We start from the raw sequence: 121,896 nt of genomic DNA, 5'->3' as shown, positions 1-121,896 counted from the left end.
GTGAATAGACTTTAATAATTTTATTGAACCTTATAATATAATAGAAGTCTAAATCGCCTAAATTGATCCATTTTATACTTTCGTCTATGTCTGATTTTGCAGTTCAGTGTCATCGTGAAAACCAGGGTGGCTAAGATATTATCTTCTAAGACCCTCCAATGACCGTCGCCCTTTAAACTAAAAAAAATTGAAAAGATCGCTTCCCTCATATCTCTTAACAGACCATCCATTCTGCACAAGCAGCGCTCTGCTCTAAAAAATTGTGCTGAATGTGACGATCTGATCTAGTCGTTTAGAAAAAACAGTCAAAACTGCCCCGTCATTCGTTTGAATATGAAAGTGAAAGCGACTTGGCCGGTATTGTTTTAATGATTGGTGTTTTATTTTAGTGCTATTGTTTTGCTTTAGCCAATCACCGTGCTTAAAAAGTCATTTTATATTCATCCCAAATCTAGATGAAAAAAAGATAAAAAAACGTTATCCAACCTGGGCAGATTCTCTTACGGAGTCATGGCCTTTGGAGCGAATGCGTGCAATCCGTGGAGTATCAGAATCTGCTTGGAGATTAGCTGCCCTCAAAAAGCTGGGTCTATTAGAATGTCATAGGATTCTAGCCACAATCAGGGTGATTCTAGTGTCTCTCAGTTGTTGTCCATACCGCATGACATCTTTACAGGGTTTGACACTGATCCACCTTCGGACACGAGGGGAGTGTTTCTTGATATCTCAAATGCATTTAATCGAGTCTGGCATTAGGGTTTAATTTACAAACTCCAATCTTACGGGGTAACTGGTCCCTTACTTTCCCTTTTGAGAAATTTTCTATCAGGTAGGTATCAGAGGGTTGTTTTGAATGGGAAAACTTTTGAGTGGAAACAAATCAAGGCAGGAGTTCCTCAAGGCTCAATTCTTGGTCCTTTGTTTTTTCTAATCTACATCAACGACCTTTCCAACAATCTCGAGACCAAGGCTAAAATCTTCGCTGATGACACATCTTTATTTTCATTAGTGATTGACCAACTTTTGAGCAGTGAGGAATTAAACAGAGATCTTGCAAGAATAAGTGAGTGGGCTCGTCAATGGAAGATGTCTTTTAATCCTGATCCCACAAAACAAGCTGTGGAAGTTTACTTTTCCAAAAGGCTATTACCAGCTAATGCTCCTGTTTTATATTTCAACAATACTGACATAAGAACTAATGAATGTCAGAAGCATCTAGGTCTTATCTTGGATTCCAAACTCTCATTCAGTCACCATTTAGACGAAAAAATAAAAAGACCAACAAAGGTATTGGCTCCCATTAACAAACTTCGCAAACATGTGCCAAGAAAAATTACGCCCAAATTTGCGAAATTAAATTCCGCGAGAATTTCTTCCCTCTCTATACCCAGGCCAGTCTCACTAGAAAATCTACAAAATAAGTAGATGTATAAATTACTAATTAATACGGATGTCTGTAGAATTACGGCACTCTTTAATATCGACATATAATGTAGAATATAGAATTCTACTGATTTTGTAGATATTTAAGAACGATTTCACTTTGTGCGCGCTCGAGACTCGAGCTCCAAACCCCTGACCCAAGAACTTTTGTAGTGACGAGTAAACAGTCTAACTGACGAGCTAGGATAACTGTCTAGATCGCTATTTATCCGGTATTGCGCCATCCACAGCCCCGACCGATTAAGATCTTAAGAACATAAGGATATAAAACACCCCTGTCTCTGTGCCCTAGTGGGTGTTGAGTACCCAGTGGGGTGAGAATGAAAAAACCTGAAATTCACTGGGGTGAAAAATATTCTTTCAGATATTGAGTGGGGTGGCGAAAATTTCCTTGACATTCACTTGGGTGAGAAAGAATTTTTTGCATGAGCTAAATTTTGGTTAGCCTGTTAGACAAAAACCGCTTAATTCTATCGTGTTTTAACGATGGAAGGTACTGGCTAACTTTTGGTTTAGTGCTAGTCAAAATCTGCTTCTTACATGCTACTAAAGTAGAAATATCATCTTGATCAAGTGAGTACAGTACTGTAACAGGAAATGTAATGAGGTCTGGGGGAAGGGGGCTATAGAGGAGCAGTATGGTTATATCAAATTTTATAAACTCTGGGACCTAGTAATGTTTAGTCAACATTGTTAAAGTAGAGGTCTTTCTTTCAGTATCTACGCAAGTGAAAAAGCCTCTCGAAAACTTTTGAGGCTAGAACCTAGCTTTAAAGAAAGTTTGGCACTTTCCACGTTTTAAAATGACCATAGAAGTCGGGTTAAATACAGTAAATATATTTAAGTGGAACATTTAATGGCAAGCGAGCGAAGCGAGCAAATTTTTTTTGGCTTTTTCGGATATTTCACCTTTAAAGAAGGGGAAGGAGAAAATTCTAGTGGGGCGATTTTTTGAAAGAAAAGTTCTACTGGGGTACGTTAAAATAAGGGCTTTTCGAGTGGGGTATGACGTGTAAACTTTTTATCATTTTCAATAGGGTGTTTTTTTACTACAACATTCCAGTGGGGTGAGTGATTTTTCCAGTAGGGCTGAAAAATGAGCCATTTTTGGAAAAAGAATTCACTGGGGTGGCCAGTGGGGTGGATCCCACTGGGTCACAGAGGCAGGGGTGTTAAAAAGAACAACCCGGGGCCTAGGACACCTAAATACAATGGTTGAATTGGGGGTAGGAGTTAAATTAGTAAAAGAATTCACTCGATGAAAATCTTACGTCATACGTAGCATTACGTCATTACCATTTTGTATTCATCAATTAGAACCAAAACTTATCTGAGTAAAGCGTGCCTAAAATACTTCAATTTTGACATAAGATAAAGAGAAGGACAAGATAAAAAATAGAGGTTTAAGTGTCAGAAGTCAAGAAGTATTTATATGACTTATAAGAAAAAGAAGTAAAATACATCTCTTCTATAAAGCTTAGTAGTAGTTATCGTCAGTAAATCATTTTGACGTTAATTTTGTTATCTGATATTCCGAGGGCGTATTGGCGGCCTCCCACGCTAAAGCTCTAAAGGAGTGGGCCAATATCCCATCGGAGAGGGATAGTAGTCGTCCATTGATGCCGACATGAGTCTAGCCCTCGTTTTGGGGGCCGTGCTGAACGCTTAAAAATTGATTTTTTGAGATCTGGCGCCTCAAAAAGACCGTCAAATCACTGTCGTTAGTTACCACGGCAAATATGTATGACGGTATATCGGTCAAAATTACAAACAACATGGCTGATGTAATTTTCAAAAAAGGTGTGCTGTATGGTTGTTTTTGGTTTCTTTTGATGGATTTTTTTTAGTTTAACTGTACTTATCACTCCCTGAATATTAGTTTTAGTGTAATTTCTGTATGTACACCAACCCAAAAAATGTGTTTCTACCACAGAAAAGTTGATAATCATAACTTTTGTTTTTGTTTGTTTTGATGGCTGATTTTTTCTGCACTTTCTCAGATTTTATACCATTCAAAGACCAAAGAAACTAAAGCAGGTATGTTCCTATGATGGGCTTAGGCTTTTATCAGTAACTTTCATGTTGTTATCCATCTTAGATCGTCCTCCAAATATAACTGTTGTCCACCGGCCGACAACCGACAAACCGACTTCAGTGTTCCAGAACTGAAGTTTTTTGGATAAAATCTTTATCAAACTTCACAAAAGTGTTCATTGAGGGTTAGTATTCATTTTCCATAGCTTAGTTTTTCTTTTAGTGTTATATAGATTGATGATTATCGAATTTCTATTTTGTTTTTGCTTCTGTGATCAGTTTAAAGAAGGAAAAATACTTATTTGAGTATTTCTACATGCCCTCCTTGTGAAAAGAATGACAAGAAGCCGGAGCGGCGTGAAGGTCCAGCTGACGTAGCAATAACCGAATGTCGTTCGTACCGGGTTCCTTAAGTGACGCAAAAAAAGTTCCTCTCCATCCTCCACTCTGAGCTTCTATTCTTTGACACTTTCTTTGTATTGCTAAGTTTTGAAAGTTTTTGATGCATTTCCCGAAATTTCGAGACTTTTGCCGCTAAGCACCTTATTAGAACGCCAGCGCCTTAACCACGCGGCCATCGAGTCACAACTGCATTAAGGAGTTCAAAGTTCCTTATAAACATGGTATTTACTCCAAACGCTACCCGGGTGCTAAAACCCTAACCAGGGGTTAACTCCCATCCCCAACCCTAGCCCTGACCCTACCTGAAACAACCCTTTAATCTAACCGGGAAATTTGACTCTACTACCAATTTAGGCTGCTGGTATCCACTAACGGATTCGTGCTCCTTATAGGTTTTGTAGAGGTCTGCGATTCTACCAATTCAATCCAAAACATAGGTCAAACATCGCGCGGGTAGGCGGGGCAAAAATTCTAGATCGGTGGTTGGTTTAGCCTGGACTTGTTAATTTATTGCGCGCACAGGCCCCGACAAAGACAAAATCTTTTCGATCAGTTGCTTTTTAATAAACGGGGGGGTTGGAAATAGTACCTCTATAAACCCAAAATGAGGTAAATATAGGCAATGTAAAGGAAGCTTCTCTAACTGAAGTTCGACTAAATAATAAGGCCTTATCGTATTTTGAGCTCGATTGAAATTTGTCAACTTTGTCGAACATCTGATTTTGAAAATGTGAGAAATTGATTAAATTTCGATAAAGATCGATTTAAAAGTCGATTTGATTGGTTCGATTAATATGACTTGATCAAAAATGTAAAAGGGGGGGGGGGCAGATTTATTAAAAATATAATTCAGGGATTAGGGATATAGAAAACAAAAGACACAAGCCTAGATTTCCATTTATAATATACATATATTCCTAAAAAGTTATTTTGCGTTTGTATGAAGCATCGATATGAAATTTAATTGTTAATATAAATATTTCTATACGTACGTCTTTTCATATCTAAAATTAACCCTAAACCTCCACTCCCCAAAATGGGAGGCTGATCAAAAATATTAGTTAAGGTTTAAAATATCCCAAAAATAACCCAATAAAACGCAAATATCAAAATGGTTGTAGAATAACCTAAGAATAGTTCGAGACAAAATTGGACTTTTATCTAGCTATATTTGAAAATGTAAAGGTAATTATTGATTTTAACTATAAAAATTAGAGCTGCAAAAAAACAAACACTTTTCCAAATGATCACTATCATTAGTACGGCTGAGAAACTCGGGCCTTTTGTTTCTTTGTGTTATCTTAAATTTGAGTATTCATGATATTCATGACGTAAATGTTTCCTACGGAAAGACCCCGGTTTTTGCCAGTAGAGGCAAATTTTATACAACTTTTGTCTAGTTTGAATTAGCCACTACTGGCTAAACCGGGGTATTTCCGTAGAAAACATTACGTCATAAATATCATGAAAAACTGGTTTGTTTTTTTTATCATGTTATTAAGTGATGGACCAATGTCGTAACGCAATCTAAAACGAGATGTTTAACCATCGCTTTTCGCAAAGAAAAATCTGTACATGGGGGGGGGTGTAGGATTAATTGTTCAGAGGGTAAATCTTGGTGTCCAGGGGGGTTAAATTGATGATTGTCCATGGGTTTAACCGATGTTCATGGAAATGAAAATGTCCAGGGGTAATTCATTGAAAAAATAAAATATCCTCCACCCCCAATAATGAACTGATTTTTTTCTGGAAGGGCCCAACTAGATTCCAGACCATGGACTATAGGGACTATGGCACTATAAAATGGCAAATTGCCTATAAAAAGCGAAAATGATCTGGTTTCTAACGAGAAAAAAAAAGTAATAGAAAATAAAAGGATGCGATATTAAACTTTGTAATCAACGAAAAATGTGTATGACTAGAAATGGATAAGAAAGAGTTAAAAAAGGGTAAAAATGGTAAATAGATGTTATGCATATTCCCAAAAATAGTCACCCAAGAGTTATAAATAATATAAATCCCATTGACCCTTAAAGCTTAGCAAGGAATAACTAGGAATTCATTAAATCTAAAAAAATTACAAAAAGTGTTTGAATAAAAAAAAAGGTATAGAAATAAAAATAATTATTTTTTAGAATTAACTACTTCAAAAAAATTAAAAAAATGCTTATACTTTAAAATGAAAAAAAGGGAAAAATTAGCATTAACAATAAAGGAAAAGAAAAAATAATCTTACAAACATATCGATACAAATTATACACAAAAACTTCATCCAACAAAAATTAGTCCTTCGAGTGGATGTCTTTTTAAGCACCAAATACTTTCTTGATCGTGTAGCCCTGAAATAAGAGAATGAAGATAATTGATACACAAAATTCAACCCTGGTCGATTTTTTAATAACTTTTTCATACCATAAATGAATTATTTCAGACAGAAAACCCCTTGAGTTGAGCTGCTAGTATCTTCCATCCGATGTCAATTAGATTTGATGAAAAATCTAGAGGGTTCACTGAAATGTCATGCATATATGTAACGGCCTCTTTTCTATAGAAACAAAAATAATTATAAAAATATCACTTACAGGCATGGAGTACAAGAATAAACCCAAAATCATAAGTAACAAAGCCACCACAAGAATTTTCAATAGAACCCATTTATACGGCTCCCAAATCAAATAGCGCAGCATTGTCAATGGTCCCATGAACGTGAAAAATCCATCGTTGGGTCGACTAGAATAGAAAAACAATGTTTCTTTATCGTGTCATGATAACTACCACGTGCCTATCACGTGTCTATCACGTGTCTTTAGAATGTAGAGGATTGTGAGAATCCGATTAAAAGACGTTCTAGCTTGTCAGTGCAGATTGGTTTTCAAACTGATTTACTCTTAAATGAAATGTTGCTTGGTTTTAGTCCTTACGTCATCATAAGTTTTACTGGGGCTGATAAGTGGGCAATAGTCGGTCTAGAGCTCTAAATAATCGCGATTTATGGCATTTCTAGTAAAAACTAGATGAGATTTCGGTCAGGGCACAATAAAAACCTAACACTTTAGTGTTAATAATACGATGATAATAATTATTCTTACTTAGGTTTTTCGAGAGGTTGTGGTTCTTCACGCTTCTTTCCAACAGGATTTGCTTCCGCATCTTCTTTAGTTAACAACTCGATCTCTGCTTCCACTTTTCCCTGTACAAAGATTAAATACAATATTGATAAATCTTCTTTCTCAAGGGTCGGCTAAGCAACGAGGATAGGTATCATATATTAAGGGTGAATTTAATAAAATAGGCAGAAGGGGTCAATATATAAAATTTTTTGCCTTGATAATAAAAGTAAATTGTAAAGCGTCTCTACTAATCAAATTACATTTTTGAGATTTAAATATAGAAAGTATTTTGACATTTTTCTTTGGAGGGGACTTAGAGTTACTTCGAGTTACTTAGATGTTCGAATTGACGAGTGCGTTCACTGTAGCTCTGATTGGTATCAGCATAAAATCTATAAAGATATTCTTCAGTACTTAAATGTAGGGGGTAGAAAGAGCGGGGGAGGTTGAACTTTGGAAGGAAAAATCATAAATGTCGGGGGGTCATAATTACGTGATATTGGAGTGATTTTACTTAACTTCCCTAGGAAAATGAAGGTTTTTGACACTTTTTGGCAATCATTCATTATAAAGTGATTTTGAGGTTGAAAAATCGAAAAATGCCCCCACCACAATTAAGAGGAGAAGAGTATTGGCATAAAATCTATAAAGATATTCTTACAGCAAGTACGGGATCTGGATCATCATCGTCTTCAGGGTTGACTTGGAATGGCCACCAACCACGACACTTCTTGATCTTAAAGATGGAGGCTCTCGCGCTCGTCTCCAACATGTCCAAGTTACACTGTTTGGCTGTCTTTGCCGGTGACGGCAGTTTCGCTAAAGATAAGGTTACGTCACCTGGAAGAAAGAAATTAAAGCAAGAATTAATTTCTCAGAATAAAATTGACCAACCAATGAAAATATTTAAGGTAGTTTCATAAAATAAAACCATATATTATAATACACCCTCTTCTCACAGACCCGGTGGGATTTTTTCAGCCAGTGGGGGTAAAGATAACATAACGGACCAAAACTCGATAGGGACTGATATTGCCACGGTTTTCATGGCCGTGGATTTCAATTCCATTGTTTTTGAGCCAGAAAATTCAATGGGGATGGAAAAAATAGCACAACATTTTAAAGCGAGGATTTACGCAAAAATTTGAGCATAATTTTCAACTGGGGACCATATTTTGGCTATTTTTTCCAGTGGGAAGGGGTCCCAGTAGGTCTGTGAGAAGGGGTGTTATAAAGTCAACCCCGTGTGTTTATTTTTGACTCCATGCCAAACTTTTATCACGTTACCATATCCCTCAGAATTCAATTCCCTCAAAATTCAATTCTAAAAACTGAATCTCTAATACGAAAATTTTCTTTTCCTAAACTGTGACTATACTCATCAAAAAAAATAACTTGAAAAACTCGAGAGAAAACTATACGGTACCGATAAAGTCATCCGACGAGAACAGATCAGCATCCCACACTTGCAAGAACAGTAGAGGTTTGTGTTTCTCTTCAGTCAGATCAACAGCAAAGAGATTGGCTTTCTTGTGCGTCACGATTTTCTCTTCGGCTTTGTGATATTTGAACGGGAAAAGGAAACGCCAATTGAACATCCCTGAACCATCGTAAGACCTAAAGGGGGGATATGAATAATGATATTGACAACACTCGTAGCGTGGAATGATTGCACTGCTTAGGTTTTTGGATCATTGGATTTTGACTACTTTAAGGTCAGAAATTTTCACAGTCAGAAAATTTCACGAGTCACGCTATTCGCCAAATATTCCGTTTCTCGCGGGAATTTATTTATTTTATTCGACTTATTGAAATATTTTGCGGGAATTTAATTTCACGAATCATGAGGACAGTGTAAAAAATTTGTCCTGGCTTTTACGTTTAGTAGTCTAAAAATTACAAGTATTTTAGATTTTTTTTCATTCATTCATTCATTCCACTCATTCACTCACTCACTAACTCACTCACTCATACCTGTAATGGACATCAGTTTCTTGCATATCCTCTCTGTTTCCTTCAACCCATCCTTTAATGAACTGATCACTGCTTGCTTCACCAGTAATCAGATCAGTCTCATCTGCTAACACATCAGATGTGTTCCAAATGGTAACACGAAGTTCGTACTCAGTTGGCTTTCGCACCTACATAGTAAAAAAAGATGTCCTTAATTAGTTCAAACTTTGGATTAAAATACTTCAGGCTTGACCTTCGATAGCAGAAACTTTTGCGATTGTCGCGAATTTTAGCCCTTTTCGCGAAAGTAAATGTCCTAAGTTTCGCGATTTTTTAACCTCGCGGAAGTTTCTGGTCACAAAAGTTTGTACGCCTAAAGCATTTCAAATTAGGTATGCATGCTCTTGTAAATAGCGCTTTGTATAAAATCGAGATAATAAAGAGATCCTTCGGAAAATATAACATCACCATTAGAAAGGTTCTCCATAAATGATGAATTCAATGACATCAAGATATATACCTCAATATTTACTGGTTCACCAGGCATAGTCAAATCCATTGGAAACATATCGATGAACATTTGTACTTTGCCCTAAAAATGTCATAAAAATCGAAAAGAATTTTGCGAAATCTCATGTGAATCATAAAAATAACAAAATTACATTATAAAAGAACGATTGATTCCCCGCTTTCCGAAAGATGATTACAGTTAAGTCTCTTTAACTCGAACACGCATGGGCAACATAAACTTGTTCGAGTAAAGAAAATGTGGAGTTATGGAGATTGGTTTATGAGGCATTGTTAAATGCAGGGACGAGAAAACTTGTTCGAGTTAAGGAGACATTCGATTTATAGTGGTTCGAATTATGGAAACTTCACTATATGAAAAAAATTTGCTCTTTTAAAAGAAAGTTTTATCATACCATATCAATTCCAGGTTTCTCAGGGTTGAACAGGGACCTGGTTTCCACGTGTTCAGGAACCAAATTAAATCCTTTGGGCCCTAGATCTTGAAAATTATGTAATGCTTCCAAAGCACACGGCTCGTCTGATACTTTTTCTTTTCCTGGAAATGAGGATATTTATAGGGTTTAAAAAGTGGCGCAACAAGAATTATTAAATAAATAAATACTGTTTGAAGGCCTGAGACAGCATATATTTGGAGAACTTATACTGCAATTTGGCTGAAATTTAATTTGGCGGATGGCAAAAAAAGAATACCTTTATCGTCGATGATAACAGGCGATGCGTTCCACTGTTTCCCATTGATGCTACATGTACCGTTATTGAAATATGGACCGTCGACTGCATGCTCTTTACACAGTTTTGTCAAAATGGATGCAGGTCTCTGTGGATCTCTCCATTTTGCATAACCATGGCTGTTAAAGAAGAACAAAATCTAGTATTGACTATTTTACAATGTTGTTTTAAGCGAGACAAGCTTTAAACCACACCACGTGTTTAATATCAATTTCCAGTGTACTTAAGTATGTTTCAGTTTCAGTATTCGTTTTTGTTCTGTTCATAGCTGCCCTTCGTGGAAACAATTCTTCAGCTGCCTAAAAGCTTTTGAATTTTTCGGAGCATGCCACTTAAAACATATGTTATTATTATTAAGTATATGGATCGACAAATATTTCAATCAAAGACAATCTTACGAAATAGCGCACTTTCCGTTACGAAGAATAAAGAATTAAGAACAGCAAAATTATATACAGTAAAGTCTCCATAACTCGAACAAGTTTTATTTTCCCGTGCGTGTTCGAGTTATGGAGACTCCACTGTAGAAACAAATTGGGCTCTACTGGAAAATGTTCGTACATGGTGGGTGAAGGATATAGCGTCCGTAGTGAAAAATCTACAAAATTTGCCTTGTCCGGGGGGTAAACTTGCTCTGTTTGAGGGTAATTTTCCTGTTTGAGGGTAATTTTGGGAGTGTCCAGGGGGTCAACTAATGCTTGTCAGGGGGTGGTTAGACCTGCTGTCCGGGGAGTAAATTTCCAAAAAATGTTATACCCCCCCCCTTATATACAAATTTTTTCTGCAAAAGCCCATTTTAATAATGAGAAACTTAGGTAAATCAAACTCACGTGGCGTAATTATTTTGAATACCACATGAAGGTCTGTGTTTACTGTAGAATCGATTCTCGATGTCAATAAACGTCTCTCCGATCAGATCATCACCACTTAACATGTCCCAATCCATAACAGCAACGCGTACAGTAGTATCAAAAGGAATCACTGCTTCGAACTCAAAACATCTACAAAAAGAAAAATGGTATCATAAGAACATCACGTATCTTCTAGTTCTACCATTAGTTTATAAAGCATCTTTAAAACGGAGGAAAGAACGTTTTTCACTTGCCTCCCGCACACCAGCAAAAGTTTATGCTTCCTTTTTTTACCAAGCTAGTACAGAACGCAACATCCAATTGACGTTCCTAACGTTTGTAAAACGTTAGATGAACGTTAAAATAAGAACTTTAGCTCCATTGAAAAGTAAGTTTTATAATTGACGGTGTCAATCGAACGAATCGAACGCCGAATCAATCGAATACAATTGAACGCAATCGAATAATTGCAATTCGATTGTCGAACGCAATCGAATTGCAATCGAATATTACCCAGGATTTGCTGTTCGATTACGTTCGATTGTATTCGATTACGTTCGATTGTTTATTTACGTTTGATTGATTCAATTGTATTAGATTTTATTCGCTTTGGTATGGTACTTCAAGCACTCGGCCGCCCACACTAAAAAGCTCTAATAGAGTGATCCAATTTAATTTAATCGAATTCAACTTATCGAACATAATCGTAATCGAACGAAATCGAAGATTAATCCAATGTAATTGACAATCAATCGAACCAATCGAACATAGTCAACTATCAATCGAACCAATCTAACCTTACTCGAACGCAATCGAACACAATTGAATATTACTCAGGAATCGGCCGTTCGATTGAGATTCGATTACGTTCGACAATCGAATCGCAATTATTCGATCACGTTCGATTACGTTCGATTGGTTCGATTGCGATTTTTGTTCGATGTTGTTCGATTGACACCGTCTGGTTATGAGTAATTATGAGAATTTATACATCATAGTTTAGAATTTAGTATTTCGATCCATTTTAGACGTGGTTAAACGGTTAAGATTACGACCCTGACGATGCACGAGACTGTGTGGTGTGTTACGATACGCAAATTCTTTACACCGGACGTTTTTCTTTAGCGTTTTATTGCACACCGGACGAGCCAGACTGATTTAGAGCCGGTGTTTGGATTTTCCGGTGGTAAAAAGTTTTCTCATTCAATACAATTTCGCATCCGAGCATCAGCAGTGTCGTTTAAGATTGTTTCCACTTGGCTGTAATCAAAATGTAATGAAAGTTTTGTATACAAAAGTGAAAACATTTTTTTATCTCGGACACACTTACCGTCCAAATTCCGGACAAAGTTGCTTGGATACGTATTTATCTTTGTCTTTGAACACTTTTTTACCTAGTGAACAAATAAGATAAGGATCCGCCTGTAAAGAAGAAGAAAATTGAATTAAATAACCGAAAATATTTTTCTTTTAATAATTTTTTACGTAAGAAATACTCAATGAAAATGTAGAAGTGTTATCAAGTCATATTATTAGGTTTAGTGGTCAAAGCAAGTCTTTTTTTCTGAAACGGAAAATGGATTTTACACAGCAAATAAACACATATTATTGAGATTTTTGTTGAATTATGCAGAATTTTTAAACGGAAAAGTCACTTAACATACTTCACTGAGAGGGAGAACTTTTAATACTATATATTATAAATAAAAGTTTAAGGGTTAAAATAATAGAAATACCTTTCCGTTGGGATCCATAGGATGTAGGTTCAAACACTGTCAATGAAAATTAAAGAGGGAAAACGTTACTCTCGCCTCAAGCAATTTTCTAGGTTTTGAAACCAGGTAGGGTAAGCTAAGCTACTGGATCATTAGACTATGCTATACATAGTCTAAGAATAGTCTAAGACAAATCGCTAAAGAAAATTTGAAAACCGTTTTTTTTTGCCGAAAAGAGTTTACAACCGGTAGAGTTTACCTGTCTTTTCGAAACTCTCCCGCCGATTTTTCTCTCTAGATACTGTCATAACAGCTGTAAACGCCAAGCGTATAATATTTTCCCGCCTTGACCAACGTGACGCGAACAGGTATATAAAGAACTTCAAAAGACAAAATACACCTACCCTGATAACGTAGACACGAACCAAAAGATTGAATGGTTCATTTGAAGGCAATTTGTAGAAGGTACCCATCTCATCATCCTTGTCAAACCCTGTCGGTAATGGGTATTCCCATACACGGATGTTGCCCTAGAAAAATATTCACAAAGGTTGAGTTTTAAGATCTTAGTGTCAGGGGTCGTTTTTTACCCAGTTCAAGGAGCGCTTCCAGAAAATTTTTGTACATGGGGGTGGAGGATATATTGGATATTTTGTACGGGTGGATTGTGAAAAATCTGCAAAATTTGCCTTGTTTTTTGGGGCAGACTTGCTCTGATTAGGGGTGATTTTAAATGTCCGGGAGGTCAACTGATGCTTGTCCGGGGGTGAGATCCGTTGTCCGGGGATCAAAATTCACAATGTCCGGGGGGAGGGGGTAAATTTCCATAAAATGTTATATCCTCCATCCCCCCCCCATATTCAATTTTTTTCTGGAAGAACCTAAGGTAGAAAATAACCATTTCAGATCCTGATCAAATACATATGGCCAACTCTTTCCAATCCAAACTCGACCTAGAATTTGTTCTCTAAATTTGTTTCCTAAGGCGAGACCAATATAATTTGTTGTTCTACGGACAGATCGTTAGAAAAATATGGGTCGGTCGGTCGGTAAAATAAGAGTAAATTTTTCATTTATCAGGGTTGGTAAGGTACTGAAAATATTTTCCAAAAAATATCTGGATCAAAAGTTCACTTTTTTATCGTCGATGAAGATCATAATAAAATTTTAGTGTATGGAATGCTTGCTTAATTTTCTAAATTTTCAATTTCTTGAATTAATTTTCAGCTTTATTCAGATTTAATTCTTACAAATAACTAGTGTGTGAAATATATTTTAGTGGAAATTCAATATCATTATTTTTTTGATTTTAGCAAAATAAGGTCGGTCTGGCCCGTAGAACAACAAATAAAATTGGTCTCGCCTAATTTGTTCAAATTATATTAGTAGTAGTTTATGACAACTTCTCATGGACGTGGTCTAAGACTAAGAACGCCAGTTTGATATAAAGTAATCTTTACTAGGATGAAATTTCAAAATAGCGAAAGTGCATCGTTAAAAAAAAACTGAAACACTTTGAGGTGGTCCACATAGTACGTAGGCACTAAAATGTCGAAAATCGAGTACCCCCTCCCCCCTGTACGCAAATGGCTATACCCCCTGGTAAGTACGTACTTTTTCATTCTCTCCATAAAAGAACAAGCAAACTCGAGCTGTTTGACCAAGCGATCGAAATCTTATTGAGATGACAAGCTTAAAATCTCCAAGAACATCAAGACTATCTTTTTCTTTGTTAAGACAGTGGTCAAATCAAACTTAAAATTCTGGTGAATTACGGAGAATTTTGAGACTGAAAAGCCTCTTTATAGACTTTGCTGAGACTGAAATTCGTCACTCTTATATATTTCAAATAAAGGGGGAGAGGGGTGGTGGATGATACTTCTGAAAATTTTCGTAAAATTTACTTCGAATTTAAGAGTAAATAAAGGACGGGAAAACCAACCTTGAATCTTCCGGAGAATCTTCGTTCTTCGTCATCCTCGTCCTCAGTCTTTTTACCGCGCAACAAATTGAACGCACACATGAAATCACCGAAACCACCGAATTCTTCTACATCCTCCAATGCCGTGTCGTAAATCTATTAAAGGGTTTGTTTTTTGATACAACCTCGTATTTTTATATAAATCAATAAACTTTGGCTGAGCCTGAGATTGTTCTTAAATTTCTATTGTTTGAAACAATAGAGCTTTCTGAAGGATTAAATGCGAGGCTGGTATTCTTATAAAATTGTTCTTATTGATATCGATTGATATCACTCATGAAACAAGCTTTTTCACATTGAATCGACACAGATGTTGAGCAAGATTTGTCGCATCTCGACCCACTAACCAACCAAGCAACTCGCTTAAATGTTCAAAATGAAGATGGGCTGTACCCCTCTGATTTATTTTCTTCAAAAGGGGTGTGAGTAGGTCTTAAAAAACTCCGTCCGTTTTTTCCTAGGCAAGTTTTTTTTGGGATGAAAATCGTTGACTTCATTAAAATTTAAGTGAAAAGTGATATTATGGTACTTATACATTACAGGTAACAAAATTGCTTTCTTGTTCAATTTCGGTGTAAAAGGTTGAACAAAAAAGGATTACACCACTAAAAATCCGATTTGTCAAGCGGGTATTTCAGGTATGTCACAACTTTATAAAAAAGATAGAAGAGATAGAAACTGATATGTCAGTATAAGCGATTATTAAGAAACCAAAGCAAACCTTGATTCTTGGTATTTTCGCACGCTCCGCTTCGTCACCGCCTTCAGCACTTGCCATTTTGATTCCGAATTTCTTTTTCTTGGGCGTTTTATCTTCCATGTCTCTGAGCGTCTCATAAAAACGTGTCCACCAATCTAACACTTCTTCTTCTTCAGCTTTATCATCTTTCTTCTTTTTCTGTTGGAAAGATATTGAGGAAAAAATTGTTCTGATATTGTTGGGAAAAGGGCTATTTCAGAAATAGTCTGTACACCCCTTATGTTAAGGAGGAATGACGTCCAGGGTGGAATGTAAAATAAAGAAATCCAAGGGGATCTACTCTTTCGAGTGTAAAAATCCAGGGTGGTCAGTAAAATGAGGTTAAAAACTAAGGGTATTCAGTAAAACGAGATCGAAAATCTAGGGTGGTTCAAAAATGAAAAGGAAAATCCAAAGGGGGTCCTAAAAAATTAAAAAATAATCCAGGGGGTCACCTTTCCCAAAAAAGAGCTCCTCAACAAAGTGGATACAAATGTTTTCTGGAATTAGTCCAATGTGTTTGTAGTGAGAGAATTAAATGTCTTTACACTTTCCTTGTTATGTCTAGATTTGTTAAAAGAAGCACAAATTATGAAACCCTGTTGGCTGTTTCACATGATATTGAAAGTATTCCATGAAGAATATTCAGATTATTTCAATGCTATTTAACATTGTAGGGGGATATATACAGGGGACGTGGGTAATATTCATATGAATTGGCACTAAATGGACCCTAAGAGAATTATATAAAGGATGTATTTGCAATGAAAAGAATAATAGTATACCGCGGTGAATCTAAAACTAGTAACAAATTTACACAAATTTATTCGTTTATTACAGTCCCATCCTCATTTGCGTTAATTGCTCTTGCACGTTAGTTAATTACAATATCAAAAGAAAGGTAATAACTTTCAGTTTTCCAATCATTCCGAAATAAACTATGAGATCGTACAAATTTGAGTTAAAATAATTATAACGTATGCGACGAGGAGCGCTATAAAATGAGATGATACCTTATCATTGGCGGCTGCGGGATCGGCTGCCGGTGTTTCTTCCGCTTCCTCTTTCTCTTGTTTGCGTGCCTTCTTCTTATCATCTGAAAGAAAACGCGAAGGATGAACAATGAACAAAATGATGACGGTTATCTATGGTTGAGTAGCCAATCTTTCTCCCTATATTGGTCCACTTACCCTTGATCCTTCTCTTTAATTGCTAAACATGTCAAGCAGAGAGGTATCAAGTACCATTTTGGAGTCTTTGGTATGACCCAGCTGGGGATTGAACCCACGAACTGCGAACCGTAACCGAATATATACTAAGGCTCGCTAACAATGTACGAACACCAATGATAAACAAAATTTTTCGGATGGGTTTATTCGCCTTAAACCTTACTTCATAACTCGAAATTTACATAGCTCAAAATTTCCTCAACTCGGAACAAATTTGTGTTCCCTGAGCATGTTCGAGTTATGGAGATTCCACTGTAGAAAACTTGTTCGAGTTAAGGAGATATTCAAATAACAGAACACCGTGTTATAGAAATCTTCTGTACAAAAATGTTTTAAAGATACCCTCAGCTTCAGGCGGTCTTCTTGGTTCGAAAAGATCAGGATCCATGAAATACTTGTGAAGAGTATCAATGACGTGTGTGCCACACAACACTTGACGACCGAACGCGCGATTGTCTTTAACGTGAATGGTCATTGGTGGAAGATATTTCTCCTTCTCTGGTAGCCACTACAAACAATAATAATAAGAAGAATACAGTACTGTACGCTCTCTAATTTATTTCCAAGAGGAATTAGATTTTCATCGAATAAGGTAGTATATCGAAAAGAAGAGCGTCATTTATAAGAGTTTCTTGTTGATGGTGGCTTTCAATATTGTCGAATAATGCAGCGTATCGAATAGTAAAACCTCGAATTAGAGAGAGTAAACTATAAATGCACATTTAAACACAAGTCGACTCGATTATATAGTAGTTTTAAATAGAAGAACTTCTCTAATAAGCTTAAAACGATTAAGTAATAAGGCCTCGTTGTAGTTTTTTTTAGGAAATAGACAAGTTAAATATTTACACCGTTATATCGTGAAATCTAGACTCCCTCCCTACCCTACGTGACAAATTGCCATCTATAAAGGCACAAAACCATTTAATAAAATAAGACACTGGCACGTGTAGTAATAGGCCATTTCACAGTCGAAATGAATCATGGGTAATCAGGACTGATTGCGCCTTTAGTTACGACTTCCGGCTGGCTAGACACACAAATCTTCAACAATTTTCAATACTTTGGACCAATAGTAAGGGGGCTATAAGTCGTCATTAGCGCGCAGTGGTCCTGATTACCCATTACGCTTTGCGACTGTGAATTGGCCTATTGCTGCAGTCATAGAGAAAAAGGCTAAAACTTACGACATCGAAAATATCAACACTGTCATCAAAGTTCGGGTTACGTCTTGCATTTTTGACGACGACAGATTTAACGACGTTTTCTTCCTCGCCCGTCTGTTTGGTCACACCATAGCAACAGTCTAATTCAGCTTGTGGTCTGTTACAATTCATGAATTGCACCTTCTTGATGTCGCGGACTCCCCAAAACAAAATCTGATGTAGAAAGAAAAGAAGCCAGAATGTAGATTAGTTTCCATAAGAAATACATAATTGTAACTTTGTTCCACTTACAATTTCATCTTCGTCAAAATACACTGAGCTATTTTTAGATTTGCGCTATTTCCTCATTTTTCGAAATTTGAAGTTCAGGCGAGAATATCGCTTTTGGGTTATCTCTCAAATGTAATCGAATATTTTAATTTGTGGAGAGTTTATAGACTTTCAGGCTATATTCCGAGCCTTATTGTACCATTTTTGAACTTTTGGATCCTCAGATCCTAAAGTCCGAAGTCCTAAGTCTAGCGTTAAAACTCTGATATATTATTCTGATAAAATTACCCAATCTAAATGAAACAAGTATCCTTTTTTAAGTTCAACGCCATATAAAACAAACCTCAATGCGATGAAGTTGCATAGCCGGTCTGATATCTTCTGGAATCCTCATTAGTGGTCCAAAACTATCAGGCCCGTCTACCGGTTTGATTTCATCGGGCATCAATGGTTCGTCTGGCATCAGTTGGAAATCATCTTCAGATACCTTGATGTGTTGTTGTAAGAATTCAAACATAAGCTCTAGTTTAAAAGACCCACTCTTAGCCCTGCCTGTTCTAACTGTTCAACATTAAAGTGGGCATAAAGTTAGCTGTCTAAAGTCAATGCATGGCCCTCTTTTGACGTCAATGCAATGACATGTCTCAAGCTTTTTCAAGCAAAGAACTTAACTCCAACTTTGTGCCAACTTTTTTGTCTATTCAAACAATTAGAATAGGCAGGGCGAAAAGTGGGCCGTCTAAACTAGAGCTAAGATTTGTTAGAGTAAATCAAAAGTGGGCAAAATTTGAAAGTCAAAATCTTTGCTTGAGAAATATTAAATAAAGTCATTGCATTGACGTCAAAAGAGGGCAATGCATTGACTTAAGGAAGCCAGCCTCATGCCAACTTTAATTCCTCATTAGAATAGGCCGGGCGAAAACATACGAAGTAAATAATATCAACTCTTTAAAAGAAGGCACAATATACGTTTCTTTTTTATAAGAACATCCAAAATTTTGGAAGCCTGCGGATGTTTTAAACTTTTTGAGTTTCAAGCCTAGAAATGTTCTTAAAAAATTCTTATTTTCAATATTTTGTGAGTAAGTTTGTCCTTTTTCCTAGAAATTCCGTGTTTTAGAGCCCACAAAGCCTTAAAATGTTCTTAACTTGTTCTTAACATTTAGGCTATATAAGCCTTATGTTAAGCAGTTATTGGATAAAGCCCCCATGAAAGCTATATATTCGAAAATATTGGACAGCAAAGAAGCCAATCAAATGTCGCTATTTACGCGCGTCGGATAATAATATTATAAGTTTACTCTTAAAATAAAACGTGTAGATCATTAGTTCATAGAATTTCCTAATGCCTAGTACTGAATCCTTCATTTTTAAAGCCTGTCATAATAAAATAGAGTCGATATTTTACGTGGACAGCCCTGAAATCTAAAGACATTTGGTCAATCTTTCGATTGTTTTCACGGAATCCACGACCCGCCAGCTCGGCTATCTATGAACTGAACAGAACCTTAATACCTCAATAATATTATATCTAGATATCATTATGTACCAATCGGGGAGGGCATAAAAAAGTTTTTACAAGTAATACAAACCTGTAACATTTCAAAGGCTCCAAGGATTTCACCAGCCCGCGTTTCACCACGAAAGACTGGAAACCATTGAAGAATGGGCGGGAACAGAGGCTTTTTGTAAGCTTCGGAGGCTAATTTAACGACTGGTTTGACCAGAGCTCGCCCAATGAACTCCTCGTCTCCCTGAAATGGCAAAAGAAATTTCTCTCAATAATAAAAGGTCTATAAAATGAGAACATCAGTGGTAATTTGCGCTGCCGAAGTAGAGTAAAGTACCAAATTTCAAGTTTCTTTCTTTAAAGAATACATCTTGAATTTTTAAAGGCATAAAGTTGTGCATAATCAAATACTTTAGGCGTACAAACTTTTGCGAGTAGAATCTTTCGCGAGTAGAAACTTTCGCGAGTAGAAACTTTCGCGATTTTCGCGGGTTCGCGAAATTTAATGTATTTGAAGATTCTTAATATGCTCGCGAAAAATTCTTTTAAACATTTGATTAATATATTTCCTAACACCCGAATATAAACAGCCGCTGAAAAATCAATTGGCTCGCCAAATATTAGGCAAAGAAAGAAATTTTTCCAGAAACCAACCAGGTCAAATCGTAAAATAAAATCTTAAAGGATTTTATAATAGAACAATGAATATACCCCTGCGTCTTGATCAAAGACTTCCAGCACAATGATTGGAGGGTTGACAGCAAACTCTGTCACATCACCCCATAGTTCGATGTCATTGAAAATCATTGTCATATCCCACGTAGGGCTACGTGTCACCCATACTACGTACGTATCTTGTGATTTATACGTCACGACGCAACGGCAAAACGCATCTGAAGGTAAGAAAGATATTTTCTTTAATAAAATCGTGCATCGATACACTACCCTTTATATATCCCTGGACCAAGCTATATCCACCATCTTTGATCGGAGTTTTTTTTTGGAATTGGTGCCCGATAAGAAACCATTGTAATGTTAAAAATTACCGTCTAGCGGCGCTACATCAACAGAAATATTCGAGGAAAAGTAGATCTAGCGCTCTCAATGCATTTCCATCGCTATTGGAGTAGTGTCACCATTAGTGTATCAATTTCAAAAAAACTCCGATCAAAGATGTTTGGTTGGCCGGGATTGAGTAACTTGGTCCAGGGCTATAAAAAGGTCAGTGGCATCGATACTATTACTTACAAAAGTTGATTTCATTCTCAAGATGAACGAAAAAATATAATAGGTTACAGTGGAGTCTCCATAACTCGAACACGCATGGGGAACATAAATGTGTTTGAGTTAAGGAAATGTGGAGTAACGTTTATTTAGCATCGTTAACTGAAAGGACAAGAAGACTTATTCGAGTTAAGGAGACATTCGAGTTATAGAGGTTCGAGTTAAGGATACATTCGAGTTAGAAAGACTCCACTGTACGCTCCAAGCAATCGCTTCGTTTAATAAACATCGTCGTTTAAATATCTTGCTATGAAGATGAAGCAGTCTTTCACAATTTAAGTATAGTATATACAATTCTAATAGAACCAAAATAAACAGAAAACAAAGCTCTCTCTATTTCGTTTCAGCAATGCAATAAAAATTCAATTTTTCTGAGGTATTAAAAATCACCTGACAAGCCGGAGTCGTCACTACCAATCAATGAACGTGCTTGATAAATATGCGCGCGCACCATAAACTTTTGTTTCTCTGTAATAGAAATTAAGAAGAGTAAGCAGAAAGAATTACTCGGAAAATGACCAAATTTCTGGGTCACTCAAAAATTAGCAGCAGGCTAGACAAAAGAAAACCCAGTTATCTGAGCTGTTTAATCATACCAGCCAGTTTTCTTTAATATTTATGGCTTGATTCGGGCCAAGATAGGCCAGTGTCTTTATGGGCCGAAATAAGATGCCGCTTTCTTTATGGGCCGAAATAAGAGGCCACTTTATTTATGGGCCGAAATAAGAGGCCACTTTCGTTATGGGCCGAAATAAGAGTCCCCTTTCTTTATGGGCCGAAATAAGAGGCCACTTTCTTTATGGGCCGAAATAAGAGGCCACTTTCGTTATGGGCCAAAATAAGAGGCCACTTTCGTCATGGCTCGAAATAAAAGGCCGCTTTCTTTATGGGTCGAAATAAAAGGCCACTATCTTGATGAGTTGAAATAAGAGGCCACTTTCTTATGGGCCAAAATAAGAATCCACTTTCTTTATGGGTCGAAATAAGAAGCCACTTTCTTTGTGGGCCCAAATAACAGGCCACTTTCTTTATGGGTCGAAATAAGAAGCCACTTTCTTTGTGGGCCCAAATAACAGGCCACTTTCTTTATGGTTCGAAATAAGAAGCCACTTTCTTTGTGGGCCCAAATAACAGGCCACTTTCTTTATCGGTCGAAATAAGAGGTCACTTTCTTTATGGGTCGAAATAAGAGGCCACTTTCTTTATGTGTCGAAATAAGAGGCCACTTTCGTCATGGGTCGAAAAAAGAGGCCACTTTCTTTGTGGGCCGAAATAAGAATCCACTTTCTTTATGGATCGAAATAAGAGGCCACTTTCTTTGTGGGCCGAAATAAGAGGCCACTTTCTTTGTGGGCCGAAATAAGATGCCACTTTCTTTATGGGTCGAAATAAGAAGCCACTTTCTTTGTGGGCCCAAATAACAGGCCACTTTCTTTATGGTTCGAAATAAGAAGCCACTTTCTTTGTGGGCCCAAATAACAGGCCACTTTCTTTATCGGTCGAAATAAGAGGTCACTTTCTTTATGGGTCGAAATAAGAGGCCACTTTCTTTATGTGTCGAAATAAGAGGCCACTTTCGTCATGGGTCGAAAAAAGAGGCCACTTTCTTTGTGGGCCGAAATAAGAATCCACTTTCTTTATGGATCGAAATAAAATGCCCCTTTCTTTATGGGCCGAAATAAGAGGCCACTTTCTTTGTGGGCCGAAATAAGATGCCACTTTCTTTATGGGCCGAAATAAGAAGCCACTTTCTTTGTCGGCCGAAATAGGAGGCCAGTTTCTTTATGGACAAATGTAAGAGGCCGGTTTCTTATAGTCAAGAAAAGAGACCCATTTTTTTATGGGCCGATATAAGGAGCCATTTACCTTTGTAGAAGAGAATGTCAGGAGGAGAGTTGATGACTGAAAAAGTCGCCTTTTCTTCTTCCTAAAGATAAATGAGAATTATTAAAAATAAACTATAATGGGTTAATCCTCCGGATGAAAAGGTTAATGATATCAAATCACATGCGCTTTAAAATCTGTCAATATGTGAATTATCATAAATTCAAAGCCCAAATGTATTATTGTTCTAACTATATTTCCCGCTTCGCTTGTCATGATTTCCAATTCTTTTTCGTTGCACGGTCGAGTCTCCATAACTCGAACACGCACGGGGAACACAAATTGGTTCGAGTTAAGGACACATTTGAGTTATAGAGGTTTGAGTTAAAGTGACTCCGCTGTAGTTCGTATAACTAAAGCACTAGGGTGTTAATAAAACTACAAAAATGTACCAAGATCAAGTAGTTTCAAAGGAATATAAAAGAAAATCATCACACTTACGATTTCAAAACCTGACGGAGCATCTTTCAAATATTCCGATTTATCCTTGATCAAACCCAACCAGAAGCGAACTTCAACTTTCGCTTGGATGGCCCATCCGTTCTCACCGTGACCTTTCTTTCCAGGAAGCTGTTGAACAAAAAGAATAACTAAACTGTAAGTCGGTCTAATGTCGACATCCCTAGTCTAATTCCGACGACCTTCTCTTGAGCTGGGAATAATAGGAATCACTGAGTGATACTTAGCGGCCAGAGAGGAAAAATTATTTTTTTCAGTCAGTGATTCCAACTTTCCTTCGAATCATGGAGGTAATAAAAATATAGACGGAGATACCACTCCTACTATTCTATTGTATTGTATCGTTGATAGCAAACTGTTGCTTTGTTGCTTTGGGAAAAAGCCATTAATTTTGCTTTCGCTCATGGGAATACTTGAGTCGAAGAGAATTTGAATAAAATCACGCTACATTTTTAATTTGTTCATTGTGTGATGACAGTGTTGTTTATAAAACATAAGAAAACCTTGCAAGAATAAGCACAGAACATCGAATTTAAAATGTCCGCTGCTCAGGGAATCCTCGGCAATTTTTGTCAATTTTTACATATTTACTAATGCCAATCTTTCAACTATATTCTATCAAAATTTTGAGGCAGCTGCTGTTTTAGATCTAAAGATATTTATAGCAAAGAACCTTCCACAAACAACAAAGAATTCGCAAAATTTGAAGAAGTTTACCTCTCGAAAGTTTCCCGATAAAATAAAAACTTCTTTTAAAATTATAAAGAAATTATTACTCGAAAAAAAAATCGCATTTTACCTAAAAATACGAGGTTTCGTTGGACAGAATAACTTTACTTTAGTTCTTATAATCTATATCTTGACTGATTTTTGCTATCAAGGATTGGTAATCAAAGGAGGCCGATTTGAAAGAAATTTCTAAAGAGTTTTATGACTTCTCTGGCTATCACAGAAAAGTTGTTACTCCATCTATTTTTTATTACCTCTATGTTCGAATCTAATCTCTAAGAAGGGAATTAGATGAGGGATGTCGGAATTAAGTGGGTCTAAGCACAGTGAAGTAGGCAAACTTCACACTTCAAACCGCAATACAGTATATGTATATCTAAATAAGTGGACAAGTGCCGGACGATTTCGATCTTTCTCTTTCTTGAAGTATCCTACTTGGAAACTTTCAAAAGGTCAGTACTAGTATCTTATTACGTATGATTTATGTGTTGTTAATAGGAGTCGAAAGCCCCTGTCAGAAGCATGGAAGTGAAAGTCGACACTCACATTCCCCAAAAAGGTATCTAATAGACTATTTTACTTTATTTTTTAGTTACATCTGATGGTTGCTTAGAGCATGAAACTCGGAGTTTAAATTTTTGGTTTCGAAATATATTTTGATTGAAAAAGCTCTACTCCTGGTTGGTTTATCGAGCACTCTTTGAATATGGTTTCGCCTCGTTTGATTGGTAATAGACTATTTATCAAATAATCTCAAGGAGACAAAAAAGTCCATTTTAAAGCATCTAAAACTCATACATACCCTTAGAAAGATAGTTTGTACACGGCCACAATTTCTTCCTTTTTCCGATTGTACTCTTGAGAATAAGATTTCTTCGGCTGGTATACGCGTGTAGGCGATCCGCTTGTTGTTACTCAACATCCAAACAAAAACGTCAGGTAATCCATGTTGAGGCTATCAAATAAAATGGTATGGTTTACAGATATCATATTAATTTACACACTAGAGAGACTAACTGCTTACAGGTTTCCAGCGGAAGTGTGTCCAGTTTTAAAGTCGCCATGTTGATTTCTAATTTACCTTAGATTTTCGAACGTTTCGAATTTCAAAACATTCGAGTCGCGTTGTTAACGTCCAGAATTGAAAACAAGATGGTGGACTAGTGGGCGGTAAAACTTCCTTTTATACGGGAGGCCCGATCCAGTTAATTAGTTAGAGATCAGTGGTATTGTTACAAGTGAGTTAGAGATGGATAAGATGGATAAGCTGAGAACATTTTATATACGGCCAAACGGTCGCATTCGAAAAAAATCGATCATCGATGGTTGAGTACCGATTAAGACAGTTTACTCTCTCTAAATCGACTTTCAAAGGACCAAAAATTCTCTTCGAATTAGAGAAATATTCGAATTACAGAAAGCATTTTATACTACTTTTCAGCTGAGAGGAACAATAGTTTAAATCGTATTGTAGAACTATTGGAATAGTAGAGGTCTGTAGAGGTTCGAATTAGAGAGAGTTGACTGTAGAGGTTCGAATTAGAGAGAGTTGACTGTATTGACAAGAGATTTTAGACTGTTTGGTATTGTATACAAAATTGGGGAGATAATTAACCTATAAGTAGTTTCTTCTTTGAAAAAAAAAAGAGAAACCAAAACTTGTTGGTGGTGGTCGGTTGGAGGTAACAAGAAACATTCTCCAAAACAGATCAATGCTGGCCAAAACTGGATAAGGTTTTTTATGAATCTGTTAAGTTTTCTATTCACTAAGAAAAAGATATCCTCCATTCTATACCTCGTTTAATAATTTCTTAGTTCTTTTCCGTAAGTTGTGGGCTTGTTTGACCAAATCTTCGACTTTACAATTAGCATCTTTCGATTTCTCACCAATTAAAGCTGCCTCTTCCGATACTTGTTTCTATGTGATGTGAAAATAAATTACAAACGATATGTTTGATATCATAGATAATAGAGAGAGAGAGAGACTAAACCTACCCAAAAAAGGGGCATAGGCCACATGCCTAAAGCATGAGGATCACAGCGCATAAAATAAATTTCAAAAACTAATAAAACACTATGCTATTCGGAAAATAAAATAGTAATGTCTTAGTAAACAAGAAATACACTAGTCAAGTAATTATCATCAAGGATCAATTTTCACAGAGTGAATCAAATTTCTCCATTCTAATTTATTCAAAGCCAAATCATGCCAAACATTAGTATCAATGCCAGATTTTTTCAAACATTTATATAGAGATCGACCATATGTGTATCTCGGAGCACCACGAGGACGTTTAGAACGGACCCAGCACGACAACATTTTCCGTGGAAGGCGATTCCAAGGCATGCGCATTACATGTCCAGCCCATCTGAGCTGTTGACGACAAATGTAGGTGTCTATCGATTCCATAGAAAGTTTATCGAGAAGATCAGATGTACGTTTACGATCGAGTAAAGTAACACGACAAATACTTCTTACACACCGATGGTGAAATGCTCTCAATTTATGAAATGAAATGCTCCAAAATTTCATGTCTTGTGTTTAGACATATTCTTCAAAAGTAAGCCCTCATGAGCAAAAAAAACATCTATCTCATAAAAAAATTGAGTAATTTGACTAAGAACATTGATGTATGCTTATTAATAGTGATTCTTATAGATAAACATGCGTTTTTTGAGCCAACAAAATTGTTTTGCAAAAATCTGCTTTAGCCATCTTTTACCAATAATGTTAGCCTACTTTCATGCAAAAAAATCAGAAAAAAATTATTGATCCAATTTTTCAAAGTCCAAAAAACCCGTTTTTTAGCCGTTTTTTTGGCCCAAATTTACCCAAAAATATTTTTTTTCGAAAATCGGGCTCCGTCATATTTGAGGGTTTATAGTTATGCATCTTTGTGCAAAAAATCATAAAGAATGAAAGAGCCAATCTCGAGAAAAGCTAATACCTAAGTAATTGATAATGTGCTTATAAAAAAATATAGAATTTGGTCAGTTTTTTTATAAAAACACGCCAAACAACCAAAGTTTCCTGTCAAAACACACATATTCTTCAAAAGTAAGCCCTCATGAGCAAAAAAAACATCTATCTCATAAAAAAATTGAGTAATTTGACTAAGAACATTGATATATGCTTATTAATAGTGATTCTTATAACATGCGTTTTTTGAGCCAACAAAATTTTTTTGCAAAAATCTGCTTTAGCCATCTTTTACCAATAATGTTAGCCTACTTTCATGCAAAAAATCAGAAAAAATTAATGATCAAATTTTTCACAAAGTCCAAAAAACCCGTTTTTTAGCCGTTTTATAGCCCAAATTTGCCCAAAAAAATTTTTTTTTCGAAAATCAGGCTCCGTCACATTTTGGCCACTACCATTTTGCACCTTTGTACCAAAAATCAAAAGATTCCTATGATTCAATCCTGAGGTAAGTTGGTAACAGACGGACGGACGGACGGACGAACACAGGTTAATTTATAGGACCTCCAGCTAGGTAGGTCCAAAAACATAAGATAAGATATCATACTTTAAGGTTCCGAAAAAACGTCTCCCCCGCGTATTAATTTTCGAAACATTTTCGGACCCCCCCCCCTCCGTTCTTATTAGGAGCCCCCATTTTGTTTATTTATTTTTGGAAATATTTTCAACAACACAAGGTGAATTGCTCTAAATAGCCTGGTTTTAGCTTATAATTTTCGGGGTTTTCGGAAGTAAAATCTCGGAACCCCTCTTTTATTCGGACACCATCCCCCTTACCAGTTTATCAAATTTCGAAAAAGAGTCGGACACTCTTAATATTCGGGACCTTTGATAATCAATACTTACCACGCATATGAGTAACATTTTAGTTCGTTCTTTATCCAGACGATTTTTACCAAGATGTGTGGATGTTTTCTTTCCATCAGCTAACTCGATGAATAAGCTGAAAAAGAAAAGACAGTAGTAGAGAATTGTCACAACATTTTCTCTTTCTTTGACACTTTAATCACAATAATAAAAAAGTAAGAATTTTCAATTTTGGTGGACAAGTAAAATTCTCGACTTAATTGGATTAGATATTAGCTTTTCCGGACTAAACGACCCTAATTTTACGTCACTAAAACGGAACCTGATTGCCGAAATTCCGTCCACATTTTTGTTAAATTTAGCCACCCCGGCCGATTTCGCTCCCACAGGCACGTCATTTTTCAAAACAAAAAAAGACTCTAACCTGCACTGTCGGCAAACATCACCCATTATTCTTTTCAATAATTTTGCCGTGCCTTTCGAATTTAATCGGACTCTCTCGTCTAACTCGTCCAAATTTTCTTCCTAAAATGGAAAATAAATTCATTCATCTTTTCATATCTAGGTACTTAAAAGTATTTTTGAAGCAGTTATCAAAATAATGTTTTTTGTCTAAGATTGAGATAACAACAATAACAAAAGAATTAATTTTCATACTAGAATAGTCCATATCTTGAGTAACAAGATCTTGTTATAATGTCTTCGTCTTTGATCTTCGAATGGGAATTTAATATGACAACACGGTTTATCACTTCCAAAGGGCACATGAAGATACTTCTTCTCGTGAGTTAAAGGCTGCGTAGGAGGAGTTAACGACTCGACATAAACTTTCTCTTGTTGATATAACTCGTCTTCGTCAATGTCATCGATCTCATCTTGGTTTGGAGTTGAAAAATCGATTCTCGGTTTTGTCTTGTCATCGGTGTTTGAAGGATTCTTCATGTAAAATCCGTATTCACCTTTAGTTTGAGAAAGATAAGGATTGTCTTTAAAAGTTTTGATTTTTTTAAACAAGAGTGATATCGTTTGCTTAGTCAACAATTCTAATTTGCTATCTTAAGTGGATTAATTTTGGCGGGGATCAAATTTGGCGAATTCGGCGAATTTCAATTTTTACGAAATCGAACGCAATATAACAATATGAGACACTGGCCTGATACGAGAAATGTGTCTGATATGAAGCGGGATACACGTGCAAGGAGCACTTAATGTAAAACTAAAATATTTAACACCACAGTCAACATTAAAACTACGAAATGAATTCAGACACATGAACCCAGAACCACCATCAAACAGTACACACTTTCAGCAGACACACTATTCCTTTTTTTAAATCTATTCCGTGTAATTCCATTCCCCTCTTAACAGAAAACATATATTTACAATTTGTCACAAAACATCCTTTTAACGTTTTTTTGTGTGAGCCGTAAAAAAAATCAATCGTAAAAGGGGTTACGCACGGAGAACGAGTCTCGTGTTCGCAAAGCGAAAGGGATTCTATAGAGCCAACTATTTCCCGAGTTAGAAGATCAATAATAACTCGGAAAGCTAAGGAAGCAAAAATTCCAAAGTTAAAAAATGAAAAATAACTTCCGGGTCTCTATAATTTCGAATGTTTTTGTTCGAAAATCTTGTTAGATTCGAATTTTAGATTCAAACAAAAACATTCGACCGAAGTTCCCGCCAAAATTATGCACATCAAAATAAAGAAAAATTTTGTCGATCCAGAAGCTTCAAAATAAATGCAGCAGCTTTTTCAGAGATGTGAAATTATTATACATTACAGTAAACACAGAAAAAGAAGATGCATTGAATTTTTTCGATTGAGAAGAAATTCTTCATTAATGAGTTTCTCTATCATATTGATAACACTTTCGATGTTTTTGTTTCGATGCATAGATGAGAAAATGCATACTGGTTTAAATTAAGCTATGAATGGTCTGAAACAACATTTTTGCAACAAAAACTAATTGGGTTGAATTTTCGAAGTAAAAAGTGTTGATTGTTGAAGAATTGATGCTGAAAAGTCAAAGACACTGTTTTGTGGAGGATTGGCAGAGACACAAGAGACTTTTTACACAAATCCCTCGTTTTACCTGGTTTATGGTTTAATCAAAGAAAAAGACATTGAATTTCCCTCGTTTTGTTATGGAAAATATTCTTGACAAGTATTAAAGAATTTCAAGTTTTTATCCATACATTGATAAAAAGAACTGTTTGGTTTTCGCAAAACGAACGAAAGTGCCGAAAGCTGAATTTATTTACTTTGGGTCGTGTCACGTGTGTGTCGAGTAGTTTTGTAATAATTTCTATATATTTCATCAGTTTTAATTTCACTGACTTTTTGGAAAGAATGGAGTAAGAGCTCATCAAAAAATAGTTTTTTAACGCTTTTCCATTATTTATTTCGAGAGTTCAGTTCTTTTCGGCTGTTTAGTTTTGATTTTCTCACGCTGCTTACCCAAATGTTAACCAATTTTTATTTAAAGTCGTCCTAAGGCCTCATAACACCCCTCTCTCATTGCATTCTCGATAAATTTTCCGATCTAAAGAGGGGTTAGCCATTTCCAAACTCCTTTCCAATCCCATCTCATTTCCCATAAAATTCCCGATAGAATGAGGGGTCAACGACCTCCTAATTCCTTTCCAATCTCGAGTTATCGCATTTTTTTTTTGATGACGTCATCAACTGAAAATGGCTAAAAATTCAGCCAAATTTGAAAGTCCTACTCAAGCCTTATAAACCCTCCAATCTCATTCCCCATAAAATTACCGATAGAATGAGGGGTCAACGACCTCCCAACTCCTTTCCAATCTCACGTTATCGCATTTTTTTTGTTTTGATGACGTCATCAACTTAAAATGCCTGAAAATTCAGCCAAATTTGAAAGTCCTACTCAAGCCTTATAAACCCCCCAATCTCATTCCCCGTAAAATTCCCGATAGAATGAGGGGTCAACGACCTCCCAACTCCTCTTCAAACTCGAGATTTCGCATTTTGAAGTTTTTCCCAAACCCGTGACGTCATTGGGTCCCTTTACCCCTAATGTTATCAACGGTCAATTCGCAAATTTTGGAATTTTTGCGGTCAACAGGTACCTTATGCCCCAAGGGTCCCAAAAAAACAAAAAACGTCAATTTTTTCCAAGGGAAAGTGGGTTTTTAAATTTGCGAAAGATTGACACTGCAACGACTTCTCTTAAAAACGCTAATTTTCACGAAATTTTCAAAGTTGAACCATTCCAGAGGCTAAACATGTTTGAATAGCGGCTAGACGAAAAAAATCGTGAAAAAAAACTGAATTTCCATTTTTAGGGCCCGCATATCATTGAAATTTTGTAAATTTTGCTTACGCGCATGCGTTTGCCAAAAGAGTCGCACTCCGCTCGGTTACGCTCGCTCCGTGCGTAATAATACGCATTTTTCACCCGAGAGCGAGCTTTCCCAGACGGCACACAACGTCAAAACAACATCCATGTGACATTCACAATGTCCATAGAACGTTATTTGAACGTTAAAACAACGTTGTGTGCCAACTGGGCTATTTAAAGTATTTGAGAACACAAACAAAGTTTTACCTATGGTCGTTTCAAAGGAAATTGGTTTGGTGCCAATTTTTCTTGGAATCATGCTGGCTTCGTAAAATGTCGAGAATAACTGGTAAACTTCATCACGACCCATGATTTTCTGTGGAAAATAAAGAAGATTGGAAGATTATTCTTATTATTTTGGAACAGTACTCCAAAAATGGTCCCAAAGTGTATTTTTAAAGTAATCATTATCTAGGATCAGATATTATTTTAAAGATATCTAAAATTACAACCTTGATGAGACATTTTGTCCGACCAATCTTTAATCATTATTTCCAGCCTTTAATCGACAAGTGCGTTTTGACAAGACACTTACCGGAGGAATTGGATCGCAATCATCGATCTCAACCATTCCCGTATCGGCCGGTTCACCTTCGATACAATCTAACCATATCAAGAGACGACCTCTGTAGGCAATTCCTTCACCCTGGTGATATGAGAAAAATATACCGTTTTAGAGTAAAGTAAAGTAAGGGAGGGCACCACTCATTCTCCCTGGATTTCTCCACTTGATCGTCTAGAGCAAAAATCCAGCCTAATCTATATCACACTTATCAAATTTAAGATTTTTCGTCAATATTATCTGTTTATTCGATTGTCTATCTGTTGTTCGATTGTCTATCTGTTGTTCGATTGTCTATCTGTTGTTCGATTGTCTATCTGTTGTTCGATTGTCTATCTGTTATTCGATTGTCTATCTGTTATTCGATTGTCTATCTGTTGTTCGATTGTCTATCTGTTGTTCGATTGTCTATCTGTTATTCGATTGTCTATCTGTTGTTCGATTGTCTATATGTTGTTCGATTGTCTATCTGTTGTTAGATTGTCTATCTGTTGTTCGATTGTCTATCTGTTATTCGATTGTCTATCTGTTATTCGATTGTCTATCTGTTGTTCGATTGTCTATCTGTTGTTCGATTGTCTATCTGTTGTTCGATTGTCTATCTGTTATTCGATTGTCAATCTGTTGTTCGATAGCCTATCTGTTATTCGATTGTCTATCTGTTATTCGATTGTCTATCTGTTATTCGATTGTCAATCTGTTGTTCGATTGCCTATCTGTTATTCGATTGTCTATCTGTTGTTCGATTGTCTATCTGTTGTTCGATTGTCTATCTGTTGTTCGATTGTCTATCTGTTATTCGATTGTATATCTGTTATTCGATTGTCTATCTGTTGTTCGATTGTCTATCTGTTGTTCGATTGTCTATCTGTTGTTCGATTGTCTATCTGTTATTCGATTGTCAATCTGTTGTTCGATTGCCTATCTGTTGTTCGATTGTCTATCTGTTGTTCGATTGTCTATCTGTTGTTCGATTGTCTATCTGTTATTCGATTGTCTATCTGTTGTTCGATTGTCTATCTGTTGTTCGATTGTCTATCTGTTGTTCGACTGTCTATCTGTTATTCGATTGTCTATCTGTTGTTAGATTGTCTATCTGTTGTTCGATTGTCTATCTGTTATTCGATTGTCTATCTGTTATTCGATTGTCTATCTGTTGTTCGATTGTCTATCTGTTGTTCGATTGTCTATCTGTTGTTCGATTGTCTATCTGTTATTCGATTGTCTATCTGTTGTTCGATTGTCTATCTGTTATTCGATTGTCAATCTGTTGTTCGATTGCCTATCTGTTGTTCGATTGTCTATCTGTTGTTCGATTGTCTATCTGTTGTTCGATTGTCTATCTGTTATTCGATTGTCTATCTGTTGTTCGATTGTCTATCTGTTGTTCGATTGTCTATCTGTTGTTCGACTGTCTATCTGTTATTCGATTGTCTATCTGTTGTTCGATTGTCTATCTGTTATTCGATTGTATATCTGTTATTCGATTGTCTATCTGTTGTTCGATTGTCTATCTGTTGTTCGATTGTCTATCTGTTGTTCGATTGTCTATCTGTTATTCGATTGTCAATCTGTTGTTCGATTGCCTATCTGTTATTCGATTGTCTATCTGTTGTTCGACTGTCTATCTGTTATTCGATTGTCTATCTGTTGTTCGATTGTCTATCTGTTGTTCGATTGTCTATCTGTTATTCGATTGTCAATCTGTTGTTCGATTGCCTATCTGTTGTTCGATTGTCTATCTGTTGTTCGATTGTCTATCTGTTATTCGATTGTCTATCTGTTATTCGATTGTCTATCTGTTGTTCGATTGTCTATCTGTTGTTCGATTGTCTATCTGTTGTTCGATTGTCTATCTGTTATTCGATTGTCAATCTGTTGTTCGATTGCCTATCTGTTGTTCGATTGTCTATCTGTTGTTCGATTGTCTATCTGTTGTTCGACTGTCTATCTGTTATTCGATTGTCTATCTGTTGTTCGATTGTCTATCTGTTATTCGATTGTCTATCTGTTGTTCGATTGTCTATCTGTTGTTCGATTGTCTATCTGTTGTTCTATTGTCTATCTGTTGTTCTATTGTCTATCTGTTATTCGATTGTCTATCTGTTGTTCGATTGCCAATAACATTGAAAAATTCAAGCTTATATTTCATATTATAATCAATGGTATGCAAAATTTCAGAGCCAAAGAACAATTTGAAGTTTTTGTTAAGCCACCCACTACTATGCTACGTTATATCTTCCTTCGTTTCGAGCGTAAAACTCCTACTCTTCGGGCTATGAGCACTGCTCTTGTTTTGAATATTGAAATTCTCCAGATAAATCGCATGCGCACTGAGGTTTTAATGAAACAATAGAGAGTTTCGAAACCTAAGCCAATCAGCTGTGTTTTAAACATTCTTTTATTTAAAATCTCTATTGGTAAACATCTTTTGTGAATGTTGCCTATTATGTTTAAACCTATTAATAAGCAATTCCCGGTGGGGGTCACTAGTGGTCGCCTATAGCAGTGCCTATAGACCAAGAGTAAGGCCTAAAAGCCTGGATCTGTCTATTGTGTAGACTACTCCACTACTATATACTACTGTACTATTTTTAAAAACAAATTCAATAGAAGAAGAAAATGATTTTTTTTGTAAACATCTAAGAAACAACAGAAAAACAAACTAGTATATTATTGGGGCAAAAAATAGTTGTTTCCACTTGATTAGTGGTAGAAACATTAGTGGACGAATTTAAAGTAACCGACAATTTCTTGAAGAAAGAACGTGAAACTATCAAAGAATGGCATAGAAAGGCAAAGGAGAAAACAAAGTTACAAAAGGATGGCAGGTTGATATATAAGGTTAGAGGAATTCCCCGAACGAAACTCTATTTCAAGAAGATCTGTAACAAACAAGCTACTGTAAATGAAATATTGTAAAAACGACCGGTCTAGAGGCCCACCGTGCGCCTACAACTGTGAAATCTCTATGATAATAATAGAAGAATTGCAAAAATAAAAAACTCAAAAAAAGCAAAACATACAATAGAATTGTTGAGATCTTGATGTTCGTCATTCAGTGCATAATCACGAGTTGAACCATATAAATTGACCCATGTTGGACCAAATTGTGGCATAAAACCTTAAAAAATGGAAAAGTAAAGGTTAAGAATAATGTATAAAAAACAATAAAGAAGATTTATTATAATTTTTAACCATAATTTATCATATTTTAGTTATATTAACAGTTTAGATCTTTATAATTCAAACAAATTAATTTTTAATTATTTTTGTTAAGATAGGATTTATTTTTAGTAAATTATTAATTTGCTCATGCTTTAAAGGATTGATTAATTAGTATTGATTTATGTTTAAATTATTATCTTATAATATACCAGTGTATGAGAAATCAGATTTATGTTCGAAGGGTTCAATGATTTCATGATCATGTCCTCTGTGACCTATGAAGAAGATGTGGATTGAAATGAAATTATAATAATTTTAACATTAGACCATTCAATTTTATATCCATACAGCGGGTGGGCAAAATTTTCCAGGAAGTAATCTGAAGATGAATTTTCTAGGCTTTTTTAATTTTTCCAGGGGGTAAAAAATTATTCTAAAACTTCCAGGGTGTAAAAGACTGATTTTAGTTCATCCACCCTCACTTTAAGGTAGGAAGAAAAATTTTTCCAAGAGATCTTTTGCCAATTTTGCCATTTTCAAGGGGATATCCAACATCCTCAAGAATTATTTTTTTTGCTTGAAAAGGTTCGCCCACCCCCTTGAAAGGATTCTAACTGGAACAGTCCATTATGATCACCACTAAGATCTATGGTTAATAGTTCATATTACTTTCCGTTGTCCATCACAATCCCTCCGGTCTAATGATAAAAGTATTCTGGAGAAAAACAAGAGGAGTCGAGTCTGTTCAATTATATCATACCTCCTTTATTCTTCTGCCCTTCATTTGAAATTTCATCCAAATCAAGAAAATGTGTTCCAATAACTTCGTTAGATGTGACGTCACTAAATAAGCAAAGCAAAGATAAAAATAAATCTAAAAGTACATTTACTACACTCACTCGCATCAACTAGAAGATGTGTTTGATTGAATTGTTTTCAATGCGAATCAAAATTAGTAACTGCTGTCTTTTTTTACAAGGCAAATAAAAAAACTATAAAGACAAATCTTTATCGAGGGTTACTCTAGCCAGTTTAAAATATTCCAATAGCTTTTAAAAACTTTTACCTATCCTTCAGTTGAAAGCGAATCCTTTTGCATAAAGGTGGAAACTAAAAAGAGACAATTATTGTGTAAAGTGGAAAGATAAAATGAATTAAAAAGCTGTTATTTTTATTGGATAATGTTTTCGTTAAATAAATGTGAAAGAAAAGGTTTTCTCGTACAAGATATGTAATAGTTATCGGACAATTGAGAGTACAATATGAGAAATATTTTACGAGTTCCGAAATTTTTCCGTACAATATACGGAAAATCCGGTAGTGAAATATTTCCATATTGTACGAGCAAATGTCTGATATGTGATAACTGGTTTATCGGTGACTTTCACTGACAAAATTCACTTTTTGTGTTGGAAAAAAGCGCAGGGCATTTTTGTTGCAAAATGACGTTAGATTGCTTCTACCGCTACAATGCAACAACTTCTTTTCGTCAATTTATATTTTGTACACGTAAATTACAAGATGTGTTGTACTCTTTTTAACCAATCAGATTGCAGATAATCTTTGGATCGCCGTAAGACATTAATACATGAAAAGCCCTCCCCTCCCCGTATTTTCCAAACACATAATTTAGCTTGAGTACAGTGTATAAAAAGAAATCAACATACAAATTCCGTGAAGCTTATCAATTGATTGAATTCCGGATTATAAGTATTCTTCTCAGTGTTAGTTGTAGCCTGAGAAAATAAAAAAATTAAACTTGACAGTCAAGCGGAACACTTGGAATTTTAAAGGTTTTGTTTTTAAATAAGAGTGAAATCGTTTGATTAATCATCAATCTTAATTCATAAGCTTTTTCACATTAGATTGACACAGGTGTGGAGCAAGATTGATCAGAAAAAGGAAAAGAACAACATTTTTTAGCTTATATCAGCATAATATAACAATAGGCAGACACCATCCTGATATGAAACATGTGTCTGATATGAAACGGAAACACTTATATAAAAATAAAACCTTTAAAACAAAAGTTTCAAAAGAAATAGTAATTTGACCGGTGAGGGATTCTTTAATTACATGTATTTTGAACAATAATTTTTAATCCCTTTAAAAAACTTACTGTGACTCCAGCAAAAGAAACTTCGACAAACGGATCAGCCATATCTTGATTCTAAAATGTAGAAAAAATATGAATGACTAGATAACAGAAGTAATGACAAACATTTGTTTTTGAGAAAATGGAAGCAAAAAGGTTAGATTTGGCAAAAACCTGAGAATAATTCTTAAAAAATTTGAGACTCGCATGTCAATAAATGTTAGGCTCTTAAAAGAACAAAACTACAGGTCACCTCATATTACAAACATTCAAGATCAGTACTACCGACGCTTTGAGTAAAGTCAATATTTGCTTTACGTGTGCACTTATTTTTAACTCCAAAAAAAAATTTTCAATATAAAAAAAGTTATTACCGTTGAAAAGATAATTCAGAGCACTATAGTTTTTGAGAAAAATAATGAAATGAAAAAAAACCTTTTTGGTGAATGTTTTCTTTACATTGGCCATGAAAGTCGTGTTCACTGAAATAAAATAAAACTAATTCAGTATATTTGAAATTCTAAATGTTCTAAATGATCTAAATATTCCAAAATCGAACTGAAAGAAGTAGTCATGAGATCACATATCCTGAAAATCAAAAGCTGAAATTTTTTTTAACTGGATTTAAAAGTATAAAAAAATGAGATGTTACAACTGGTAAAAAATTTTGTATTACTTTGTGGTATTCCCTCAGCTTTGAAAACTTTGATTTGATACTGATGGACAGGTCGGTATGGATTGGTTTTTGGTGGCAAAATAAGATTCCTAAATTAAAAAAACATAAACTTGAAAATATTTTTTTTAACGAAAATAAATAGCCATTTTTAAACCTTATCAAATCAGACGGTTGTAAAAAATTATCCTTATTAACTTGAAAGCTGTGAGTGGTGAACGTTACTTGTTGGTGTTGAAGATAAGATTCCAAGCTACTATTATGGCTTTTGGGTTAGAACAGAAGACGCTTTAAATCAGTAACTCAATGGCTCATTTGAAAAGAGTGAAAAAGAAACACAAACAGTTGTTTCATTTCATAAAGTATTCACAATGACTCACTGATCAATCTCTTGGTCTTCTTTACGAGGGGGTGGATCCTATCGATAAAATTCAAAATAAAAAACTTTCATGGCAAGAACGAGTATGATTTGTTATCACTCTGGGTCTTCCCTTTGTCTCTTGGAATTTCCCTTTGATTTGATTAAGGCGATGAGCATTCCTGTATGTTTGTAAGATTTATTTTTGCTGTTTTTGCATATATCTAGTGAAAGTGCACAAGATATTTGTATTTTAATTTACAAATCAATTTCTTTGCTATTATAAAACATATTTATTGTATTCTATTACCTTTACAATGTCACCTTTGCCAAACATCTGTAGATCCAACCTAAGATATCCTTTGATTTCAGTAGTAGCACCATCCAAGAGTGGAGCCCATTTACTGAAGAATGAATGATCTAAAATAACGAACAAAAATAGGAATTTTTGGTCAAAGAATTACAAAGAAAAGGTACTGTTAAAATCTGACAATACTTTTAAAATTTGAATTAACAGTAGAATTTATCACATGTTTCCGAAACAATACTCTCCACTTCATTCAAAGAATACTTAAAAAGTTGTCAAAATGGATATCAACATACCACATTGGTCATAAATGTACCACATGTCACACTTGAAAAAGCCAATCGAAGAACCTTCAGAAATCATATTTCTACCAGTAAAAACCTAAAAGCAACAAAACATTTAAATAGAAAATTGTCTCATTTACTATAGAGCAGACATTTGACAAAATGGAAGTGAAAGTTACCTCAATTTTCAATATCGTATCCAAAACCTCCTGTGCAGGACATTTGTAATCAAAACAAAATAACTGAAAAGAAATGAAGAAGAGAATAAAGAAAGGTCATTCACAATATGAAGAAACTTCTCATTTACAGTGGGACCTCTAATTTTTTTAATAACCATCAGGGAATAGGGTTAGTGTCTGCTATTCAGAAGTGTCCGCCTATTTAAAGGGGTTAAGTATGTAAAATGCTAGTCCAAAGTGCTTTTCTAGAGACACTAGGGCATGGAAGAAAAAGGGAATGATCATTCCAATACAACAATTTAGTTTTTATCAATCATAGTCTTGAGGTTCCTGTAATCTATCATTTTTATAACGTAACCAAATTTACCGACTGGATGAAGGCAGCACTCCAAATGTCTATAAGCAATTTGTTCAATCAGTGTTTAAGAAATAAATAGTTTGGATAAATCAATCTTGTCTGATTTTTTAAAGTCTGTGACTAGTTGACCGTTTGTGTCGGCTAATTAGAGAGGGAAAATTAGGGTTTTAGCCATTACGTGCAAAAAAGTTTGTCCCTTAATAGGAGGGTCCACTAATTGAGTGTCTGCCCATTTTGAAACTTTTTCATGAGGATTTGACTAGGAAATGGATGGGGGAAATAGAATTGTCTGTTAATCAGAGGTGTCTGTCTGTTAATTAGAGGTGTCTGCCTTTTAGAGTGTCCGTTAATTGGAGGTTTTACTGTATAAGGAAAACCATGTCGTTTTAACAGTCACTTGATACATCAGATCAATACATTATTATTTCCTTTTCACTGCGAAGGTGTGCAGCCAGCCTGATCATTCAATTTAAGAGCTATGATAAAATTAAACAATTGATATTTCGGACAATACCTCATCCCAGCTTGGGTTGTTTGTTTGTTTTTTGACTGTAGTCTTCTTTTCATTTTCACCAAGAGTTATAGTAACAGAAGGGTCCAATGATACACCAGCTAAATCTTGTGCTTCAATGATTCTAACTGAAATCTGGAGGAGAAAGGAAAGAACAGGTTTTATCAATTTCCAAATAATTTCTAATGCATAAAAAAATTAAGTTTTTGCTCTATCCAAATGCAGATCAATAGTTTAAGGAAACATAGAAAGTATTTAAGACAAACAGGATATGTTACTACGAGGGGCTCTATCGAACAAATCCTGCATTACTAAATATAGCCAAAAGAACGAAAAATTTCATATTTCGCCGTCCACAACCCCGACCGAAAGTGACTGTACCACCCCTACGTATTCAGACGTATTCATTCTTCTTTATTTATCACAGGAATTAACTACATGTGGTTTAAAAGAAGGACAAATTACGCATGCATGTTATTAATACAGAATTTGCAAGACGCACCTACTGTTATGCATGTCCTAAACGGGGCACTGTTATTATGCCTGTCCTATAATGGGTATCAGTGTTAAGACTGGAAAATAATTGCCACAAGGTTACTAAGATTTCTGTAATAACTTAAGTAAGGGACTATAAACAATTTTTACCGTCCAATCTGAAAACATTGCATTGACAATATGAGGATGTTGAATCTTTGGATGAAAGATTCTAAAAAAGAAAAAAAGGGTTTTTGACAAAGTTGTTTTTGGTACAGAGTCAAAATCAACGTTTTTTACAATATCCTTCTCACTTCAAAACAGTTCAAAGCATTATTCTCATGCTTACTGTATTTCATTTCCCAATGTGTTAGAAACTAAGAAAACAATATTATACTCTTTATCGTAAATGTCAGCTTCCTCATCATTTAGCTGTCGATTAGTCATCATGGTCATGGTGGTCATTGTGCTTTTACCACCTAATGATTTCTTATCATATGAGCGTTGATCCATATCGTATAGAACTCCACCAGGTTCTGGTTTAGTGTATGTTACCTCCATGTGGATTTCAGTCTGAAAAAGCAAACAGAAAAGTTGTATGCACATCATTAATCATAAATGTTATCTCAAAATAATGAATTTTAAATGTTTTATAAAAAAATCACTTTTATTAGTTGTTTTCTTCAGATTGTCAAATAGAGGCCTTATTATAAGCCAGACTATTACCTATGCACACAAATTAATTACATTATGAAATCTGCTATAAACAGCTGGTGATGTTTAAAGAACATTAACAATATTTATATTTAAAAACTAACCTTTAGAATTTGAAACCTATCATCAATCATGTTATCAATAACTTCTGCTGTGCCTCCTTCTGATATGGCAGCCAGAGACAGCCTGTATGCCGCAACAAGTCTAGAAAAACGAAGATAAAAATTATTATTGAGAAAAAGATATCAATCAGTGACCCCTTAAATGTAGCATGTAACACCATCACAGAGTATAACATTTGAAAAAACTGCTACTTCCAAGGACATTCCAAACCTTACACTTATACAAAAGTTACGATTTTAAATTAAGATAAAGGTCTATCTCGTATGGATCCATAATTCTTTATGTCTCATTGAAATTTGCACCCATTGTTAGTTGTTAGTCCCTGGAATACCTTCTTTTTTTTTGCCAAAGAGTCACAAGGTAATTAATGTGTGTACTAAAACCACAGAATTGATATTCAGTAAGTGTTATGTTTCCCCCAAATTCTGAAATAACGCCAAAACATTGAATATTTCTTGTTAAGATTCTCATCCAAATGTAAATTTACCTGTCTTGGAAAATCTTGTTTCGGTTGTACAAGCGAACTTCCAGCCATTCTTCCTTATCAATTGGTGTCTCCAGGGGCCAGTAAAATTCCTGAAAATTAGTAATTACAATATGAAATTCAATTCAAATTTCAAAATTTACTCATGAAAACCTCAATGTTAGGGAAGTATGTTGATACTCTTCTTGTTCCTATGAAATATAACAGTCTCTCTTGTATGTGAATGTGGAAAGGGCTCAAAAAAAAGAAAACAAGCTAGATGCTGAATGGACCTACCTGATGATGAAAGTTAGATAGCAATGCAAGGAGAAAAATGAAAAAAAATCAGTCAGAAAACATAGCGTTTAGCGAAAATGCATAACGCAAGAAATTCATCATTGATTGATGGTAGGGGGAGAGGGAAGGGTTGTAGGGAAAAAATAGATAGAAAGTTCTGGTCGCAAAAATCAGTTTTATTGACAATTGAATCATGCTTGATGGTGAGCATTGTTATCAATAATGTTTTTGTGTGAAAAACATAGAAATATAAGGAAAAAATCCAATGAAAATATGCAAAAACTGCCATTTCCGGAATTTTCAACCGGAAAAAATTTTTTCTCAAAAATCGAACTCGGCCATGTTTTGAGCATTGCGAATACGCATCTTTCTGCAAAAAATCAGAAAAAAATAAAAATAAAAATTCGAGAAAATGTCAAAAAACCGGTTTTTCCGGCATATTTCCGGCATTTTCGGCCGGAAAAAAATGTTTTTCGAAAATCGGGCTCCGTCACATTTTAGGTATTATCATATTGCGTCAGTGTACAAAATTTCATGAAAAAATATAAAGTAAAGCTCAAGAAATTCAAGAAATACCGTTTTTCCGGCGAAAATCGGCTGTTCCGGCGATTTTTAGAAAGTTCCGGCTTCAAAAATCAGTTTTATTGACAATTGAATCATGCTGATCGTGGACATTGATATTAATAATGTTTTTGTGTGAAAACAACGAAATATAAGGAAAAAGTCCGATGAAAATCTGCAAAAACGGCGATTTCCGGGATATTTCCGGCATTTCAGCCGGAATAGAATTTTCTCAAAATCGGACTAGCCATGTTTTAGACCATTGTTTAATACGCATCTTTGTGCAAAAAAATCAGAAAAAACCTAATGATGAAATCTCGAGAAAATGCCAAAAAAAACGGTTTTTTCCATCATATTTCCGGCATTTTCGCCGGAAAAGTACGTTAATTGAAAATCAGGCTCTGTCATATTTTAGGTATTGCCATTTTGCATCAGTGTGCAAAATTTCATGAAAAATATAAAGTACAGCTCGAGAAATTCAAGAAATACCGTTTTTTCCGGCGAAAATAGGCTGTTTCCGGCGATTTTTAGAAAGTTCCGGCTTCAAAAATCACTTTTATTGACAATTAAACCATGCTTGATGGTGGGCATTGCTACAAATAATGTTTTTGTGTGAAAAAACAACGAAATATAAGGAAAAAGTCCAATGAAAATCTGCAAAAACGGCGATTTCCGGGATATTTCCGGCATTTTCAGCCGGAATAGAATTTTTCTCAAAAATCGGACTAATCCATGTTTTAGGCATTGCTAATACGCATCTTTGTGCAAAAAATCAGAAAAAACTAATGATGAAATCTCGAGAAAATGCCAAAAAACCGGTTTTTCCGGCATATTTCCGGCATTTTTGGCTGGAAATGAATTTTTTTCGAAAATCGGGCTCCGTCACATTTTGGGCATTACCATTTTGCATCTTTGTGCCAAAAATTAGGAAAAACTAATGAGCCAATCCCGAGAAAAGCTAGTAACGAACGAACGAACGAACAGAGGCTAATTTATAGGACCTCCACCGGGGTAGGTCCAAAAAGAATTTATCATACCTCATTGAAGAAGGCATCTCCAGAACAATTTGTTAGCACAGCTGATGTTGCAGGAACACCTACAAATAAAAAGGAGTTGGTCAATGTTAGGCTACATCATATCTTCTTTTGTTTCGAGCATAAAACTCCTACTCAATATGCACATTGCTTGCTCTTGTTTTGAATATTGAATTTCTCCAGAAACCTCACATGCACACTGAAGTTTTGATGAAACAATAGAGAGTTGGAATCCAGGGCTGTTGTTATAATCAAACGTAAATGAGGCTGGACTAAGGTCAATAACATTTTAATTTTAAGTTTCAACCAATAAGATAAATTTGATTGTTATTAAGGGACCTTTTGGATTGATATAGGTAAGTAATGTATGAAACCTGTTGATCCATAAAATTTTATTGCCATTCTCTGAAGATTTTAATTCTTTAAATAAGAATCTTTAATTGTGTCTTCCCTATTATGTTTTTCATTAACAAGCGATCTTCAAAACTTGAAGGTGAAACTTTCAGAGTCTTATTTTCTTGTGTGATACCGTGAAGTCGGGTAACGTGCATCGGTGGAGAGAAACTTGCATAGCCCTCAATGCATAATTACTGTTTCATGCATATTGTAATAAATATGCATGGGTGTATCATTGTTTTTCTGCTGGACTACATAATTATTCAACAGGGTGGCCTCTTTGAAAAAAGGTCTATTGAACACAATTGAACACAATCGAGTAATTGCAATTCGATTGCCGAACGCAAGATTTTATTCGCTTTCGTACGATACTTTAGCGCTCGGCTGCCGACGTTAAAAAGCTCTAACGGAGTGATCCAATTTAATTTAATCGCAATCAAACTCATCGAACGTTATCGTAATTGAACGTAATCGAATATTAATCGAATGTAATTGACAATTGATCAAACTAATGGAACATAGTCAACTATTAATTGAACCAATCTAACCTTACTCGAACGCAATCGAACACAATCGAATATTACTCAGGAATTGGCCGTTCGATTATGTTTGATTGGTTTGATTGCGATTTTTGTTCGAAGTTGTTCGATTGACACCTTCTGGATGTATATATGTATCCTAATCATAAGTGATGTCATGCATAATTATGTTTAATTTCGTTATTAAATTTTTTATCATTGCACTATTCTTGTTCAGTGGTGCAATTACAGTGTAGCTCTAAAGCTCTAAAACAGCATCTAATAACATGAAAACCAGAATATGATTTTTCAATGGGAATCAAAACTATAAAGTGCACTTACAAACATCAATTTGTCAGATCTAACAAAATTTATAATGGCACTGTCGTCATTGACAATAAAACAAACAATATTCTGTCAAGAGCCTTGTAAACATTCCAACAACTTCCATCGAAATGATCTATCACAGCTCAGTCTACCATTTTAGCGCGGTCCGAGTATTGAGCCGAGAACTCTCGCAGAGCGCCCGAGCTCCCGCGCGGCGCGCACCGCAGGGATGAAAAACTTCAATCTGTCAATCATTTTCTCAAGCGAAAAGGCGTTTTTTTGCAAACTTCAAAAAACTGATTTTTGTCCCGCCTTTGCGGGATTTTGGCCCAAGTGCTTGAGTGCAGCATACCGTAGAATCGTCTAATATCGACATGCGTCTTCTAAAGTCGACACCAGATCTGTAAAATAATCAAAACAAACCTTGAATGAAATTCTTGGTATCATTCTTATCAAACAAGTTCATCCATCAAACTAGAACGTTGCAATCCTTTCAATTAAAAAAACAGCCAAATTATAAGCAGTTTTACACAGCACACGAAACGCATGCAAACTTCCTCGTAACTTTCTCGTGTCCATCATTAAAATTTTACAACTTTATTACGCTTCAAGTCACGTGATAAAAATAATCGCGCACTTAGCCTGGTTTCCCCTTCCTTATTTATCAAAAACACACGCTCTAGGCGCTAAGAGGCCGCACACCGTGATGGCCAGTATGGCGGTCACATTAAATTCAAAAGGAAACCGGGTTCTTTTTATTATTTTCGGTTCACGGTAAAAAGGTCTACTAAAAAATTCCTCGCGTGCAAAATGTTGTTTTGATTTGGTTATCTTCGTTCTGTTGAATAAAAGCATGCTAATTAGTTTTTAGTGACTACATCGTTAAAGTTTTCTTTTCGAAAAAAACCTACTTCACGTTTCTTACATTTCAACAATCTGTGACGTGAAAGGGAGAGTACAATTTAGTGATTGATTGATAACTTTGGTACCGTGAGAGTGGGTAACTTGCATCAGTGGAGGCTAACATGCATAGCCCTCAAATGAATGACCCGGCTGGTCATTAAAATACAAAGTTAAATCAAAACAAAAATGGTAGACTAGAGCTGCGAGCGGAGCTGAATATAGTTTATTTTAATGACCAGCCAGGTCATTCATTACGGTAGGGTACAAAGTCCAAATATGTGTTTCCCGTAATTTTTGTATGAAGAGTTAGGTCTACACTGAATTAGTCTTTAGTTGACTGCATAGACCTTTTCGCCTTTCCATCCGCCATATTGAATTGTATGCAAAAATTATGGTGGCCGAATTGCCGTGGTGAAATTCCCTTAGAAAGAATGCAAAACATATGCAAAAAGAAAGTATTAATATAAAACTTACATGCATAATTGGCATTATATTAAAGTGTAATCTTGTAGAAGAAAGATTTAATTTGCTTCTTTTAAAAACTAGAAATAATCAAATTCGCTCATCTCTTAGAACAAGCACTTCAAAAAACATTAACATTAGACATAAACTCAAGCTGAAAAATCACCTGCGAAGGTACAAAAATATCCTTATTCGGCTGACGGTAAATTATTCTCCTGGGAATAGAACCGCCATACGATCAAATCAAAACATTGTTCTGAACCCTCTGAATGTGTGACGTCATAATTAATCACTGCTTTCAGTTTGCGTGTTTTGAAAGTTTGATGTGTGTACTCCGTCTTGGTGGAATTTTTTAATGGCAGGAAAACAGAATATGCAATGTCTTTAAGAACAAATTTCTAAAAGGCTTTTGTTGTTCTGTAAATATTTCTTTTTGGATTAAGAAATTCCATCTTTTATTGTTCTAATGATTATAATATTTCTTTATAAGATGCTTTGTTGTCTTTTTAGTCTTTGTGTAAAATGCATATGTTTTGCATATTTTCCAACTAAATCCAACCACGGCTTTTTCGTTCCTCTATTTTTGCATACAATTCAAGAAGATGGCGGATGGAAAGGCGAAAAGGTCTATTTGACGCATCAAATAGTTTTTGGAGTTCAACAATATGTGACCTGGATCTTTTATTCCCCTTACCTTATTCTTATCTCAAATGAAGGATGACAGCGGGAACAAGCCACTAACACAGTCACATAACAGAAGACAGAATGAAAAAATGAAACTTCCACAAACCTCTGAAAATCAAACGGCAGAACCTATCAGCTTTTCCTTTAAGGTTATTGATAACTTTAAGTTGTAAATCTAGAGCCATTTTTCTTTCCAAAAGATTTTCTGTCTTGACATATCATTACAAAAATAAATCTTTAAATTTGAATTCCTTTGTCCTTCATGACCACGAATAGTCGCCTGTTCATTTTTGCTGGCTTCAAAACATAAACATTCACTTTCCCTTTCGAGGCTACCATTTTGAAAATGCTGTTCATAAAATTTACAGACTCGAAAACGTTCTATTTTGACTTTGCGCCGAAGTTAGCTCAAAGACTTTTTGACGTACGGTTTGAGTCTGTAAAATTAAGAAAATCGAGCCGAGAAGGAGTGCTCTTTCTCAAAACAAAACACCGTAGATGTTTGACCTAATCGACCGACCATAAACAATTTGTTCACTATGTGATGTCATCACATTATTGTTGTCAAGGCAATTACAATACCCTCCTAGAGATTACGATGATTACACTGTTATGTTATCCATTACGTTGGTTTCTCTTTTAAAACAGACAGAAAAGACGAGGTAAAAAGGAACATCGAAGACGGAATGATTGATTGCTTTTTTCGTTTTCTGTTTTGCTTTTTTTCGTTATAAGCGCTCAACTTACTTAGCTTTCGTATCGATACACTTACAATATCAGCTGGTTATGGCCCATTTTGGTTTTGTTGGCAAATCTTTCTTTAGAGAAGAGATAAGTTCAAGACAAAAAAGGTGGAATGTGAAATTATCGCAAAATGTATCGAGCGAAAAACTTGGAAAAACGAACTGTGAAGACAAAAGTCAAACATTTTATTCTTTCATCAAATAAAAAATTCAAAGCTGTTATATTATTCTCTATGATTTTATCACGAGAATCAAAAAGGAGCACGAATCCGTTAATGGATTGCCACAGTACCGTGACGCAGTAGATAGTCTCTTTAATAAATTTTCGATTTATTTCGATTGATTTTCTTTAACCTTACTTTAATCGATTCCTGCTTAACCCTATTACTCGTCCTAGTACGAGTTAGGGCTGTTTTTGTTCGGGGGTAAAACTATTGTTAATAGCTCCTGAAATGATTAATAGAGAGCTTTTGAAATTAAATTTTTCAGTAAAATTTTATTCAGCTTTAAAAAAAAATTGACACTTAACAGTTTTCACACCTTGAACATGATGACATTATCGTTTAAACCGTAATTTATTAAATATTTAGGATAAAATAAGTCTTTTAGACTCAGGGAACTTTTTTAAAAGCGTTTGTTAGAATACAATAGCTCTATTCAAAAGAACAAAGGAAATTTTCGGTTTTTGCTCACTCTGGCTCTGGGCATGATGAGTGACGTCATTAAAAACTTTTTTGTCAAAAGTCACCTTATATGACAAGGGTCTTGTGTGCCAAATTACATCCAAAAGACCCATTAGATCAAAAGTTAAGGGGTGGTACAGGAACAGCCGCCTAGTTTTGAACCGCCCCTAAAAGCCTAGTAGTATGATATGAATAGCGTTATAAGCGAAATCTGTATGTTAGTTTTTGAGATGTCTGTCTTTCATAAGATTGGATTTTCTACGCTTCTCTACTTATTCGTGATTTGATTGGTATGGTGATGGTTTATTTTTTTCTCGCCGCTGAGTTTAATTAGGGGCCTAAAAATCGGAGTTTGTACCCGGGGGGGGGGGGTACTTAGGCAAATGGATGGTACGGTATGTGCCGCCCTTTTTAAGGGTACCACTAAGGGTCGGAAGAATCAGAAAATCAAATTTCAATCCCACTAAGGGTCGGAAGAATAAGAAAACTTCAACTTTCTACCCCCTGAAAGAGGGAAATTTGGTCAAAATTGGTCAAATTTGTCCCGGTAAGGTTCGTAAAATTTCCAAAATTTTCCTTTTGTTTTATCCTTTCTAGTCTCGGTAAGGGTCAATAGTTCGAAAGTCGGGCGGCACCCCCCCCCGTCAGCTCACAACCCTAGTACCCCCCGGGAGTTTGTATTTAAATTCACAGCGTTCGAGTTAAGGTGACATTCGACTTATAGAGGTTCGAGTTAACACAACTTGGTAATCACTGATGCACAATTAGAAGTTAGTGAAAACATTTCTTTTGAAGGAAATTCAATGCCAATATGGCTTTCTTTTAGATAACCTGGAAGTAAAAAAATTATATATTTACAGCTTGAGCTTAACAATGGGATGTGCACTCCATCTTCGACTTTTTGGATATCAATGTGATTGAGACATTCACTATAAAATTCTTATAGTCCCTCATCATAGCTTAAGTATTTCAAAGAAGGCTAACCTGTGTAGTAGGGGCCACTATGTCGCGAAAAAGCTTCCCGTGTGCAGCAGCTTGTGCAAAGGGATTTTATGATTGAATATTGTTCCTTGAATGTAGAAGATCAAAATTTGAGAGGTGGGGCCGGGTGTGACCACCGGTTGCCATGGAAACTGACGTCATTGGTTACTATGGCAACCAAAAAAAAAGGTCGTCAAAATTGAAAAATTTTTGTTTCATTCGAAAGAGCATGAAATACTGATAAAGAAAAAGGTCACAACCTATATCTGAAAATGAATATATCAGGAGATATAAAGGAAATAAGGCAAAATGACGTCATAAAACGATGACGTCATCGAAAAATAAAAATTTGCCAAAATTCAAAAATTTTTGTTTTTTTGGAAAGGATACCTTCCAATGAACAAAAAATATTATTACGAAAAATTCTGAAAATCCTTTTTAAGAAGTCTATGGAGCAAAAATTGATATTTTTAAATTTTGCCTGTAATGTACTTGGGCAAGCTCCAACCTTCGACAGGCAAAAAATGAAATTGTCAATTTTGACCAATAGACTTTTTTTAACGAATCTTCAAACGTTTTCGTAATAATATTTTATGTTCACTGGAGGGTCTTCTTTTCAAAAAACTAAAAAATTTCGAATTTTGGCAAATTTTGATTTTTCGATGACGTCATCGTTTTATGACGTCATTTTGCCTTATTTCCTTTATATCTCCTAATATATTCATTTTCAGATATAGGTTGTGACCTTTTTCTTCATCAGTTTTTCATGCTCTTTCGAATGAAACAAAAATTTTTAAATTTTGACGACTTTTTATTTTGGTTGCCATAGTAACCAATGACGTCAGTTTCCATGGCAACGAGTAGTCACACCCGGCCCCACCTCTCAAATTTTGATCTTCTACATTCAAGGAACAATATTCAATCATAAAATCCCTTTGCACAAGCTGCTGCACACGGGAAGACATAGTGGCCTCTACTAATATAAAAATTATCAATTTGAACAAACAGTTTATAGAGGACACAAGTGGTATTGAAATAAGACATATTACCTAGGTTTAATACTCTAATCTAAAATCAAGTAGATTATGCCTTTCGTCCCTTTTGAGGGATAGTAAACGCGGGAAAACATATGTACAGAGTTTACAGTCATCACGGCGTATTACGGGGAAAATAGAGCGTGGTCGAGTTACGAACAAACATAAACACGCCTGTAAACACCTCTGCCACTGCTTACTCCGCCCCGGGCTAACCACTGTTTTCAAATTTATCTTAAAATTGTGAAGACGATAGGATCGTCTAAAAATCAAGTAGCTAAATCATCACTTCACAAGCATTAAGTATTTCCTCCTACTTCTGTATGATTATAATCATTTTATTCTTTCATTTCAGAATAGACTATTCAAGAAAGGAAGAATTTCAGCCAGAAAAAGTTGGTGATAGTATTATCTTTGTAGAATAGTTAAATGGTTAACATTAATAGTTAAGAAGTTCTTATGGTGCCACAGTTTGATTAATAGAAATTCATTCATATAGTTGATATAGCTTCGTTCCATAACAGAAATATATCTTTCAGTTTTTTTAGCAGACTTGGGAATCACCCACGAATGGATTTACACAAGTCTTTCTAAACATTTTCTATTTCATTTTAGAGTATCGCTCATGTTCACAATAACTGTTGAACAAGTCAACAAAGGAACTTTGAAAGGCATTCGCTCAACAATTTCATTTTTTGATTTAGCAGGTACCTCTAAATGTTTGTTTTTTTCGTAAAGCAAGCAAGAATTTGCTTCGTGGCTTAGCTTAGCAAAACACCTTTATTTTTAGTGTTGTAGAAATTAGGAAGATACTCTTTTCAACTTGAAATTCTTTTTGTAATGCTTTGAGTGTTTTTATCTTGGTTTTCTACAACCTTTCAGCATCTGATCACACGAGTAAATCGGAAGAATCTTCATTCAAATCTAAAAGGTATTAAAAATGTACATTATATCTTGTATTGTGAACATACATTGCAAAATAAATCATTTATTAGACTGTTTTATGATTTGGCGGATATGTTCTTAATTGTTTCACTTAGTGGTCTGTATATATCAAGTATGCCAAACTAATTATTTTTAACACAAATACACAAAGGACCCTATCCGATATATTCAAAGATAGCTTAAAAAATGTAAAACAAGAGATTGAGGAAAATATATAACCAAAGCCACAGTTGAACTAGCCTGTACCAACCTGAGCGTCCACGGGCGATGTTCCTTCATTGAAAAGTCTTGCCGTATGTCAGTCTTAATCATCGAAGCACAGGTGCGCAAGAGTGCTCTCATTTGAAAAACGAAAGATACAATTGCTTTGACTTAGATAAATAACAGTAATTCCATGCTGAATATAGAAGCTACATACACAGATCCCTAACAAACCGTAATTTACGTGTCTTTTCTGCAAAGAATAGTTTGGATGGCTATTGTTGACCTTTTTTCGCCATTAAGTTATTTTTGAAGGGTTTTCCGCTCAATAAAAATAATGGCAGTGAAAATGCTATTATGCAGAGTTAGATGCTCTAACAACCATTAGCACGAACTCTATTATACTTTTCTTACCAAAAGACTTTTCACGAGATTTCTTCAGCCCTTGATACCGGTTAGTATCTTTATCCAGATTTATTATGTAATGCCAAAACACTTTTTCCCTAAAAGAATCCGATTTACATTTATCCGAAAATTACCCCTTTGAAATTTTCTTTGTTGTCCAGTTTGAACCACTTGATGCAGGTGGTAGCTTCGTTGAATCAAGGAACCAAGACAAGCTCAGTGTCGTATCGTGATTGCAGATTAACCAAATTGTTACAAGTAAGCACAAATGAAACGTTACTCTTAGGTTCCAAATAAACGGCGCCCTCCCCCCTCCGCTTGTTTATTTTTTGAAAATTTTCCTCTCCCCCCCCCCAGACCTTATTAGGACCCCCCGTTCATTAATTTTTAAAAATATTTTCAGCTGTCAAAGAGAAGGCCCCTTATTTTGCTCTAAATAGCCTGATTTTAGTCTATTTTTCCCTTATTTTTGGGTTTTCAGAAGTACAATTTCTAACCCCCCTGGCAATTAGCCCCCCCGTTTATTAAAATTTAGAAAAATTTCCAACCCCCCCCTGTCTTTTTGGAACCTATAGTATATATGTATTTAGTAGCACAAAGAATCATGTAGGAAAAATACTAAATAAAATATTAATCGTGTACGCCAAAAGACTTAAAAAGGTTCAAGATTTGTCTACTGTAGGTACTGTAAGAATTGGGATGAACATTTTGGCGATCCTTTTTTTTTTATCCTAAAGAGTAAAACTTAAGTTAAATTTTGGTGTTAAACTTCAATACTTTCTTTGGTCCACCTAGTATTACATCAAAATTGGCACAAATTTTTCTCAGACAAAATGTTTTCTTATGGCCTGTTTGAAAGTTTTTTAAATCCATAGTGGTCACGTTTATTTCATGTTGACAGGATGCGTTTGGCGGAAACAGCTATTTGACTATGATCACCCATATTTCACCTGCAGGTAACGAGTTTTTTCGCAACAGTTATTAACCCTGTAGTAAGTGACACCCCCTGTCTCACAGCCCCGATCACCCATACCTCACCTGCAGGTATAAATAAAAACGAGTGTTTTAAACCGAACAAGGGAAATGAAGCAGTTACTATGATGCCTATGTTGCAGTAAGAGGGGGAGAAAGTGCCTACTTCGCAACATTAAAAAGAAAGACAAATTTCACCATCAACAACCCCAACCAAAACTGACTGTACCACCCCTCTAAGTATTCATTCCTCTTTGTGTATTACCTATAATAACGACTAACAGTTTATAAATACGCTTGCGTTTTAACCTTTTTGTTTTGAAAATGAAAAAAATAGATGCGAACTAGACGAACTAGACACTTTCTCTATGTGGTGAAGCTGTTTCTTTTGACATCATCACCCCTTTACAGTTATTAACCCTGTAGTAACTAACACTCCCTGTCTCACAGCCCCGATGGAACTGCAGGGATAAACAATTCTATCGAAATCCCAATGGTAATAGAAATTCTATTGTTTCAGGTTTAAAATATCCAGTGGAGGTGGTTTAAAGTGCAATTTTTTCACATTAAATTTCGAATTAGAATGAAATCAAAGCCAACTTTACAGAGGGGTTGAAATTGTAGGGTGTTTTTCCCACCGGGCAAGGAATTTTGGCCAAATTTTCCAGAGGTGTTAACTAACATCCTAGTTGTAAATATCATTTGATTAAGTACTTTTCTGGGTATAGATTGAGATATGGACCAAGAAAATTTGGTTTTTGGTTTAAAATGATTTTTTTATGGCATTATTTGCACTAATAAAAAGATCTAAGAAATTGTACATGGTAATATTGCTACTAACAATGATAAAGAAAAAAAGACCCCCTAAGCTAAAAACATTTGCAAGAGTTAGAAGAAGACAATCCTGCCTTTTCACCTAACCCCTTCGAACGAAGTTTTTTTATGTTTAAGAGAAATGTCATTTTGATTTTCAAATTTATGTTCAGATACTGATTACTCAGAGACGTTTTCATCGTTGAAATTTTCAAGCGCCGTCAAAAATATCAAAAGTTTGGTCAAACGCAACGAGGTATTGAATTTTTCATCTTTTTTACTAAGTAGTTAACTCATCATGCGATCCTTTTCGACTTACTTCAGTTTTGTATGAAAGGGATAACCAGAGTAAAACAATGATATATTTGACACAGTTCCCATTTGATCCTTAATCCCAGGGTAAACGTCATCGACGGTTTCATTTGGCGTGGGGAATATTAGAGGTTGACAAGATCCCTTCTATCATCAACTACTTTCGATTGTAAATAAAAATTTCATTACCCGTCAGATAAACTTTTGATACCGTTTCTTGTTTTTTTTTTCAGAATGATAGCTCAGGTGTCGTGAAGGAACTTCGTGATGAGATTGGTCGTCTCCGCGAACGTCTGTCCGAGAAAAGCAACAATATGATTGATATGCCGGACACAGATGACGTCACAAGAATGGAGGTAGGCAAGGAAATTGGTTTGAATGACCCATTTATGAAAGCTTTATTTGGTTTATCAACAGATTTTTGACCAAGGAATATTTTCTTGTGTACTTTAGGTTCCGTCGATATGTTTTTCAGCTTTCTACTTTATGTTAAGGTTTTTAAAAGTCACACTCACTCCTTTTATTCTGAATTCGTTCATTTTATATAGGAGTTACTACGCGATCTACAATTAGCAAAAATGCAGACTTGGGATGAGAAGCAAAGAATATCTGACATGTTTTTAGAAGAACGAAAACATCATCTTTCTAGCAAGGTTAGTTTGTGATTACATATTACTTAATTGTTTAAGTGACACGGTCTTTTTTTCTAAGTTTTTAAAGAAAACCGCTAGTTCAAAATTGGAAGGCTTATATTTCCGGATCTAGAAGGAGTTAGAAGCTCGGCTTCGCCCACTTATATAGTCCATGTCAAATATACTTGACATGGGCACGGAAAGGGTCAATGCGTACAAACTTTCGCGAGAAAAACTTTTGCGAGGTCGAAAAATCGCGAAATTTACGACATTTACTTTCGCGAATCTGACGAAAAATTCATTTTCAATAGCATAAACCTTCGCGAATAAAGACAAGAAAATAAATACAATACTAGTCATAGCTTTCACTAAATGCCCCCACATAAAGATCATGCCATGCACTTATAAAGCTTTAATGCTTTAAAGATTAAAACATTAAAAATAATCAGGAATAATTGATTGATTTAATTATTGATTGATTGGTTGATTGATTGATTGATTGAGGCATTTGCTTGAAAAAAAATTATATTCCATTAACAAAATACTTGAAGAATTCGCAGCTTGATAATTTAATAAAATTTAAGGAAAAGCTGGAAAAGCTTCTCAAAAATATATTTCAAAAATTATGGTATCATTAACGTACAGGTTTTCACATCTCCTGTTTGTTTTTTTCTCCTAGTTTTTTTCTTACAACAATATATATCGTGATTATTATTCACTCAGTGGCGTCACTAGGGTGTCGCTCCTGAAGACTCAGCGACACCCTTTTTTGACAAACAAAAGTTTTTGAAAGACAAGAAATAAAAAGCGCTGGTAAGAGGACGACGCGCGGCAACTAGCGCTCGTACGGACACGCGCGACGTGCAGCTTTTTTTAGAAAATCACGTCGCCTTCAATGGGCGAATTTCAATTGGCGGCGATGTTTTAAATTGGTGGAGATATTTAGATTTTAATAAATTTACGGCACCGAATCAAAATTCAGTATTGCGATTCCTTAGCTTAGTAGAGCTCGGTAGAAATGAAGACAGCTCCGGGACTGTAAAATAAGAAATTTTTCTTCACTTTGGCCTTCATCGTCTGCACAAAAACAATGACACGGCTACCGACTTTAATATTTATTGTTATCCTCTTTGTTAAATTGTTAGCAAAACAAAAGAGGTCTCGTTGGTGACCGTAAATTATAATTATTTTATCAGAAAACGAGTAGAAGAGGATGGGACTCATTGAATGCAAGATCTTTCTTCGATTATATTGTGATGTGAGACTATTACCATGAGAGAGCCGAGAGATATATTTGGAATACTGTATCAGAAAAACTTTTCAAGACCTGATCCTGACCTGATAGTGCTTCTCTTGTTTTTGGGAAGAATTGAACTGATGAAGAAAAAAGAATGCTATTATTCTTCGTAAAGACAGCAAAAGTTGCTTGTTTCCAGAATGGCAAATAATAAAGTAAAGATTTGTGATTGAACATTGACTATCGTATGTGGCAATATATAAGAGAGGGTACTTGTACAGATCCTATGCTGTAGTTCTGTATTCTGATTGGATTGCATGACATGATATTGTATTATACTGTAATGGATAGATGATAGACAGTTCTTGGTTTTTGACTGGTTGTGGTTTCTTGTTGTTTTATGAATTTGAGACTTTATGCTCGATTTTACAGACAATGACATCTTTCGTTTTCGAAGAGCATAAAATTGTCGGTGCTTATTTTCAGTGACAGCTATACGAGATCAAGACTCAAGAAAATGTTTTTTTTGGGGGGGATTGATTACATTGTTTTGTGTACGGTATTTTAGCCTGCTAGTCTAAAGTAATTTTTATTTATTTTGTTGAAGGTTATTTTCATGATGAGCTTTGTAAAAATCATACAAAATACTTTTATGTCAAATCACAAAATTATCACTCAAGAAACGAATTTGTCCTCTTGTTGACTTTTCGGTTAACCACGTGCAACGTGGCCTGTGTTTGGGGTTCACAGGTATTGGGATCTGCAGCCCATAACGTCCCCCGGTTGTTTGGAAGTATTTGGGCGTTATATTTTAACACCGCCCTAATGAAATTAACAACCGCCCTCTAACCGCCCATTTGAAAATTGAAATTTGCGACACCCCTTGAAAATCCTGGCTACGCCACTGTCACTAAATAGACCTTTTCTGATAATGCCGCAGACATCTTAGATTGTAGGCAAAATATATAGTGGTGAATAAATCAACAAGGTAACCAATCAGAAATAGCTTGTTTTTTTCATTGGCTGCTATATTTCAACAATTCTCTATTGCAACTTTGCCTAATAAACAATATCAAAAAGTTCTGCGCCATCTTAAGGGTGAAATAGAAACCAATCCTAGTTAAGGCCCGGCCTCCACTTGCGTACACTGTGATTGCACTTCTCAAACAAAATCTTCTATTTTATTGGTCAAAAGAAAAATAAAGGAATGCCATTGTGGTCCATTCAGACGTACAGTCGAGAAAATTTGAAATGCACCTAAATTTTTTTTCAAGTGCACAGTACTTTTTCATGATGCAATCTTTTCTCCAAGCAGCGTAGACAATGAAGAGACGTGCCTTCAGGAAGCTAGACTTTTTGAGTTTATAGCTATATATACTTTCACTTTATGGTGTTTCTGTATGACTGTCTGTGTACCTAGTCTAACCAGCGCCGGGGGGGGGGGGGCAGTGGGTTTACCAACTGACGGTATGTGCGGCGAAAAAATTGGCTTTTAGAATCGCACCCTTGCAGTGCAGAAAAAAACCGGTGAAATTCATACCCTTACAGTGCATTTTTTCAAATTTTAAACTCTTTTAGAGCAAAAAAAATCAACATTTTCGAGCAAAAATTTGCAATTTTTCCCAGATTTGCTGAAATCTTCACCCTTACAGTGATATTTTGAAAAACATACCCTTAACCGCCGCACATACCCGTCGGTCAATTTGCCTGACCGCCCCCCCCCCCCCCCCTGGAACCAGCGTTAAATTCCTTCGGGAAGGTCCATCCTAACTTGGAAAGCCAGAATTGGAGCTATTTCACCAAACCATTGGAGCGTAAGTTATTTAGGCTATCACAACTGCATGAAAAAGTTGAATGTGCGCATATAAAGTTAAACGAATGTAAACAAACTTTTTGCAGGTTTTTGAAAAAGATTTACCACACTGAAAAAAACAGTGAAAAAACTATAAGTGAGGTAAATCTATTTTGAAGACAAAAAGAAAAAGTTTGTTTACATTGATTGACATTCAACATTCATTCAACCACTTTTGGATTCAACTTTACATATGCATATTTTCAACTTTTTTGTACTTTGCCCGTATCTTGTTTTACTAAGTTAAGAAGGACTTTCTCGAGTTACGACCATATGATGGTATTTAAAGCTTGAGAAGCTCTATAAACAATAAAGGTTGTTATTAATAAAATAAAAGACAAAGATAAATTAGAGTTTGAACAAAAATATCAAATGTATATACATTTGAAAACTTGAGCAAATTTCTTTAAAGATTCCGGAAAAAGAATTGAAATCATTGCTGAAGTGAACTTCCGACTAAATTACAGTAGTTAGTATTCAGTTTCAAAGACAAGAAACAAAATTAGACATACAAAACACTTTTTCCAGTCAATGAATCAGCTCATCATCATCATCATAACCAGTCTGCCATTTTGTTTGTTTTGATTTGCACAAGTAATATTGTAATTCGTGTTATATCATACACTGTTATGATTTGCATTTATAACACTCGCTTCAGCTTTTCAAAGCTAAATCAAAACTAAAATTGTAATATGTCATAATGGTAATAGCATATAACGTAATATGAAAATATGTATACTACCGTCCCGGAAAAAATCCGAACATTTACGGAAGAGACTAACTACGGGGATGCTTGGGCGACAAAACAAACAAACACGCGCAACAAAATTTCGAGATTCCAGTCCAATATCTATGCGTGAAACTATGAGTGCCTCCTCGTCGCTACGCTCCTGCGGGGGCAATAATATAATACCAAGAATTTAAGAATTGTTTGTTTGACAGTCTGATGGTTCGGTTTGATTCTCCTCTCCTTTTCAAATCATTTGTTCGTCTCTTTTCAGGGTATTTTAGATTGGGTATTGGACTCAATGAAAAAAGACGGAAAGAAAATGCAATCCAAGATGGCAAACTTGCAAAAAGACAAAGAAAGGGTAAACTGTTTAAGATCTACTTGCCTCTGTTACTTACAAGCATTTTTGTTGAGTCGCTTTTTGCGTCGCAAGTTCCGCTTGGTGAAGACCCAAAACTTGTGATTGATGTGAAGTCAGATAAAAAAAAACAGCTGTTCAAAAAAAAGGGTTAAACGATTGATTGATTTTTTTTTTTTTAGTTAATGCTGGATTACAAAGATAAACGAAAAGTTGTTGACGATTTGAAAGAAGCTTTACAACAGAAAATTATGGAATACACAAAACTCACTGAAGCAGGTTTGACATAATTTTCTTTACTCTGAATAGTCGATAACCTGTGGTCAACCTAAACCTACTTTAAGGGCAGAAACTTTCGCGTTTTTCGCGTTTTTGGCATTTTTTCGCGAAAGTTTCTGCCAGGTAAGAAATTAAACAAGAAATTCGCGAAAGTTAATTTCGCGAAAAATGAAATTTTCCTAAAAATCGCGAAAGTTTTTTCCAAGTTTTAAAAGCCGAGGAGAGTCGATATTATCGATATTATCGCACTGACCAGAATTCGGAATGGGAGGAAGAAGTGCAAATAGTTTATTTTTCATTAATTAGCATATCACTCTTTCGATTGAAGAAAAAAATGAGATTTGAAATAATTTTTCATTCACTTCCCTAGCCACTCGCGAAAGTTATTGCTACTTAAATTGAACATTCACAAAAAACCGCGAAAATTTCTTCCGTAAATTTTCTACAAAAAGTATAAATCGCGAAACTTAAATCCGCGAAATTTCGCGACTTTTCGGTCTTGCGAAAGTTTCTGCCCTTAAAGTATTCAAAAATGTATTATGTTTTTTCGGGTTCGGCTAAACTACATGATTCGGGTTGAATTGAAGAAACATTCGATTTTGCATAATGGATTTACAATTCGATTGTTATCACCACTTACTTATGGCCCGGGTATATAGGTTTAAATACACAACCTTTACAAACCTCAAAGATCTCTTTATTCTGGAGTTTTGTACGCCGTAGAAAAAATTATTTTATATATTTTCTACAGGTAAAAGCAACGAAGAAGAAGGCAAACAAAAAGTGGCACAAATCCACGAAATGAAAGAAAAATTGAAACAAGAAAACGACGCATTGAAAAAACTGAAACTAAGTTTGAAAGATGTTCAAGAAAAACAGAAGAACGAAAAAGAGGTATGGTGTCTTCGAAGGAATGTGGAAAGGCTAGGCCTCATCTCTAGGAAGATACTTCTCTTGTTTTCGAGATAGCGTAATTTAGTTTTCTTTTCAGTGTCTCCACTCTTGCGATCAGTCCTGTAAGCTGTTGAAATTGAAATTTGATGTTTTCTTATTGACTGTTTGACTACATTTGGTCAAAGTCCGCCAAATTAAGTTCCCGCCAAATTTAATTTGTTTATTTATTCCCCCAAATGTGTGCTATTTCAGGCTTTAAACAGGTTTTTCCTTTTTTATTGGCGTTTTTTGGACAAAAATGTCTTTCGTCCGCCAAATTAAACTCCAGTCAAATTTAATTTTTAAAGTTAACCGCCAAATTAAATTCCCTCTGAAAAAAATTTTTCGGCCATCTGCCAAATTTAAATTCCCGCCAAAATTTCTTCCTTTAATGTATGTTAAGAAAGAAACTTGGGCAAGTCCACCCTTAGTCACGAAAGTTTCTACAAAATAGCTTTAAAAGTATTTTTTGGATACCTTTCAGGTTGATGAATGTTGACGAAACCTAATGTTTTTTCTGAACTAGAATTCATTGATCACAAATTTCTTAATTTTTCTCAATGATTTTATTTCTCTGTTTTACAGGAAGCAAAGACGCAAACTTCAGCTCTGAAAGGAAACATGGAATTACGATTCAAGTTGGAGGTCTGTAAAATTTCGGTCCGATGATGATGATGATTTATATTTTTCATTTTTATTAAAATTTATGGATGTAGCTGAGGCATTATGATATACTTAAAAAGAATTAACTTTCACGAGATTAAATTTCGTGACTTTGCGAATTTTTGCCATTTACGCAAAATTAAAAATCGCAAAAACGCGTGAGATTCCTGACTCGCGAAATTAAATTCACTACAAAATTTTTCAAAATTCTGACTCGCGAAATTAAATCCAGAAAATTTCGAGATTTGATCTCGCGAAATTGAATCCGATTAAAGTATGCAATCACCTATTACAGTCTATAGAGATTTCAAAAAAAAAATTAAGAAAGCTTACTCTAGTTAAAAGTTCAATTTCTTTGTGTTTAAGGCTGAGCAACGTGACAAAATGGAGAAGGAAAATCAACAGACGTTAGCTGATGAAATTGATCGCATTAAAATTGAAACTGAACAAGAGAAAAATGAAATCAAGGTAATTTGATGGAATAATTTTTTAACGGAATTTGCCTTTATCCCAAATAGAAAACCTTGCTTTAGGATGAAACTTGACTCTTGTTCTTGAAATTTGGATATTGGCTTGCAATCATTGCCATAAAGTCATACGTCATACTGAATAGTGCTCGATGATAAACACAAGATACCAGAGACATGTAAAATTGAATTGGTTTTCTTTCAATAAAAGTACATGACACTTAAGGTTTCGTGCTTCTGCACTTGCTCAAATTTACAAGTTTTAAAAAGTTTTAAGTCACATACTTTTATTGAAAGAAAGCTTTATCAATTTTATTGGCTTAAAATTACAATTATCAAAACCAGAACAATTCGAAGATAACGTACAGGTCCTGGGGCTTCATGACACTTTCGTATAAGAGGAATAATGTTTCAATTTCGTATTTCTTTTAGGCACGGAAGTCTGGTAAAACACTCTCGAATGATGACCTTGTCAAAGTAGAAATGGAACTATTGGACTTGAAAGCTGAAAAGTCTGCAATGGCTATTAAGGTACAATTTTAATAGCAAGTCTATTCTGGTATTTTCTTTAGAACTTTTGAAGGGCTGAACCAATCTTAATGTTTGATAGCCTAAAATTTAAGTTGGACTTTCTTCTTTTAATGCCAAAAAGAAGTTTTGAAATATTTTAGTTTTCGCAAAATCTAAACTGATAATATCCAATAATTTTTCAGCTTCGCTCACTTGAGAATGAGAAGAAACAAGTTGTGAAAGATTTGAACGAGCTTTACAAAAGACAAAAAGAAGAAATGGAAATACAACAGTTACAACATTTCCAGGTACAACTACATCTTTTCGACAACATTTTCAGGTACAACTATATCTTTTCGACGACATTTTCAGGTACAACTATATCTTTTCGACGACATTTTCAGGTACAACTACATCTTTTCGATAATCTCCTTGCTTTAAATCCAATAATGAAATCGATAGAAATTCACAATCTTTCAAATCGCGCTCGTTGCACAGGTTTCGCAGACTGTATTTTCAGATTTTTGTTCTTTGCTTCTTAAAAATGCCTTTTTCTGATTGGCTAAGAACGCGTCTTTAAAATTACATCTTGGTGGATATAAGATTTACTTTTATTCCGTCATGTTTGCAATTAATAAATTATATTTCCTTGCTCAAAATTAATAAACGTGTTTTTAGTTTGTTTGCATAACTATAAGACTAGAGTCTACTTTTGACTGAACTTTGCTTTTTGATGATTTTGATGGCGCTGAGTCCAGTGAAGTAGACTAGAGGATATCGCCATCTTGAATTTTTTCACTTTCGTTTTCAAAAATTATAAGAAAACAATGTAACAATAAAATATATGCTAAAATCCATCGAAGTTTATGAAACTTAAAAAAAAAACATGAAAATACCTCCAAAATTTGAAAGAAATTGGTCTATTGTACATGGTTTTCTGTTTGTTTTTCTCCAAAAAGGGACTGGATCTAGTGGCATGTATTTGCCCTGAATGCCATTGATTGGGAAACCTCCTTTCTGGGACTCAACGTAGAAGATCGTGTTGCCCTACTCTCTGAATATATACTTAATATTATTTCTAATTTTGTTCCAAATAAAACTATCACCATCAGAGACAAAGATGCGTTATGGATGACTCCTGAGATTAAGCAGATGCTTTTGGATAAGGCTAAGATATATCGTCGTTGGAGAAAATGGGGAAATCCTTTAGATGGTCAGACACTTGTTGACATGGTTGACAGGTGCAGATTGGCCATCAAGACTGCCAAGGATAGTTATTTTTCTCGTCTTGGCAACTCTTTAAATGATCCAAACATAGGAAGTAAGAAATACTGGTCTACGCTGAAGCAGTTTCTGAACGTACGTAAAACCCCGAAAATTCCACCTATTCGAAATGAAAGAAACGTCCTTGTAAGTGATGTTTCTGAGAAGGCCGATATTTTTAACTCTTTTTTCTCAAACCAATGCTCACTTATCGATACTGGCAGTGTTTTGCCACCTGAACAATTTCTTACTAACTCTAGACTGGATAATCTTGTATTTGAAGAAGAAAAAATCGAGTCTATTATTAATTCTTTGAATGTTAACAAGGCCCATGGGTGGGATAATATTTCTACTCGTATGGTCAGAATCTGTGGTAAGTCTCTAGTAAAACCTTTGCTTAGCATATTCAATCTTTCTATCAACACTGGCATCTTCCCATCACAGTGGAAGAAAGGTAACGTGGTTCCTGTCTATAAAAAGGGAGACAGGAGCATAGCCAAAAACTACAGACCAGTGTCTCTTCTTCCTGTGTTTGGAAAAATATATGAAAAGTGTATTTACGATACACTTTACAGGTATTTTGAAAACAATAACTTATTTTCTCCTTGTCAGTCTGGTTTTCGGGAGGGGGATTCCTGCATTTCTCAGTTGTTATCCATAACGCATGATATTTATACAGGGTTTGACAAAGATCCTTCTCTAGATACCAGGGGGGTGTTTTTAGATATTTCAAAGGCATTCGATCGGGTGTGGCACGATGGCTTACTCTTTAAACTCAAATCTTATGGGGTGACTGGACCGTTGTTTTCCTTAATTCGCAGCTTTCTTAACGATAGGCATCAGAGAGTTGTGTTAAATGGAAAAACATCTGAGTGGAAGCGAATCAATGCTGGGGTACCTCAAGGCTCGATTCTTGGTCCATTGTTCTTCTTAATTTATATTAATGATCTTCCAAAAAACCTTGAGTCAAAACCGAAGATTTTTGCTGACGATACCTCTTTATTCTCTCTTGTGATTGATCAACTCTTGAGCCTTGAAGTACTTAACAGAGATCTCTCCAGGATAACTGACTGGGCTCATCAATGGAAGATGTCTTTTAACCCTGACCCATCTAAGCAAGCCATTGAAGTCTATTTTACCTGTAGACTCACTCCTCCTAATGCTCCAGTAATCTCCTTTAATAATTCTAATATCGCGACCAGTGAGTACCAGAAACATCTTGGTCTAATCTTAGATTCAAAACTTTCTTTTGATCGCCATCTAGACGAGAAGATAAAAAAGGCCAATAAAGGAATTGGTCTTATTAACCGACTTCGCAAGCATGTGCCTAGGAGATCTCTACTAACCATTTATAAATCTTTCATTAGGCCTCATCTTGATTATGGTGATATCGTATATGACCGCCCGGGAAATGCTACCTTTGTGCAGAAGCTTGAATCTATTCAATATAATGCCTGTTTAGCTATAACAGGCTGTTTTCGTGGAACGTCTCAAGAAAAACTATATTCAGAACTTGGTCTTGAAAGTCTTGCTGACAGGCGCTTTGCTAGAAGAATGACATTCTTCTATGGAATTATTAACAATTTAGCCCCTTCGTATTTACGTAACTACCTGCCAGTAAGACTTACAGCACCAGGTGGCCTTAGAACAAGAAATCCTATTTATCCTCTTAATATACGAACTGAGCGTTTCCGTAACACTTTTTTTCCGTACTGCATATCTCAGTGGAATGTTCTGGGAGGTAATATACGAGATCTACCTTCAATTAAAACTTTCAAAAAAGCAATCTATGAATTTTTGAGACCCAAGCAATCTCATGTTTTTGATGTTTCTGACATTCAAGGAGTGGTCTTTCTTAATCGACTTCGGGTCGGTTTCAGCCATCTCAACGAGCATAAATTTAGACATGGCTTCCGCGACACTTTAGACCCTTTCTGTGGTTGCCGAACTAACTCTGTTGAAAACACTCAGCACTTTCTTCTGCACTGCTCTATATATTCCCATGCAAGACAATCTTTGTTCGACAAACTTCAGACCCTAGGCATTATTTTTCATCCGCCGCTTAACCCTCCTTTTTTCTGTCGGCTTTTATTATATGGGGATGAAAGTTTGACTTCAAATCTAAATAAATCTATTCTTTGTTCTGTTGTTGAATTTCTTAACGAAACAGGAAGGTTTAGCGGTGCTTTATTTTAGGCTTTTACCTAACAATTGTAGCTTCCTTCTCCAAGATTTTTTCTTTATTGGACCTACCCCGGTGGAGGTCCTATAAATTAACCTTTGTCCGTCCGTCCGTTAGTTACCAGCTTTTCTCGAGATTGGCTCATTAGTTTTTTCTGATTTTTTGCACAATGATGCAAAATGGCAATACCCAAAATGTGACGGAGCCCGATTTTCGAAAAAAAATTTTTTGGGGCAAATTTGGGCCAAAAAACGGCTAAAAAACGGGTTTTTTGGACTTTGTGAAAAATTGGATCATTAATTTTTTCTGATTTTTTGCACGAAAGTAGGGTACCATCATAGGTATAAGATGGCTCAAGCAGATTTTTGCAAAAAAATTTTGTTGGCTCAAAAAACGCATGTTTATCTATAAGAATCACTATTAATAAGCATACATCGATGTTCTTAGTCAAATTACTCAATTTTTTTTATGAGATAGATGTTTTTTCTGCTCAAGAGGGCTTACTTATGAAGAATATGTGTGTTTAGACAGGAAATTTGGGTTGCTTGGCGTGTTTTTATAGAAAAACTGGCCAAATTCGATATTTTTTTATAAGCACATTATCAATTACTTAGGTATTGGCTTTTCTCGAGATTGACTCTTTCATTCTTTATGATTTTTTACACAAAGATGCATAACTATAAACCCTTGAATGTGACAGAACCCGATTTTCGAAAAAAAATGTTTTTGGGCAGATTTGGGCCAAAAAACGGCTAAAAAACGGGTTTTTTGGACTTTGTGAAAAATTGGATCATTAATTTTTTCTGATTTTTTGCACGAAAGTAGGGTACCATCATAGGTATAAGATGGCTCGAGCAGATTTTTGTAAAAAAATTTTGTTGGCTCAAAAAACGAATGTTTATCTATAAGAATCACTATTAATAAGCATACATCGATGTTCTTAGTCAAATTACTCAATTTTTTTTGTGAGATAGATTTTTTTTCTGCTCAAGAGGGCTTACTTATGAAGAATATGTGTGTTTAGACAGGAAATTTGGGTTGCTTGGCGTTTTTTTATAGAAAAACTGGCCAAATTCGATATTTTTTTATAAGCACATTATCAATTACTTAGGTATTGGCTTTTCTCGAGATTGGCTCTTTCATTCTTTATGATTTTTTACACAAAGATGCATAACTATAAACCCTTGAATGTGACAGAACCCTATTTTCGAAAAAAAATGTTTTGGGCAATTTTGGGCCAAAAAACGGCTAAAAAACAGGTTTTTTGGACTTTGTGAAAAATTGGATCATTAATTTTTTCTAATTTTCTGCATAAAAGTAGGGTACCATCATAGGTAAAAGATGGCTTAAGCAGATTTTTGCAAAAAAAAATTGTTGGCTCAAAAAACGCATGTTTATCTATAAGAATCACTATTAATAAGCATCCATCAATGTTCTTAGTCAAATTACTCAATTTTTTTATGAGATAGATGTTTTTCTTTTCTCACGAGTGTTTAGACATGAAATTTTGGTTGTTTGGCATGTTTTTATAGAAAAACTGGCCAAATTCGATATTTTTTTATAAGCACATTATCAATTACTTAGGTATTAGATTGATTGGCTCTTTCATTTTCTACGACTTCTTGCATAAAGATGCATAATTATAAACCCTCAAATGTGACGGAGCCCGATTTTTGGAGAAAAAGATTTTGGGGTATATTTCAGCTAAAAAAACGGCCATAAAAGGGTTTTTTGGACTTACATAGTGAAATATTGGACAATTGTTTTTTTCTGATTTTTTGTATGAAAGTAGATGGCTCAAGCAGACTTTTGTAAAAAATGAATTTTTCAGCTCAAAAAAAGCATCTTTATCAATAAGAATCACTATTAATAAACATACATCAATGTTCTTAGCCAAATTACTCAATTTTTTGGAGATGTTTTTTTGCTCACGAAGTCTTGAATATGAAAGAACATTTCAAGAGCATGAAATTTTGGTTTCTAAACGTTTTTTATAAGAAACAAACGACTAATTTTAATAGATCGTCACTATTTGTGTTCTGAATGATTGTTTAATGGTCACGTCACGTAGATATCAATTATAAACGTGTTAAATGCATAATCCAGGTAGGTCCATCAAAGTATCACTTGTTTAGTTATTTATTTATTTTTTACATAGTCTAGTACCTCTGGCGATATAACGTTAGTTCCTAGCGGGGGGAGGGACTATATTTTATGTTTAAGTAATGTTTTGTAATATGTTCGTAGTGTACACGTGTTTTTGTTTGCAATAATTAAAAAAAAAAAAAAAAAAAATTTGCTACCACCTCAAGCAAAGCCAAAATATGAAGCCTGCCAAATTACGCCGGGCTACTTATCAGCACCATCCAGTCTATCAAAAAGCAATAAGTGGCACCCGGGCTAGCATAACTTCCGCCCTTACGGAAGACAACATTCGATTTCCGTAAGGGATTATCCCATGGTTTGTAACCGATTTACGAAGTCGGATTACCAGGGACACAATTGCTTGCGTTCCGAATAGAAAACGATAAAACATTTTTTTTCATAGACGTTCCGGCACTATCGTGAAGCTTTCGAGGAGCAGAAAGCAGCGCTTGAACAAAGGTATCGGTCACTTCTCGAAGATTCCATTCAAGACGCTGTTTATTTGTCTTCGAGAAATCAAGAGCTCTCTGATGAAAACCAAAACTTAAAGCAAGGTATGCATTCTTGAAGGTAGAATTCTTGAACAAAAAGAAAACCTTCGAAACCTTATACCTCCCTCGGTATATATATTTTTAATATTCGTGTAGCAGAGAGGCTGCCTACTCAGTGCCAAATTCTTTAAATTGATGGGATTATTATATAATAATTGCCCGTTTAAATTTTGGGTCATTCATTGGTATAAAATACTGTTTAATTAGGCCATAGTACGAGAAAGCTGCGATTGGAATATGTACCGTATTGTCTTTTCAGTTAATTGCTGTTCTATCTGTCTCCGAGCTTTATAAGAACATCAAGATTATTATTGTAGTTTTTGAAATTTTTCTCTTATTTTCCAACTTGAACTAATTTTGGACATACTTTAGGGGGTATTTTGAGGAAAAAATAGTTTTTTTGCCAAAATTGAGATTATAAGAACTATATTCAAGATAACAACTTTCCTGTCAGTTTGAAAGATAAATTTTGAAAATTCAGATGTTATCATTCCAGCCGCGGCTTTTTTATACCATGTCTGTATAAACTTCTAACAATAATCGACTTTCTAATCTTTACTATAATTAGAGCTCGCAGAGATGAAAGACAAATTATCAATGGCAAGTGGACGTCCTACATCGCCTGATTAAATAAGTATTTTTATTATCTAGTTCAAAGGCACTCGCATGATTTTAGTAAAAATACATCAAAGTCTGAAATTATTAAGTTCCTTCGTGAGATAAATCCGCTTGAGAGACTTGCACTATATTGCTTAAATGTAAATTATTATTTATTAATATTGTATCTAGTGATACGTTATCCAATTTTTTGCTCTATTCACTGTTAAAAAGGTTTTTCAAGTTGACTATAAAGTTAGTGTACGTAAGTCGCCTTTACAAATTCGAACGTTTGCTTCCGTAATGGTGCATTTTCCTTAATAACGTCACTTTGGCCTGGAAAACCTCTATACCTATGTCATGACCTTATCGGGATCAAGGGTTCTTAACACCGTACTATGTTCTGCACTGTGCTCTACACTGCCTTTAATTTATATTTTCTAACGAAAGTCCCTACACGGTACCTTGAAATTTACTACAGTACAGTACGTCCATCAAAATAATAGTCAGGTCACTCTAATGCCATATAGTTTTCAGAAAAAATCACTTTTGAAGTCTCCAGGCTGCTCCATAGTTTTAGCCTCGTTTTTGTGAGTAACTAATGCCAAGGCCCGAAAGATCACAATGTTTTGAAAAATGAAAAAGACACTCCCAGATGTTCGGGTGAATGAATGTGGTGAGAATAATTCTTTTACATGATGGATATTTTACGAAATTGCAATGGTATAAAAATGTATGTAAAAACTTAAATAATTTAAAAATCATGAAATTGTCAAACCGGTTTTTGACTCGCTTTTTATTAAGTCATCAAGCAGTTAAAAAGTTATATTTTAAAAGATTTGAAGTTTGACGGAATGATTTTACGTAATTCTTTTGTAAACTTGAACGATGGGGAAAATTTTCCTGTCTAGTGATATAAAATTTATGAAAAAATTATTTTTCTATTGAAGGCCACTTTTAAAATTTAAAACAGATAACAGAATTTTGGTGGACGTACTGTATTTTAAACAAGTTTACTAACACTAACAGGTAACTTTGATTGTTTTAAAAAGTGATTTTCATAAGCGTGCACTTGATTTGCAAACCTGTATGTATTGGGAAGTAATTTATAATTTTTTGTACAGAAAGATTTGATAACATACTAAGTTAAAAAACCTTGCAAACTATTTCATTATTACCTTGAGGGAACTTATTTTGGCGAAATTGACAAGCGAACTCGAAATTTGCTAAATTTAGTTCCCACCAAAATTAAAAAAATCGTTCATTCGCCAAAATAAGCTTTGGAAATATCAAGGAATATTCCACGAGTATCTAAGGGTGGATCAACATCAAAACCATTCAGGATGTCATGTGTTATAGACAACAGCTGTGACACACATGAGTCACCCTTGCGGAAACCAGACTGGGAATTTGTGAAAAGATTGTTGTTTTCGAAATAGGTGTATAGTCTGGCCGAAATACAATAAAACAGGGGTAAACGTAGAAAAAGATTCCGCGTAAACTTGCTTCGTACCGTTGGAAGCGGAATTTTATGTAGATTATCATACTCAGAGCCTCATGATGAGGCCCTTGTTGAAACTTTTGGTAAAATCAAGCCTGAAGTGTACTTCTTTGCCCTAAAATAGATACGTTTTTGAGCACTGTACTGGTCATCAGCTACACTATCAAAGCTATTCAAAGTTTTTGAAAGTCAGCTCTATCACCATGGGCTTTCGCCTTGCACTTGAACCATTTTATATTATGGATAACACTGTTTAATTAATTGTGGTTTTCAGAAATGTTTGTTGGGAAATCCCCCCCCCCCCCCCCCCGATTTTTGAGACAGGGGTATACATTAAGTGTTTTAAAAGGCACCTACCATTGCGAGGATAGCATTTTCCAAGGCATTTTATAGCGAAGATGGGTCCTTAATGTTTTATTTGACCAATATTTTCCCCAAGGGCCTCAACGTGAGGCTTAGGCTTCTGCTCATCCTCTAGCAAAAAAAGTTTCTTATAGAGGCTGCTTAATACTCGGTATATCTTCTTTCCAACAAAATGCCGCTTCTCGCCGAAATTCGGCGAGAGGGCTATTTTTGCTGGCGAGTGCTTATGATGATTAATTTGCAAAGGTACTCTACCTGTTACGAAGTAGCATAGCTTTTGCTGTTCAAATTCAAGATGGCCGTCGAAGCGGGAAGTGGTTTTCGTCAAGCTCGAGTACTTGTTTTTGATTTGGGGTAGTTTGTTTAAGGCGAAAGAAGTTTTGTTAATACAATTACAAGTTTTAGAGTATATAATATGTGTACCAAGAAAAAAATTACCGTCTAGAACATTTGTTATCAAGCTATAATGTGGAATTTTGATTTATTTTGGTGGACATTTTGTTCGTTTTAAACGAATGTAGAATAGATACAGTAACAGGTCTTGACAGGTATGTGGTTATTTTAGAAGCTTATTATGATAGGGAAAGATTGTTGTTGTAAGTATCCAATAGTAATATGATTTTGTTGCTTTATCTCTTTCCAGAGAGCCTTCTTCCCTTTTACTTTGTGTCTACTGTACTTAAAGTTGTTTGAAAAAGTGCAGCAGCAGAATCTATTATTCTTTGTTTTGTTAAACTTTGACAGGGACGGGAAGAATGTTGGAATCAGTTTTATTCATAAAACCCAATATGTCTTATTTAACTAACCTGAAGAGGTTTCTCTTTAGAAACAAATAGTTATAGTGAAATTTTCTTTCAAAGTTTTTGAGAAATTCAAATTCGTTGACTCAAAGCTCTAATATCAAAACATTCAAAAATAAAAAAAACATTCGAAAATAGAAAAAAATCATTCGAAAATAAAAGAAACATTCGAAAAGGCGTGCCTGTGGCAAAATGGAAGCCGTCTGACACTGGAATGTCTTCACTCTGATTTCTTTTGTTTATCTTTTACTCGCATTCGAGTTCCCATAAAACTTAGCAACTCGCCAAATAGCACGAGTCGGCCACCATAAGAGCCACCGTAGCGGGAAACAAATCCATACACTATTAAGCAGTAGGTCTGCGAATCAGACTACGTGAGGCTCTGACTGAGTATGTTAAATTCCGCTTCCAAAGATACCAAGAAAGTTTATGCGGAATTTTTTTCAAGGTCAATTTTATTTCTGTCAGACTAGTAGACGGAGTCAAAGATGCATTTTTCAAAGATCTTTCCAAAAATAGTGCGTGAATGAAGGCTAAGATTTTGGCTTGATCGAGAGGTATCTTGTTTATTTTAAGGTTAGTTACCTACATTGTTTTGTTGCGGCAAAACACTATCAGTGTTTATGAGAGAGCACTGATTAGCAAAGAATTGATTAATTATAATTGTTTTCGTTGGAGCATCAGCAATAAGATTATTGCTGGAATCTCGAACAGGTGGAGTCCTTGGCGACTTCCTCCTATGAGGAAATTGATTTAGAATAGACCAGTATTTCTTCGAACCCAAGTTTGGGTCATTAAGGATATTTGCTAAGCGAAAATAAGAATCTTGAATATTTTTAAGGTCTTCTTTCTTCCTCCCATTTTTTTACATATCGCTCATAAACTTTGGATTTTACAAGTAGCGCTCTCTTTATCTCAGCTGTCATCCATCTGCATCCTTATTTCTGATGGTTATGACTTTATTAGGCACAAAGTTTGAAGTGATATTCATATCATCCATATCAGTACCCTCAAAACACTTATCCCAGTCAACCATGTCCACCGCTCTTCGAATAAGAACGGAATCTGCTCTGGAAAGGTCTCAAACCTTTCGTTCATAAGACGGAGCGAAGGGGATTTTAAAATTTAGCTTGCAATTGACTACCATATTATATTTTTACAATAGTGGACAACAATATTAAAATCCCGATTAAAATACACAAAGTTTTGAGGTCAACAATCTGTATATACAATTTACTTCAAATCAGCAATAGTAAATTAATTAGAATTAGCTTTGAAAGTACAAAAATTATTCAAAAATGCAAAAAGAGGTATAAATATTGCGATATGAATTTAAGATACTAATTCTTGAAAATAACTTAAATAGTTTTGATCAACTACTAAACAATATTAACCTTTGACTTTACTTTTATCGTTAATCAATATGAATTTGAGAAACAACACTTTTTTCGGAAAAAAAAATAATCAAAGGGATAAAATTATCGATTTTTTGAAAATTGTTCACGACTACTAGTGGATTTTTTTAAATTTTAATCTCCGTTCTTGACTCGTATTGACGCTGTTGATGGATCTGTAGACACTATGATCTGCGAGTCAACTACCATATTTATTTTTTTACAATAGTGGACAATAATATTAAAATACACAAAGTTTTGAGGTCAATAATCTGTATATACAATTTGATTCAAATCAGCAATAGTAAATTAATTAGAATTAGCTTTGAAAGTACAAAAATTATTCAAAAATGCAAAAAGAGGTATAAATATTGCGATATGAATTTAAGATACTAATTCTTGAAAATAACTAAATAGTTTTGATCAACTACTAAACAATATAACCTTTGACTTTACTTTTATCGTTAATCAATATGAATTTGAGAAACAACACTTTTTTTCGGAAAAAAAATAATCAAAGGGATAAAATTATCGATTTTTTGAAAATTGTTCACGACTACTAGTGGATTTTTTTAAATTTTAATCTCCGTTCTTGACTCGTATTGACGCTGTTGATGGATCTGTAGACACTATGATCTGCGAGTCAACTACCATATTTATTTTTTTACAATAGTGGACAATAATATTAAAATACACAAAGTTTTGAGGTCAATAATCTGTATATACAATTTGATTCAAATCAGCAATAGTAAATTAATTAGAATTAGCTTTGAAAGTACAAAAATTATTCAAAAATGCAAAAAGAGGTATAAATATTGCGATATGAATTTAAGATACTAATTCTTGAAAATAACTTAAATAGTTTTGATCAACTACTAAACAATATTAACCTTTGACTTTACTTTTATCGTTAATCAATATGAATTTGAGAAACAACACTTTTTTCGGAAAAAAAAATAATCAAAGGGATAAAATTATCGATTTTTTGAAAATTGTTCACGACTACTAGTGGATTTTTTTAAATTTTAATCTCCGTTCTTGACTCGTATTGACGCTGTTGATGGATCTGTAGACACTATGATCTGCGAGTCAACTACCATATTTATTTTTTTACAATAGTGGACAATAATATTAAAATACACAAAGTTTTGAGGTCAATAATCTGTATATACAATTTGATTCAAATCAGCAATAGTAAATTAATTAGAATTAGCTTTGAAAGTACAAAAATTATTCAAAAATGCAAAAAGAGGTATAAATATTGCGATATGAATTTAAGATACTAATTCTTGAAAATAACTTAAATAGTTTTGATCAACTACTAAACAATATTAACCTTTGACTTTACTTTTATCGTTAATCAATATGAATTTGAGAAACAACACTTTTTCGGAAAAAAATAGTCAAAGTCGAAGATTTTTAGATAAAATTGTTATTTTAATCTCAGCTCTTGACACTCAACTGGTGTCATATGTATAATATGTAACAGGTCCCTAGGTAAAAAAATATTTTTTAATGAAATAATGGAATATGTACATGTATCAATTAATGGAAAAACTAAGTGAAAAATGTTTTATAAATAACGGTTTTAAATGAAATATACTTGGTCTTTCACATTAAATAAAATACACTTCTCTCAAAATGCATGAAATCATTGTGGGCCTCGTTTTCAAAGTACTGTTGCCAAGATACTGCAACATTATTACACAAAATTAGCGTATGAAAATTGATAGGGAGAAGTGTGTATTAAAAAAATTAATATTCTTCGGGTACATGCTAAGGATAATCTACAATAGAGGTCCAAAAATATTTTTAAGAGATTTTAGATCTGTTCGAGATACTTGATAATTATAAAATAGTTTAATATAATGGAAATATTACTCGTAAATAATGGAAAAGAATTATGGAAATACTTAGTGAATAATGTTTTTCAAATAAGCTTAACATACTTGGATTGAATAGTTCTAGAATTATGAAATATGAAATACTTGGATATTTTATGGAATAATGACTGGACTTCGGGTGCATCATAGAGCTTTCAATACTAATTTTCGAAATCGTAGATTCTTTAGGGGGTAACATATTGCTTGATAAATGAATTTTTGGCTTGCGTTTTCCTCATATTTTTTTTGGTTTTGTGGAAAACCCGAGATAAGCTAGCAAGAAAGACTCAGAATTCTAGAATATTTTTAGTCCCATTAATTAGGTGCATAAAATTGAATATATAAAACTATCTACATGCATTCATTGATAATGATTTCTTCTACGGTACCAGTGATCAATTTTGCCAGTTTATCACCATCATCAGTAGAATCGATTTTTAATTCTTGAAATCCTTTTTCTTTCATTTCTTCTGGTGCACTTTTGATGTATTGTTGTTTGAAATTCTTTCGTTCATGATCTGTGTATTCCCTAATATTCACATAGAAAAGGTAAATTTTAGCCTCTGCTATCTTGGATATTATTCCAGGCATATCATTTTCACGTTCGGGGAAATCATCACTTAAACCATTTTTGGTACCGGTGCACCACAAACCATGGCCAGGAGCATCTGCAATCAATACCAGAAACTTTACTAATCCAGTCCATTTCCAATTCACCACCATTTCAAGAGGTTCATACTTGTCTTCTACGCCGCCGGAACTGCCACCTGTTGCCTTTTGTCTCCTTACAACATCCAAAACCTTCTTTGTGTCATCTGTGAACTGTACATGATCGAGATTTCCATCTTGACCTTTAATCTTGTACCCAACAAAGCCAACACGAACTTTAGCATCTCTATCGCTGCTCTTTTTAATACATACTTCAATTGATTGTGTAATGCCAACGATTTTCTCTTGTGCCATTTTGATCATACCACTCATTGACCCAGTTGTATCCAATACAAAACACAAATCAACTTTAAATGATCCAAACTCATTTTTCCCTGGTGCAATTGCAAAGCTCAATGCTTTATCCAGCTTTTCTAACTTCTTTCGATATACGTCAGGTAAATACATATCCCATACATTCTCCATGTTGATTTTCACACCATCTTTCTTGATTGAGTCGGCCATTTCGAGCAAAATAGAACTTTGCCGCTCATTGGGTGATGGTTCCATGCCAAAATATCCTTTAAGCGCTGCTGGAAGATCTTTCGGGTTGTTCACCACAACATGGTTTGGGAAAAACTCAAAGATACCATCAGTGAAAAAGCCCACACCAAGAGCTGTGGTGTGGATTCCTAATTCTGAAGCGAGTAATAAGCTCTTGCGTAGGCTTTTTGGTGAGGTTGGATATCCATCAGTGAGGATGAAGATTGATTTCTCAACTTTTGTAGATGCCCATGAATCAAGGTATAGACTGGTAAAGAAAATTGCATCTGATATGTTTGATTCGTTATCATTGAATTGCAATGCATCGTACATTTTTGCTTTAACTGATTGGTCGTAGTCTTCTTTCAAATCCTTTACAATTGTAGTCGTCTTTCCACATGTCAAAACCGTAAACGTAATATTGTTGCTGCTCAGAGAACCTAAAAGAAAAGAAGAAATATTCAAAATCAGTATTGTTTAGGATGAACAGTATGAAACTGATAGCAAAATGGTGTGACTTTGGCGTAAGTCTGCCAGGAAAATGAAAAGAATTTAGAAGAAAAAGAGTCAGGTTCGCGGAAATTAGTCCTCGTGAAAATTTATCCATTAAAAGAATTATTTTGTTTTATGAACATGCTGACTAAAAACACCTGCCGTAAACCCGTGAAAGTCCATCCCTTAACTGGGAGTACTTACTCGCCAAACTCAACAGAGACTGTGTGCATCCAATGGCCCCCATTCCAGACATCGACATCGAAGTGTCAAGAATTACTGCAACAATATAATCTTTTCTCGGACTGCCAATCATGTTTTCATATATCTTCTTGTGTTGGCCTCGAGTACATAGAAATTTGATGTATCCATTCAGAGAAAATTTTGATCCTCGATAATCTTGTTGAAACCTTGTTGGACGGTTGTTTGGAAACGCGACAGTATCCAAGACTGAATCAAGTTCTCCAATGTAATCCTTAAAACATTCCTCTTCGTCATCAATGGCTTTTATTTTATCCTCAATTGTTGATATTTTAGTTGTTTGATCGATCATACTGTCCCATTCCTAAAAAGAGAAATTTGTACTACTCCTTAGTGACTACCAGAATCTCTCATTTAATGTCTCTCCTTTAATTACCTTACAACCTTATAACCCTCCTTTTTTCTGTCGGCTTTTATTATATGGGGATGAAAGTTTGACTTCAAATCGAAATAAATCTATTCTTTGTTCTGTTGTTGAATTTCTTAACGAAACTGGAAGGTTTAGCGGTGCTTTATTTTAGGCTTTTACCTAACAATTGTAGCTTCCTTCTCCAAGATTTTTTCTTTATTTACTTATTTATTTATTTTTACATAGTCTAGTACCTCTGGCGATATAACGTTAGTTCCTAGCGGGGGGAGGGACTATATTTTATGTTTAAGTAATGTTTTGTAATATGTTCGTAGTGTACACGTGTTTTTGTTTCAATAAAGAAAAAAAAAAAAAAAAAAAAAAGGACTTTAAATGCGTTCAGCAAACAGCTAAACCGGCGTGCGACACGCCGGGCACCGGCTAGTTTCCCAGAAAAGTGCTACCAAGGGTATTTCGGGTCCCATATCTTCCGAAGGACCATTACGTTTGGCTTGAATTTGGCAACATTCTTAACCTAAAGTTGAACTACCACTGGTGTAAAAATGAACGTTTTAGCATGATAGTAGAAGAAAATCTCAATTTTTGCAATTGCAAATTTATAATTATATCAGTCGACTTGAATCAAGATACATTACTCACATTTCACTGGATGCATTTTCGCTGTGAAATTATCCGCAAAATTCTCTGACCGCGTTTCGAGACGGAGGCTAATCGAAGGCTGAATAGTCCCGGGGGCGGGTACTTAGGCAAATGGAGGGTACGGTATGTGCCGCCCTTATAAAAAAAATCAGAAAATCAAATTTCAGTCCCACTAAGGGTCAGAAAAATAGGAAAATTTCAACTTTTTACCCCTTGAAAGATCGAAATTTTGTTAAATTTGTCCCACTAAGGGTCGTAAAATTCCCAAAATTTTCCTTTTTTGGACCTGCCTGGAGTTCCTATAAATTAACCTGTGTTCGTCCGTCCGTCCGTCCGTATGTTACCAACTTTTCTCGGGATTGAATCATAGGAATTTTTTATTTTTGGTACAAAGGTGCAAAATGGTGGTGGGCAAAATGTGACGGAGCCCGATTTTCGAAAAAAAGATTTTTGGGCAAATTTGGGCCAAAAAACGGCTAAAAAAAGAGTTTTTTGGACTTTGTGAAAAGTTGGATCATTAATTTTTTCTGACTTTTTGCATGGAAGTAGGGTACTACATAGGTAAAAGATGGCTGAAGCAGATTTTTGCAAAACAATTTTGTTGGCTGAAAAAACGCATGTTTATCTATAAGAATCACTTGTAATAAGCATACATCAATGTTCTTAGTCAGATCACTCAATTTTTTTATGAGAAAGATGAAGAATATGTGTGTTTAGACAGGAAATTCGGGTTCTTTGGAGTGCTTTTATAAAAAAAACTGGCCAAATTCGATATTTTTTTACAAGCACGTTATCAATTACTTAGGTATTAGGCGTACAAACTTTCGCGAGCAGAAATTTCGCGATTTTCGCGAATTTGGGCTCTTTTCACGAAAGTAAATGTCTTTAAAAATTCTAGGAAGGGCCATTCGCGAAAGTTTATGCTCGCGAAAAATTCTTGACAAAATAGAAAATCTGTAAAATTTCAAACTTTGGATAAAATGTAAATTTTATGGCACTTTTTAGCCTGCTAAAAGACTAATAAGTATAAGGACAAATGTTTCAAGCCAATACAAGAAGTATTCGTCCCTCTAAGCCATTTTTTTCATGTGAATACTCAATTTTGTGTTTTGATTCGCGAAAGTTAAAGCTTGCGAAAAATATTTTTCCGTTAAATTCGCAAAAGTAAATGTCGTGAATCTCGCGATTTTTCGTCCTTGCGAAAGTTTCTGCTCGCGAAAGTTTGTACGCTTGTTTAAACATGTTTAGACACGAAATTTTGGTTGCTGAGCGTGTTTTCATTAAAAAACTGGCCAAATTCGATATTTTTTTATAAGCACATTATCAATTACTTGATAATATTAGCTTTTCTCGAGATTGGCTCTTTCATTCTTTATGATTTATTGCACAAACATGCATAACCCTCGAATGTGACGGAGCTCGATTTTTGCAAAAAAAAATTTTGGGGTAAATTTCAGCTAAAAAACAGCCAAAAAAAGGGTTTTTTGGACTTTGTGAAATATTGGATCATTGTTTTTTTCTGATTTTTTTTGCATGAAAGTAGGTAAAAGATGGCTCAAGCAGATTTTTGTAAAAAAAGAATTTTTCAGCTCAAAAACGCATCTTTATATATAAGAATCACTATTAATAAGCATACATCAATGTTCTTAGCCAAATTACTCACTTTTTTGATGAGATAGATGTTTGTTTTTGCTCACAAAGTCTTGAATATGAAAGAATATTTCAAGAGCATGAAATTTTGGTTTCTAAACGTTTTTTTTTATAAGAAACAAACACTTATTTTAATAGATCGTCACTATTTGTGTTCTGAATGATTGTTTAATGGTCACGTCACGTAGATATCAATTATAAATGTGTTAAATGCATAACCAGGTAGGTCCATAAAAGTATCACTTGTTTTCTCCTTTTTAGTCCCGGTAAGGGTCCGAGAGTCGAAAGTCGGGCGGCACCCCCCCCCCCCCCTCGTTAGCTTGCAACCCTAGACTGGACGATTTTTGAAAAACTAAGTAATAGTGATAAACATTTAAATACCTTTCCAACGATACCAAACTTTTATAAATCACATTCACGCTACTTCTTATAGGGTATATTGTTTTTTTTTATTGTGAGATACTTAATGATAAATTATGATTACCTCAATTTTCCTTTCAAGCACTTCTTTGTAATTATCGATCATGAAATCGTCAATTTCCTTATCATTGTAATCTTGTGTGGATGTAACATCACTATAAACTATTGCGTCTCCCCAATGAACTTCAGCATGCCGATTGTATTTCAAAGGACCATCAAAATCTCTTTTTGAAACTACCATTTTCTAAAAAAAATATTAAAGATACGTCAAAACGCTCTCACAATTGATGTACTTAAACAGGGTTTTCTGCACATATCTGTAAAGCCCGAAGGGCTAGATATGCAACTTTAAGCTTTCTCCAGCAAAAAAAAGTGAAGCAAAAAATTGACTTTTTAAATTTCGTGCCCGCGGATAGGATCTAGCATTTTAATTGTTTTTGGAGCGCGAGATCAAAAAAATTAGGCGGCAAACGCTATTTCACATCTCTAAAACCGGTGAAATTGCATATTTTAGTCACGTGACTTTGATAGGAAATCTTTCCAAACCTAGGCTTCACTTTTTGATAAAAGTCGCTTATCTAGCCCTTCGGGCTTTACAGATCTGTGGTTTTCTGGAATACCAAAAGGACAAAAATTAATGAGCGCGTTTATACTGAAGGTTTCCTTAATTAAATCCATCAAAATCAAACGAAGATATTTATGATGGATGAATACACTGGTTTATGACAGTTCTTTGTAGGTTGACGAGATCTATTATAATATGTAAATTGATTTTGCTTAAGGCTTTCCATTGGTTGTTTTTTATTGATATTTTCAAAGTTGCATGTGATTGGTTGATATTGATATCCATACATCAATCGAAATCCGTAAACATATTTGTTGTAATGGTTGTAACATTGAGTTTCAAGTCCGAACCGCTAGAGGCGAGACCTCTGGATGGGAAATGAGACCACTTATTTCCCATCCAAAACACCAGCGCGTAGCTTTTACACAAACGCCGGATTGAAACTAAAATCTATCGCTAGATTACAAAAAATGTAGTCCTCCGAAGCAAAGGAACCGCTAGATACAATCCGTCGTCATGGTTAGGAAATAAGTGGCTTCAATTTCTCTTGCCTGATAAGGGTTAAAGTTTCGCCTCTAGCCCTTCGAGCTTGAAACTCAATGGGTTGTAATCAATAACTGCATTCGTCTTACATATCAACAACACTGCTTCGTACTGTTTCGAGATTTTTCTCTAGTCAACCGTGTTTGAAATCGCAAAACATTTTGTTCATTGCATGCATCTTTTGTTTATGCTTCCTTAATAAAATCTTTTGTTCTAAAGGTTGCTTCTACCCTCCCTTTAAGACAATAGAGCTCACGACTCTTAAATGAAGATCGATTAAAAGTGACAGTGCAATGCGCTCGACTCTTTGTTAGAAGATATCAAAGGTTCTAATTGTCTCTCATTTTAAGTAAGATTAAAAAATGAAAATAAATATCTTACCGTTATTCCTACTGTTTCCACTCTTCTTGAATGTCCTTTCACTTCTTTAAGTGCAGCTCGGAGCTGATTGTCAATCATTAATGCAATTTCATTGATCTTATCTCGCATCGTGGTTTTGCTGCTGACGCCACACCATGAATCAGGGGCAATACTGTTCAAAAGTCTGGTAGCAAAATCAATGCTGATTTGATGTTCACGTCGAAGTGAAAGATCTTCCCTTGGGTGCGTTGTCAATACCAACAATCGTGCAGATGCTGCCTCGATAGATCCATTGTAAAGACTTTGATCTTTTTGGTCCCATATTCCATCTGATATCAGGATAATGAATCTATGCTCGTTGACTTTCTTTTGTGGCTTAAACAATTCCTCTTTTTCGGCTACGAATTTCAAAGCATCCGCTGTTCTAGTTTTCTCAGACGCACTGAAACCTTCGATAATGAGTTGTCCACGGTGTTCATCCATATTGTCATTGAAACCTTTCAAAGCAGCTTGACTTTTTTCTCCTCCGTAGCGAACAACTGCAGTCTCAAACTCAAGACGTTTCATTGCCTCCAGAAAGATGACTAAAATGTTCAACGCAGTTGTCATTTTCTCTCCATTCATACTTCCAGAGTTATCAACCAAAAACAGAAACTTGTAGGTTTGAGGTATTGCTGGCTCTGGTCTTTTAGCAACAAAGCCCTTAGGGTCAGTTCTTTCAATTTTTGTCATTATGCGGATACATAAAGATTGATATTCTCGTGTTAGCCTCGCCAACAAGTGATACCGTAAGCTTTCTTCTGGAGCCTCTGGTAACGCTTCTGGACTGTGATAAGCTGCGATGTCGTATGTTTGCTTAACCTCCCGCATCTTTGATATCCAGTTTTTGCCAGCCTCCATTGGAAGTCTTTTGACCTGATCTTTGGTTAGTTCGTACATTCTCCTTTCCGATTCGCCTAGCAAAATATCTTCACTTCGAGAAGATATTTTGACATCTTTTTTACCAATCTTTGGTGCCATCCAATGATCAATGGAACCTTCTTTGATGTGTAACACCTTTGTCGACGTTATTTTGTCAGTTGACAATTTGTAAACTTTATGGGTAGATGAAGGACCGCCAGTGAGAAGCTTGGCATTTTTCTTCTTTTTTCCATCAGGAAGCCAGCGACTACCCAAATTTTCGTTTACTGAAATCGTTGAAGTTTCGTCTTTAAACACTGCTGTCTGTATCCTGCCCATAAAAGCAGAACTGGAATTACGTGACCTCGTTCCTGATTCTCCAATACGGTCACGTGCAACATCGGCTCCAGATCTTTTTGGTATTTCATAATCTTCTACGTCGTTTCTGAGCTTTAATTTGACTTCCAGTTGCTTTAACTCGTCGATGACTTGGGATTGGTGGTTGTCTTCAAGAATATCGATAACTTTATTCATGTTGAACTTGATTTGATCGTTTAGAATTGTCAATTCGTCTGTAAAGATTCCTGAAAGCTTCTTTGCCAACCAGGCTCTACGAACCATTCTCAGGATGGAATACATTTTGTATAAAAGTTGCATTGTCTCATTTAATGCATTCTTGGGAACCACTCGAGGTTTCAACAAAACCGTATGTATTATCTGCTGTATCTTGTCGTTTGCTAAGTAAATGTTGTGCAAAATTTCAATGGTTTCCTTGGCTTTGATTTTTTGGAGAGTCTCGATGTCCTTTTTGAGCTTGAAAATTCGATGTTCACACAGATTAGCGATATCTTTTTGAACTTCAATCAAATCTTTTTCGATTTTTTGCCCTTCAAAGAAGTTAATGTCCGAATTATCCTCTTCTTCAGATTCTCGACGATGTCGATACGCTTTAATTGAATCGAGCTTTACAATCCCTTCTGTACTTTTTTCTTCGTAGGATAAGCTTCCACTACTTTTAGTTTCGTGACAGATCGAAGAATCACTCAGTAGATCACTTAATGCAGCTCCAACGTTGAAGTTGGATATTGCCATCAGTTCCATATGCAGATCATGGTTAACAATTCTTTCTTCGACTTCAGGTTTGATATTTTCAAGGCATATTGTCAATAGCAGGGCTGCTACAACATCGACCAGGAATTTGTCTTGTTTCGCTAAAGCACCGATTGCCGTATACATCCCTTTAATTATTTGATTCTTTGAATACTCTTTTTCAAAGTCTTGGTGAAGAGTAAATAGGTAATCTGTTACCCTCGTCATTTCTTCTTGATAACATCCTCGTACATGGATCACTTCGTACAATTTCAAGAGTGCTATTAGCCCAGATTTGGATAGAGGTAAGCTGTTAAGATCAAAACCATTCTCAAGTAGATTAGTGATGATGTAGTTGATTGCTCCTGTCGATTCCATTGTCTCTCTCATGATAGAGTTGTTTTCCAACAAAACTGTGTCTTCTTCACAACGGCCAATTGACTTTATATGACGGATGATTCTTTGTAAGACGGCGTCTTTAGAATCCCCACTTTGATTACTCAACACAGCAACATTCAAAACCAGACATACACAAGAGTACACATTCTTCTCATCTTTCGTCAATGTTTTGACTACCTTAGGAATGTTTGGGTTAACGTAACCCTCGGATATCTTCTGAACAAAATCGATACATTCGTGGCAAAGCTTTGTTTTTCGGAGGCTCTTTAAAAGAGACATGAAAAATGGCAGTTGAGTTGATTTATGAGTGCGATGAATCTTCAGCATGGTAATATATTCGACTAGAGCAAAGAAATCTTGACTTTCCTCACTACTGTCGTTATTTCTCATGAAATTAAGAATATTGGTTTCATCTGTCCACTCTTCCCCTTTTTCTTCTTTGTGAGTCTCCAATGCAAGTCTTAGCTTTTTCTTCTCTAAAGCGAGTTGTACTGTTGCAGAAAACATGTCTTTCGCTTGAAAAATTTTTTTCGCAGCCTCAATTGCCAATTCGGTTTTCAGAAAAGGTTTCAATTTCGATTCCTCCTCGAAGGCATATATGATTAGGTGGATTTTCCCAGATGTCTGCATTTCTTCGGTGCATGCTAGCTGTGCGATTAATTGATACATATGCTCAAGCTGCAGTTTTTTACACTCTGAAAGTTTGACACATTGTTTGATAAGGTCAAGATGGGCAGGATTTTTCGCTATCCCAAACTCATTAATAAAGATTTGGATAGTGTTAAATATATGCTCCAGGTGAAATTCTTTTGCTATTCTTTGACTGTTAACAATGAAATTCTCCACAACGGCCAAGACTAGCACTACTGTTTTTGAAGTTTCGTCGTCCACGTCTGACTCTTTCAGAACAAAAGGTAAAAGCTGCTGATACCATTTGGTTATTACAATATCACTGTGAGATAATCTGGAAAGTAGAACTTCGACAGTCTTTTCTATTGGATTAGGAGTTTCTGCAACTGGTGGTGTCCGCTCCATATTTACCATCACTGACCAGGTATGAAAGACAATGTTGAATATCTTGTCAGTATTGATCGCTGGTAGAAAGAGACGAATGATTTTTTTGGCCACTTGATCATGTCGTTTGACCTTTGGCTATTAGCTATTGGATGAAGGATTCTGAAAAGATCAAACACTATTTTCCAGTCGTTACTTGAAAATTTCTGGATAAACTTTTCCAATTCCTTGAGATATTCAAATTTCCATTAATAAGGTGGAGCTGATTTGAAACGTCAAGCTCTTTAATGGATAAAGAAAAATTTTCAATGAGTTTTTCATTCTCGGCTTCACATAAGAGAGATAGCAAATCGTCTAATTGCTTTGTATATTGATCATCAATATCAAAACTGGCAGTGGTATCGATCTTGAATGCTTGATGAAGAGTATGGTATCTGTCGAAAATCTCTTTGCAAACGCTACTCTTCATGTTTAAGTATTGGCTTGCAAACTTCATCATTTTAAGAATGTCGTGTTCTTTATCTTCTTCATCCAGGTATGCCAGAAGTTTGTCATGTAATGTCAAAATCCATGATGTGTTTTCGCGACCAATCATGAAACTTGAGAGCTCAATCAAATCCGTTAGCTTCCTTCCGTCTTTCCCAAAAAGTCTAGTCAGATCTTTATATACTTCCAGAAATCTGTTTTGTGCTGGTTCCTCTCCATACTTTTGAATCAATTCTCTGGTTATTTGTAAATGATCGTGACCATCCTCCAAAGACATAAGGCGTCCAACTGGAGTGTGAATTTTTGTAGATTGATCCATTTCGATTCCACTTTTCTTCAATAGAGATAAAAATCTTTCGTATTGACCAGTCTCATTAAACTGGTTAACGTACTCATCAATATTCTTCAAAAAATCAACAATCTTGGATATTTTAACTGATGGAGACGATAATGTTGACTCTTTCAAATTCATCAAGGCGTCGAGGATTTCGATTATCGGCTTTGAAGCTTTCGAAAAAGGTATAATGGCTGTGATAACCCAATCTTTTATGAAACGCAAAATATCTTTCTCGGTTCGTTGAAACTCTGAAAAATTTCTGATCTTTGGGTCGGTTGATGAAGTGGTAAAAAAATGTAAGAAGATCTTCATTATCAACTGAATGTGTTCCATACCCTGCCGTTCTAGCTTGGCCAACAAAAAGATGTACTTCAGTGGCGAGCTCTCGATATTTTTGAATATCTTAGACTCTTTATTCCCTGTGATTTGATTGCGTTTCGATATAAGGGGAATCGTTTTATTCATTGAAGCCTCTTGTAGCATTTGAAACTCAACGACATTTCCTTTCGCAAGTGCTTCAATTAGGTTAATGATATAAGGTGTTAAATTGATATCGCCTTCATCTGCACACTTTAGGAGTGATATGTAATGATCGATGACATCTGATTTTTGTGAATGGCAATAAATAGGTTCCATCTTTGGGTCCGAGGGGATGATTGGTATCATGATCTTTGGATGATTGTTTGGCTCGAATTCGAAAACACAAAAATGTGACATTTTTACAATGCAATTCAAATTGTATGCTTTGCTGTCAATTGTAAGCGGATTGCTTTTTGTTATAAACGAGTTGATTTGCTTCCATCTCCCTTCAGAAGAAACCTGCTGAACTCTGTGTCTTAGTTCATAGCGATCTTTATTGCTCTCAAATGTAATTTTCACTTCATTGTTGCAAATCACCGTCGGGCTTACTCTAACAGTTGGGTAGCTGTAATGGGCCTTTAATATGAAGGTCAGTGGTTGATTCTCACAATTTGTATTCATCTTTAAACGATAACTTTCGGTGACACCATCAGGAATAACTTTAACATCGATGACATTTTTCTTTGACTTCATAACCCTTAAATCTTCTTCCATAACTCTTCCATCAAAATCAGTTGATTTGATAACTGGCTCACCTGAACCGCAATCCAATGAAATTATATGGGTGTAGACATTTCCAATCATTTTTCGAGCATCAAACTGAATTTGGCAAGATTTCAAAGAAACCTTTGGCCATGCATAAATAACATTTATAGTCAATTCGAATCTTTTTACTACCGTCAAAGCCCTATCGGTGATAACAGCTTCGATATTAATCTCTTCTTTACACTCCATTTTTGAAAAGAATTCTATGGATGGTTCTCGGGTATCTCCTTGTAGTAACTCTTCCTTGATCTTATAGGTACTGTTGTGCTTACCTCGTTCAATTTTAATTGACAGAATCAGTGGACAGTCCCCGTTATTATGAAAAGAAAGGTCTTTAAAGATGATTGGTGAATCCGAAGGAATGAGGTATTGTGTTATTGTGGATGTAATTTTCCTCGATTTGTAATCAACCAACACGTTTGATTTTTTCGGAAAGTACTTAATGATCATAGTGAATCGCAATGACTTGGAGAAGTGTACAGTGAATTTGAGTTCTTCCTTTCCGTAGCTTGTATACTCTGATTGAAATTCATAATCAAGCGACGTTTTATCATTTCTCTTTATGATAATTTCATCAACATTGAATTTGAGATTGCAAGAGTAGTTCTCAAGTTTCATTCTAAGTGGAATCGGATAGGGATTTTGCAAATATATTTTCCCGGATATCGTCTTCCCTGATGATACATCACCTAAATCCATTTCATAATTCGAATCACCAGAATTTCTTTTGAAACCAGTCATCACATCTTCTGGCTTCAGTTCATTGACGCGCTTAATGATCTCGATCTGCATAACAACGTCGTCTGATTTTGACGATATTTTGAGTCGGACAATATTCTTCAGTTCACCTACTTCTTTGATGGTATTATCCGGATCAAAGTGGATGGTCATTTGTTTTTTGGCTTTGATTTCTCCATAGGCATGTGAAACCTTGCAATACTTAGGTAAATCCAAAAATTCGAATTTGCAGTCTTCACCACGGTTGTCCAAAATTATGAATGAATCCTGGACTTTTTTGGATGCTACATTTGATATAGATTCGCCAAAGCTGACCTTCAAAACACATTCTTTATTGAGCATCTCTGGAATCTTCAAAACATTACCATCATCAACTTCGACTTTTTTTAAGTCGATTGGTAGATGTTCTATAAACGGCTTTGAAATTCCATCCATATCTATCGCCCTATGTAATTTGTCTACTTCAGACTTTCTGTTGGAAAGGCGACTACTGGTTGATGTAATCGATTGTTGCTGGATTTTCTGTTTCTTCATTTTATAAATAAGACTGATATATTCATCAATTTTACCGATATGGATGTATGATAGTATTTCAATCAAAGTACACATCTGTTCAAGTAGAGGCTCACATAAATATTTTTTGCTGGCAGTATGACCCCAGAAAAGATAAAAACTTTCTGTAAAATCTCGGTACAGCTCCTTTTGCTCATCGTCCCAAACTGCAGATAATGGTTTCAATGAATACCCTTGATTACTGGAGTGTGACTCCATAAGGAAATCATTTGAACATGTGACTTTCATCTTTGCTTTGAAAAAGGTAGCATCAATTTGGGAAGCATACTTTTTGAAATCTTTTAGGGAGTCTTCACGCTGTTCTAGCTTACGTTTTCCCGACAATATGGTTTCAAAGGTTTTATCAGGATCGCTCAAGTCTTCATCGTCAAAGCTTGCTTTGCCGTCATATGCACTAGATGCACGTTCTGTGTATCGCCTCATCACGTTGAATGCTTCAGACTCACGCAAATCATGATTTGGATGTTTGAGTTGATGATGTTTTATTTTTGCTTTTTCTGTAGGCTCAACGAGATCCTTTGGTAAATGACGTATCTTTTCCTGTATGCAGTCGGTAGCTTTCTCAATGTTAGGCTCGTGCATTCTGTCAAATACAAATTTACTTTGAATATCTTCAGTTAAAGATACGACTGGAGAGCAAGCGATCGTAAAGTCCAATGATGACATAACGTAACCGGATCTTGGAGACCTAAACGACATTTTGGTTTTCTCTTCAACGCCCATACTTTGAATCCAAAAATCATATTCAAAAAGGATTTCTCTGTTTGGCGTTGAGATAACGATCTTGATTGGTCTCTCCACCACTTCGATGTTGAAATCAATCTTTTGATTGATATTTGTTTCTTTCCAATATGAAAGCGGCAGCCAGCCTCGACTTGGATACAAAAACGAAAAATCACATTTTGAAGAACCGTTTTGAAAGATTCTACAGTTAAGGTTCGCCCAGTCAATATCTACATCGATGTATGGGGAGAGTTTGAATTTGTTCATATGTATGGCGATTTTGAAATACACATTGAAATGAGAATGAAGGTTGGTTTTTAGGATGTGATTGAAACGTTTTACGTAAGAAAGGAACTTGAAATATAGATGATTTGAATCGATTTGTCTATGATGACTCTGGTCATGATCAAGTTGCCGAATTTCTTGAAATATGGAGTGGACACGTTCCCTCACACCACGCACTCTCTCTTGAAAGATTTCCAGTTGTTTTTCATTTCCACGCTCAATTTCTTCGTTGTACTTGTTAACTTGCATTGTTTCCTTTTTGAACTTTTCTTCTAAAATGCTTTTCTGCCAAAATTTCATGTTCTCTACTATTTCACCCCAACGAGAAACGATCTGTTGCAATTTGGTTAAGAGCAATTGATCTTTTGCATTGATAAAGAATTCATTTAGCAGATTCTTTAGTGTCGAAAAGTGTTGCATGACAATGTCCTGCAAAAATACACTATTGAGTGAATCCATAATGTTTGACTCCAAATGGTTAATATCATCTGGATGTTGAGCCAATTTCAGGATTCTTTCCATTCTTTCCAATGTTAACAATACAAATGTTTCAAATCTCGAACTGCTGTCTGAATAATCCGTCGCATTTACAAATCCTTCTATCGCATTCATCCCAAGTTGATTGGTACAGCTATCCAAAAAATTTAGGTAAAGACACTGCATTGAAAACTGACCCATTTTAACTTCACGTTCTCTTTCGTCTATTTCATTGAAGCGACATTTTATTTCTCTGCGAGTTTTCTGAACATTGTACAATAAAATGATCTTGACAAAATATGTAGATATTTGAAATGTAATTTGACTTTGTACTTTTAGGGCACTTTTGATCTTACATCTGTGAGTATCCAGTGTCTCAACGAAGTCTTGAAATGACTTTTCAAGTGATGTCCCCCCATGGAACGACCTATATTCATTAAGACCGTAAACAAGTACACCGGAGATACATCGTGCCCAATGATTGCTGACTTCCATAAAAATCTTGGTCTGGTCAGTACATTCTAAATTATACACTTTACGTGTTACTTCATACAGTTTGATCAACTTATCAAGCTCACGAGGGCTACAATTCTCATTGGATAAAGTCGATGAAAGCTTTTGTAGATGTTTGGTGAATCCTTTGACGTAATTTGACAAACTAATCAAAGATTTGATCATTCCTTCTTCGCTGTCATCACAACCTTCATTCAATTCGAAATCGTCTAGATACTCAGACATGGCAAACAAGGAAATGACATCATTTGAACAGTCCATACATTCCCTTTTCATGGTCACTTGCTTAACTAGCAACGCTTTTTCACTTAGACTTTTTGTTGCCATGTTGACACCAAGGTCTTTTAGTTTTGACTGGTCCGGTTCAGAGATATCCGGGTAGAATTTATCCATAAAAGCCATGATATATTGACGAATATAAGTAAGAGTTTGGTTGTAGGAAATGATAAAAATAGTTGACATATTCTCTATTTTTGATTCCATTTCAATCATGGTGGAAAAGGGCTTTAATATGAAGTTCTCAAAATCCTCTTTATTTTCTAGAAGAGTATCTTCATCAGTTGACAGGAAAGGTTTGATGTCTTTAAGAAGATTTTGAAACCGACAGGTTAGGTCTTTTTCTTCGTTTGATTTGGAGGAGCTGAGAAGTATTTGATCAAAAGATCGGGAAAAACTTAAGCAGAGGCATTTCCCTAAATCGACCAAATCATTGATGTTCTGAAATACTTTTGGTGAGGTATTTTTGAATTCTGAGATTTTAGCAAAGAAATTTGCATTGTCAAATCTTTCTAGTTCACCAATAGCTTGTGATATTTCGTTTCGTTTTTGTTTAAAACGTTTCCTCGTTTCTTCTGATACCGTGTTGTTCATATTTTTCTTCAATTTCTCATAACAGTCTTCATTTACAGTGTCTTTGCCAGACAATACCGTTGATGCATTGATAATAACACCAAGCTGTGCGTACGTATTACGAGTCAATTTAAAAAAATCTCTGCATAATTCTTTTGAGTTTTCTTCGATTTTATTTTCGTTTTCTTTTTGCTCGTGTGCAATTTCTTTTTGAAGACTTGATAATTCTTTGTCTGACTCTTGTATGTCAGTTTGCAATTTTGTTACTCGTTTATTGTAAGCACTCCTCAACTCGCTTTGCTGATGTTTTATCTTAGCATTTTCTTCAGCTTTCTGGTGACCAATTTTCAATTTCATTTGCAGACGATTGAAGTCCTTGTCAAATTCTTGATTTTCCTTTTTTTCTTCCCGTCTTAACTCATCAAGTTTGTCTGAACACTCCTTAATATAAAGCTTTTTGCTACTTGCTATTTCCAATTCTCTAACATGCTTTGAAACAGTTTTTTCAAATGTCTGGAGCACTTGTTTTTCATTGGTATTACGGATAATGTTCCAATGTGAATGTAGCGCTTTCAACATTTTCACGCTTGCGAGTGAGTTGAATGGTGCATACGTTCTTGTATCAACTGTCTCGGTTGACTTTATTCTTTGAATTAATTCAGCAGTGTCAGATAAATCATTAGCTAACACTTTTACTGACTTATCAGTCAGAACCAATCCATCAACCTTTGCTTCCATACCTTTGATAAAGTTTTCCCCCTTGAACATCGATAATGAGTCAACTGATCCTGATAAACTCGAACAAATGTCACCCAAAGACATATACTCCATGCTGAAGAGGAAGTTCCCATTTCTGTCGGAAAGATTGATATGTTGGTTCAAAACGTGCTTTGCTTGCTGCACCTCTTTGAATCTTGTGCCATATTCTCCAAGTTTGATGGGTTTTTCATGACCACTTATATCGAGGAAATTGACAATATCAAAAAGTGTAAAAGATTTCAACTTGTTCAGGGATGTGATTTTTTCTTTCAGCAATCGACAAATTAAATTGTCAAATTCTTTTTTGGCAGCACCGTGATTTTTCTCTTTTGTGAATGCCTTAATTTTGTTCGTCATTGTAAAGCAATCTGGAAAATCAATGACAGATTCCAAGCTTTGTACCTCCTCCAAAATGTCATCAATTTCAGACTTACTATCCATCATGATTTTAATGTCTTGAATCAAATCCACGGCAAGTTTGATATTCCTGCATTTAGCTAGATTAGCAAGCTGATCAGAAAATTCGTTTAAATCAAATTGACCTGTTTCTTCCAAAGCTTCGAATTTGAGTTCTGGAAATTTACCTTCGAAAATAATTCTGTTAATCAAAGGGTGCAATTTGATCTCCTTGGGAGGTGTAGGGGGCTCGTCAATTCCGTTAATTGAAAAGAAATCGATATTTTTATCACAATCTGCAGCTTCACAGCAACTTTGAATTCTTTTCCTGATCAAATCAATGTCGCAATATTTGCTATTAATTTCTTCAATTGTTGTTGAGTTGGTGATGGTTAAAATTAATTTGGCAATTTGAGGAAGGAATTCGCTGAATCCATTTTCGAGAGCTTTTTGGTTGAGTGCCTTCAATTCTTCGATGAGACGTAATTTCATGCTTTCTCTTTTCGTTTGCTGTTCAGATTCTTGATAGACATCACTCATATCCGATACGAGAGGTCTTGGTTGAGCATACCCATCGTCAAAGTCAAAGCTCAATTTAGAAATTGGGCTACCCACCGAATTTTCTTTCAAGACTTGGTTGTATTTGTTTTGAAAACAATAAATGGATGCTTTGAAAGAGCTTTCTTCGGTTGGATTTTCTAGCATGATAGCACCAGTACGAGAGATTTCAAACAGTGGTTCAAAAAGGTGTTGAAAGACCTTAGAAACAAACTCGAAACTTTCGATTTTTCTATAGGATCTTTCTGATTCTTCATGTTTGCATAAATCATCTATACTTTTTTGACATTGGTTTAAATAATTTCGTGTTTTTATAAAGCTGTCAATGTTAGGAAAATCTGATGAGCTTGATTGTCGAAATTGTTGGATAAGATCTATGCCAGTAAGATTTTCTTTATTTTCTTCAAACATGATGTCTAATTGAGCAGCTTCCAGTAATGATGTTGGCTTGATATATTCTTTCATCATGTAAAATTCACGTGTTATTTTTGAACCGATCTCATTCAAATAATCAACTTTCTTTTCATCTTTATTTTTAGTATTAAGTTGCGCCATTACATTTTCAAATGATTGAAAGGCTTCAGTGATTGAAAAAGAATGCGAAGCCTTCCTCCTCCCTTTCATTCTTTTGATGTAAATTCGGCTTTGATTCTCCATTTCTCGGTATGCATCTTTTGGGATTTCCAAATTAATTGTCGAATCTGGTTCGTAAGAAATATTTCTTAGGGATTCCACCACGTACGACACGGTGAAGAAAATTTTCCGCTCGAAGGTTTCCGGTACAGCTAGCTTGATTTTACGTAATGTTGGCTCGATTTTCGAATTTCGGTATGCCATTTTGAGAAGCTTTGGAACGGATGAAATTTTCGACGTAATGAAACATGTAATTTCAGCTGAGGATGCTTTGCGCTTGACATAGATTATCTCAGATTCACTAGGCGATATAAGCAAATAGTTCAAGCATTCACGATCCTTAGTTATAGCAAGGTAATCAAAATCATTACCATCGTACAGAACTATTTTGATTCCCAAGTGTTTGTGAGCTTCCAAAGCTATTTTGAAGAAAAACACTACGTCAATAATAACTTCTACGTTATCATCCGAAAGTACACTACCAATCAATGGTAAATGATAAAAATCTAAAAATTTCTGGTCGTTGAATTTGGATGTCCAATTGGTAATCAGGTCAGTACGGGTGAGGCGTTTTAAGCTTTCAACCATTTCTTTGCATTCCTGGTATAAATGCTCATCAACAATTTCGGATGTCGAAAAGACTTTGTGTTTCAACTTCGTCATAAATTTCTCCATGGACTTCTTCTGCTTGGAAAAAAGCTGACTCAATTTCGATGTACAGTTCATCTGAACCAAATAGGCGAGATTAATTGAATTGATCGGCTCAAAGTAAAAGAATTGAGGTATCTTACAAACGAATGCAAATTTCATTACCATGAACTCCGTCTTGACAAGAATCTCGAAAATTTGTCTACCTTGTAATTCGAGAGACCATTTATTTAAAATTTGAAGAATGGAACTTTGTCTTGTTTCAGCACTGGTGATGATTGGAAGTCTGTAAACAGCTTCCAAACTGCTGATGTCGAAAGCCAGCTTTTGACACGATTTGGTTTCTGTTCGGTCATTCTCCTTTCTTGATAAAAGTTCTGCCATGGCATCCAACAAAACTTTGAAGTTTGGATTATTGAGAGGTTCCAAATAATTGATAAAGGAAGAACGGTTTGATATTTCAAGGGCCATTTTTTTTAGCTCAATACACTCAATACAATATTGGTTGTTTTGCTGATATTGCGTTAATACATACTTTAAGACGTTCAAAGATGCTGCAAGGGATTTTGTATAATTCGTTGTCGACTCAATGATTTGACAGCGTCGGTCAATATCCATGAAAGAAGTTTTGACCGCATAATTGTAAAGCTTTGAGCATATTTTTGAGGTAAGGCTCTTCGTGGTGCTGATAAGATAACTTCGTGTTTTTGCCTTCCAAAATTTGTCAGTTGCATTCAAAAAGGCTTCCAGAGATGTAATCACTTGCGACTCGTCTTCTATCTTACCAACGATGGGCTCCAAGCTTTGAATGAGCTCAATCTGTATACTTTGAGGGCATTTCTGTTTGAAGGCACTGAGATCAAGTATTGAAAGTTGTTGATAAATGAAGTTTACCATATTACAAACCAGGTCTCCAACTAATGAATAAATCACTGATACTGACGAATTTTCGGTCAAAGAAGCTTTAGTGACAGATTTGAAGAGTTGTTTTTCTTCTTTCAAGGCATGGATAAAGCTTGAAGCTATTTTCGTTTTGCTTTGAAAATCTGTAAGACCATCACAATAGCTATTTTGAACAGATACCGATAACGCATCAATTAGATTCGTGTCTTCATTGTTACGTTGTGTCATCATAGATTTTACAATTTTGGATGCTGTTAGAAGATTCCAAATATTGAAAGAGTAGCCTTGTAAAGTCTGCACAGATTTTTTCTTCAACGATTCACTTGCTGTGAAGTGGACTTTCAAAAGAATATTAGCAATATTTCTAGAATGATCAACTCCTTTAAGGTCTTCAACAAGAATATCAAATGCTTTGCATTGTTCAAAGCAGGGTTTCTCTTTGTCTTTTGGTACTTCATCAATCTGGTCGAGGTTCAGAACAATGCACCTATTATAGAATGCATGACTCGGAATATTTTTGTTTTTGGCTTCTGTGTTGTAAGTGATAAACAAACGAAAATCTTTATGAATTCCTCCATTTTCTCTCGATAAAACTTCTTTACTTGAACCTTCGTACAAAGAGAGTGTCGACGTAGCTTCAGAGAGGGAATTAAGCCTTTCCATGACATCTCCCGGAGCTTCTCCTACGTTGTCAATCATGAACCAATATCCTTTTCGCATGGCTTCTACCAGTGGTCCTTCGATAGAAATGAAGCTTACATCTGAACTTTTAAGTTGTTGTAATAGTGTTTCAAATTTGATGCAATTGGTTTGGAGTAAGAGGAATGACTTTTCGCGTTTGTGATCTCCACCGAGAAGTCTGCTTATTTCCTTAAATGTAGCAATGAATCTTTCACATGCAATAGGGACGTCACCACTTTCAATATTTTCTTTGTCTTTGATTATAGAAAGACAATTAACAAAGAAAGTTGCTATCAGCGAAAATACTTCTTTTGAATTACAGAACTGGATTGCGAAATCCACAAGCTCCTTGAAGACAGTTTTCAGCATTTTCTCCAGCCTCTGCCCAATGATATGATTGTTACTGACGGTCCATGACCCAAGTAAATCACTTGTTGTTGTATCCTTTGTCATCTGAAAATTGATGATTTTTTGCTGGCAAAGTCCTGCCAAGTTGACAACCAGCGCTGTTTTCCCCGAAGAGGTTCCACCTTGGATCAAAATAGTTAACATTGTTTTAACTGCTGCTGATACTGCTATCATGTTATTTACGATAGCCTTCGTCAGGTAGAAGGGAGCCGTGTGAGATTGAGCGATATGATCTCCTTTTTTCAAAAAAAGAAACCCTACGCGGACGTATTTGTCAAAATCGGTCTCTACTTCCTCTCCAAGCAAAACTGTCTCAGTTTGACGAGGGAAATAGCAATCAATCAGTTCTGCTATTTCTAATCGGTCTTTTTCCTTCGAAAATCGTTTTGAATATACCAGTTCTGCACAAGTCCGTAGGGCATCAATAGTGAGAGAATGAGACAATGTTGTTCCCTTTGCTTTGTCTTTTCCGTCCTCATCTTTTTGTTTTTGTTGATAATTGCTACTACTGAGTCTATGTGATTCAGAAGTAGTTTTGATTACTGTAATCATCTTCTCTAAATCCCGGAGATTCACCATATCCTTTTTGTCACCCAAAGATCGATTTTTCATTATTCGAGCCAGATTACAGTGGAAATGTAGAATCTTAGTTACGTACTCTTCACCCAAGTGATCCTCGAAAACAAGTTCTTTTTCAACTTTTGATCCGCCAATGAAGTGAAATTCTTCTTCAGTGAGTTCAGTTAGGAACACTGTAGTAAAGCAAGAGTTAACCGAATCTGGCAGTCTGTTTCTACCCCCACCAATACTTTCCGGATTTTTCGTCGCAAAAAGACGGACCTTGTTCAAGTCAACTGTCTCTCCAGTTGCTTCAACTTTAAATGATGTGTGACCAGCAAAAATGGGAATGAGTTTTTGAAGAACGGACGGATGTGCGAGGTTGATTTCATCCAATAGAATCCAAGAAGAAGCCGATTCTCTTAATCCTTTTAGTAGTGGTCCCTCTTCGAATATAAAGTTCTGCTTCCCATCGATAACCTTTGGTATAAACGACCCAATTAGATCTTCCAGAGTAGTATTTGCGCTGAAATTAATTCTGATGCACTTGTATCCAAGAACTACCGATAGCTCCTCGATAATTTTCGTTTTACCAACACCTGGTGGACCATTTAAAAGAAGACGAAACTCGCATTGAGCAGCAGCAAACACACGACATATGTTTCGGTAGGTTGATTTCGATAGAATGATATTCTTGAAGTTTTGAAGCTTCTCAGCTGACTCTGCCATGTTGCATAGCAATGGTGTACCTATCAACTTGACAGTTTTCGTAGAAGGTGATTCATCCAACATGAAAATTGAGTCTGTCATTTCTCCTGATTCTAGGTCAATGCGTTTACCTTCGATCATCGCCACGAGTTCTCTATTTTCACTTTCTTCCCAGGAACTCGAGATCGAACTTTTCTCAGATGATGAATAACTAGTTGAGTCTGACATGCCCTTGCGAAACGTTGTATCGATACCAAACAAATTCATGATTTCACTGTATGGGTGAAGCTCATCTTCGTACTCTTTAGGTATTTGATCGACCCATAGAAACATTACTCCGGTTAGAAAAATCTTCGTAAACAATGAGATATGTCTGCCCTCCATTTGCTTGTCGACGAAACGCTTCAATTGGAAAAAACTGTGCGAATTAATTTTTATGAATTTCCCAAGAATACTGATTATTTGTTTGAATTTTGCAATAAATTTCACATCGTTTGTGTATTTTGAGAACTGTGTTAACGATACCAACTCGTCAATTGTGTATTTTTGGATTTCAACAACTGTCATTCTTGAACGTAAAGCAGGACTGATGTTAAGTTTACTTTTCTGTGATTCTGGTCGTCGTGATATTGTTGCAAATAAGACCATTGAGTCTTGAATTTGATATTCTTCGCTTAAACTTAAATCTTCGTTTAATGTAAAGCTTGGTTCGACATCAAATAGTGAATTAAGTCTTTCAGTGACAGCTTGGGATGGTAAATTCATATCTTCAAGAAGCAAAACACTTCCGTCTTTTACTGCTTTGGTACATAAACCATCTTGAAATAAGAATGCAACATTTATTGTGCCACGAGATTTCAGGATTGTTGAAAGTTCTTTCAATATTAGTTCGTATTTCTTTAAAAGCATATGCAAGGTGTGAAACATTTTCGACTCAGAAGGATTGCTTTTTAACGATTGATAATGTTGTCTTAACGATTTGTAAAGTGTTTCACACTTTCTCAAGCAAACTGCAAAATTTTTGGCGTAAAGATCAGAAAACTTTCCTGTTGCAGTCGAGTAGTCTTCAATGACTAATCCAGTATCTTTTGGCTCATCAGCTTTGGCTAAGCTTGACGGTCCTTCAATTACTTCTTGGTCTGAATCAGAATCCCCAATAAATGAAACATTATCTTCGCTCTCGGATTCACTTTCACTTTCATTACTGCTCTGTTCCGAATCGTCACTGCTCGAAGAATCGCTCGAATCATCATGATATTGAGAGACGGCTTTAGTTTTCCTTTTTTCTTTAACAACAGCTTCACAAATGGTAACCTCGGATGGTTCATTTTTGTAGATCTTGTGCCCTGACTGCTGATTAAGTACAATTTTATCGGGTGTATCTTCCAACGATTCGTCACGTGTATTGCTTTTCAGAACGGTCATAAAATTGACAAAGTATCTAATCTCCTCTATTTCAATCTCGTTGTCAGAGCAGTCATCATCCAGGGCCACTGGGCAATCAATCTCTGACAGCAATTCTTTCTTGACAACATGAAATTTTTTAGCAATGGAACAAATCAAACTAAGGCATTCTAAATCTGAATATGGACGAAGGCGACCAAGCAAATCAGCAGATTCAGTATCCTCATTGCACAGAACAAGTTCAATGTCACTTCTCAGATTTAGTTTACACCAAGTATGAATCAGGTGTGTTTTGAAAGATGTTGGGCCGATCAACAGTACAGGCTCATGACAAGCTGTTGCAACACATACATTCCACAAGTGCTCTTTAAACTGTGGCAGTTCCTTAGTGGTGTCTTTGAAGTCATTCCAGAAGGAAGTTTCTGTTTGCTTGAACGGTGGTATTTTTATTGCATCGTGACTTCTGTTTATGATTGTTTTACGTTCAACATCGACGATTACGTCTGGTTTGGAGAACACTTTCGACTCTTCGAATACTTCAGACAATAACTCTGAAAGCTTGCCTGAATCTTTTACTCTAGAGTATAGTAGCTCAAACCCGATTTGCGCAATATTAGCATTGGGAAACGTTGCTTTTCTGCGTAGCCACTTGATAATCTCGCGAACTGTTATTGTCACTCCTTTGGGGAAAAGAGCTCTACCTTCACCTTCCTGCAGCTTTTGATAAAACTTGGCGATTTTTTTACCATCTGGTCGAAGTTCTTCAAACATTAATGGCATCGTGCTTTTCATTCTTTTTTCGATAATCGCAAGAATTTCATTTTCTTCGAATGGTAAAAAGTGAACTTCAGTGAACCTCGAACGTAAGCTTTGTGGTAATTCTTTTCTTCCTGCATAAGTGATACCATTCTGGGTTGCAAAAAATCGAAAGTCTGGATGTGCTCTCTCCAATTTATTGGTGTTTGGAACAACAATAGAGTCTTTTCCATCTAATAAAGGGTTAAGTAGATTGAGAACTGAAGGTTCAGCCAAATCAAATTCGTCTGCCAAAAAGTAGGAACCGCTGTTCATGGCACGTATCAAAGGGCCAGGGCTGAACGTCCCGTCAGGCAGAATCGAACCGATATAGTCACTTACGGACGTATTTTCAGTATTGTTAACATGCTCCAGTGTCTTTCCCATGTGATCGGCAAGATATTTAACAAGGCTTGACTTTCCAGTAGCAGCTGGTCCTTCGAGAAGACAAGGAAAGTTGCAATCTATTCCTGTTTTCAATACACATGCTATAAAGTATCGTGATGGAGACAAGGTCTTGTCCAAAAGATAATCGGTGCTTTGTTTCGACCTCTCAAAATCCTCAGAGAACCAATTGATGTTAAATTTAAACTTTGGGTAAGCTTCTTTAACAATTTTCTTGATATGGTGCTTGGCATCGCTCCTTTTAAAGTGAGCTAATAAATGAAGCTCGATAGCGGTATATAATTCACTGAATTCTTCCGATGATGATGCATTACCGCGACAAAGAAGGTATAATGTATCCAAGAATCGGCTGAATTGTGTTAAAGTCAAGGGGTATTGCTGACTTTCTTCGTTTATTTTAAAAAAAAGATCGGTTAGCTTCTTCGCTTCACTTTTGAAAAAGGTTGACTTTAGATTTACGTCACAAATCATTTTGAGTGAGCTATCATTAACCAAAGTGGCCATATGAATTATTGAAAACCTGTTATAGAGAGCGGGCGATAATTCAGAATTTGTTGCGATATTTGCACCTTTCAAACGTTCTGTCCCTCTATTCCCAGCTGGCGGTGTCATCGTAGCAATTATGCGAAAATCTGAATGGATCGTACAAGAATCGTCAATGGTTTGATTATTTTCAGAAGTTCTCCAAACTGGTGGTGATTCAAGAATAGAATTAAGCCTTTCTAGAACTGTACTTGAAGCTTGCGACAAATTTTCGATAACAAGCCATTTTCCTTCTTTTGCTGCTTTTGTCACAATGCCGTCGTTCCATTCAACCCCTTTGTCTTTTGGTGTGAAAAAGCCTACTAAAGCATCTGGCTCAGTTTCAGGAGTTACATACAAATGAACCATTGACTTCCTTAATAAAATCCCAAGGGAGCGGACCATTTGGGACTTCCCACAACCCGTTTCACCAGTAACAAGAATTGGTTGTCCAGATCTCAAGGAAACAATCATTTGCCTCCAACAATTCTTGAATTCTGGAGTGATGGCGATTGTCTTCTTTCCGGGAAAGGAAATATTTTCAAAGTAGTCATCATCAACATCGTAATCTTCTTTGATTGTGGACAATAAACGGCGTGCCAAATCTTCTTGTTCTGATTTAGACCTTGTAAGACTGCAATATTCAAACAAAAGATCATTGATGCATTCGGGAGAAAATCTATTTGTTGTATTTTTTGCAACAATGGCGACTGTTTTGCAATAGAAGTCGTGGCCCATCAATAATAACTCATCGTGCAGGAGTTTTTTCTTCGCCAAAGGAACTGCAAGCTTATTGTACAGTTTGGCACATAACCTTTCCTCAGGAGAATCAACTATGAACTCAGAAAGTGACTCCTCTTCAGTACCGAGAGCTATCCGAGTTCCCTTATCGTCAGTTTGAAATAGATCAATCCTTTCGTTACGATTAGTGTGACCGGTCTTTCCTCGTCCGCAATTTTTCTTGATAATTTCCCGAACTTCGCTCTTGTTTACCGGATGTCTTAATCGAGAGCCATAGACTGACCATGCTAGTGATGCCATGTTCTCTTCAAAATTTTCCTTCAGGCTAATCAGTTGGACCCAACGAATCATATCACGTATAGTTATTTCGTTGTATGGAGCGCTTTTTTCTTCTGTCGAATTACTGAAGTAGTTTTCGATATCAAGATGTGTTCCAGTTAACATTCGAGCTAGCTCGAAAGATTTCTTTTTTGTGAAGCCTTTGTTGGAAATCATTGTACTGATGATTTCTTTCAGTTCTTCTATTGTAGGTTTTTGAATAACCAAAGGACAAAATCTAGAGAGTAACGAAACTGAGTGAGTTTCTCTTTTACCTTTATATAAACCAGAGTTTGGATTTTGTGTACAGAACAAGCGAAAATCTGGATGTCTCTGATACTGGATATACTTTTGATCCTCGTCAGCCTTTCCTCTTTCAGCAGAATCCGTAGGAATAGTCAGAACATCACTATCCAAGGCACTTTTGATACACGATAAGACGTTATCAGGTGCAAGATTAAACTCGTCGAGAAGCAGCCAATACCCCTCGCTATATGCCAGTGTAAAATCACCTTTTTGAAAAGTGACTTCGGTTTTACCATTGATTTCGTTTGGAAAAGCGGATCCAAAGATGGTTGAAATTGATGTAGAAGATGACATGTTGAATCGGATTAAACTTTTTCCGCTCAGTTTGGCTGCTTCAGTAACTATCGCTGTTTTACCAATTCCTGTTGGCCCTTCTAATAGCAAGTTAACTGGGTTATCGATTGATTGTGAAATTCGCGAAAGAGTCATCTCTACGGTTTTGGTCTTGACTAATCCAGACGAAGAACGTGAATACGTGGACGTGAAGGGGGGAGATGTAGTGCTGAGATGAGATTTCAACATGGATTTTTCTATCTCTTCGATCTTCTCGTTTATAACTTCCTGTGTTAACTTCTTTGGTTCGACTTGAACAGAAGATTCAGTTTTGTCAAGAAGAACTGTATATTCCTTCAAAACATCGATGGTTGGCTTCTTCAATAGCTTTATACGGTCTTTGATATTTGTACTTGAAAGATTTATGCCGCAGCCAGTCATTTCGAGAAGTGCAGTCTTTCTTTCTTTGTTTAATTCATAAATGCAAGAAATAGCCAACAGAGACGATCCTTTGATCTTCTCGTTTGTTTTGGTCAAGCCCACGACAAGATCATCTGAATGTTCCAGAAAGAACTTAAGCAGGTGTTCATTTTCGCTCGAAGCAAGGGCATAAACTAATTCTTCTAACAGCTGAACATATCCATCAGGAAGATTTTTATCACCATCTGAATGAAAAACCAATCGGAAAACTTGATTCAAGGTTTGTTCCAGCAGATCTTTCACTTCCAAAGATTGCAAAAGATCACATAACAATTTGATCTTCACTCTTTTAATGCCACATGACATGCTTCTTTTCAGAAATACATCAAATATCTTGAAATTCTTCAGCAAAAAGGTACAGCTTTCTTGAATTTCCATTTGACATAATAATGTCACCAAACACCTTGTTTTTTTAAACACAATTTCTTCTCTATATCTTTAACATCTTTTTCATCATTTAAAAGGCAATTTACAAGTTCTTCTCGTTCATTTAGTCGCATTTCCAGAATCGTTCCAATTACCTCTTGGTTTGAGATTTCCCTTTCTAAATGTTTCATCAGCTCCGTCAGTACATCTGCACCATCAGTCAGCATTGTGAACTTCTCAATTCCTTGGACAAGAACTTCAATAGAGAGAAGTAACTTTTCAAATTCAGCAATCGTCTGGAGAAGAAGTACCAAAACTTTCTCACAACCAGAATTGCAGATGGCTTCTGATGTCAGCTTGTTGATAAATCCACTCAAAAATTCTTCGCTTTCAGGTAGCGCGCTACTTAAGCACTTTTTCAGGACCGGGAAAAACTCATCAGGTTTACACGTCATTTCAATCACGAGGAAATTGACAGTACTTTTAAAGAATTCCAACCAAGTAGGATTTCCCAAATTTTTAGTGTGAATAGCAACGTCTCTGATGACTTGCCAGAAGAAGTCGATGTGTCTTGCTTGGGTGTTCATTAGATGTGCCATCAAGTCAGTAAATACTTCAGCAGTCTGTCTTTTAGTTACTTCTATGAATGCCGCAACAACCATTTCCGCATCTGGACCAGTTAGAATATTCAATAACAAACCAAACCCATCAAATCTTTCCAGCATTTCCGGATCGAACAGCTCAGATTTGATCTCACCATTAACTTTCTTCGCGCATAAATCAATAAATAATTGATAAGCGATGACACGTTGGCTGTTGTAGCTCATATTTAAGAGGTTTAGGATATCAGCCGAAAAGTAGGAATAAAGTTCTGCTCCGTTGGCTTCGTGTCTGCAAATGTCGTCAATCAATAATTTCCAAGAGTCTGGGCTGCTCACCTCCTGAGCTAAAATCGTCAATAGATACTGCAATTTCTCCTGTTCCTGTCTTTCTTTGAAATCCACTCGTCGAATCTTATCCATTTTCATCTTCTCTGTCACTCCATTTGACCAGGTCAGTTTGAGCTTCTTGCCATTTACATCATAAAGGACTTCAGATATGTGTTTACTTATCCCAATTGAGCCAAGAATCTTCTTTTTGACGCCGCCCAGAATTTCTTCTTCGTCGATTTGTACAGCCACGATTCTCACAGGCCAGATCATTTGCACAAGCCAGGAATATTCTTGTTCTTTAACTAAGCACATGTTGTTTGTGCCGATTTCATGTAGAAATAAACCAGCCGAGGCTGGAAGGTCAGCCAATAGAGCTTAGCTAGATAGCTTTAATAAGTGGGTTAACAGATGTAAGAGATGTACTGAAACAGAGTAGACTAAAAATGTTGAATACTGTAATGTACAAAATGTGAAACATTTGATAACAAGCCTGAGAGCTCCTTCACACCTCCCCCCCCCCCACGAGAAATTCAAAGTATACTTCTCTTTAGCATTGTAGCACTGTTTTTATGGCATCAAACAATTAAGCTATAGTTCATTACTATAAAATAAAAGAGAAACATAGTGTAATTAAACTTTTTGTTAATTTCATTCCAGTCAGTTATGATACATTTTTTCTGTTGGATGTAGACAATATCCATATCTGACCAAAGTGTTATACTAGAAATAAATAAGAAAATTGCCAAAACGTCAGAAACTGTACTTTTTGTTTTACTTGATAAAACTCCAATTTCACTTTAATAAACTAACAAGCTGCAAACTCTAAGTCACAAAGCGCAAACTCCAGAAAAACACAATTTGCATCAAAAACTTTACAAAACGTAGTTCATATTTATAACATTTCAACAGGAACTGTATTTTGGTAGACTTGGTCAAATTACAGAAACCATTTATCAGTTGTCTGCAAGGGCAATGAGGTACGTAAAAACTGACTGCTATTCAGTCAAAGCCAAAATTTGGCAAGGTCAGAAAAACATAATTTGCATCCAGTCTGCGTAAATAAATTTTGTAGTTTAGTCGCAAATGATAATCGAAAGCAAAACTTAAAATTCATAACTATGTATGCGGGGAAGCTCATGTTTCCCCCGTTTTGCTTTAAACTCCCTTTTGATTGGTCTATGAATTTGGGCGATCGCCTTACCGCCTAAGCGGAATAAACACACGACCATAATAAATAAATTCCACAAGGCAGCGAAGTAGCAATTAATTTCAACTGGGAGTCCTCTCTTCTGTGCCAAGCACTGGCAGTGTTTTTTAAACTTTAAAACAATGTTAAATGAAGACCAGATGGATCTGTTGTTGTGTAACTTGGCGATATAATTCATTAAATTCTAGAAACCATTTTTCATAACTTTCTGCAAGTCTGATAAGAGATATGTATAAACTGTTATCGCCATTCATTCCATTCCATTATTCGGTCAAAACGTGCGCCAAAGTTAGGAAAGGTTAGAAAAACACAATCTGCGTCCGTAACTGCATGAAAAATAGTTTGATCAATTTCAACAAGAACTGTATATATTAATATTAATATAATTGATCAAATTCCAAAGACCATTTGTCATAATTTTGCAAGTCCAATAATAGGAGATGTGATGTCATCATTTGGTTCCCGTCATCTGACCGACCCTGATTTACGGTCAGCAGGTAGAGTTGGAGAGTCGGAAAGCTTTTCCGCTGCTTTGCTGGATTTCCACTGTCGACCTCTGCACGCTCTGTGTTTACAAGTTTTCAAATCGAAGTAGCGAGCTACATGCTAAATGGAGAGTAAACCGAAAACCAGTTTATCCACGGTTTCTCAATTTCTTAATTCGGATCAGTCCACACGCCGGATTCCCTTTCAACAAGATGTAGCTGCTTCTTAAAAGAAAAATATTTTCAACCGAATGACCGAACGAATCCCACTTTTTAAAGTAGAAATGATGGGAACCAAACAATTTTTTGCGATTCGCCCTTTAGTCCAAAAAAGCACAATTGCATCCAGTCTTTATCAAATTTAGACAGTAGCTGTACTTTTGTAAACTTTATCAAATTCCAATAACATTATAACACCATCAATCCCACCTAGAGGCAAACAAGAAAAATATGTTTTTATTGCAAAAACTAATAAAAAGCAGCAATAAAAAGTATCAGAAAATTCAACATAAACAAAAACTTGAGCAAACGGCTTTAAAGCTTCAAAAGATATAGAAAAAGAGTCCCCTTGATGAAAATCATGTGTTTGATTTGCCGAGTTAAAAAATAAATGACAGAAATTGAAGCTTGCAACAGATTTATACTGGAAATACTTTGGTACAACACTGACTTTTATCACATCTGACTATCGCTTGAGCCGCCATCTTGAAACACCACATAATGATCTGTTAAAACAACGTACGCTAAAAGTACCCAAAAAGCTAACCCGATCGGAAGAAAGTTGAGAAATCAAAGTGAGCACATTATGATCTGTAAAAACAACGTACGCTAAAAGTACCCAAAAGTTAACCCGATCGGAAGAAAGTTTAGAAATCAAAGTGAGATCGGAAAATCGGATTTTTTTTTTGCCGTCTTATGATGCTGATGGAAGAAAATTTTACCTATTTGAATGCTCAGCTTAGGCTGACCAAAAAGTTGAATGTGTTTATTCTTGATTCCAAATTATCACGCGCTAAGCAGCTTAGCTTCTTCAAGAACACTGCAGCGTCTGATGCTTCAAATTCTTCGGTCATTTTTATTGTAGCATCTCTAATTTGCTCCTTGACTTCTTCTTTGAACGGAAATTTGACATTCGGCTTCAGTACGGCTCTTCCATGGCATAATCTAAACGTCGCATCTCTTCTTTGAACTTCAGTTAAGACGTCGACTTTATGTGCCATGATTTTAAAAAGGATCTCGACTAGATTCCATACTGCATCTCCATCGGAAATCTCGAGAATACTCGATAAACAAGGTATAAAAAATGAGATAACATACATCTTCATGAGGCTTTTATCCATGTCTTTCTCAAAATCGACCGTACCACGCACAATTTTACCAAGTAAAGATTTCGATAGAGCTTCGACATTGTGATAATTGATTTTAGATATATAGCCTTTCTCCTTTCCGTCTTCCGTCTCTCTGATAAACTGTTCCTTCAATTTTGTAACCAATTGCTGTGGATCCAAGTTATCTAGAAGATAGGAAATAAGAGTTGAGCAAACGCCGGTTAAGCTGGCGCATCAAAAGCACTTAGGATGATAAAGATGATATGTTAACGTCACATATTTCTGTAAAGCCCTCAGGGCTAGATGGCGCGCTTTAAGCTTTTCCAAGCAAAAAAAGGTGAATAACAAAAAATATATTTTTGCTATTGTTTTCGAAAACCCGCGAAGCTTCTGATTGGTCAAGCGCTGAAATTCTTTTGTAGTGTCACGTGACCGTAGTTGGATTTCCTACCAAACCACGGCACACTTTTTAGTCAAAGCACGACATCTGGCCCTACGGGCTTTATAAATTTGTGGTCGATGCTCTGTTATTCTGGGAATTTGAATTAGTTTTCATCAATGACGGGAAGTTTGAAGGTGATTTCAATTTATCGAAGACGGGGACTTGAAAAGCGTGAACTCTCGCTTATTCGAACTTCTATTATTCGAACCTTTCTATAATTTAAACTTGTTCTAAGTCTCCGTCAAGGAGAAACCCTCTTAAAATATTTTCTATAAGTCGAAAATCTCTTTTATTTGAATAAATAAAGTTCCCCGTTTGAGTTTGAATTAGCGAGAGTCAGTTTTTTTCACGAATTCGAGGTTGACGTGCCTTTTTAAAAGAATTAATAATAAATGCTTAGATTTCAAAACAATCATAGGCATATTTACGTTGGCGACCATTGAAAGTCGTGCTAAAGAATGAAGAAGAGAAACTTCAGATTCTGGCATCCGTCCACAATCTAGAGAAAGGCGAATTTAGAGTATCCGACGATTTCTTGAAGAAAGAACGTGAAACCATCAAAGAATGGCATAGTAAGGCAAAGGAGAAAACAGAATTACAAAAGGATGGCAGGTTGATATATAAGGTTAGATTAATTCCCCGGACGAAACTCTATTTCAAGAAGATCTGTAACAAACAAGCTACTGTAAATGAAACATTGTAAAGACAACCGGTTTAGAGGCCCAGCGTGCGCCTACAACTGTAAAATCTCTATGATGATAACAAAAATAATATTGCAACTTACACGACGTCAACTTACCATGGGCCCCGGCGAGGCATTTTGAGTCCCTACTCCAATATTTTGGAAAAAATATCGCCCACCATGGTTGATTAATTTATTAAACCTCATTTTTTTAGTAAATATTTCGTAAGAAGTGCCACGCCTTCTAAAAATTGAAAATTCGCAATGACGTCATATGCTATTTTTCTCAACTTAATTGAGGAGTTGAGCTAGAATCTCAGAATGTTTGATCATTTGTATGTCCGCAAACTTTGGGGCAACGTAGAGAGCGGAATAATTGGTTTACCTGAAATTTGGCACACACCTTTCTTAGGTTAAAACTTAGGGGTAGTTTTTTTCATTTTCTTAAATTTCGCTTTTTTACGAGAGTATTCCCATTTTACTGGGATTTTGCGTTAATTTAACGTCGTAAAACGTCAAATAATTTTTAAGAGCCAGAAATAGATTTTTGTCAAATTCATTGTTGACTTCAAATATTATTTTTGCTGAAACGAAATCATTTTTTGTCAAATGTTCCAAATTATACATTTTTAGTATTAACATCGTTTTTTATTGATTGTTAAGATCCCGTTCAAGTTTACAATAATATTAAGTTTACAATTGTGCCTGCTCTAATCCCGAATGCCCATTAACAAGGGTATTTTTATAGTTAGGCTTTTCCTTATCCGTGTCCCCACCACCGTACTTAGTCGCTAATACCAAGTACTTCAAGAGCTACACCTAAAATTTGCCATATAAGAGGTGGGAGCTGCTTGTTTTTCCTGACAGGCGGGGGGAGCTCTATCTCTGCATTAGTTTATGTAACTCTGGGGGCTAAATAACACTTCCGAAATATTTTTCTTTACTGTTGGTTTTTAATTTCTCTAAACTTTATGTTTTCATGCAAAGTGTGAACCCTTTAGGTGCCAATGTCGTATATATCAGACATGGGCTATGTAGGAGGGCGAAGCCAAATTTGGCCCTGAGAAACTTGATTCTGTCCTCCAGCGAATTAGTTTTAAGTTTTACCACTCAGCACCTTTCTATCATTCAGTCAGGTCCGCGCCTAAATCAGGCGGCGCTGAAGGTACCTAAAAGAAGAAGATTAGACTCTAAGCTATCCAACGGACTATAAACGAGCTTCTAACTCCTTCTAGATCTGGAGATATAAGCCTTTAAAGTTTGAGCTAGCGATTTTCTTTAAAAAACTTAGCAGAAAAATGACCGTGGCACTTAAAGGGTTAAAATGCAAAAATAAAGACATTCTATTGCATTCTCTAAAAGTGCACACACATGTAAATAGAGCTTTGTGAATACCATAAAATCTTTCTCCTATACTGGGACCTAAAATTTTATCCGGATGGGGGGACCTTGTTCTCAGGGGGGCCTAAATTTAGCGGGGGGACCTAGAACCCCAGTCCGAGCCATGAGCCTTCTCTGTACCCCAAGTATCCATCTTCCTGGGTTTACAAATTCTCTAAGTTCACAACCCTTATCCCGAGCTCCCATCACGTGGGCTTTATAGCTGGTCTTCTCTTAATCCGGAGTACCCATCCATTACCCTATGACTCATAATTCTAACTTTACAATTAAAGGCTAAGAGATAGAGAGAACCCATCAACCTGGTTTAACAATCGAGCCTTCTCTATCCTCGAGTGTCCCTATTTTCAAAAAAAGTGTTTACAATTGGACCTTCCACTGTCAAACCTAAGCTGAAGTTGAGCCCAGTGCTTTAGCACGTTACAGTGAATAATTGACATCAAAATTATTTTTCTTTGAAAGACACTGTAGGGGCTTCTTCGATTCAAAAGTCAAATTTACTTTTGGACGGATTTTTTATTGAAAGCTGTTAACCGTTTACTTTTTCGAAGAGCTACACGGCTTTTTGCGCAACTTAATTAGTTCTTTTCACATAACGACGGGCCTATGCCGCACAGGGTTGCCCGTCGTTAGGAAAACTCGTTGTGACGTCAGTTTTTCAAAGGAAAATGAACACTGCGTTGATATCTGTGTCTCATTTTTCATTCTTGACACGTCAGAAATTAAAGCAATTTTGATTTCTTTCCGCTTGTTTTTTTGCTTTTTTCGCTTTTTTTTCTGGATAAAGAGCGAAAAATCAATCGAAGCTGAAGTAAACGGTTAACAAATACAATAATGACCGGTTTTTTCGGGCTGTACTGTGAAATTACACAGCAACAACGCCAACGGACCCTTTTTTTTTACGTCCAGTGAAATTCTCTTCGTTTTTAAGAGTCGAGATAAAAAACAGTGTAATTGATTTAAATTTCGTTTGACATGAAGAGTAACTGATTCTGCACATGCTGATATCTTTTTTTCGTGCGGAGGAAGAAGAAAACTGGCAAACAAACGTCAAGTTTCACATCTTCGTGCTGTTGTTTGTTTTGAAAATGGGAAGATCCGAATCGACAGCACCGAGCCTCTTGACACCAAACGAACGCATTATCCAACCAAAGCCCATCATGCTATTCAGTCTCTCGAGGAACATCCAATCGGCATTCATACGAAGGCTTTGCGCAAACCCGACTCACGTATTGAAAATTATTATGCTTTTAGCCGGTGATATCGAGACACTTTGGATCGAGACATCCTGGTCCCGAGCATGCCAAGCGCAACGTACCCGAGCTGGACGCACTGCTACCAAAGAAAAGCATCAAAATATTCCACCAGAACATCCAAGGATTGTTTTGTAAAGCCTCTCGTAACATCGAGGAGTTACATAACAATGGTATTACCGCAACAAGTGCCAAAGAGAAAGCCAATATGTTTTGCGATTACTTTGCTGACACGGCGCGAAATCTGAAGAAGAAATCAATGCCCTTTTTCAACTTCGTCTGGAGACCAATCAAAAGATTTCTGATCCGCACCGACAAAATCTTCAAATTTGATCCAGTAGAAAGCGACGAAATCTTCGAACTCCTCCAAGAACTCAAACACAAAAAGCTACTGGTATCGATCAGCTACCGTCAAACCTACTCCAAGATTCTGCACCAGTGATCAACAAACCACTAGCACACATCATCAACAAATCGTTATCCACATCAACATTTCCAACAGAATGGAAGCAAGCTAAAATCACCCCACTCTTCAAATCCGGCTCCATCTCTTCAGCGGAAAACTACCGTCCCATTTTCATCCTTCTGGTGAATTCCAAAAGTGCAGAAAAAATTGTACAAAAACAATTAACACACCACCTCGAAGAAAATCCCCTACCTACAGATCAGCAATTCGGCTATAGAAAACGGGAAGTACGTCAGTACATTGTTCTTAGACTTATCCAAGGCTTTCGATACCATAAGTCATGGATCACTACTACAAAAACTTCCATCTCACGGAATAAAAGATACCGATCTAGTTTGGTTCCAAGACTACCTGTTTAATCGCCAGCAGTTTGTAGTATACGACAAAGAGACCTCCGACCCAAGAGCTGTTACCTGCGGCGTTCCCCAAGAAAGCATTTTGGGACCACTGTTGTTCCTCCTGTTTTTCAGCGACTTCCCCGACTGTTTGACAACTTGCAACACCGTCATGTTTGCCGATGATATCGTCATCTTTTCGTCCGTAAAAACGTCGGAGGAAGTCAACAATACCCTGAATACTGAGATCACCAATGTCCAACGCTTTCTCGCTGACAACGAACTTGAGAATCAATTTGCAAAAAGGAAAAACTGAATCAATGTTATTTTCAACTGCTAAAAAGCTTAACGAAACTGACATCAAACTAAACTACAACTCCACACCAATAAACTAACCACCATAAATACCTGGGTATACTATTCGACCCACAGACTCGACTAAGTGATCACTATTTGACAATGCGATCAGCAAAGCCACATCACGATTGAAACTTCTCTCGATGATTCGCCCAAGTCAAGATCTGCAATATTGAACAACCTCTTCTAGATTTTGCAAACGATCTACTCTCGGGTACCTAATAGCCGGGGGGTTTGGAATAAGCGGGGGGTTGGAAAAAATCTCAAAACTTAATGAGCGGGGGGATTGGAATAAAAATGTTCTGGGTGGAAAATTTTTGAAAAGGAGGCTAATACAGCAGAATTAGGACAAAAGAGGGAACTTTCAAAAACATTTTCCCAAAAATTAATAAGCGGGGGGGGGGTTGGAATAAGAATGTCCTGGGTGGAAAATTTTCGAAAAATTAATTAGCGGGGGGGGGACGGCTATTAGGTACCCGAGAGTACTCATGAATGGTGATAAACCTGATCAATGGTCGATCAGTAACGTTATCCCAGTACCAAAGAAGGTGCGATCTCATCAAAGGGGGAAACTACCGTGGAATATCGTTGAATGCTTTTGTTGCAAAACTGGTAAACCGTATGAGCCTTAATTGTATCCAACCAGTTCTTGACCCTCATCTACGCTCGAATCAAAACGGATTCAGACCAGGTAGATCGACAGCGTCCCAGATCCTTGCATTGAGACGACTTATTAAGTGTAAAGTCCAACAATCTACCAGCAGTAATTCTTTTCCTAGACTTTCGGAAGGCCATTGTCAGCATACATCGAGATTGAATTTTCAGTATACTGAAAGCATATGGGATACCAAACAAGCTCGTACAGGCAGTCAAACTTCTTTACAAAAACACAAGAGCAATCTTGGCTGGAGTACTTCAAGGCGACACTCTTGCACCTTACCTCTTTACTATATGACTACGTCATGCGAGAAGCTACATCCAAAACAGGGCATCTAGGGTTCATCTTAACCAGTCGCAGAAGCAAGAGACACCCTCCAATCAAAATGAGTGACCTGGATTTTACGGGTGACATAGCACTCACACTCGATGCTCTGCAAGAAGCACAAAATCTTCTCTCGGAAGTCGAAATTGAAGCTGAAAATGTTGGTTTATACCTGAACGCTGCCAAAACTGAAATGATCATTTACAATCAGCAAGATTTAGTGGATGTCAGATCACGTAAATATCAAAACTCAACATGAAAATGGCTTGAAATATGCGAAAATGAATTAAAGGGATAATCAGATGGTTACCAATATTGAGATACTTCGCTACTGAACCTACAGGGAATAACAGACTTCATTTTTCCTTACTCAAAACTTTAATAGTTTTTCTTAAACTCTAACTGAAATTCTTGGTTTTTAAAATATCTCAGAAAGAAGTAGCCTGGATATCCAGGTTGTAAACTATTTCACAGTCTAGTTTTTGATATTTTATGTTCTAGTTTACAGCCTGGTCTCCCTAGAGCGTTTTGCATTCTCATATGAGAATGCAGTCCGCTTGCTTGCGCTCACTTCGCTAAAGCCGTAAGGACCAATCTACACGGCGCGGAGCAATTCTGAAGCTAAAATAGGATAGTCCTCTACTTGCTAGTGAAGATAGAGCTTTCTGTTACATGAAAACATGAAAAAGAAGAAAACACAGGCAAGTTCATTTTCCAAGGAAACATGGTTGGTCGTGATAATACATGCAAACTTGTTCATGGACTCTGCTCTGGTGTAATCTTTGGATGTTTTAATTGGTTTTAAATCTTGTTGCTTTTTATTAATTTATGTTTTGCTGCCCTGGGTTGGCTAGGAAAGTTTTGAAAACATGAGTTTGCACTTTGTTTCTCTAGTAGTCAGGTAGAATTAGTTGAAATTTCACCACACCCCGGACAAAATTGCCATCAAGCTGAAAATTGGCAATGATGTTCTTTTGTGACGTCATTTGTGCCCTAAATGATGTCATCGAAAGGGCAATAGATTGTTTACTTTACTGAAATCAATTTGTCATTTACGCGAAAGATTTCCGATCCAATGAGGGGTCAACCATTGCTTAATTCTTTCTCAAACTTGAGATATTGAATTTTTCAGGTTTTAATGACGTCATCGGACCCAAAAGGCCTCAATTTGAATACATTTATTTTCGAAAATCTCTATATACCCACTGTTACCCCTACTATCTTATTCCCCATAGAATTTCTGATCCAATGAGTGGTCAACCATCTCCTAGCTCCTTTCCAATCTCGAGATATCGCATTTTTCCTGTTTTGATGACGTCATCAAGTGAAAACGCCTAAAAATTCAGCCAAATTTCAAAGTCACACTCAAGCTTCATAACCCCTCCCAATTTATTCCCCATAGAATTCTCGATCCAATGAGGGGTCAACGACCTCTCCACTCCTTCTCAAACTCGAGATATCGCATTTCGAAGTTTTTCCAAAATCTGTGACGTCATTTGGTCCCTTTACCCCTAATTTTGTCAAACGGTCAATTCGCGAATTTTGGAATTTTTTTTTTTTAAAGCTTAATCGTTCAAGCATTTTCGGAACGTAATATACTAGAGAAATTAAATACAAGTCGGTATTGAAAAATATAAAATATACTATATACCGGAGCCTGTCCCGGCATGGATCTTTTGGATTTAAATAAAATTCTACTAGAATTATGGATTATGTATAAGAAAGGAAAAAAAAAACTTAAACTTCATCTTGAGGGAGTCGTACTCTACCTCTCGATCCACGGATGCATCTCACTGTAGATCTAACGAGCGAGAAGCATATGATAGTTCTAATGCTGTTAGTAACTTTTGAGAAAGTTTCATGTCTTTTGTCTGCTATCATTTCAGCTAGACGCTTGTAAAATAACGTACATTCACGTCCCATCGCCCCATTTGCCGCAAAAACAAGCGGAGAAAAAGTCCCATTTTCGGCTTGCAAAATACGTTCACCATATTGTCTCTTCTTTTCGCGTTCATTGGATGATAAGCAGTTCTCAATTTTTGAATTGGTGTACCTTCGAGCAAACGGTTGAAAACCCTCACATCAAAAAATGCTCTTTGGCCAGCAGTCCAAAAACTGAGAGCGCTTATATCCAGTCTCGCCTCGCGTGAGACATTTGCATGTCTTGGTAGATCTTCGTTATTAAGTTCGTTTAATAGGGGTTCAGTTCTTACATCTACGCACACTTCTCTTAGCAATTTGGACGTAATGTCTCTAATTTCATTGTGTCTCAAAGACACGAATCCTCCCTTCTTGCACGAGAGCGCGTGTGCTAGATCGAACGATGATCCGCACGCGCAAGTTGATGGTAGTCGGTCGAGAGGCCAGTTGTATCGAATTCTGATGGCATCCCAAAACTCTTGCTTGGTCAGCTCGAAACCTTGTTCATTCAAAGGGATGGATGTCAGCCAATTTGAAACACCTTTTTGATTGAGCGTCTCCATCGTTCGTTTGGTGTTGATGTCGGCTGTCTCCAAGAAAGCTCGTAGCTTTTCCTGGTGACGTTGCTGCCGTTCGTTGTGAAGACGAGACTTGGATTTCGCTTCGGGTGCACCGTCATTTGTTTGAAGGATTTGATTCTGCAGTGCCACGGTTGCACTCATCGAGTCTCTGTGATCGTGGCTCGATTCTTCGGCGTAGATTTTCAGTCCCATTCCGCCGAGACGTGGAGGTAAGGAAAGCATTATTCTTTCCTGTCGTTGATGATGCGTCCACCAGTTAGTGATGGAATCAGTCGGTGCCGCACAGCTTCGTCGACTCTTTTCAGCTCGTCATTGATCGTTGGGATGGTGCGTAGGAAGTACGTCAGCTTATGTTGGTAGCTGCTGACGTAGGCTGAGTAGGCTGCTTGTGGATAAGTTGCTGCGATTTCAGCAAGAAGATTATCTCCTGGGTCCAATCGTCGATCTTTTGGTTGATGTACTGACTTTTGTTTTCATCCGTACCAATCACCGCCCCGAGGTGCCGTTCGCCATCGGATGTTATTTTGATATCGGTACCAGCAAACTTTTCCTGCGCTTGTTCGAGTTGGTCGGGTTTAACAATCAGCCAAGATTTTGTTGGTTGTGGATAATAACCGTAGGATGGACCGATCTCGAGGAGATGATCCCACCATTTCTTCAGTGCGTCCAAGGACCCAGCTGCTGTGATATCGTCGGCGAAGGCGACCATTCGGTTGTGGTTGTTGCCTATACCAATGAGGAGGATGTTAAGCATCGGTGTAACACCCAGAGCGTAGATAGCCATACCGAGTGGATCTCCTTGAGTGGTTCCTTCTTGGGATTTGATTTCTAGACCTCCAACGACGAAAAGCCTAGCTGGGCTGGAGTAGCAGTTCGTAACATATGTTGCGATTTCGGGACAGATATACTTGATATTGTGGATCAGGGCTTCTCGATTGATGTTGTTGAAGGCGTTGGCTGCGTCGACAAGGATGACAGCGTCTGTTCTTTCGTTGTTATACATCCGTCTCATTTTGGAATTTTTGCGGTCAACAGGTACCTTGTGCCCCAAGGGTCCCAAAAAACCAAAAAACGTCAATTATTTCCACAGGAAAGTGGGTTTTAAAATTTGCGAAAGATTTACACTGCAACTTTACCCCCAAAACGCTATAACAGATTACCTATATCCGTATACTCTTTTTTTTTTTTTTTTTTGATGCTCAGTTTATTTTATATTCGCACGGAGGCAGTCCCGGCACGCCAAATATTAAATATATACTACACAATTTTTGCACGGAGGCAGTCCCGGCACGCCAAATATTAGATATGTTGAATAAAATAAGTTTTGTCAAAAATCTAGAAGGAACACAAAAGTTCAGAATCACTAGAACTATATGAGAGCGAAGAAGAAAGACTATCTTTGCTCCATGGAGTTCTGCTGCCGCGGAGGCACAGGAGAACCGAACTCAAGAGGGCAAAGTTAATCTTTCTTCTTACCCAAGTTGTCGTGATGGCAAGGGACTCGTTTCGTTTTTCAGATAAAAGTTCTGATAGTCTTTTGTAAAAATGTTTCGTTTCTCTCCCCATTCCGCCCATTGCGGTGAAAACAATTGGGGTAAAGGAGCCGTGCTCAACTTTCATGATTCTTGAATTGTAAACGTTCTTTTTCTCCCTTTCGTTTGCATCGCATGCTTTGGAGACAGTGGAATTCCTGAACTTTTTGGCGATTGGGTTGAAAACCCTTACGTCGAAGAATGCCTTCTGGCCAGGAATCCAAAATCCCCTACTCTTACGGCTATGCGAAGCCCGTGACAGACGGAGATGTATCTTAATGCTGGGCTAGCGTTACAGAAATTTTCATAAACTCAATTAGTATAGTAAGATCAACGGATTAGAATAGGTGGATTAACTTCTCTCGTTGCTCCCAAGAGAGATCCATTGTCTTCTCATTGTTACAAGAAAAATCTGTAAATGACTCTGCGCACTCCTCGTTTAGTTTTTTCATTGTTTTTATAAGAACAATTTTCCAATTTATACAGTTTCGAAAACGAATTTGTCCTATGATTCGATCAATTTTGATGATTTTGCAAATATTTTAAATCCTGCACTTACTCTTGGGTACCTAATAGCCGGGGGGTTTGGAATAAGCAGGGGGGTTGGAAAAAATCTCAAAATTTAATAAGCGGGGGGGGGTTGGAATAAAAATGTCCTGGGTGGAATATGTTTGAAAAGGAGGCTAATACAGCAGAATTAAGACAAAAAAGGGAACTTTCAAAAACATTTTCTCAAAAATTAATAAGCGGGGGGGTTGGAATAAGAATGTCCTGGGCGGAAAATTTTCGAAAAATTAATTAGCGGGGGGGGGACGGCTATTAGGTACCCGAGAGTAAGTGTTAGCATCAACAAACGCTAGACCAGTTTTAATGTAAATTTTTAATCTTTTGTCAATGGCAATCTTCAGATAAGTGAAAATTAACGTATGGTCTATAACTAAGAAACTATCGATGGGTCACGAATGGGTTGCATACTGGTGAAAGAAGACTGTATTTAGAATTAGGAAAATAAATTTCAAATTATTTGGCTAATTTCTGCATTGGATAGAAAGGGCTAAAAAAGTGCATTTTCTTATTTAAAATGTACCACGTGATACGTAATGACCAATGAAAATGTTGAAAGTAATGATTTTTTACAACTTTTTTACAACTTATCAAGTTTTAATTGCTAGCAAACTCGTAAAAAAGTTTGATAACCTAACGAGGAGTGTTTTCTATGAGTTCTTAATCCACCTATTCTAATCCGTTGGTAAGATATAGCATTTTTTTACCTACCCCCTGAAACGTTGAAAAGTACCAGTAATGACAACGTAACCTTAATTTTCTTAACGATTTTGATTAAGTCCAACGTTTTCTATGTTTTTGTTGAATTTTTGAATATTTTAAAGCCTGTAATTTGTTAACCCTTTAACTACTGCGTCTTTTTATTTGTCCGTGCCTAAAATACCGCGGCCTTTTGAACTGACTGTTCTTAAAATACCGCGGCTTTTTTAGGTGCCGTGCCAAAAATACTGATGCCGAAATCTCTCGTCATAATCTTGTTTGATGGTTCGCGACTGAATGACGAATTATATCGTCAAGAAGTTTATTGGGGGTTTGCTATCATAACTGAAAAACAAAACGAGTTGTATACAAAATTATTATACACATTCAATTTGAGGTTTGTTCTTTAATGTGAGGGTGAAAACAGGCTAAAACTTTTTGCCCGTTTTTCTCCAGGCGAGTCTCCGGAAAACATTTTTCGAAATTGTTTTCTTAAAATTGTACTTAAAGTTGAGGCTATTTCTGGCTGATTCCAAAATTTGAACTTATCATCAGTCATTAAAAGTCTTCAAAATCACTAACGGCGAGCATTGTTAATTTTCTTCTAACTTCTGCACGGCAAATAAACGCTTGTGATTGGCGGGGGAAATTCCCTAATGACCAAAAACTTCCCCAAAAGCAAGATCAACCTGCAGGAAGTCTTTAAAGCTCAACTTTGCAGACGAGATGGAGTTTTTATAAGATACTTTAATAATTGGTCATTTGAAGTAATAAAAATGACGCACTCTTTAGAAAAAGTTACAAAATTGTTTTATTACTGGTTAACGACCAACCAAATCAAATAATAGCTTGAAATTGAAATTGGGGTTTTTACCAGGACTTCACCTTAAGGGCTCTGACCATAGTGAATTTTGATATTTGTCATGTACAAAATATAAATTTCTGCCTGATGTGGCTAACAAAACTTTGACATTATACATTTTCTGTTAGGCCAACTATCCTTGAGTCTGAATATTTAAGAATCACAAAGTAAAAAATTGATGAAGAAGAAAACGAAGACTTTTGCGACGAAGAGTATTTCAACTTTGAAGAGCTTAGTTTGGTCGAAGAAGAAATATTTTGAAAAACTTTTGTGTGTACAAAAGGTAAACCAAACTAAAAATATACTTTCGGAAAATTTTTCTAAAAGCTTACTTGTCTCAAAATCTTGAAAAAAGTGCTTTTTGACCAATTTTTCATCCAAATTGTTCTTAGAAAAACAGCTATTACTTTTGATGCATCAATTTAAAAAAATTTTCCGAAAAATTTAAAACAGTTTGACAAATTTTTGAAACAAAAAGGTTAATTACCCATTAAAACTTAGCACTTTTCATAAAAGAGGGTGATGCAGCATATCATTAACGTCTTTTTAAAGTTCATAACGTCAATTTTGCAATTAAATTCTTAATTACTTTTAAGGGATTTGATCCAAAAGAAATTTGTGAAGGAGTGATCAGAAACTATCTACTAGGGGGGAGTGGAGGATATTTCAAAAAATCCAAAAATATTTTACGTCTGATGCGTCTACCCATGAACATATAAAACGACTGGACGTCTATCTTCTATTGTTTCTTTGAAGTGAGCTTCGGTTGCCTCCTGTATTTCAATATTGATATAAAAAATCCGACAAAATTCCGTCACAATATTATAGTGAGAGCCACAATGTTCTTCGTGTGCACAGACTTGTTAAAAGCAAACTAACTTTTTTAAATGATCAATTAGGTCTATAAGATTACAAAAACGAGTGGTGAGAAAAATTTTGACCATTTTGTTGGTCCCCATGTGACGTCATCACTTTTGCTGGGACTTGAAAATGAAAGTGAAAATTAGAAGCTCAAATATGGCTCTTAAATGAAAGATATTTCCCCAAGGATTCCAAAATATATCACAAAATACTGAGAAGCTGATATGAGAAGCTATAAAGATAAATAACTCAAAAAATGACGTCATCGATGACGTCATCGGCAATTAAAAAATAATCGAAATTGATAAATTTTTGTTTCATCTGAAAGAGAACCTGCTTGGGAACAAAAAATATTACTACGGAAAACCATACTGAGTTAGATAAATTAAACATAGTGCGGAAAGGGGTCTGATCCCCCCTTCTTAAATGACCCCCATCCCCTTCTTGGCATCCCCCCTAACCTTTAAAAATGCCTACCCCCAAGGATTTTGGACAAAAATAGCTAACAAATATTTAACAAATATCTTTAGAGCGAGAAAGCAAAATAATAAATGTGCTACCATCTTTGAAGTGTCCGATCGAAAAATCCTTTAGGAGTTGGATCGTTTATAAAATTAAATGTTCACGATGTCAGTCGTGCTATGTTGGCTTTACTTGTCGACATTTGATCACACGAATAAAGGAACATTGTTCACCAAGGGCACCTGTCTCGATTCACATGAATGCTTGCGCACGGGAACTTTCTATCGATGATGTGGTCGAGATAATTGCATCATCTACCATCTCAGAAGAATATCTAATGACTCTTGAGGCTTTGTTAATCAATCAACTAAAACCAAAATTAAACACTAGGGACGAATACAAAAGTCATGCGTTGACATTAAAATTTTAATTGTTTATAATTGTTTTATTCATCTCTTGAGACTTTTCATTTTATGTCTCAACAGATACGGTTTTCTAGGGAAAAAAATGTTTTCTTAGGTTATTCATTTGCAATTTGTTTTAGATGAGGAAGGAGTGTTTGTAGATATGTTGATAAAAATTTTTTTTTTTAAACGGATTTTTAATTCTTGTTTTTATTTGATTTTAGACCTGAGGATGATTGTAAGATCGAAATATATATAATCACAAAAATAAAATGTCACCATTGTTGGTTCATTTTGAATATCTTCCAAAATAATAAACTTCTTTCTTCTTTTTGACTCAGACTACTCTAACAGAAATCATTCTTTCATGAAAACCAAAATTTCATACAGTGATTGAAATCCATCTTTTCGGAAGGTGTCAATCCCCCCCCTTAAGAAAGGGAGGGGGAACGAACTATGTTGACTATGTTTAAAGCTACTTTTTTACGCAACGATATTCTGCAAAAAAGTGAAAGATAGAAAGTTGTTTCGAGATATGTGACCTCACATTCTAATACTTTTGTTAACAAAAAAATAGCAAATTTACAATCGAATGTTTTGATTATAAGATAGAAAATGTTTCTATTTATTGTAAACATAAAAACATTCGAAAGAGTATCAGTAAAAGTCCCTTTGTTTGAGAAATGTTTTTTTATTCAATGTATTTTCATTTTTTCAGAACCTTTTTCTAATCTTGTCGCACTTGTTTTTACTGCATCAGCATCATCAGACCTTTCAATCAAAACAAAACCTTTAAAAAATTTTTCACAGTAGTAGATTTTATACTTTTTACAAAAATTACTACAGTAACTAAAGTTACGGAGCAAATTTGAACCCTTTTTCTTTAAATGACTGTTAAAAGGTTCTAGCATAAGAGATAAGAGATAGAGATCAAAATTCATGAAAATAACATCAAAATGAATAAAGATCAGCCTTTCGAAGCAGCCTCAAAATTCTTTGCTAAAAAAAACTTGTCCTTGAAAACCTGGAAAATATTGAGAAAAAAATCTTATGCAGAAAGGTGCAGAATATAACGAATGAACTTATAAATATACTATACAAAAAAGAAGTGACTTTGAACAGCAACTCTAACAACACAGCATGGACAGCAACACCAAAATCATAACTTACGGTCAAATTATTGTGTTTTACAATTTTCCTCTAAATCTCCTGTTCTATAACTATAACCGAGTAAACTCCAGTAGTTGCTTGGAGAATCATTGGATATACATTAAACAAGTAATCATTCATGTTTTTCATGTCATCAGTTAAAAAAGTTCTGACTTCTCACGTGGCTACTTTTTTCTTCTCAAAATAAATGTCAAATGTTTTGACTTATAGGTTAACAAAGTTGTTTAATGAATTCGAACGAAACATAGTCAATAAAACTTTTAAAGAACGAAACATTCGAATGTCTAAATTCGATTTGTCATAAGGCCCTGTTCACATTAAACGTATTTTGGAAAATAGCGTAGGCGGTGCGCAGGCCGAGCGGAAATGCATGTTTTTTTATAAGCATCTCTTTGTAAGCATAGCTAGGCTCAGATATGACAAAAATTTAAGCGTTTGCTGAGCATTACCTTGAGCCTACGAAAAAAATATTTTCCTGATCATTTCTGTTTTTGGCTTTTATTTTATTGATTTTTCGGAATTTCCCTAAAAATTTGCTTGGGTTGGGTTCGGTTTGGGATAAAAAGAAGCATCACTTATATATTACAGATGTTATAATAAGTATTTTTCAGCCTTGTCAAGCCCTCGACTTAAGCAACTGCAAGTCAGTTTCAAATTTTAGTATGCTTATGAAAAAACATGTATTGTATTCCCATGATTTAAAATTTGAGAAACAAGAAGTCAGCCCTGAAGTGAAAAGAGCAGGTGTCGTGACCAGAGAGCAGCAAACATCCCCGTACCCCTTGATCATTAGTGTCATTAGTTTTGAGATATTCAAGTTTTACAGCTCAGTTAAATGTCTTGATATCCCTTGTTTACTTTGTAAGAGCAAATTACCCTAAGGTATATGGCCTTCTATCAAGAGTTATTGATTTGATGCTTATAAAGATGATGCTTATAAGAAAAATAAATATGCTCATATTGTGCACTGTCCCTCGTTTACTTTGTAAGAATTAATTACCGAAAGGTATATGGCCTTCTATCAAGAGTTATTGATTTGATTCTTATAAACTAGAT

At 35.8% G+C, this 121,896-nt stretch overlaps 3 protein-coding genes across 3 annotated transcripts; 1 reads left to right on the top strand and 2 right to left on the bottom strand.

The window, feature by feature from the left end:
- Positions 1-4,770: 4,770 nt before the first annotated feature.
- On the bottom strand, positions 4,771-46,985 carry LOC136802786 (otoferlin-like). Its single transcript, XM_067059550.1, has 49 exons — positions 46,735-46,985; positions 43,342-43,400; positions 41,471-41,559; positions 40,965-41,064; positions 40,544-40,719; positions 40,318-40,378; positions 39,676-39,807; positions 38,804-38,866; positions 38,637-38,721; positions 38,344-38,453; positions 38,056-38,093; positions 37,679-37,767; positions 37,438-37,484; positions 37,027-37,077; positions 36,575-36,643; positions 35,974-36,017; positions 35,668-35,750; positions 34,766-34,863; positions 31,713-31,823; positions 31,385-31,493; positions 28,464-28,765; positions 28,231-28,331; positions 27,846-27,942; positions 25,815-25,937; positions 24,822-24,974; positions 23,273-23,401; positions 22,814-22,874; positions 21,338-21,415; positions 20,375-20,556; positions 19,746-19,907; positions 18,497-18,640; positions 17,905-18,096; positions 17,060-17,225; positions 16,502-16,584; positions 15,471-15,647; positions 14,711-14,845; positions 13,173-13,298; positions 12,790-12,825; positions 12,384-12,475; positions 11,033-11,203; positions 10,164-10,321; positions 9,866-10,008; positions 9,463-9,534; positions 8,964-9,130; positions 8,416-8,606; positions 7,651-7,829; positions 6,969-7,069; positions 6,462-6,609; positions 4,771-6,218 (listed from the first exon to the last, which is right to left on the bottom strand). Exons 1-49 carry the CDS (start codon positions 46,811-46,813, stop codon positions 6,186-6,188), a joined length of 5,595 nt encoding a protein of 1,864 aa, XP_066915651.1. The 5' UTR covers positions 46,814-46,985; the 3' UTR covers positions 4,771-6,185.
- Positions 46,986-47,198: 213 nt separating this feature from the next.
- On the top strand, positions 47,199-68,858 carry LOC136802785 (kinesin-like protein klp-20). The gene is made up of 17 exons (XM_067059549.1): positions 47,199-47,290; positions 50,685-50,776; positions 50,952-51,000; positions 51,782-51,878; positions 52,522-52,576; positions 53,579-53,661; positions 53,951-54,073; positions 54,266-54,370; positions 58,440-58,529; positions 58,709-58,805; positions 59,557-59,699; positions 60,324-60,383; positions 60,768-60,869; positions 61,301-61,399; positions 61,582-61,686; positions 67,372-67,522; positions 68,088-68,858. The coding sequence occupies exons 1-17, from the start codon at positions 47,241-47,243 to the stop codon at positions 68,147-68,149; spliced, it is 1,563 nt and encodes a 520-aa protein (XP_066915650.1). The 5' UTR covers positions 47,199-47,240; the 3' UTR covers positions 68,150-68,858.
- Positions 68,859-74,325: 5,467 nt separating this feature from the next.
- LOC136802764 (uncharacterized) lies at positions 74,326-84,060 on the bottom strand. Its single transcript, XM_067059522.1, has 4 exons — positions 80,570-84,060; positions 79,145-79,324; positions 75,945-76,305; positions 74,326-75,688 (listed from the first exon to the last, which is right to left on the bottom strand). The coding sequence occupies exons 1-4, from the start codon at positions 83,978-83,980 to the stop codon at positions 74,409-74,411; spliced, it is 5,232 nt and encodes a 1,743-aa protein (XP_066915623.1). The 5' UTR covers positions 83,981-84,060; the 3' UTR covers positions 74,326-74,408.
- Between the last annotated feature and the right edge of the window lie 37,836 nt (positions 84,061-121,896).

The sequence above is a fragment of the Clytia hemisphaerica genome, unplaced genomic scaffold (assembly GCF_902728285.1).
Source record: "Clytia hemisphaerica strain Z4C2 unplaced genomic scaffold, Clytia hemisphaerica genome assembly, whole genome shotgun sequence".
NCBI classification, from domain to species: Eukaryota; Metazoa; Cnidaria; class Hydrozoa; order Leptothecata; family Clytiidae; genus Clytia; species Clytia hemisphaerica.
The sequence above is the reverse complement of the archived record's forward strand: the minus strand, read 5'-3'. Positions and strand labels throughout refer to the sequence as shown.

Bases quoted from the DNA above. Each gene is read 5' to 3' on its own strand.
- LOC136802786 (XM_067059550.1), bottom strand. From the start codon at position 46,813: ATGGCTCTAGATTTACAACTTAAAGTTATCAATAACCTTAAAGGAAAA. The intron at 41,065-41,470 runs GTAAATTTACAT...TCGTTTTTCTAG, and splicing joins AACAAGATTTTCCAAGACAG to ACTTGTTGCGGCATACAGGC. The intron at 40,720-40,964 runs GTTAGTTTTTAA...TTGCTTTTTCAG, and splicing joins ATAGGTTTCAAATTCTAAAG to ACTGAAATCCACATGGAGGT.
- LOC136802785 (XM_067059549.1), top strand. From the start codon at position 47,241: ATGTTATCCATTACGTTGGTTTCTCTTTTAAAACAGACAGAAAAGACG. The intron at 58,530-58,708 runs GTAAACTGTTTA...TTTTTTTTTTAG, and splicing joins TGCAAAAAGACAAAGAAAGG to TTAATGCTGGATTACAAAGA. The intron at 60,384-60,767 runs GTCTGTAAAATT...TTTGTGTTTAAG, and splicing joins AATTACGATTCAAGTTGGAG to GCTGAGCAACGTGACAAAAT.
- LOC136802764 (XM_067059522.1), bottom strand. From the start codon at position 83,980: ATGGTAAATATGGAGCGGACACCACCAGTTGCAGAAACTCCTAATCCA. The intron at 79,325-80,569 runs GTAAGATATTTA...TATTTTTTTTAG, and splicing joins TGGAAACAGTAGGAATAACG to AAAATGGTAGTTTCAAAAAG. The intron at 75,689-75,944 runs GTAAGTACTCCC...CTTTTCTTTTAG, and splicing joins GTCTCTGTTGAGTTTGGCGA to GTTCTCTGAGCAGCAACAAT.